The sequence below is a fragment of the Metopolophium dirhodum genome, chromosome 6, assembly GCF_019925205.1.
Source record: "Metopolophium dirhodum isolate CAU chromosome 6, ASM1992520v1, whole genome shotgun sequence".
Classification (NCBI taxonomy): Eukaryota; Metazoa; Arthropoda; class Insecta; order Hemiptera; family Aphididae; genus Metopolophium; species Metopolophium dirhodum.
The window spans coordinates 36,894,192-37,038,370 of NC_083565.1; the positions used below are offsets into that span (position 1 = coordinate 36,894,192).

The window sequence follows — 144,179 nt, forward strand, 5'->3', positions numbered from 1 at the left end:
AACATTTAATATTAAGGCTTAAAATTATTACATGTTATTCTTGATATTATTAAGACAAATGATTTTCGGTCTATTATTTAATAATGTAAATATCAAACCATTATTAGGTTTTACAACTTGGCACACTCTCCCTTACATATTTTTTATTGAAGTTTTAAAAAATTGGTTTAAAATTTTTTTTGTTATAGGTAGATTGAACAAAATAAATATTAATGTTAATATTCAAACCTGTCATTTTTTATTAATTGTTTGCAAAAATAAATGCAAAGATCCTAAATTACAAAATGCAACTAAAATTATTGCTTTGAGAACTTGTTATTGCAGTTAACAGCATGACATATACCCATTGATAAAAAAATAGAATTTAAATTTATGACAGTTGCTGCAGTTATCTATACATATTATAAATATTAAAAATAAAAAGGTTGTGGTTATTGCTCAATATATGGAATATATAATAATGATATTAATAAATCCACGATTTTAATCAATTGGTAATAGTAAAAAAAAAGAAATGACCAAATCACAAAATTATTTCTGTTAATGTCATTAAAAAAAAAAAATTAAGCTATAAAACAACAGCTAGGTGGACAGTGCTCCAAAATAAGATGCAATAGTCAACTACATCCAGGCCCTATAAATAAGTTAATTTATTTTTGTAGGTATTTGAATGTGTTATTCGTTGGGTAAAACATGAATTGGATTCTAGAAAATGTATTTTACCCCAATTAATGAAACATGTACGTTTACCGTTAACATCAATAAATTATATATTTAAAAAAAGTATTTAAGTAAGTAAGTATTTATATTAAATATTATATTATATCGATTGTACCTAAGATCTTTAATTATTATTTATTATTTTAACTGTGTAGCAATACGCGTGATATCGGGGCGTTGAATAAGTAAATTTTAATTATTTGGTAAATTAAAATTAAATCATTATTGGTTTGTTTAATTTAAAAATATCAAAAAGTGTTAATTAGATAATTTAATTAACCGTATTATCAAATTAACCAAGAACACATAATCATTTTAGATAAAATTTGATTATTGTTGTGCTATTATAACTTCTTTATATAACTACTATTTAAATGATTCTGAACTCACTCGAATCCAGAGATGTGAGGCTGAAAAGTTTCAGACATTTTCAAGTGAAACTTTTCATGAAATTTGAAAAGTTTCAAGGCTATTGAAATGAAAAGTATTGAAACTTTTCAATATCAAAAATTTAATTTCATAATCGTACGCATACACCAATAGATAGGTAATAGACAATAGTTTAAATATCTATGATTTTAATTATAGTAGGTATATGGTACCAAATTGATTACAGTTCACAACAAATCGTTGCTATATGACCAATGAACGTTGTGTGTCAATATTGTAAGGCATTTAAGTTTAAAAATGAAAATTAATAATTATAATAAAATAATTTAAAAGTCTATGTACAGGGTAAACTCTAGAACTACTTATCAGATCTTCTTGATTTTTTCTTTAAACGGAAGAGTATATCACGGAGAAAGTTCCTATGAATAACATTTTAGGAAAATCCACTGGAAAGGTAGGAAATCTGGATGTCAAAAATACAACAGTGACGCAACAGGTTAGGTTAGTATTTTGAAATTATTGATTATATTAATCCACCATAGGTAGAATACGACAAACTTGGTATAACTTTGATACTTTAGAGTTAAATCATACACGTCTTGCGTACAAACAGCACTGGGTCAGCGATCTACCGCAGGTAGATTGCCTACCTGATAATATACAGCTGCGAATTCAAATTTTAAATCAAAACTAATAGCTTATAGTATTGTAATATTTATTTATAAAATTGAATTGTCAACAATTTATTCTAAAACATATTATAGATGACGGTCGTATTATTATTGTTTTGGACATAATATTATCATCTAATATAAATTAATTTTTGATTTTTATCATATTATAATAATTAGTGCCCGGAAATATATACAAGCAATATATATTAAAAGCATATTCTTCAACGATTCACCTAGAATAATTTCGGTTATAAATCTCATCGTCCCATGTGTACATTCTATCATTAAGGTGGTCGGAGCCGGTGCGTTTTTTGGTAAAAAATCATGTCTTACAGGAAAATCTCTCACGCCCTATAGAATAGTCTGATTTCGTTAATTTTTTTTTTATTTAAATTAGAAAAGATTTTGTAGGTTGGATCAAAGCCTGATTTTGAAAATTATAATTATTGAAACTGGAATATGCATTTGAATAATGCACAATATTTGTTATTTTTCAAATGCATTTTTCTACCACTATTCAAAGTAAAATAAAAATTCGAGCCTTGAGCCGACCTGCAAAAACTTCTCATCTTTTAGATAAAAAAAAATTACTGATACGTAAATATGAAACTACGTAAATGAAAAAAAACTAAAATAAGTCGACAGTTAAAAATATATTTTATAAATATACCTAGCTCAATTAATATTATGATCCAAAATATTTTTAAAATTCTATTTTGTCTTGAAAAAACAATAACAAGCACTTGGTAAAAAAACTTCGAGTTTTTACAATTAATTATTAATTATTATTCATTTAAAATTTCTTTTTTTTTTTTGATATAGGTAAGTACCTACAAACTAGTAAATACCTATATTATAAAACACACATCGTTTTAAAAACAATACATTCATCTCTCCAATGAGAATATAATAATATATTTTTTTTTTAACGATGGTACTATAATATGTTATTGTGAGATATTACCACCAATCGAAAGTTTTCTAAAAGCATATTCAAAGTAAAATACAAATTCGAGCTTTGAGCCGACTTCCAAAAACTTCTCATCTTTTAGATAAAAAAAAATTACCAAAATCCGACATATCAACGAGGCGTGAGAGTTTTTCTTGTAGAAGCATTTATGTTCATCAAAATAGTGCTTCGATAATAGTCAACGAAGTCCATCGCTGACTTGTCCATGCGTGCACGTAAATATCTTTATCTGCACGTGTAATTATAGCTCACTCACACTAATATCGATTTACATACTTACACACATGCACGTTCCGTGCAAGGCCGATATAATATGTGAATTGAATTGCCTAAATTTTACTCCTTAATAAATGACCGGCACCGACACCCTCAATTTTTTTTATTTACCCACTAAAATTTACATAGAAAAGTTCTCGACGAATGACGAAAAATATTGGATTATCTATTGGTAAATTTGTAGTTACCCAATGCCCACACGCGTCTATACAAATTTTGGATATTCTATATTGAAACAAATCGATAGTATAATCAAAGCGAGGTAACGAAATGTGACGAAGACGAGGAACTGTCAGTTGAAGATTTATCTGGTTTTCAATATGCACTAATATTGTATCTTGTGACGTGGAAAGAAGTTTTTCCAAGCACAAAAGTATAATTCGAGATAAACGTAGAATTTTTCAATTCGAAAACTTGATATCAATTTTTGTTACAGGTTGTTTCTTGTTGCTGGTACTCGTCTTATAATAATAATACCATTGATTATAAATACTAGTTATAACTTATAATCAATGGTAATACTTTTAAATGCAATTTCATGAAAATAATGTTATTCTACATTTTATATATAATACTTTGATTAAATTACTTTATACTTACACAATGTCATTAAAAATGTTATTAAGAATTTTTTTTTATAAACTTTTTATACATATATTTAGATTGTGTCATATTCTTAATCAAAACTGTATTAATATGCAAAAAAATAAATTTGCATATTTTTTTTGAAATTTATGATATAAATCTGTTTATTTTATAGATTTTTAATGCATATAAATCCGGGCCCTAATAATAATTGTCGTTGAGTGTTAACTGTTAACGGATCGCAGACGCATATTATTTTTCATAGAAACGATTATTCATAAATTGTATATCTATTAATTGTAAATTTTATGTTTATTTATATTTGTTACAGTTTTCAGAGATATAGTATATTTATTCAGTTTTTAAGTTCATTTAACAGACATATTGTTAGTTATCAAAATAGTTTATAGTTCTCGTGGTATAAGATAATTTTAGACTACTGATGACTGTTTTTTATTTTGTTAAAAAACGTTCATAAAATGTTTTTGGTAAACATATTTTTTTTCAGAAAAATTTTACTAAGTAAGTTACAGAGGCATGTCCAGGTTAAAAATTCCAGTACAATATAAAATATGTACAATATACATATTTTTTTTTATGGAAACTATTATGATAGGAATCTGCATATTTTATAGATTTTTATTACATATAAATGCGGGCCCTAATAAGAATAATGGTTTTTGAGTGTTAAGGGGTCTTAGAAATGCTTATCGATCAATTGTATTTATTAATTGTATATTTATTATAAACAGACTATTGTACACGACAGTAAATATTATTATGATCGATACGTCACGAGAACATAGAGATATGGGAACATACGCACTTTTTGCAGATGCTACTTAAAAATTGCTTGATTTAAGACTACCAGTGTATGTAACGATAACGGAAGATGGAAACGGACAGAGAGAAATTGCATTAATTGGCCTTTTAGTAAACGAGGAAGAAACAACGTCGTGGTGGTATTTGGAAACTTTAAAAAAAAATAACCCGATTTCAGCTAAGACTTTGGTATATGTAACGGACAAGGACACGAAAGAGAGAAATGTGATCAAACAAGTCTTCCCTAAAACTTCATTAACTATAATATGTTTATACTAAGGACATTCAATCGGGAAATTAGGTATGACAAACGCAACATCACGCCTAACTAATGAAAGGGATAATGTAAAAAAAATAATTCAAGATAATATCGTCAGTCTCCTGCCAAAACTAGGTAACGGCATATTTCACTATTTTGAGATAATGGCGCTATCTAGTGTTAAATATTATTTTCAAACGATTTGAAAGAGGCGTCTTAAGTGAAATTCCTACTCTAACCTGTCACAAACTTACAGTTTCTTATTTTCACTAACGGTGAAGGACAGGTGCTCGGAGGGTTCAACCCTCAGAATGCATATTAGCCCCCCCCAAATTGTTGTTGACTATAATATTATGCCATAGATATTTGAATACATTTATTTCTAAAACCTTATAATTTTCATAATCAAAATACATAGGTACACTTATCAGAATAATAATATAGATAAAAGTGTATTATGTTATAGGTAATTATTTATATTAAGTTCAATGCGAAGGTGTATAAAATTAAGCTGTATGAATGTAGGGGATATGAGGGGCAAAGCCCCCCACTGATCACTTTCGTCGACATACATCTAGCACTCGCATACATTTAACCCAAATTGCGCCTATGTTGGTTTGCACCATAAATAAAAGATTGTACCAGTACGTGTTTGACCACCGACAGTTAAACACGTGTGTAGCTCTCAAAATTGTGCGCATTTATATAGCTTCCGATAGCAGTATAGTGCTCCGTTATCTACGCTGACGGTCGATAAACAGGTAATATGTTTTTAACGATTATTTAATATCGACCAAACTTCGTAATGAATAACAAAGATAAAACAGGCAGTCTGCCTTTAATAAAATCCCCGTACAGAAAGAATATCCCAACAATTCTTAAAAACGCAAACAAAAATACAATTAAAGTTACTCATGCAAACATCGCATCAAACTTAAAACAAAACACAAAGTCAAACTCAAATGTCGTAATTAAAAACAACAACAGCATAACGCCACTACCTACCTCTACCTCTCATCACATCAAATCTCCGTCTACCTCATCTACGGCTTCCCCGATAATCGCCGCCGTTATTAATAATAACACCACTACCGCCGTCAATAATAAACCAAACGAAATCGGCATCGATGCCGATAACCCTCAGCGCAACACACTACAAAACCTCAACCAACCTCCCAGTTTCGCCACCATTACTTCAAACGAAAAAACGCCGTCTAGAGAACAAGCATTAGTTTTTAACTCCATCGACGGCATCCGCCAAGTTGAATACATCCTTGAAATCGCAAAACTGATATCTCCAAAAGACATAATATATGTATCAAGAATCTCAAACAACCGTTTTTGCATTTTTCTTTCCAGCAAAGATATCCTTGAAACACTACTCGGAAAATCCGAAACTATTTCAATAAATGAGCACATTATTCCTATGCGAAGGTTAATTAACCCAGCAAAAAAAATCACTCTATCTAACGTTTGCCCCTCTATTCCAAACCAGACAATTCTTAATGAGTTAAAAAAAATCGACATAATCCCAGTATCTCAAATTAATCACATAAAAGCCGGAATAAATATTGAAGGCTTCGAACACATACGGAGCTTTCGTCGACAAATGTTTATCAAACAAGAAGACCTAAACAAACTACCCGGCTCTTTAGTCATCAATAACAACCAAACATTGTTTCGAATATTTTTCACTGACGACAAGATCATCTGCTTCTTATGTAAAGGAGTGGGACACACTACTGCATCTTGCAAAAAACACACATCTCCAGACAACCCGCAATTCATACAACCACACAAACCGCCCCAAACGATGTCAAATCAAGATATCACATTTGATGAACACCCTACCTCCTTTCTGGAAGAAGTACAACCTCCAAATTCTCCAACTTTTGATGAAACCAACCTCCAAAATTACTCGGACCAGCATGAAAGAAAACAAGATGAAACCATAACCCCCGACTACGAAAATATTTCCAATTGTAATATAATAACCCAAACTCCAATCGAAAACCCAACTTACAACCATATAAAGAGACCTTTATCAGACACAAATTCACCAATGTCCCCCACTTCTCCAACGGCCTCAAGTGGTAATTTCCCTATCACGCAGCCCGATAAAAAAAAACCAAAAGTCGCCTCTAGATCTAACTCACTGATAATAACTCAGACTGAGGCCAGTAAAATAGATATAGCGTTACAACCAGCAGAGGAGTTTTTCACTTCCAAACTAGAAACACCTATAACTTTTATCCAGTTCAAATATATTCTCGAAAATTTTACAAACAAATCGATCAATATAAACTCACTATGTGAAGAAGCCAATATAGATAATATTGTACTTATGGACCTAATTGAAGAAGTCAAAAAAGAAGTAAAGGATCGGACCACTAAAGCTAGACTTACAAAATTATGTAACCTTCTGTTTCAAGCAGCACCCTCACCTCCACCCTCCCAGAATTGAAACCCATAATGAGTATAAACATAATTCAATGGAACATAAACGGCTTCGTAAAGAAGCTAAATGACATTAAAATAATCATCCAAAACCACAATCCAACTATTATATGTCTCCAAGAAACGAACCTTAATGACAACTTTACCCCCAACATTAATAACTTTAACAATTACACCACTAACAGGACAGACTGTCTCCGAGCCAGTGGAGGGGTCGCTATTTTGGCTCGTTCAGAATATCCAAGCTCACGGGTACCAGTTCAATCTACGCTGGAAGTGGTCGCTATATCCATTCAACTAGAGACCAAAATTACCCTCTGCAATATTTACATACCAAACCGAAAAAAATTTGATGCATCCGACATTGAAAACATAATTCATCAACTTCCAACCCCCTTCATACTAACCGGGGATTTCAACAGTCACAGTGCATACTGGGGATCTGATATAACCGATGACAGAGGGAAACAAATTGAAAAAATTGCCGAAATGGACAACATTACCCTGCTCAACAATGGAGAGCCCACCCGACTAAATTCAGCCAATGGTAAATTCTCTACGATCGACTTATCTATGTGTAGCACCTCCTTGGCCCAACGTATAAGTTGGTCAACCTTACCTGAAATTTACGATAGTGACCACATTCCAATAAAAATTGACTTATTCACCAGTAAAGCTCCTTTAAATAAATCGCCCCCCAGATGGAAACTCAAAAACACCAATTGGAATCTCTTTTCACAGATGGTTGAAATATACCTAAATTCAAATCCCCCACCTCCAGACGATCATATCAGCAATGATGCCTCTCACATAACAAACACAATTATAACTGCAGCTAACTTATCAGTAGGCAAAACAAACCCCAACTCAAAAAACTCCAAAGTTCCCTGGTGGAACCAGGAAATCAAACTTGCTATCCAAAACAAGAACAAAGCATTAAAAAAATTCATAAAAACAGGCAATATCGACGACCATATCCTTCTGAAACAACTTCGAGCAAAAACGCGCTATTTAGTAAAAAGAAGCAAAGAAAATTCATGGAAGTTGTTTACATCAACCATAGGACCCAAAAGCGACCCAAGCCTAGTTTGGTCTAAAGTCAGATCCTTGCGTGGTCTCAGCAAGGGAAAAGAACTCCACATTATAAAAGATAACACCCTTCACACCAACCCGACCGAGGTTGCTAACCTCATCGGAAATATTTTCTATGCAAACAGCTCTGACACCAACTATGATGAGTCATTTATAAATATGAACAACATAATTGACTCCCACGAACTTCATTCCAACATTAACCCTACAGACCAGGAACAAAAATATTTAAACTCCCCAATCAGCTTAAACGAATTAAACTGGGTCATAACCAATAGTTCCAGTCTCTCCCCCGGTCCCGACGAAATTCCATATATCTTCATACACAATTTACCTCTGTCAGCAATCCAGTTCATGCTTCGCTTATTCAACAAAATTTGGGACAACGGACAAATCCCTAAGCTTTGGAAACATGCTTATGTTATCCCAATTTTAAAGCCCGAAAAGAATAAATTTGACTCAAATAGCTATAGACCAATATCCTTGTTAAATACAATGTGCAAAATACTCGAGAAGATCATAGACACACGATTGAGATGGTTCCTTGAAAAAATCAACTATCTCTCCCCACACCAAAACGGTTTTCGCAAAAATAAAAGCACATACAACAACTTACATGATCTACAAAATGATATAATAAAAACTTTTGAAACCAAACAATCCCTAGGCCTAGTAGCACTAGATTTAGCAAAAGCATATGACACCACATGGCGTCCACGCATAACACAAAAACTACACAAAATACTGTGCGAAGGTAACATGCTCAACTTTATTAAAAACTTTTTATCAGACAGAACCTTCCAGGTTAAAGTCAATGGCCACCTCTCTCAGGTATTCAAACAAGAAAACGGTGTGCCTCAGGGCTCCACTCTATCCGTCTCATTATTTCTAGTTGCAATCAACGACCTTTGTGAAGAAATCAAATTCCCCGTGAAATCATCACTTTTTGCAGATGACTTAAACATATGGTGCTGCGGTAAAAACACCCAAAATATACAACCCGTATTACAAGACGCACTCTTATCTCTAGAAAAATGGTCATCAAAATCCGGTTACCGTTTCTCCGCCCCAAAATCTCAGAGCATCATTTTCACCCTTCAAAAAAAATACCAGACATTAAACATAAAAATAAACAATACCCCTATACACAACACAAGACTTTTAAAAATATTAGGAATCGTATTCGACACAAGAAATAATTGGTGCGCCCACCTGAAAGAACTTAGAAAAACAACAATAACAAGAATAAACATCCTCAAGATGTTGGCCCACACATCTTGGGGCGCAAATTCGTCCTCACTCAAAATGATATACAAATCCATCATACTTTCAAAACTAGAATATGGGTCCTTCCTCTTCATAAATGCGAGTTCTTCGAACTTAAAAATGATCGAAACAGTGCACAATTCGGGCCTAAGATTAGTCTCTGGAGCATTTCGTTCGAGCCCAATCCCCAGCCTACTTAACATTACTCAAACCCCCCCCATTTGCCTAATAAGGAAAAAGAATGCCATGCTTCTAGCCGCCAGGCGTACACAAAACAACCTCCCCATACATCAAGGTATCGAAAACCTCCTTCAAAACACAAATATTGATATTTCCGGAATTATCAGACATGAAGGTCCCCTCACTCCCCCGTGGATCATGGATTTCAATATAAACACCACATTATCCTCACTCCCCAAAACCGATACTTTGCCCAGCATATACAGAAAAGAATTTCTTTCAATCTCGGAAAATCACCAAGAGCATACTAAGTTTTTCACCGACGGTTCTAAAACAAACTTGGGTGTAGGAGCAGCAGTGGTATATAACGAAACAAAACAAATGTTCAAGCTACCAGATTTCTGCTCAGTCTTTACAGCCGAAGCAACTGCGATTTCCCTAGCTCTCGACATAATATATGAAAATAGAATGAATAAAGCCATAATCTTTAGCGACTCTCTCAGCACCTTAACCAGTATCCTAAATATCCACCAACCCAACAGTATATCCGGAAAAATCCACAACCAGATACACCGCCTCAAATCCAATACACAGACCATCATTTTCTGTTGGGTTCCTAGCCACGTCGGAATCCGAGGTAATGAATTGGCCGATACTTTTGCCAAAGAAGCCATCTCCTCCCACCTCTCCCGACAAATCCACACCTGTACTTTTCAGGACCTCAAAACTACCATCGACAACCACATTCTAGCCCAATGGCAGATCCTATGGTCAACTCTACACACCAAGCTCAATAAAATAAAGCCCACAGTCTCCCCATGGCCATCCTTCTTATTACCTAGACGCCAGGAAGTAATATTAAACAGACTTCGGATAGGCCACACATGGGTGACTCACAAACATCTTATGGACAGATCCGAACCCGAACAATGCCAAACTTGCGGTGAAACCTCCACGGTTGAACACATAATATGTCACTGCCGTAAATTCGCCGACATCAGAATTAACCTCAACATATCAGACAACCTGGAAGAAGCCCTTAGCCCACAGTCTATCAACATAAAGCAAATAATTAACTTTTTAAAATTAACGGGATTATATCACTTAATATAACCTAGATATTTCTCAAACATACTGTTCATTATTATGTACTCATTTTTCTATTTATCTTTGTATCTATCTATTGTTATTTTCATATTCTATTTCTCTGTACATATCACTATTAATGTTTCTTTTTGTTAAAAAATATTAATGTTTTAATGCCAATAACCTTTGCTGTTGCGGCTTATGTAAATAAAAAAAAAAAAAAAAAAAAGATTGTACTTTCCTGATTTGCACTAAAATTTGTTACTTTTGTTAGAGTAATATTATTATTATTTCATATTATTAACTACTAATAATTATTTTCACTGTTGAGTATTGATGTCATTATGTTTAAAGTCGTACATTAAAGTTATTAAGGTCTTGGAAATTATTTTTATAATTATTTTATACATAAGTTGCAATTTCTTTAAAGTTGTAAATCACTTACATAAATGTATTTGTTATTTTCTTTTTATATAATTTTGTATTTTGTATTTTTTTCTAATTGATGAGTTATGTTATTATGACAATAATTTTAAGATAAAACATATCTATTAATAATTTATTTTATTTTTATTTATCATGATAAACACAACAATAATGATGTTAATAGTTAAAAAATTCACACTTAAGCAAATAACTTGATAATTGACATAAATACCATCTAATGATGATAATCTGACTATGTCCAATAAGCAAAATATTTAATATTAAACCGATATAGATTTATTCCAGCCAAAACAAATAGGTAGTAAAAATCAGTAAAACTCATTAACGGTTAAAATATTTACATACAATACTTTACCAATAAAAAAAAACAGTGTTATATTAAATGTTTCGAAAAAAATCCAATATATTTTAATGCAGTAATACAAGCAGTTTTTATTATAAAAAAAAATGTAAATACCTTAAAAATTAACCCGTCGTTGGTATCGCTATGCAGAGTCCCACCATTGGTATTGAGTGAGCGCTGCGCTCACCTCGTTGTTTTTTCATCATTATTTATTATACAATGAACATACAATATTGAAACCAACAACAAATTATTTATATTTTAATCTTTTACAAAAATGTTCTTACAATTTTTCTTAATTATAAATTGTTTACTACTAAAAATTAATTTATAATTTTTTATACATAATATAATTATTATCATTCAACTTGGCCCTAGTGGTCTGGAATATTTTGCTGATTATTATACAGTATGCATATGAATATTGTGTGCTCCTTAAAAATAGGCCTAACTGTCTGAGCTTACGAAATAGTATTAGGTCTATTGAGTGAGTGCAATGCTCAATTTATGAATATTACTAACAACATTGCATGTCGATATCTAATCGAGAATTATCTATAAAATTATTATATTTGCAAAAGTATATTTAAACATATTTCAACTGAAGGTATAGGAGTATCAGATTAATTAAGTAATAAATAAATTTGTGGCTCTCAAAATACTAACGAGGTGAGCGCCACGGTCACATCGCAACCACTGACGGGTTAAAGATTTTTTGGGGTTGAGACCAAAAATGTACTTTTTTAAAAACTTCAAAGTCGTTTACTGAACAATTACTATTTTGCCGTTATCGAGTTTTGGTAGGAAGCCGACGATATAATATTACGTAAGTCAGAATTGGAATATGACAATTTATATCAATACTTTCTGAATGTAGCACCAGAAACTATCATTATTATAATAAAAACTGGTATCGACATCCACTTGCCCACCTTTTCAATACATTATACCCATATTACTATTATGTTTAATAATTATTGACAAAAATTTCATTTTATTTATTTATATATTTTTTTCCATACGCATGCACCGAAAGTTTAGTTTTCAATGACGGTTGAAAGCGTTGGAAAGCGATAAATACACAAAAGGGCCGGATGGTAAAATAGATATCCCCAAAACTGCTGGGCGCGCACATTGTCACGCGTACCCCTTCACAACCAGACACTGAAATCTATACCACGGTCCTTACAAAACATAAACTTTTGGTTAGGTACATCTTATATTCAAATTAAAACCTCCGCGTAAGACGCTTAAAATAAATAAAACCTAATAGGTAGTTTTTTTCATGAAATTGTTTTCGTAGAATAGTCTGGTTGTTGCATTACCATTGCCGTGATCGATGAACGCAGAGGCGTGACAAAAAAATAATACGCGTGGCTCGTGTGAGAAGGCAATTTCGGTCTTGGGCGACTGAAACAGCTTCACAATATAAACTTGTCGGTGACTGAAATAGCTCACATCTCGCCCTTGTCACACAATATACTTTTTTATGCAAACTTGGGTGTAATAAATATTTAATAATTTTCTATAAGTATATAACATAACGACATAAAGATATTAGTTATTATTGAACTTTTGGTTTTGGCCGAAAAGTGAATCGGCCTAAATGGAAAGGATACGTTTTTTGTGGAAAATGGAGATGTCCTTCAGAACACAACACTGTTACGCTCGTTACAGCGTAGCTCTTGTCCGGCACCCCGGCGTAAAACGCGGGGCATCACTACATATATAGGTCGACGTGCTCCGCACATTACAGCTACGATTGTGTACTCAAATATGTTAGTCGTTAACAAAGCTATGTCAATACAGTTGATAAAAAATAATAATAATACAAGAAATTATTTCAAATTAAATGCACAATACCTTGTAATAATATTATGAAACCATTAATGTATAATGCTGAAAACTGTACGAATTGAATATGTGTCAATTTTAATCTTTTTAATGATTTGGTACTACATATTATGTATAATTAAATACGTACCTATTATGATTAGTTTAAATGAATACTAGTATGAACTGTTGAAAATTGTTACATATAAGTAACAAACTATGTATACAAATATAGATTTCAATTGAAACATATTGGACTAAATTATTTTAATAGCTTATAATATATTACATTATAGTTTGTAGTATATTTTTAATAATTATGTTTATAATTATTGTTATAATGTTCTATTGTTATACAGTTTATTAATCCATTGAATGTGGTGCTTTACTTCTGTAAAAACTGCGATTGAATTATTTGTATTTGGATCCTTGACACTCGCTACTCCGGTTAAATAATACAAATTCGAATGTAAAAAGCTTAAGCCTGCACCGCTATCACCACTATTCACTCCTTGTCCTGAAACAAAATATATTTTATTCATAATACTTACTTTAATCATATGACTATTATTGGGCAGTAGGTACAATATAGATTTACCTTATTTAGTAAATGATGTACAAGTACAATATTACAAGGGTAAATATGATATAATCTTCTATAACATGTGCCAGAAGTAGGTCGAAATCATAATATTTATAGGTGTCTTTTACACACACCTACACTGAGCAAACTACATAGGTGGAATTTATGATAAAAGTAATTGTTATAACCGATAACTCAATACATTTCAAACCAAAATGTATTATTATTGGTAGGTAGGTAACATAGTTTTGAGTTAAAATTATATAGTGTGATTATCAAATAATCAATGAATCTCTAAATAAACTACTTCCAAAACAATTTTACATAAAAACTATACATCTGTCAACCGTATACTGTTTAACAATTTAAAAATCGTAATTACAATGCGAGTTTAACGGAAAGAGAATATACGCATACAGAAATTTAACATTAAACAATTTATGAATATAACATAAATCATGTATAATATTATAATAACATGCAATTGAACATAAAATCTAATAATGTTATGATAAAAAATATAAGGTAAAGGGATTAGTAAAATCTTTACATGTCCTATGAATGAATCCTAGCATCGATGTGATTTTTTAGAAATATTTAAATACTGTCTTTTGAAGATAGAACTTTGCATTTAACAATAATTAAAAAAATATAATAGATACCAAGCTTACGGCACAGTATTTTAATAATAGATTTTAATTTATCATTTAAGTCACTAACATAGTATAAAACCTAATATAAAATATTTCCATGATTTACTTAAATGTACAACATAGGATAAATAATTACAATTGACCATACAAGATGTGAGATGATGCAATAATATACTAATACATACATGAATACGTCACACATATTCTTTACACACACACACACACCCAAACGACACAATTGGTCTACAGGCGGTACTTACGTTACACCGTATAAAATGTTAATTCTAAAGTTCTTACCAATACATCTATACAAAGAAAGAGATTACACAAAAATCGTCCTATATATGGATCAGTTAAAATCCACATGCTCTCGACCACCGTATTTAGACGGGGCATTAACCTGTACACGCCATTTCCTAAGTGATTCTCAAAGTGGCATGTTTGAGGGGAGCAGTGGGGGCGAATGCTGCCTTAACGACTTGAAGAATAATTGGTTTTTATATAGTTGTACTAGGTACATACTATGATGTTAAGGAAAAACGATTTTTTTTTATACTGCACATGTTGATGTTTTAATATTAGGTATAATATGAAAACATATTATGTTATAGCTGACTGGAGTGTCTAATTTAAATATTTGTACTTCCTGATGATGGACGTTTACTTCGTGGTAGTCAGAGTAGCAATCTTATCAGTTATCAAATAAACAGTCGCAAACTCGCATCATGATTTACATAAGCACCTAGTCCGGGTATAGGGGTGTAGGGGGGCCACGTCTCCGGGGCTCACGTATGTAAAAGGCCCCTATGGTCTTCTCCGCTTAAAATTACATTGAGTGATAATTTGTACTTTTTATAGTACCTACAAGAATATATATTTGAAATTTTTTTTATTGTTTGAACCAACAGGCGTTGAGGCCCGTCACCCGCCTACAATATTCACCACCACGGGCATGATCATTTTAATGTCGTCCTCCCCCCATCCAGTAAAACTAATCAAATACGCCACTGGATTTTTCACTATACCTCTTACGCTCTCTATGACGTGTATAGTTTGTTTGATAGATTTGCAGAGAAATATTTTGTATTCTTATACCAATTGTAAATTCGTAAAATGTGATTCATTAATATCATAAAAATTATGTAATCTTCAGTTTTGAAATTGTCCACCATCAATATCCAGCTGTTAATAATTTTAAATTAAGTATATTATAATTTTATTACCCAATTCAGAACCGGCACAAAATTTATCTTTAGTCACATATAATTCAAATCCGTTTTTATACATTTCCCGGCAAGTTCTATGGTCAATGTATGGCAAAGATGCTTCCAATAAAATAGGACTGGCAATGCCTTTCTCCGTTTTTCCCCAACCAACAATCTGTAAAAGTATTAAACGGTTGTACAATGTGTGATCTAAGTTATAAAAATAATGTATGTCTGTTTGTCTGTGTGTCCTTAATACGATGCCAACCATTTATATATTATTTTGAGATTTCCGTCTGTGTGTGTGTTTAACGCATTAATTGTATATATATATTATAGCTGCTCCCGTTCACTTCGTTGCTCGTTAAAATATGTAAGTACCAACTCTATATGATTCAAACTTTGTTCAACTCGTTTAATTAATATTCCGAGTATGATGTTCAAAACTTAAAAATTTTCATTATAATGTTGAAAATATAATTAACAGAGAGACACGCTTGTATGTATTGTATGCGTGAGACACGCAGTATGTTTTCAGGTAGGTTCGGTTAGGTTAGTTTAGAATTGTTTTTCGTATACAACAGTATTATATCATTGAATTCAAATTTAACACCATCCATGCAATAAAGCTAAACCCACTTACTCGCTTTTATTAGTTATATTATGTAACATGCCAATATTTATGCAAAATTTAGCAGCAAATCTCACGGTATTTGCTCTTTACATACAGATATTACGTATATTTAATGGACAATTTATTTATTTATAGTCAATAACGGCAGAAATACAGACATTAACTGTAATTAAATAACAATATTATTATATAAATAATACTACAAACAAACCTTTCCTTTATCTCCATTTCTTATAGTATTTATACTCATCCAATCGACACAGACCGGCGAAACACCAATACTAAAAGATATTGTGTTTTCTAACACAACAATAGATATATCATCAGCATGAAACCAGGCATATCCACGATAATTCTCATGAAGATGAACAGATTCCACCTATAAAATAGTTTTGAATCATATTATATAAGTCATACCAATTATTTGTAGACTTTGACTTATTAATAACTTACATTCATTATTTTCGTAAATAATTCATTGTCAATTTTTGTAATATTTATTGAATATTTTCCAACAGCAATTTTGTACTGACCGTCGTTAACTGATATTTTATGAGATAGCATACCTTTTTCCCAAAAACAATGAGCCGCTAAAACGATATTTATTTAATTATCATTATTTTCTATTATACTCATTATACAAATATTTTACCAGAAACGACCAAATTTGGGGAAATAATCGATCCTCCACAAATCAAATCATAATCATTGGATATTGTTTTATTGAATTGATATACACCAACATTCCACGGTGCCGTTCCAGCAGATGCTGATCCACCACCCATAATAATTCCATCGTTTATAGTATAATTCTTACCGCAACCTTAAATAATATTTGAATATAAATATGAATGATAATAGTTAACGAGTAATAATGACTATAGAATACTATACTGTTGACGGTTTAAAAATGTACATAAATCGATTAACCCAAACCTAACGATTAATTATTCATCCTTTATGTAATCATTTGTTATACAAACAAAAGCATTTGATTGCAGTAAAAGTTAAGTAAATTAATAAAATATAAATAAATTAGGGAATTATCTTTATAATAAAATAATACAATTACTTGGATTGCATCTATACAGTCCTTTATTCCACGCTCCATTGGGCATGCAAAGTAATTCTAGTGGTTCCTTTTCGAGTCCATTTGGTGCGGTATATAATGGCTTGCATGATGGTTTTGCTATTGTTTCGGGTTTGGATGGATTTGTACAATTAGCATACTTCCCATTATGAAAACATTCAATATATAAGCTATCTGACTCTAGAGGTGGACACATTTCTATAAACGTAAATAAGTTTTAATCAAACATGACCATACTTTGGGCTTAATAATAATTATGACATTTAGGCAAATTAGTATACAAAACTTACTGAAACACAATTTATCAGAACTCGATAACCATTTTCCTTTTCCTAAACAAAACCTAAAACCATAGCGAAAAGCCTTATGATATCCAACTTCACAATTCTCAATAATATTAACGTGGCGATCAACTAATGTCCCGTGAGATAATATTTCATCAGAACCTTCATAAGAATAAATAACTCCTTCAACAGTTGGTAAAACGCATGAATTCACTGTGACCTGTCAAAAACTCAAGTGTTAAAAATATATATTCTTCCTATAATATTTTACCTTTGAAGCAAAAATTGTTATTAAAAAACCTAGCCATTACAATAAATTAGCAATTTAAATTAATACCTATAAACGAAGATATTTACGTACATGTTTGTTTAAGATTCCACGTATCCATGGAACATAGTGTTTTATGTCTGCAAATTGCATCGTATGGACTTCACTCAAATTGTTTCCGTTTGACCAGTTCCAAACTATCCCGGTTAAAAAATAACTATTACTGTATGAAATACCTAAGCCTGATCCTAAAAATACTCCATTTATATGTTGATCTGAAACATGAGAAATTTTATACATAAGAGATTTTATTATTAAATGGTCTTTTAATAGGGGTAGATGCGTAGAATTTTTGATATAAGTGTATTTATTTATTAATTTACGCTATTTGACGTTTTAGAATCTGAGTGGAGAGATTAATGAATGTATTATACAATTATGTGTCGATTTTTATTTTCAGTCATCACCTTTTGGGATATTTTGCTTGGTTTTTTTTTTAATAGTATATTTTCTTTTTTTTCTTTTTTGCTACTTTTTAAAATACTAAAATATTTTACATTTTACCCCCAAAGTACCATTTGGTTCCAGTCTCATATTAAAAACCTCTAGTAAAATATATTAGGTTGTCATGATCACAATCTAAATTTGTATTTACTTGTATTAAATGTGATAACAAACGTCTTATCAATCTCATCATTCGCCATTCTGTAATGTGTAAAATATTGTACTACTTTAACCTCCTTGTTACCACCATTATGATTCCAACCAATAATCTGTAAAAGTATAAAACAGTTTTATAATATACAATTATAATTTTGGTATAATATTAATATATCGTTAAGTAAACGCCTGTAATGACAACATTAATATTTGTGAAATAAAGACTGACTAAACAAAATATAAATATGGAAATAAAAATGATGTATAGTGGCTTACAAATTTAATTTATACTTGTGTGGTGGGCTATATAAGACTCAGAGCACGCGCGCAGAACGCACTCTGGTTGTTCAACTTAATTGGCTCGGGTAGTGATGACTAAATAATAGCCTAGTCAAATTATATTTTCTGTACTGAAAAAATCCCATAAAAGTGAAATTTGGCAAACACCTTTATAACGTCGTCACAAACAATGTGTAAAAAGTTGACCACGAAATCATGTGCATGTCAAAGGTTATTCGAAGACAAATGTCATCAAAATAGCCTTTTTTTATTATCTCGCTTATAGAGGGGTGATATTATCTACAAAAAAATCATTATATTTTCACGTAAGAGTTATTGTTTTTGAGCTATAAAGCCTACGTAGTACATACTTTAAAATACATTTTTTTCACTAAAAACAAACAACCTTTGCGTTAATATCTCGCTTAAGACTGATGCAGTAAAAAAAAAAATTCAAATAAAAATTTTAGAGTAGAAAGTTATCTACAGGATGGTTTTTTTCAATGTGTTCATGTAATTTTACTTTCAGTATTCACCATTAAGAAAATTACGAGTACATAAAGATAATAAAAATGCATTCGTTTCCAAACCACCATTTAGATTGAAGCTAGGCGCGTTTTTTTTTACATGGTGTCCCCTGTAGGCAGTACCTAGTTGATTCGGAAAAAAAGTGGGTAAGTGGATGTCGCTCTGCTGTAAAGTAAATTACCAGCAGGGCTTGAAACTGATTGAAATAATTACGGTTTCAGTTTCGATTTTATGTACCGGTTTTAATTTTTTTGATTTCGGTTTCAATTTTTCAATACCCGTATTAGGAAATTTCGGTTTTGGTTTCGAATACCGGTTTCTAATTTTTTTGGTTTCAACTTAGCAATACCGCTATTAAGAAATTTCGGTTTCAGTTTCGGTTTTGTATACCGGTTTCCAATTTTCTTTTGCGAATAATGAAATGGTTATCAACATTCTAATCATGATCTCAATTATTGTATTATGAGTATTAATTATGCGTATTAATAGAATTTACGTATTTAAAAATACGTCAATTAAAAAAAAAATGTTCAACTTAAAATTTAACTGGCTCGATTAGTGTTGACTAAATAATAGCCTATTCAAATTATATTTTATGGACCTACGGAAAAAATCCCATAAATGTGAAATTTGACAAACACCTTTATAACGTCGTCATAAACAATGTGTAAAAAGTTGACTACGGAATCACGTGAGCGTCAAAGGTTATTTGAAAATAAAGGTCATGAAAATACCCTTTTTTAATGTTTCGCTTATAGAGGGGATAATAATCTACAAAAAAAGCATAACATTTTACGTAAGAGTTATAGTTTTTGAGCTATAAAGCCTACGAAGTACATACTTTTAAATAAATTTGTTTTTTAAACTAAAATCAACCAGCCTTTGCATTAATATCTAGCTTTAAACTGGATGTACAAAAAAAAGTTTCAATAGTAGAGTAGAAAATTATCTAAATATAGTTTTTTTATGTGTTTATGTAATTTCACTTGCAGTATTCACCATTAAGAAAATTACGAGCGCATTACAATAATAAAAATGCATCCGTTTCCACACCACCATTGAGGTAGAAGCTAGGCGCGTTTTTTTACATGTTTTCCCCAAAAGGCAGTGGTTGATTTGGAAAAAAAAGGGTCGAAGAATTTATTAATATTAAGGATATCAATATGAATGTATATTATGGTTAGGTTTTTGATTTTCTATGTTCCTCATATATTACATATTAGTTCTAACTTAAAATACCTGACTCACAGAACTCCCCAATGTTGTCCAAATCCTATCACTTTGTAGAAATCGAACCAGGAAATCAATATTAAATGAATAATTTATGTATTTAATAAAACTACAGACTAGTTAATTATATAATTAAACAAAATATGTACCCTCATTTGAGTTTTCTTCCGTATATCATATTTATTAAACCAATCGATACATATAGGCGCAAATCCATTACTTAACGGAAGTTTGTTTGCTAACACAATTACTGATATAGTTTTTTCCGCATCATTACCATATCTATAATTAATAGTATCTGCAGTCGAGTAAATCATTGTTACCTGCACAGTTGTTGTAATTTATAAAACACATGTCATACATATAACTTGCAGATTTTGAATTATTAATAACTTACATTGATTAACAGTTTATAATCTTCCAACAAGTTTACCAAAGGAGTCATAGGACCAATTTTGAATAGATTCAATTTTGAGTCGTCCATTGGTTCATACGTCTTACAGATATCCCGAAAATAATAACTAACTAAACACAATATTTAATAAATTTCCATTGCACCGTAATTACATTTAGCAAGGACCTTACAAGAAATTACTATATTTGGAGCAATGATCGATCCGGGATGAATAAAATCAAATTTGGAATCTGCATTCTTTTTATACACAGCAACAGTCCAAGGTGCTAATTCAGTTATTGATTGATGAGCTTCATCGGGTTTTACTTTGTTTTTCATATTATGCACTCTACCACAATCTAAAACAATAGTCTAATATTATTAGTTGGAACATTAAAAGCTCCTTATTTGTATTCATATTCGTTTATATGGAATCTTATAACATAGTTATTATACAAATATATAAATATTATTATATAAGATAAAGCAATATTATTTTATACCCATGGTCATATTTGTTTCAAACTCGAATAGAGCACACAACTCTTTGATCTCATCTGAACCATCTAAACAATCCTCATAACCATCACAAAGCCACGACCATTCGATAGTTTCTCCATTTGAACAGTTATACTTATCATAAGTGTTCCTATAATTGTGTTCAAATAAGCAACAAATTATTATTTAATACTTCTTATACAATTATAATCCAATATAAAAGCATTACGAATAAAACAATAACTATAAAATATATTCAAGATAATAATAAATGTATTCGATTGGAGACCATATAATTTATTAAATGATACGTTTGATATCAGAAACTGATGTTGCATGCGTAGATAAAAGTTTAATTATCGAAAAAATTATGAGAGGATTGAAGATACATTTAGTTTTAACACAATAAAAATGTAAAAAAGTAGGGATTTTGATCTTCCTGATCACATAATGACAATTTGTAGTTAGTACTTAGAATACCTAATATTAATATATATAGATCTATATTGATGTATGGTGCTTATTTAGACATTAGGGCTCTAACTCTCAAGGGCCGTAACTACCACTATTTTCGACACTTATACTAACATAAAATGTGTTTGTACTACAGTCACCAACTTTGATTTAGGTGATACAGCTGGTCGTTTTGCAAATTTTCTGTCACACAGGTCGCTGGTTCCTGAAATAATGTATTGTTATGCATCAAAATATACGTAAACAATGTTTAGTTGATTATAATATTTGTAGTTTTAATCAGCATTTGCGGTTTGAATTCAATAATATTATATCTTATCGTGCATGTATGTGTAACACATACGGTGGGATAATTTCAGATAATAATAGTTGGTGGGGGGATAAAGGTTTCTACCATCAAAATAAAATCTAAAAACAAAAGTATTCATTCCACAAACAAGCTTCTTTATCCACTTACAATGTACTCTCAATTCAATCACTATCTATATTATAAGAGTACTAGCGATTGACCTATTATATTAATTAAAATATATTATTATCATAAGAACAATTTGAATTGTAACGTTTCTGTTCGTCGTTATCGCCAAGTGTTAGGGAGTGGTTGATTTATTTACAACATTTTTAATTTTTCAGTTGATAATATTATATAGTACCTATATACAACCGCGCGCATACATTTTATTTCGGCACCAACACATTAATGTTTGAACCTTATTAATTAACTATAAATAGGTGTTAATTTATATTGAGACGATTTTTTCGCAGTACCTATGGATACAATTTTGTTATATATTTTTCAAAATTATAAAATATTTTATAGTAACTGTTTTACACCAAACAACCAGCGTATCAGGTTACCTTTATAAACATATTATACATAGGAAAACACCCACATTTGCCCCCTCGTGAGACTGAATATGTCACTGAATCTTATGAACCTAAGAAACCAAATTTTATTATAATATAGATAATTGTAGTACTGCAGACAGAAAATATAATAATAAAGTACTGATTACATTTTATGTATCTACAGAACCTGATAGAAGACATCCATGTCTTATTAGGCAATTTTTAAAATTTAAACTATTTTATATGATTATTGAAATTATTATTATATATAATAACACAATTAATATTTATATACGTAAAAAAATCAGTAAGTTTTTTTTTGTAAATTATATTAAACCTACATTTTATATTTAAATGATATATTATATTTTGAATTTATTTTTCGTTTTATTACTGGAATTATTATTGTATTTAGCTATATTATACAACAATTACTTATCGGTACAGGGTGAAACAGAAATAACTGATTGTGCAATAATACTATATATTATTATTATAATCAATATTACATAATATTTTTTTTCTAATTTATTTTTCTATACTAACTATATAGTATCCCTAATTTTTTTTTCATTTTTATAACTTTAAACTGAAAATAAAATTGTTTAAATTTGATTCAAATTAATAAATAACAACAATTCCCATGGTTAAAACTTTTGTATAAGTCAAGTAGTTTTTTTAAAATTGTTTTTTTGTAGTAAATTAACATTAAACGTACATACCTAATAACTTTTTTTAAAATACCATTTTTGGTAACATGAGTGTATTTCTTAAATTATTTATTAACCATAAGATTTTCTTAATTTTTGTTATTTGTTTAACCTTAAAGTTATAATAACTATAGAATCAATTATTTTTAGATTTTTCTGTTACAATACGTATATTAATATATGGTATGTCTACATGTTTATATGTATGTACCTATACAGGGTGATTCTTTTATCATTGAACACTCATTATTTCAAAAAGTGTAATTGTTTTTGAAAATATTATATTACATATTTTCAAGTCAAACGTTTTTATTAAACAATATTTTTATTTGAAAATATTTTTTATCCTTATTGTTTTTTTTTAGTTTTTCACTTTTTTGAACAATAACATAAAGTTTTAATTTCATATTCTAAAGCAGAATATTTGACCAAATATTTCAAAACATAAAATTAAACTTAGAGCCAGTTGTTTATGAGTTATAAGTATTTAAAGTTTAGATGAGAGGAGTAGTGGACAAACATTTCGCGGAGTAACTCCGTACCACATCACTCAGCTCATAAAAACTTTAAATATTAAATATAACTCATAAACTACCCGCCCTAAATTCAATTTTTATGTTCCAAAATACTTGGACGAATAAATAAATTATTAAACAATTTATTACTTAATATTTTTAACTTTTTTAAACTATTTTTAACTATTTGATCTCATTATTGGAATTATTATTATTTTTCATACCTAAGACAATTAATATTTATAAACTTTTGGTTAAATCTTAAATTCATATTAAAACCACTTCGCATCGTCGCAAGACAATTAAAATAAATAAAACCTAATCATTTCTTTCATAAAATTATTTTCATAGAATAGTATGGTTGTTGCATTTTTAATGACCGTTGCCGTGAATCGTGATCGATGAACGTAGAGGAGTGACAAAAAATAATATGCGTGGCTCATGTGGGAAGGCAATTTCAGTCTTGGGTGACTGAAATGACTTCTTAATTATATTATAAACTTGACCGTGACTGAAATAGCTCACTTCCCTCCTTTGCCACACAATATACTTTTTTATACAACTTGGGTGTAATAAATATTTAATAAATTTCTATAAGTATAACATAAAGACCTAATAGTAAGTTATATAATATTAATTATTTTTCAATTTTTTGTCTGCGTCGAAAAGTAAATCGGCCGACGGAAAGGGAACGTTTTTGGTCGAAAACGGCGATGCCCCCCAGAACACAACACTGCTCGTTACAGCGTAGCCCTTATCCGGCACACTGGCTTAAACGCGGGGCAACACTACATATTATATAGATCGAGGTGCTCTACACATATGCGCTTATCTATAAGATTGTGTACTCAAATATGTTAGTTTTGAAGCAAAAGTTGTTGGTAACAAAACCATGACAATACAGTTGATAAAAAGTAATAATAATAAAAGAAATTATTGCAAATTAAATGCAAAATACCAAGTAATAATAAGGTATGAAACCATTAATGTACAATGCAAAATTAGTTTAATGCTTAAAACTAGCATAATCATTCCATTGTTTATGGTATAAACTTTACCGCAAACTTAAATGATATTTGAACATATATATGACTAATCATAGTTAACAGGTAATAATGACTATAGAATAGACAAACTGTTGACGGTTTAAACATTTACATCAATCGATTAACCCGAACGAAATGATTAGTTATTCATCCTTTATGTAATCATTTCGCATAGAAACAAAAGCATTTGATTGCAGTAAAAGTTAAGTAAATTAATAAAATATAAATAAATTAGGGAATTATCTTTATAATAAAATAATACAATTACTTGGATTGCATCTATACAGTTCATTATTCCACGCTCCATTGGGCTGGCAAAGTAATTCAAGTGGTTCCTCTTCGTGTCCATTTTGTGCGGTATATGAAGGCTTACATAATGGTATTGCTATTGTATCGGGTATGGATGGATTTGTACAATTAGCATACTTCCCATTATAAGTACATATAATATCTATACTATCTGACTCTAGAGGTGGACACATTTCTATAAATATAAACAAATTATAATACAAACATTACCATACCTTGGGCTTAATAATTATTATGACATTTGGATAAATTGATAAACAAAACTTACTGAAACACAATTTATCAGAACTCGATAACCATTTTCCTTTTCCTAGACAAAACCTAAAACCATAGCGAAAAGCCTTATGATATCCAACTTCACAATTCTCAATAATATTAACGTGACGATCAATTAATGTCCCGTGAGATAATATTTCATCAGAACCTTCATAAGAATAAATAACTCCTTCAACAGTTGGTAAAACGCATGAATTCACTGTGACCTGTCAAAAAATCAAATCTTAAAAATATATATTCTTTCTATAATATGTTACCTTTGAAGCAAAAGTTGTCATTAAAAAACCAAGCCAATACAATAAATTACCAATTTAAATTGATACCTACGTACATGTTTGTTAAAAATACCACGTATCAATGGAACATAGTGTATTATGTTTGTAAATTGCATTGTATAGACTTCACTTTTATGGTTTCTAGGAGACCAACTCATAACTATCCCGGTTAAAAAATAACTATTAGAGTTTAAAATACCTAAGCCTGATCCTAGAAATACATCAATTATATGTGGATCTGAAACATGAGAAATTGTATACATATGAGATTTTATCATTAAATTGTCTCTTAATAGGGGTAGGGGTGTAGAATTTTAGATATAAGTGTATTTATTTATATATCTACGCTTTTTGACGTTTTAGAAACTAAGTGGAGAGATTAATGCATGTAATATACAATTATGTGTTGATTTTGTTTTTCAGTCATTACCTTTTGGACTGTTAAAATGCTTCGATTTTCTTTAATAGCAATTTTTCCGGTACGAAAGTGAATTTTATTTGTAAATGAGGGGAGTTAAAAATAAAAATTTCCAATTATTTTCAAAAGCGTCAAGAATAAAAGCAAAAAAAGGTGGACAAGTGGACAGTAGGTTTCAAGTGGGTAACTGTGGGTCTTGTATTACATTTTGACTCTTTTTAGCCAAACAAATACAATTTTAAAAAGAAATTAACATAATATACAACTGTCCGTAAACAAGTCAAAATATTTTGAAAATGTTATCAAGTAGTGTCTATGGTTATTTGTTATTGAATTATAATAAAATAAGAAAATCGCTACACAAGAAATCGAGTTAATATCCAATCTTGTAAAAATTTTAACTTCAAACGCTCATAAAAATTTAATTTGACTTTCCGGTAGAGACTTTTTTTTTATAAAATTGGACAAACGTATGGGGAATGTAAACTTGTATTACATTTTTAAATCTCAGATGTCCATAAACAGTTCAAAACAAATCAAAATATTTTTAAAATGTGAACGTATATAGAATAGGCTAATATAAACAACCAGTGGACGATTCATGTACCTACAGTGATTTCGTCAAAAACCAATTTTGCGTAAAAACTCCCATTTTTCTTTTGTTTTTCCCTGCGCTTTTGACCTACTTAATGAAAATTTATAATGGCACTGTCTGTAAAACAAAAAAATTTCAAAATATTTTTACTCCCGATGAGCTATTTGTAGGCATAAGCAAATTACGATCATTTTAAGATTTTTAAGACAATGATGTGTGTTTTTTTTTAATTTTTTTTTATTTATTTTTTTATTAATTTTTTAATTTTTTTTTTAATTTTTGTGTCTGTCATCACGTTTTAGGACAGTAAAAGTGCTTGGATTTTCTTCAATAGTAACTTTTCTGATAGGAAAGTGAATCTAGTTGGTACTTTGGGGAGTCAAAAGTAAAAATTTCCAATTAGTTTTCACAAGCGACGTGAAAAACAAAAGAAAAATTAAGGAAAAACGGGAATTTTTACGCAAAATCTGTTTTCGAGAAAATCGATTTTGGTTTTTGGTGTAACTCTAAAACAAATGACCGTAGAGACATGACATTTTGACTGAATGTTTATATTAGCATTTTCTATACATCATAAAATTTACAAAATATTTTGACTCTTTTTGAGCTGTTTACGGCTATTGTCAGTTTTCAATTTTTTTAGTTTTTTTTTCTATAAATATCAATAAAAAATTATCTGTTGAGTAAAAAAGCTTGACAATTTAATAGAAGGCTCCTAGGTTATTGTTTCAAAGGCAGATGAAAAATATTAAAAATCCTTAGTCACAGTTTTTATTTATAAGCATTTAAATTTCAAATTTTGACAAAATACGGAAAAATCACGAAAAATAGCAAATTATTTTGAGTTAAGAATTCATAAAAATTTTTCTTTTTAAATCTAAGATTTGAAAATGTAATATATGATTACTCATAAGTTTGTCTACCTTTATCAAAAAAAAAATGTCTAGAAGAAACTTAAATTAAATTTTTATGAGCGTCTGAAATTTATATTTTTACAACATTTGATATTTAGTCGATTTCTCATGTAACAATTTTCTTATTTTATTGTAATTAAAAAACGAATGACTGTAGATACTTGAAAATTTCACTGAATGTTTATATTAGCATTTTCTATACACCATAAAATGTTGAAAATATTTTGACTCTTTTTGAGCTGTTTACGGACATTGTCAGTTTTCAATTTTTTTAGTTTTTTTTTCTATAAATATCAATAAATTTTTATTTGTTGGGTAAAAAAGCGTGAAAATTTAATATAAGGCTCCTGATATATCGTTCTAATAGCAGTTGAAAAATATTAAAAATACATAGGCACAGTTTTTTTTTTATAAGGATTTAAAGTTCGAATTGTATCAAAATATATCAAATTTAAAATTTAATAATTATTTTGTAGTAAGGATTGAAAATTTAAAACAAGGCTCCACGTAAATAAGTTATATATAAATTACTTTATTCACAATAATATCATCAAATATACTTGGTAAAATCATAGGCTGACTGACCGTTTTCGCTCAGAATCGTTTTTCTTATACAATGATATTATATCATTGAATTCAAATTTAACACCATCCATTAAAGTGACCCACTTGTAACCTACTGTACAGCAGAGTGACATCCACTTATCCACCTTTTTTTTTTTAATGTTAATTATTATAAATATGTTTTGTGACTATAATATATTTTTGATATTTTGTGATAAATGAGAAACATATATAGTATTACTATTTAAAGAATTTTGAACTATCAAACAAATATCATTCATAATTTATAGAAATAAAACCAATAAGTGAAACCAAAAAGTGAAAAATTAAAAAATGTTTATAAAAAGGTTAAAAGCATTTAAAATGTTTAAAATATTTTATTGTGTACAGAAAATCTAATTATAAACATTTGGAAAAAAATTCCATGTATCTATGGTTATTTGTTTTTAAGTAAGTCTAAAAAAATAAACTATAGATATTGTTAAAAAATGGTTTTGCATATCAATTCCCGTCTTTCTTAATTATTTTTTTGATTTTTGCAACTATTTAGAAAAGTACTAGATTATTTTACTTTTGACCCCCGAGGTACCATTTGGTTCCAGTTTCATATTAAACATATCTGGTTAAAAATTTAATTTCATGATCACAATCTTAATTATTTGTGTTACCATTTTCTGTATTAAATTTGATATAAATCTCCTTTTCATTCTCCGTTGTGTAATTTGTGAAATATTGTACTACTTTAACCTCCTTTTTGTCTTCAATATATTTATAACTAATAGTCTGTAAAAGTATAAAACGGTAAATATAAATATGGAAATAAAAATAATGTATATTGGTTCAAACATTTTTTTTATACTTGTGTGGTGGGCCACATAAGACTCTGCGCTTGCGCGCAGAACGCACTCTGGTTGTTCAACTTAATTGGCTCGGGTAGTGATGACTAAATAATAGCCTAGTCAAATTATATTTTCTGTACTGAAAAAATCCCATTAAGGTGAAATTTGGCAAACACCTTTATAACGTCGTCACAAACAATGTGTAAAAAGTCGACCACGAAATCATGTGCGCGTCAAAGGTTATTCGAAGACAAATGTCATCAAAATAGCCTTTTTTTATTATCTCGCTTATAGAGGGGTAATATTATCTACAAAAAAAGCATTATATTTTCACGTAAGAGTTATTGTTTTTGAGCTATAAAGCCTACGTAGTACATACTTTAAAATACATTTTTTTTCACTAAAAACAAACAACCTTTGCGTTAATATCTCGCTTAAGACTGATGCAGTAAAAAAAAAAATTCAAATAAAAATTTTAGAGTAGAAAATTATCTACAGGATGGTTTTTTTTAATGTGTTTATGTAATTTTACTTGCAGTATTCACCATTAAGAAAATTACGAGTACATAAAGATAATAAAAATGCATTTGTTTCCACACCACCATTTAGATTGAAGCTAGGCGCGTTTTTTTTACATGGTGTCCCCTGTAGGCAGTATTTGATTCGAAAAAAAAGTGGGTAAGTGGATGTCGCTCTGCTGTAAAGTAAGTTACAAGCAGGGCTTGAAACTTATTGAAATAATTACGTTTTCAGTTTCGATTTTATGTACTGGTTTTTAATTTTTCGATTTCGGTTTCAATTTTTCAATACCCGTATTAGGAAATTTCGGTTTTGGTTTCGAATACCGGTTTCTAAATTTTTCGGTTCCAACTTAGCAATACCGCTATTAAGAAATTTCGGTTTCAGTTTCGGTTTTGTATACCGGTTTCCAATTTTCTTTTGCGAATAATGAAATGGTTATCAACATTTTAATCATGATCTCAATTGTATTATTAGTATTAATTATGCGTATTAATAAAATTTACGTACTTAAAAATACGTCAATTAAAAAAAAAAAAAACGATTTCCAATTTTTTCAGATTTCAGTTTTGAATTTATTACCGGTTTTCAATTTTTTACGGTTTTGGTTTTAAATTATAATACCGGTATCCAATTTTTTCCTGTTTCGGTTTTGACTTTAATACCGGTATCGGTTTCATTTTTGATTACAGTCTCGGTTTCGATTTTAAAACGGTTTATACCAGTTTCTGAAATCCGTTTTGAAAACGTTTTCAAACCCTGGTTATAAGTGGGTCACTGTATTGGATGGTGTTAAATTTGAATTCAATGATTTAATATCATTGTATAAGAAAAACGATTCTGAGCGAAAACGGTTAGTCAGCTTGATATTAAATGATAATTTGACTAGGCTTTTATTTAGTCATCACTTCCCGAGCCTTAAATTAAAAGACCTAACTCACAGGACTACCCAATGTTGTCACAAATCTATTACTTTATAGTAATTAAACCAAACAATCAATATGAAATGAATAATGTATGTATTTAATAAAACTACAGACTAGTTAATCATATAATTAAACAAATGTACCCTCATTTGAGTTTCCTTCCGTATGTCATAATTACTAAACCAATCGATACAAATAGGCGTAAATCCAAATCCATTACTTAACGGAAGTTTGTTTGCTAAGACAATAACTTCTATAGTGTTTATCCTATAAGTGTCCAAATGAAATCTATCACGCAAATCATCTTCAACCGAGTAAATCATTGTTACCTGCACAGTTGTTGTAATTTATATAACACATGCCATACATATAACTTACAGACTTTGAATTATTAATAACTTACATTGATTAATAGTTTAAAATCTGCCAACAACTTAGGAACAACCATAGGACCAATTTTAAATAGATCAAATTGCCCATCTAAATGCAGAAAAAACCCTAAACACAATATTTGATTAATTTCCATTCCACCGTAATTACATTGTGCAAGGATCTTACCAGAAATTACTATATTCAGAGAAATCATCGATCCAGGACAAATAAAATCAAATTTGGAATCTTCATTCTTTTTATACACAGCAACTGTCCAAGGTGCTAATTCAGTTATTGATTGATGAGCTTCATCGGGTTTTACTTTGTTTTTCATATTATGCACTCTACCACAATCTAAAACAATAGTCTAATATTATTAGTTGGAACATTAAAAGCTCCTTATTTGTATTCATATTCGTTTATATAGAATCTTATAACATAGATATTATACAAATATATAAATATTATTATATAAGATAAAGCAATATTATTTTATACCCATGGTCATATTTGTTTCAAACTCGAATAGAGCACACAACTCTTTGGTCTCATCTGAACCATCTGAACAATTCTCAAAACCATCACAAATCGAACTCCATAAGATAGGTTCTCCATTGGAACAATTATACATTTCATCATTGATACTATAATTTTATTCAAATGAGCAACAAATTATTATTTAATACTTATTATACAATAATTGTAAGCTAATATAAAAGCATTACGAATATAAAAATTTTTATAAAATATGTTCAAGATAATAATAAATTTATTTTATTGGAGACCATATCGTAATTTATTAAATGTTACATTTTATATCAGAATCTGATGTCCCTTGCGTAGCCAAAAATTTAACTATAGAAAAAAAAAAATAGGATTGTAGATAAATTTAGTTGTAACAAAATAAAAATGTAAAAACGGAGGGGTTTTGATCTTCCTGATCACTTAAGACAATGTGTACTTAGAATACCTAACATTAAATATAGATGGTATTTTAGTTGTTGGTGTTTATTAAGACATTAAGGCTCAGCTAGCCCTCAAGGGCCTTAACAACCACTATTTTCGGCACTTATAAAATATCATAACATAAAATGTATTTATAGTAAAGTCACCAACTCTGGTATAGTGCTTATAGGCGATAAATGAAATCCATGGTATTTTTGAGACAGGATGCGGGTTCCTGAAATAATGTATTGTTATGCATTAAAATATACGTAAAAAATGTTTAGTGGATTATAATATTTGTTCTTTAATCAGCATTTGAGGTTTGAATTCAATAATATTATATAATATTATCGTGCATTCATGTGTAATACATACAGTGGGATAATTTCAAATAATAATAGTTGGTGGGGGAACAAAGGTTTTTACCATAATATAAAATCTAAAAAGAAAAGTATTCATTCAATCCGCAACCTTCTTTCTCCACTTAGAATGTACTCTCAATTCAGTCACTATCTACATTAATTAAAATATATTATTATCATAAGAACAAATTTAGTTGTAACTTTCTGTTCGTCGTTATCGCCAAGTAAGAGTGGTTGATTTATTTTTTCAGTTGATAATATTATATAGTATAACTTTTATTTCGGCACCAACACATTATGTTTGATCCTTATGACTATAAATAGGTGTTAATTTATATTGAGACAATTTTTTCGCTGTACCTATGGATACAATTTTGTTATATATTTTTAAAAATTATGAAATATTTTATAGTAACCGTTTTACACCAAACAACCAGCGTATCAGGTTACCTTTATAAACATATTATACATAGGAAAACACCCACATTTGCCCCCTCGTGAGACTGAATATGTCACTGAATCTTTTGAACCTAAAATCTATAATCTATATTATAATATAGATAATTGTAGTAGAGACAGAAAATATAATAATAAAGTACTGATTACATTTTATGTATCTACAGCACCTGATAGAAGACATCCCTGTCAATCCATATCATATTAAAGTAAGTACCTACATTTCATATTTAAATGAAATATTATATTTTGAATTTATTTTTTCGATTTATTTTTCGTTTTATTACTGGAATTATTATTGTATATAGCTATATTATACAATAAATACTTATCGGTACAGGGTGAACCAGAAATAACTGATTATGCAATAATACTATATATTATTATTATAATCAATATTACATAATATTTTTTTCTATATTAACTATATACTATCCCTATTTTTTTTTTCATTTTTATAACTTGAAACTGAAAATAAAATTGTTTAAATTTGATTCAAATAATAAATAACAACAATTCCCATGGTTAAATTTTTGTATAAGACAAGTAGTTTTTATTATTTTTTTTTTTTTTGTAGTAAATTAACTTAAAACGTACATACTTAATAACTTTGTTTTAAATACCATTTTTTGTTACATGAGTGTATTTATTAAATTATTTATTATCCATAAAATTTTTATAATTTTTGTAATTTGTTCAACTATAAAGTTATAATAACTATAGCATCAATTATATTTAGATTTTTCTATTACACCACGTATAATATATTGTAAATCTACATGTTTATATGTAAGTACCTATACAGGGTGATATTTTTATCATTAAACACTCATTATTTCAAGAAGTGTAATGGTTTTTGAAAATAATATATTACATAATTTCGTGTCGTTTACAACACAATATTTTTATTTAAAAATATCGTTTTTATAGTTTTTTTTAAGTTTTTTACTTTTTGGAATGATAACATACAGTTTTAATTTCATATTCCAAAGCAGAATATTTGACTAAATATTTCAAAACATAAAATTGAACTTAGAGCCAGTAGTTTATGAGTTATAAGTATTTAAAGTTTAGATGAGTGGAGTAATGGACAAATATTTCACAGGGTAAACCCGTACCACGCCACTCAGCTCATTTAAACTTTAAATATTTATAACTCATAAACTACTCACCTTAAATTCAATTTTTATGTTCCAAAATACTTGGACGAATAAATAAATTATTAAACAATTTATTACTTAATATTTTTAACTTTTTTAAACTATTTTTAACTATTTGATCTCATTATTGGAATTATTATTATTTTACATACCTAAGACAATTAATATTTATTTACGTAATTTAATCCTTTTGTAGATTTGTAAGTTTCTATAACTACCTTTTCCAATTTTTTGACGTACATAATATTTCACATTTCTAATGATTTTGTTTTATAACAATTTTATAATAATAATTATTATATATAATATAATACAATAAATATTTATACGTAAATATATAAATATGCGTGTCACGTTGCGTGTTATATGTTTTTTAGTACATATTATAATTTATAAGTGCATGTTTATATTTTATTAACTCGGATAGCTAGTGTGATTATATAAAATAAGTTGGGCAGGTGGGTGTCGCTCTGCTGTACAGTAGGTAATAAGTGGGTAACTGTAATGAATGGTGATAAATTTGAATTCAATGATATAATAATATCATCGTATAAGAAAAACGATTCTGAGTGAAGGCAGTCAGCCTATGATATATTGATATTACTAAGTATATTTGATGATATTATTGTGAATAAAAGTTGAACATTTTATAAATTTTTAACTACAAAATCATTTTTGAATTTTAAATTTGATAAATGTTGTTGAAATGCGAACTTAAAATGCTTATAAAAAAAATTGTGCCTTTGTATATTTAATATTTTTAAACTGCTATTTTTACAATATACCAGGAGTCTTGTATTCAGTTTTTACGCTTTTTTATCAAACAAATAAAATTTTATTGATATTCATAGAAAAAAAAATAAAAATTGAAATTTGAAATTGTCTGCAAACAGCTCAAAAGAAGTCAAAATATTTTGATAATTTTGTTCATCATAGGAATTGATAAAATTTAACTTCAAACGCTCTACAAATATAAATAAATATATAAAACATAAATCATTGTAAAAACAATACATCCATCGCTCCGGTCAGAGTCTAAACATAAAATATGATCTTTGGGATTATATACTGTTACAGTCCAAAAAACCATTTTATATGCCAGGATACACATACACACATATTATACTATATTATATTATTAAAATATTGTAAATGAAGAAAATTAATCTGAGAAAAATTGAAAACAGAATCTGTATAGTAAGTTAAATTTAAATTAATCAGTTTGAAAAATCTTGTTATCAAAATAACAAATTAGTGGTTTGATTAAATGACTGGTTCATAATATACTGTAAAATTGTATTCAAAACTCTTCACTTGAGATGTATACATTTATTTAAATTGTTGTGTATATTCTATACCTAGTTAATTATAAATTATAATGATTATTATACTAACATAGTGTCTCAAAAACATGATTTATCTATTTATTAATATATTGTAGGTACCTATACGTACCGAAAATTAAACTTGAATATATGATCCAGGAATACGTCACCTTCATTGTCAATGTTTAGCTGAGTCTAAAGCAAATATATTTAAAAAAATATAATCAATTATTGTTTACCCATAAGTTATGAAAAATGTAAGCCACTATATATTCAACAATATTTCACTATTTATTTTGTTAAATGTATGTATAGAAAAATATATTATATCACTATAATGTACCTATATCAAAACGCTGAGAATATCTGTAGTGTTAATTTTTTACTCAATCAGATTTCATTATGTAAGAGACGAGACCTACAAAATACAAGTTTACAACACTAGAGTTCTTGACTCGGGACTTATATCGGGACTTCTAAAAATCTAACATTTAATCGCATGATGCTGATATGTAATCGGTTTGTTAATATTTACCTTAAACTATATGCGACCACATGATCGAACAATGGTCAAACTACACAGATAAGAGTTTAAAAAAAAATGATGATTTAGCTATTTAAAATTGATTATAATGTATTATTTTTAATATAGGTGCATATATTATATAATATAATTATAATTAATATATTAAATGTTATATGATATATGTATAATATTCACCATTTATAAGAAGAAATATAGTCGGCTTTTTATAAGTTTTAAATTTTTGAGTAATTTATTTGTTGAATTATTAAATGTGTTTAAAAGTACAGTAAGCACTTTTACACATAATATTTATTTTTTATGAACCCAGCTTGGAATATGTATCGCTGAAAATCGTAATAAAATATACAAATAAATATAAAATACACAATAAATATACAATTGATCTAATAACTATACTAATATCTGCGAACTGTTGACACTAAACAAACATTATAATGATATGATAAAAATTAAAAATTAATTCATATTAGATAATAATAATATTATCATGTCCAAAATAATAATAATAATACGTCCGTCCATTGTTCGACAGTCATCTCTCAGTCATAAATCGTGAGTCCGTGAATGAACGTTTTAGTTTTGTGCGGTTTGTCTATGTCTTAGAATTGTTAACAATTCAATTGTATAAATGCATTTTACAATATTATTATTTTTTATAGTTATTTTTCTTAAAAGAAAAAAAATTGTATATCATACAAATTTTTCTTACAACCGAGCCTGTCCAGAATTTGTATCCTGGACACGCCTCTGGGTACTAGTATATCATTAATCTGTTTTATATTATGGTATATGATGATGTTCCCCGTTATAAATATTTAACCCTACTGCAGCTTAACAAAAAAAAAACATTTGTCATCATCGATAATTATATTTATTATTTAATTAAATGGACGCACCTCGGATTTGATTGATTATGTAACTCTATATTAAGTTTACATCAATAAAAATCAGTTTTGTTAAAAATTAAACTAAAAATAGAGTTAAAATTAAACTTAACTTCTAGCGTAGCTTTAACTTTATAACTCGTTGTCATGGTACAAAAAGAGTATTATCATCGTATAGATACAGGCTCATGACTCCGACCTCACCACGACGAAAAATGTGTTATTTTTTTATGTAGTTATCGATAAGAATTCGCACGACAAATTTCACAATTTGCACGCATAGGTACCTCATAGACCTATAAACTAATGAACAGCGCATTCCACTCCACCCTGCCATCAATGCACGGGAATCATATGAGAGAAAGAAAGAAGAAAGAACGAAGAGAGAAAAGAGAGAAAGAACATAAAGGGGGTAATCATAGGCCATAGACGTATGAAACTAATACTGTATTTCCCCCACGTTATCTTTTCTCTTTTACTCTATATCGTACCCTTGACCTCTCTCTCTAAGCGCTGTCCATTAGTTTATAGGTCTATGGTACCTACTACATTACGTCAATAGGTACGTGCAAGAAATAATGACGCAGAACAATTGTTGGAAATCCAAATATTTTGCTGGTTCATGCGGATTAGAAAAATGGTTTTCACGAGCCGACGGGCATCCTGGTAAGGACGGGATCATAAGAGTTGTAACTATGCGCCTCGGATCAGGGGCAGAATTGAAACGTGTTGGTTGAAACCCAAGACTTTCAACGAAGGGAGAATGTTGCCACCGCAACATAACAATATAATAGAAATATACCTAATGCAAAGTACCTAAATATAAGAATATAGGACATCGGTCGCGGGGTAACAGCTGGTCACACACTCACATACAATTGTTTTGTATTGTTTTATTATTGTTATTATTATCGTTTAATGTGTCTTGTGAGTTATATCATATGTAGATGAAGCCAGAGCGTTATCGTACGCGCGCCGCCTCGTCGGCTGCCGAATAATAATGTTGCCGTGATTTTTTATCTTTCACCGTACGTTGATGCTGCAGTATCGGCGTGTGCCAATATTATATTATTATAAAAGTATTAAGGTGTTTTTTAGTGGCGCGTCGCCGTTTTGTATAATGCAGCCATAGGATTGGCACCTGATATTATTATATTTTGTGTGCGCTAAACGCACAGCATATAGTATTTTTATTTTAGCACAGGACCAGCTAGCTAGTCTGCGCTCCACAAACTATGAGTTTTTTCATTATTTCTATTATTATTTATTTATTATACATATTTAACTGTTGGCCCAAAAGGGCTATAGATATTTTATATTATTATTAACTTGTTGGGCCAGAAGGGTCACATTATTTTTTATTATTATTTAGATTGGGCCAGAAGGGCCATTCAATATTATCATTTATTCCACTTAGCCATAAGGGCTGAGTTTTATTATTATTATATTTTTTTTATACATTTGTGTTGCGGTAAGTTATTATATATTTTGAACTGCTATTATTTAAATTTGTGTATTATACAGCAACTTACCTATCAGAAACCGTGTTACCATTTTTTATTATTTTTGTATACACACCCACACACGTCACACATACACATATTCATACACAAATACACATAATTACACAACACGTAGGTACTACATAAACGACAGTCATTGCTAGGCGATCCCGACCACTACTGTTCGAGCTATTACACCATTACACACCCAGCTTGTCCTCCATATTTCTAGGACTTAGGTGTCAGTGGTGTAAAGACCCTAAGTTGGTGTCCGGGCGTGCGTATTATTATCGTACGCTCCCGGCCCGCACAACATGCCAATAATGACGTGCTAAACATGGGGGTTGGATAAATTTCGAAAAACGGAATTCGTCATTGGGGTGAAAAAATAAACGATTATTCAAATATACAGTTAAAAATTAATAGAATACACGTGCGCTTTAAGACTGTCTCATTTTGTTATGATATTAATTTGTTGGCTTGCAGAACAAATGTATTTTTTATTTTATTTTTTAATACTTTAATGGTTAAAGATTTTCTAGAGTATGCCTACACAAGCTATCAGCGTACCACAGATTGAGAATCGCTAAAGTTTGGCCGGAAAAATATTTGTTCAATTTCTTCTGAATTCCGATTTTTCAAACGGATTTGCTATCGCATAGTGTTATTTTAGGTTTTGAAACCAATAAAGATCACAAACTCTACAGAGTAGTAGACTATGTACTGACCATCCTGCCGTGACCTGTGCTCGACCCGCGTCGTTAATAATTAATAATATCTAATTGAAAGTGTTCGAAAAAACAAAACGTTAAAATAATCTTTTCAGATTATATCCGTGATACTTTGACCTCTGTGATAAATAAGCCTCTGCATCGAAATAAATTAGGCGATGCTAAGGCGATTATCTAATAGGTACATAATATAATAATATTTTTTACCACCACTTCAAATTCAAATGATCGCTACCAGTATAATATTGTTGCGGATTCCAGCCAGTAGGTAGTAATCGAATACAACATTTCGAGACATTCGTATAAAATATGTAAATCTACCTAACGCATTACGCCGTTTTTAAAATTTTTTTTATTTTCCAAAATCTCTAAAAAAATTTTTTTTGTACCTTTTTCAATTAAATAAAACCAATAACATGGTTGGAATAAAAGTGAATACACAATTACTACCACTGAAAATGTGCTACTTCCTCATATTTGCATGCACGTGTCATATCATAATAATATTATATACATTAAATTAAAATAATATAATCGTGATTTGCACGGTACACTGAAATAGTATAATTAATCGAATTCGCTTTAGGCAGGTGAACTATTAGAGAAATAATTTGTATTTAAGATTTTGCTTCGCGGGTTATCATTTGATTTGTAACATAATATGTACTACGCCCTGATTATAAATATCAAAACGGGGGACGGAGTGGCCGAGCGGACTAAGACGTCGGCTGCGACGCAGCCGGCCCGAGTTCGATACCTTGGCCGCGGGTGGCATTTTTCTTCGGGCAAGTCACGGTGTCCGGAGAACAAGTGCCGCCATCCCCCATCCGGGCATGGCAGATACCTACGGGTGCCCAAATTAAAAATTCTGCCAAAACAAAATCACGTGTAAAAATCTACAGTACCCCCCCACCCCTACAGTATCACAGGCTAATGACCTGAGCAGTCGAAACCTTAACCCTAATAAAAAAAAAAAAAAAAATATTAAAACAATTGTATAATGAATTAAATCGTTAATTAAGCTCGTTAAAAAATGTTACAACAACAATAATTATTAATGTTCTTGATATTATGATAACGTTCAATAAAGTAATACTTGAAATTTGTCTGAACTATTAATTTCCTGGATATACTTACGGAGATTATAGGCTTCAACAGGTCCCCCACATGGGGACAACAGCTGGACCTGGAGTAAAGGGGCCCGGCTATTTTAAAGGCCCGTTGAAATGAAATTGAAAATTTTTAAATTTTATAGGAATACTTAATTTATATTAAACAATATTTTATGAGGCCCTCAAAAACATTTGGTACAAGGGCCCAACATTTTATGTGGGGGGCCCGGGCTTCAGCGAGATTAATGTTTTCCAAATATTTAAATATGTGAGACGATATATAGCTCACGTGTCGTAAAAAAAATTGGTTAGGCGCGGTGTTGTATAATATATTAGTCCGTATTATTATCAATTATGTCATGATATCTTATAATATATATTCGTGTATGTAAACGTTTTCTCTTTTCCTTTTGGTTTAGGACCTACGATTGGATTTTTGCCTTCATTAGCGAGACAATTGGGATATTCGTTGACGACTTACGGCGCCGCCATGACGTTCATGTGGTGATATCGATAGTATTAGTGCAGAGGCCGGAGTCATAGTCGACACATTTCGGATAAAAAAAGGTTATATTTAATGTCCATATTCGGCATAAGAGTGGTTTCGATATTGTTCTTGTTCGTGCCGAAAGCACCTTTGGACGTGGCCAAAATCGAATTAAAATGCGACACACAAACGACGACAATAGCCGTTGTAAACGAGAACAATAATAATTATTTACAAATATACATAATTAAATACAAATTATTTGCAAACGACGAGCAACGTCACTTATTATACCGTTGCGAACCACACCAGCGGCGACGAGTTGATAACGTGCATGGTGAGAACAATATGATAATAGGTATGTAACTATAAACATAGAAAATGTCATATTATTTAAGTAGGATTTGGCCGTAAATACCAGGGCTTGAAACCGTTTTCAAAACCGATTTCAGAAACCAGTATAAACCGTTTTAAAACCGAAACCGAAACCATAATCAAAATCGAAACCAAAAAAAATTGTATAGGTATTAAACCGGTATTAAATTCAAAATCGAAACAGTAAAAAATTGGAAACCGATATTAAATTCAAAACCGAAATCTGAAAAAATTGGAAATCGTATTTTTTTTTTTTATTGACGTGTTTTTAAATACGTAAATTCCATTGATACGCATAATTGATACTCATAATACAATTGAGATCATGATTAAAATGTTGATAACCATTTCATTATTCGCAAAAGAAAATTGCAAACTGGTATACAAAACCGATACCAAAACCGAAATTTCTTAATACCAGTATTGCTAAGTTGAAACCGGAACCGTAAAATTTCAAAACTAGTATACAAAATCGAAACCGAAACCGAAATTATTTCAATCGGTTTCAAGCCCTGGTAAATACTCGTGTAGGTATCAGAGTAACATTATTTATCTACGAGTGTTGTGGTTTAATGTATGTAGATTATGCTTTCGTTTGGAAAATATCAAGAGACCTGTCTCGCGTCACTATAATATAATATTAATATTGATGGATTGATACATATTTTTACAACAACCGGATTTATTAATTTTTATAGCCACTCAGCAAAACTGAGTTGACTAGGTCAACTAAGTATATATTATTATCATTATTGTTATTCAGCCCTAAAACTTCTATTTTTAAATTTTTTAAACTGTGAGAGATGGAAAGTTGGTTGGCAGCTCATCAAAAAGGCTTTTCAATAGAAACTTTAAAAAGAATTACCAACTTTTCAACCGTTAAAAAAATAATCAATTTTAGATACACAATTTTTCTTTAGCAACGCAAATTACCGAAACTGAAACACGGATTTTGTCGCTTATGGTCTTTTTAGAAATACTTTGGAGTCTAGGGGAAGTGCAGGGATATGTTACAGGTTTTTATTACTTTTAATAATTCATTCACTATAGACCTTTAAAGTTGTAATTCACAAAATCACACACACACACGTGTAGATAAAAACCAAGTACCAAAGGATTCACTTAAAATTTTAGGACTGTTAAAAAGTATGATGTGTTTTCTATATGAGTGTAAAAAAGTGTTAACATTTTAGAAACGGATCACCAAAATTGTGTGTACTTGAAAATTATTTTGTTTATTATGTTTGGTTTTAAACATACTAACATAAAAATTATTACGCAGTTTAGATGATGCCTTGTGAACTCATTGAGGCAATATTGGCGCGTTGTTTTAAATTTTAAACAAGTATAAAAGTTATTGAAAAACGGAAAAAATCAAGTGAAATTAATAAAATATACTATCTAATTATCTGCAGATTATCAGATCACAGTTTTTTTTTCTGGATATGATATTATAAAGATAAATATTTTTATCTAGATAATGCACAACACAAACTGCAGGTGCCTATGAGGTACCTTTAATATTTTTGAACTGCTATTATATAACTTTGGATTAAATTTGTTTTTTAAATTGTAATTTAAATTTAAATTTAAATTGTTATGTTAAAAATACAGTTCAAGCTGTATAAAGCAAAATATTTAATATAATATATTTTGGCCAGTTTTTAAAATGTCCGCCGAGTGTTTTCAAGTCGGAGATCTGTTAACCTTGAACAATAATTATCCTTTAAAAACGTAATTTTGAAGAAAGAAATTTTACATATTATGTATACCTATATGTTTAGCAAAAATACATCCAAATACATTATAAAAATAGATCAAACGTCTGTTATGTGCAGATATCCAGTATTGGAAATAGTATTTTTGGCGGTTCAGTTATTTACCCTCCATTGGATGCTTAATTCAGGGTTTGAAATCGGTTTTAAAACCGATTTCAGAAACCAGTATAAACTAAATAAAAACCGAAAACCAAATCAAACCTGAAACCGACAAAAAATTGGATACTAATATTATAAATTAAAACCAAAACCGAAAAAAATTGGAAACGCGTATTAACTTCAAAACCTAAATCGGAAAAAACTGAATACCGGTATTATAATTTAAAACCAAAACCGAAAAAAATTGAAAACCGGTATACAAAATCGAAGCCAAAACCGAAAGTTTTAGGCTAATATCCGACTAACATCGGTATTGAAAAATTGAAACAAAATCGAAAAATTAAAAACCAGTATACAAAATCGAAATTGAAACCGAAATTTGTTCAATTGGTTTTAAACCCTGCCGCTTATTACCAACCGCTGATATACATATTATAGATAAGCAGTTAATAATTCTCCAAAAATTAAAAATCAAGGTTTACACATTTAGTTTACACATTTAGACCCCGCCTGGGACAGCGCATTTAATAATATGAATTGTGAACAATAATCAACTATTATAGGTATATACCAATTATATAATACAAATTCAGTTTTATTTAAAATATATACTGTAACAAAGTATATTGTAGGTAAACAATAAAATACTTAAATACAAAATATTTTATTGCTTTTTAATTTTTATTCAAAAATTATTATTCCATGTGATTGGTTTTTTTCAGTTAAAATTGTCAATATGCAGAGTTGTGCAGTGCAGGCAATAAAATAAATAACCTAGAGAACCAATTTGACTTGAGCTATGTGTGGATGAGAACAATAATTAACAAAAGTCAAAATAAATTCGACCATATTGACTTGCCACTTAAACCGAAAGACTTAGAACAGACAGAACCGGTGGTAACAATTAATCATAGTATTTTTTATTTATGCTCACATTACAGTAACTTGAATATTATGCATTTTGTCATAGAATGCAAATTCATTCATGTTTCATTGTTTCAAGTGTTATCTGTCCAAATAAATGATACGCAAATACTTACACTGACCTGTCAATACCAATTGAAAATATTTTGTCTTATAGCAAACTGTTCAAACAATATAAAATAATGGAAGTGGCTACCGTCACAACTTACAGAGGAAACTTTCTTAACTTGTATTAGTTTTGGATTTTTTTTCGGTCGCATTGCGACGCATTGGGCTTGTACTTTTATTTCAGTTTCATTATTAAATCATATATTTGTCTCGACACTTTGGGTAACATTATAATATTATATTCAATAACGGTAATATGATTTATAACTTAAATTGAAAATTAATTATGAATAATATCATGTTTTCAGGAGACAAATCTGCAGATTTCGGAAGACGAAAATGTCGGAGTGGTTTTTGATCGGTTGGGGTGGTTTTTCTATATTCATCGGGTGGCTTATTAATATATTTAGTTTCAATAAAAAGGATAAAGATTGTTCACCCGTTTTTTACTCTGGTGCCTTAATCACGGCATTGAATTAAGGTGTAGTAAATACAATCAAAGTACGTCGTTGCTCCTATTTTCACTAAAAAAATCTAATAACAATAATATTGAGTTGTATACCTAAAGCTAAATATTTCTGTCATTCATAGGTACTCGAAACGAACAAATCCAATGAACGACATTTTAATGTGCACATTTTTTAAATTTTTTTTTCTATAATTTTGAGTCATTCAAAATTGAGTAAAGAAGTTTTAAAATTTAATACCAGGTTCTTAATATATTGTTACAATGGCAGTTGAAAAATATGAAAAAGGTGGGTAAGTGGATGTCACTCTGCTGTACAGTAGGTTACAAGTGGGTTACTGTAATGGATGGTGTTAAATTTGAATTCAATGATATAATATCATTGTATAAGAAAAACGATTCTGATCCAAAACGGTCAGTCAGCCTATGATATTACCAAGTATATTTGATGATATTATTGTGAATAAAGTAATTTATATATAACCTATTTACGTGGAACCTTGTTTTAAATTTTCAATCCTTAGCTATAAAAGTTGAACATTTTATACATTTTCAACAACAAAATAATTATTAAATTATAAATTTGATAAATTTTGCCAACATTTGAACTTCAAATGCTTATAAAAAAAAAATTGTGCCTATGTAATTTAAATATTTTTTAACTGCTTTTAGAACGATATATCAGGAGCCTTATATTACAGTTTCACGCTTTTTTACCTCACAAGTAAAATTTTATTGATATTTGTAGAAAAAAAAACTAAAAAAATTGAAAACTGACAATGTCCGTAAACAGCTTAAAAAAATAGTCAAATTATTTTCAAAATTTTATCGTGTATAGAAAATGTTAATACAAACATTCAGTGAAATTTTCAAGAATCTACAGTCATACGTTTTTTAATTACAACAAAATAAGAAAATCATTACATAAGATATCGAGTAAATATCAAATGTTGTAAAAATATGAATTTCAAATGCTTATAAAAATTTAATTTGACTTTCTTGTAGATATTTTTTTTTTAATAAAAGTAGAAAAACTTATGGATAATCTTGTATTACATTTTCAAATCTTAGATTTAAAAAGAAAAATTTTTATGAATTCTCAACTCAAAATAATTTGCTAATTTTCGTGATTTTTCAGTATTTTGTCAATATTTGAACTTTATAAATGCTTGTAAATAAAAACTGTGACAAAGGATTTTTAATTTTTTTCATCTGCCTTTGAAACAATAACCTTGGAGCCTTCTATTAAATTTTCAAGCTTTTTTACCCAACAGATAAAATTTGATTGATATTTATAGAAAAAAAAAACTAAAATAAATGGAAACTGAAAATTTCCGTAAACAGCTCAAAAGAAGTCAAAATGTTATGGTGTATAGAATATGCTAATATAAACAATCAGTCAACATTTCTTGTACCTACGGTCATTTGTTTTAGAGTTGCACCAAAAACCAAAATCGATTTTCTCGAATACAGATTTTGCGTAAAAATTCCCGTTTTTCCTTAATTTTTCTTTTGTTTTTCACGTCGCGTTTGAAAATTGATTGATGACAGACACAAAAAAATATTTTAAAAAAAACACACATCATTGTAAAATGAATACATTCATCGCTTCGCTCAGAATCTAAAAAAAAATAAAAAAAAAAATACGGTAGTTCAATTATTATTATTTGCTTATTATACCTACCAAATTAGTATATAATTTTAACTTTAAAATCAGAATATTAATTTTTAAATATAATACATAACTTAAGTTGTTGTCCTTCGTTTAAATATCTAAAAACCATTAAATATTACCATGGCAACCACTTATATACAAAAAATTCCATCGGAAATCTCAAAATAATATATAAATGGTTTCCATGGTAATATGGACACACAGACATTCATTATTTTTATAACTTAGATCACACATTGTACAACCGTTTAATACTTTTGCAGATTGTTGGTTGGGGAAAAACGGAAAAAGACATTGCCAGTCCTATTTTACTGGAAGCATCTTTGCCATATATTGACCATAGAACTTGCTGGGAAATGTATAAAAACGGATTTGAATTTTATGTGACTAAAGATAAATTTTGTGCCGGTTCCGAATTGGGTAATAAAATCATAATATACTTAAGTTCAAATTATTTAACGCTGGATATTGATGGTGGACAATTTAAAAAAAAAAAAATTACATAATTGTTATAAATATTTAAATTTTTACAATTAGTCTAAGAATACAAAATATTTTTCTGCAAATCTAACAAACAAACTATACACATATACAGCATAAGGAATCAAGTGGATAATCCAGTTTGATTTAGTTTTATGAGTGGGGGGGGGGGGGGGAGTGACACTAAAATTATGAACTATTATTCACAAGTTTATATTTACCCTATTGAATTTACTACACAATTTACTACTTTTGTGTCTGACTAGTGATGGCCCTTTTCTAGAAGAAATAATGCTTAGTATTTAATTATAAAGGAGATTTCTTGTTAGAGAACTTCAAATAGGTAAATCAAAATAATATTTATATAGTACTATGATACCTTTTATTTGGTGATAAATTAAAGCCCACATTAAGATCTTCAGGGACCAGTGGCCAATACATGGTTGTGGGCCCCAACCAATGAATAAATGGCTAATGAAGTAATGTGTACAGGTTAATGTATCGTGTGAATACGGTGGTCGAGAGCATGTGGATTTTAACTGATCCAAATATAGGACCAACTAGATTCACTTTCCTATCAGAAAAGTTGCTGTTGAAGAAAATCCAAGCACTTTTACTATCTTAAAAGGTGATGACAGACAAAAAAAAAATTTAAAAAAACACACACATCATTGTAAAATCAATATCCCTTCGCTCAGAATCTAAAGACAGCCATATGTTGAACAAGTTGCCAGTTCAATTAATTTTAATTGAATTTGTGATCCGGTGGAGCTAATACATCTATGAACATTCGATTGCGCTTCGTTATAATATATTATAACATATATGATGTTTGCAGTTCAACGAGATAAGTTGAAAGCACGAACGAATATACGATGTGGAAATAAAACATGGAAATGTATGCAAAACAATTAAATAATATTATAAGTTTTTTGATATTCTGTAAACATACTATAATGGGTATACATTGTGCACTTTAGGTTGTAGTTTGTTCAATTTAAAGCTGCCGATGACAAGCACGCCCTATATGATATATTATAATATAATATAATTATGTCTCTATACGTATTTTATTTTTTTCCGCATCTTTTTGCATTTTGATTTGATTTATTGACAATTATAGGATCGACTCGTTTACAGGAACGTGTAAATAATGTGGAGTTAGGATTATGTTTGTAGATCGATCTGGACAAAAATGACAACACTGCTTTTAGTAATAGATAACCTTTTACGTTCACTTAAGTAAAGTGCCTGTAGTATGCTATGGAAAAACTAATATTTAAAAAAAAATTATAGTTTATCAAAATTATGAATTATTTATGTTTTATTATAGTTATAGATTTAACTGTTTCTTATGTTATATACATATCTAATACTTTTATTTATTTTATCATACCTACTCAAGGACGACGGATTCCTCATCAGTAGACGATTCTACTTACAAGTTATAGTTCATAAAATCAGTTGAACATAATGTTCAGAAATTTCAAAATGTATTTGTTTAACTGTAATTATTGATACTGGTGTACTATTCGCTATAGCTATAGGTACAGGAAAAAATGAACTAAATTCCATGTCCAGTATAATAACTTAAGGCATTGTGACATTCAAACTGCAAATGTTAAGGTCATATTTTTGGTATATTATTTTAAGAATATATTATGAATAACTTTACATTAAATATTCAATTCTTATGAATATAAATTTTTCTAAGTTTTTAACTACATAATAATTTACGAATATTCGTGATTTTGACGAATTTAGTCAATATTTCAACTTCAAACGCTAAGAAAAAAACTGTGATTACGTTTTTTTTAATTTTTGGATCACTGTAAGACTAACCTATATGTGGAAGTTTGCACTACATTTTAAAGTATTTTGACTCAGCCAAAATTTTTTATCGACATCTGTAAAAAAAAAAATTGAATATTTCAAATGCCCATTTATACCTTTAAAAAAATCGAAATCTTTACGCGATTTCGTAAAAATTTTAATCTCAAATACTCATAAAAATTAGTGATTTTTATCACGTTTGAAGTGTTGGTATTTAAATTTTAAACTATTTGTAAAAATTAAACTATACAAATCTACTAGAATGGAGTAATATAAATTTTAAATAAATTATAGAGAAGCTAAGTTATTTTTAAAAAAAAATGGTAAAAAGTTTAAAGTCCCTACGATTAACAGTATTTGAATTACAACAATATAACTAAATATCGTAATACCTATACATAATTGAAAAGGTTATTTTAAAATTTTTTTCCGAAAAGAATTAATATTTTTAAAAAAAATCGATATATCAAAATTATGAATAATATATATTTTGTTATAGTTATAAATTTAACTGTTTCTAATGTTATATTAATATACACACCGATTTTTAGGTGCTATTTAAAAATGTATTACCTAGAGTTTTGATCAACATTGTTGAATCGAATTTGAACTGAAGAGGTACAATAAATTTTTCGTTTCAGAGCAGGAGACTAAGTTTTTAAAATTAATTTTAATCGGCTATATGTTTTAAAATTTTAAAATAAATAATATGTAATTTACCTCGGTTTTTTATATCGTCTCAGCGAAAGTGTATCAGTGTTTATTTTTTTAGTCGATCGTTTACGTTTTAGCAAATTTTTTTTCATTTGCCATGATAAACAATATGTAACAACCGTATAATTGTAAAAAAGTTAGAAAAACTGAATTGAATTGATGTGATTACGTCGAATCATCCAGAAGGAATGGTTATTTTTCAGAGTTTACTTTATGTTAATTCGAGTATTACAATAGTTATAGTAATAATTACCTCAACTTAAATATTTATTTTTAATTTTTAAACACATTTCTGGAAATACAGCTATTAGAAGTGTTACGAACCCCTGTTTATAAATTATTAGTAGTTAGTACAATAAGCACCTTTTTTGCAATGCCCTCGACGGGCAATAACGAAATACCGAATGAGCGTCGCCGGCAGTAGTATTTTATATCACACACAGGACTCATGTGAATTCGTATTCAATAAAAGTATTTAGTTAAGTAAATCAAAGACTATTTATTTATTACCTAATAAGATCTTCCGGGAATCAATCTTAAAATAATATAGTTATTTCCTCATCGAAGACGAACTTACAAACCCGCAACGGATATAACAGAAAAGTAAATACAACAGGAGTCTGATATTATTACTTCTGTCGTCCTAATTCGTAATCACTAATAATTATTAATAATGCTTATTTTTTAAACAACAGTAACTATTTTACAACTTAATATTTCAAAAAACTCCGATAAGGTTGCCTCTTAAATATTGTTCTCTATAAATTTCATTATAAGTATTTTTACTCAAAAACCACTTTTTTATGGAGTTTCGTTTGTTTTTCGTAGACGTGTTTTACCACTAAAAATTACCAGTGTAGTCCTCTTAATTGTATTCTATAGTCGATTACACTTCGATTACGCTTAACCCACTGAATTTAGCAGCCGAGTTCCGTGGTTTAAACAGTGATCGATTATTGTAATACGGGCCTTAAGTCCGTGATATTAAGTTTATTATATCATTAGATTTCCATTTTCCACCATAGATAGATATCTATGTATTCAACTGGTTTTACAAAAGATTTATTAGAATTCATTCATATTTAACTATAGTGATTATGAGTTTTTGTTCTTGTTAATTGCATTTGTTTATGTCATTTTTATATTTTTATATATTTATATTTATTAAGAGTTTATTTTAACACTGTTATAGTGCTAAGACCTCCAACACCTGAACTTAATAAATATTCAATCGAAAATGTAACATTTACGAGAAATACCAATATCCACTAGTTGGGAACCAGCAAAATTCGAGTAGACGAAAAAGTCTTATGGGGAAATGTCTCAAGTATTACAATCCTTACGCCAGTAAGTAGGAAGTGATTTAAATTGCCATATAAACATTAGTGACAATTAATGTTTGTTTTTAGACATGAGCTTTTTGTGATATTAAACTGGAAACGGATGATGGTAATATAATATTTGGACATAAAGTGGTTTTCGCATCGGCTAGTCCATATTTCCATGCAATGTTCACACATTTTGCAGAAAATAATAAAGATCTTGTAATTTATTGTTATAAAACAATAAGATTCTACCACTTTAAAACTCTTAATAGACTTTATTTATTCGGGTAAAATCATTATCACCGAAATAAATGTTCAGGTAATATTACTATAATAGAAAAACTTTTAATTTGTTTTAGACAAAAAATATATTTATACTTTTCTTTTGTTCCTTAAGGTTTTGTTACCAGCTGCTAATCTTTTGCAGTTAAACGATGTAAATGAGACATGCCGTGAATTTTTAAAGAAACAACTGCACCCTACAAATTTTCTTGGTATTAAGGCTTCTGCTGATTTACATAGCTGTACAAAATTATTAAAAAGTTCAGATTTGTACACTCAACATAACTTTTCGTATGAAATATTATTTATGATAATGATACTTTAAGGAAATTGTGTAATATAATATTATTGTTATATTTTGATTCTTAGAGAAGAGGTTGAGGCTGACGAACTCCTATCCTTATTATCTGAACAAGTAGTTAAGATTATCTCCAGTTATGAGCATAAGGTTCCATCTGAAGAAAAAGTAAGCACACTAAAATTAACTATTCTTTTATTTTAGTATTAGGGAGTGAAATATTAAACTACTTTCTTATATAATATAATTTTTTTTAAATTTAGACCCGGATGTATTGTTTTTCTAAAAAAATTTAATACTTTAATAGTTAATGTATAGTTTTAATTTTAAATGATTTGATTATTTACTATATCCAAGTATTATAGGGTGCACTCAGTATTGCGTGGGCTGTTACTCTGAACAACCATTATGATATAATGTTGTTCCTAAACAACATTTACAATCAATTTTTATTCCATTTTTTTTTTTTTTTTTGATTGTTTTATTTTGAAGTATTCCTGATATCAAGTTTTTTTTTAACTTAAATTAAACTTTAATAATATTAGCTAACATTTTTAATTGTTTAAAAATATTGATATTTGATAATTGTTTATAAATATTTAAAACAAATCACAACGATTTACATCGTTTTTTTATCATAACAACTGCGGCACTTTTCTATTCGGTTGGAAATCGGGCCATTATTAACAATGCATCGAATAAATTAGAAATTTCGATTTATACATAATATTTTATATTATAATCTTATAAAATACAAAAATACCTACCCACCTAATACTGGTGTATATAAAAAAATATAGTGTATTATACGTGTATACTGTTTACCATATAACGCATACATTACACTGTTATTATAAGTGAATCGGCCGAAACAGGAAGGGTACATTTTTGGTCGAAAACGGCGATTCCCTCCAGAATACAACACTGCTACGCTTGTTGCAGTGTAACCCATGTCCGGCACTCCAGCGTAAAACGCGGGGCAACACCACATATTATATTATATAGGTCGACGTGGTCCACACATTACTGCTACGATTGTGTACTCAAAAATGTTAGTTTCAGCACAGTAGTTGTGCTTATCAACCAGAAGTTGTTGTTATCAAAACCATGTCAATACAGTTGATAAAAAGAAAGAATAGTACAAGAAATTATTCCAAATTAAATGCACAACACATATAAAAATAAGTTATGAAACGATGCAAAATTGGTATAATGCTAAAACTATTCGAATTAAATGCGTGTCAATTTTAATCATTTTAATGCTTTGGTACTACATATTATATATAATGAAAAACTTACCTATTATGATTAATTTAAATGAACTGTTAAAAATTATTACACATATGTAAAAAACTATTTATACAAAAATTGACTTCAATTACAATTCAACTAAATTATTTTAATAGTTTATAATATTTCATATTATAGCTTATAGTATATTTTTATTAGTTATATATTTTTCATACAGTCCACGAATCCATTGAATGTGGTGCTTAACATCTGTAAAAACTGCGATTGAATTATTTGTATTTGGATCCTTCATACTCGCTACTCCGGTTAAATAATACAAATTCGAATGTAAAAAAGTTAAGCCTGCACCACTATCCCCTTCACGCACTCCTTGTCCTGAGAAAAAATATATTTTATTCATAATACTTTATTTAATAATATGACTGTTATTGGGTAGTAGGTAAAATATTGATTTACCTTATTTAGTATAAAATATGATGTACAGGTACAATATTACAAGGGTACGAGAATAAATATGATATATCTCCTATAACATGTGCCAGAAGTAGGTCGAAATCATAATATTTAAAGGTTTCTTGTACACACATCTACACTGAGCAAACTACATCAGTGGAACTTACGATAAAAGTAACTGTTATAACCGATAACTTAATACATTTCAAACCATAATTTATTATTATTGGTATGTAGGTAGGTAACATAGTTTTGAATTAAATTTATATAGTTTGATCATCAAATATTCAATGAATTACTAAATAAACTACTTCCAAAACAATTATATGCTAAAACTATACATCAGTCAATTGGTACTATCGTATACTGTATAACAATTCAAATAATCATATTAACAATGTGAGTTTATGAGAAAGAGAATAAACGCATAAAGAAATTTAAGACTCAACAATTTATGAATATAACTTAAATCACGTATAATATTATAATAACATGCAATTCAACATAAAATCTAATAATGATATGATAAAAGGGTTAAGTAAAATCTTTACATGTCCTACTTATGAATCCTAGAATCGATGTGATTATTTAGAAATAATTAAATAATAATTTTTGATATAGTCAAACTAAACGTAACACCTTGAAAATATCATAACTTTGCATTTAACAACAATTAAAAAAAAAAAAAAAAAATACTTAGCTTACACAGCATTTTATTAATATAGTTACATTTATCATGTAAGTCACTAACATGGTGTGTAGGTATCTAATATAAAATATGCCCATGATTTACTAAAATGTAAAACTTAGGATAAATAATTACAACTGACCATACAAGATGTGAGATGATGCAATAATATATTAACACATACATGAATATGTCATATATATTCTGTATACACACACGCAAACACACACATGCAACACAAAAAAATGCTCTATGTCTCCACACCCTTCTGATGTTCGAACGGACACTCTGAAAAACGACACAATTGGTCTACTGGCAATAATTACGTTACACCGTACAAAATGAAATCATACTTTAATGTTAATTCTAAAGTTCTAACCGATACATCTAAACAAAGAAAGGAATTACACAAAATCGTCCTATATTTGGATCAGTTAAAATTCACATGCTCTCGACCACCGTATTCAGACGGTACATTAACCTGTACACATTACTTCATTGGCCAGTTAAATTAAATAGTAGTAGTAAATTCAATAGGGTAAATATAAACTTGTGAATAACAGCTTGTGTAATATCCAGCGTTAAATAATTTGAACTTAAGTATATTATGATTTTATTACCCAATTCGGAACCGGCACAAAATTTATCTTTAGTCACATAAAATTCAAATCCGTTTTTATACATTTCCCAGCAAGTTCTATGGTCAATATATGGCAAAGATGCTTCCAGTAAAATAGGACTGGCAATGTCTTTTTCCGTTTTTCCCCAACCAACAATCTGCAAAAGTATTAAACGGTTGTACAATGTGTGATCTAAGTTATAAAAATAATGTATGTCTGTTTGTCTGTGTGTCCTTAATACGATGCCAACCATTTATATATTATTTTGAGATTTCCGTCTGTGTGTGTGCCCATATTACCATGGCAACCATTTATATATTATTTTGAGATTTCCGATGGAATTTTTTGTATATAAGTGGTTGCCATGGTAATATTTAATGGTTTTTAGATATTTAAACGAAAAAGAACAACTTAAGTTATGTATTATATTTAAAAATTAATATTCTGGTTTTAAACTTATAATTATATACTAATTTGGTAGGAATAATAAGCAAAGGATAATTCAACTACCGTATTTTTTTTTTTGTTTTTGTTTAGATTCTGAGCGAAGCGATGAATGTATTGATTTTACAATGATGTGTGTTTTTTTTTAAAAATTTTTTTTGTGTCTGTCATTACCTTTTAGGACAGTAAAAGTGCTTGGATTTTCTTCAACAGTAACTTTTCTGATAGGAAAGTGAATCTAGTTGGTACATTGGGGGGGGGGGGGGGGGGGGGTCAAAAGTATAAATTACCAAGTAGTTTTCAAATGCGACATGAAAACAAAAGAAAAATTTAGGAAAAACGGGAATTTTTACGCAAAATCTGTTTTCGAGAAAAAACTCTAAAACAAATGACCGTAGGGACATGCAATTTTGACTGAATGTTTATCATTGAATTTCCTATACACCATAACATTTTCCAAATATTTAGACTTATTTTGAGCTGTTTACGGATATTGTCAATTTCCATTTTTTTTTAGTTTTTTTTTTTCTATAAATATCAATAAAATTTTATTTGTTGGGTAAAAAAGCGTGAAAATTTAATGCAAGGCACCTGATATATTGTTACAATAGCAGTTGAAAAATATTAAAAATACATATGCACAATATTTTTTTATAAGTATTTAAAGTTCAAACTTTGACAAAATGTATCAAATTTAAAATTTAATAATTATTTTGTAGTTAAAAATTTATAAAATGTTCAACTTTTATAGCTAAGGATTGAAAATTTAAAACAAGACTCCATGTAAATGGGTATAATATATAAATTACTTTATTCACAATAATATCATCAATATACTTGGTAATATCATAGGCTGACTGACCGTTTTCGCTCAGAATCGTTTTTCTTATACAATGATATATCATTGAATTCAAATTTAACACCATCCATTACAGTGACCCACTTGTCACCTGCTGTACAGCAGAGCGAAATCCACTTTTTTTGTGTGCCTGTCATCACCTTTGAGGACAGTAAAAGTGCTTGGATTTTCTTCAACAGTAACTTTTCTGATATGAAAGTGAATCTAGTTGGTACTTTGGGTAGTAAAAATTTTTTTAGTTTTTATTTTCCCATAGACGTCCATAAAATTTCAATTTTTTGGTCAAAAATGAAAATTTCAATTTGAACATTTAATACAAGGCTCATAATTTAATATTGTTACAATGGCAGTAAAAAAAAAATTTTTGTTATATAATTTAACATGCCAATATTTATACAAAATATTTTATAAAATCTCACGGTATTTGCTCTTTAAATTTGATGGACAATTTATTTATTGGTGGTCAATAATGATAGTTAGTATAGGTACAAGTATACAGAAATTTACTGTAAATAAATAACAATTTAATTATTTAAATAATACTACAAACAAACCATTCCTTTTTCTCCATTTGGTATAGTATTTATACCAAACCAATCGACACAACTTGGTAAAACAAGAATATTAAAAGAAATTGTGTTTTGTAACACAACAATAGATATGTCATCAGCATGAAACCAGGAATATCCACGATAATTCTCATGAAGATGAACAGATTCCACCTATAAAATAGTTTTGAATCATATTATATAAGTCATACCAATTATTTGTAGACTTTGAATTATTTTATAAGTTATTTACATTCATTATTTTAGTAAATTCGTTGTCAATTTTTGTAATATTTCTAGAATATTTTCCAACAGCAATTTTGTACTGACCGTCGTTAACTGATATTTTATGAGATAACATACCTTTTTCCCAAAAACAATGAGCCGCTAAAACGATATGTATTTGATTATCATTCTTTTCTATTATACTCATTATACAAATATTTTACCAGAAACGACCAAATTCGGAGAAATAATCGATCCTCCACAAATCAAATCATAATCATTGGAAATTGTTTTATTAAATTGATACACACCAACATTCCACGGTGCCGTTCCATTAGAAGCTGTTCCACCACCCATAATCATTCCATTGTTGATGGTATTAATTTTACCGCATTCTTAAATAATATTTGAATATAAATATGAATGATAATAGTTAACGAGTAATAATGACTATACAATACCTATACTGTTGACGGTTTAAAAATTTACATAAATCGATTAACCCAAACCCAACGATTAATTATTCATATTTTATGTGATCATTAGTTATACAAACAAAACTATAAAAGCATTTGATTACAGTAAAATTCAGGTAAATTAATAAAATATAAACAAATTAGGAAATTATCTTTATACTAAAATAATACAATTACTTGGATTGCATCTATATAGTTCTTTATTCCACGTTCCATTGGGCATGCAAAGTAATTCTAGTGGTTCCTTTTCGAGTCCATTTGGTGGGGTATATAATGGCTTGCATGATGGTTTTGCTATTGTTTCGGGTTTGGATGGATTTGTACAATTAGCATACATCCCATTAAGAGTACATTCAATATCTAAGCTATCTGACTCTAGAGGTGGACACATTTCTATAAACGTAAATAAATTATATTCAAACAAGACCATTTTCGGGCTTAATAATAATTATGACATTTGGATAAATTAGTATACAAAACTTACTGACACACAATTTATCAGAACTCGATAACCATTTTCCTTTTCCTAAACAAAACCTAAAACTATGGTGAGAAGCCTTATGATATCCAACTTCACAATTCTCAATAACATTAACATGACGATCAATTAAAGACCCGTGAGATAGTATTTTATTAGAATCTTCATAAGAATATATTACTCCTTCAATGGTTGGTAAAACGCATGAACTCAATGTAACCTGTCAAATACTCAAATGTTAAAAATATATATTCTTCCTAAAATATGTTACCTTTGAAGTAAAAGTTGTCATAAAAAAATCAAGCCAATACAATAAATTAACAATTTAAATTGATACCTATAAAAGAAGATATTTACGTACATGTTTGTTTAAAATTCCACGTATCCATGGAACATAGGGTTTTATGTCTATAAATCGTATTGTATCGACTTCGGTCGAATTATTTCTATTTCTTCTGGTCCAGTCTTTCGTTATAGCGGTTAAATAATATCTATTTGAGAATAAAATGCTTAAGCCTGATCCTTGAAATCCATATGATAAATGTGTGTCTGAAACATGCGACATTTAATCATTAAATGGTCTTGTTATAGGGTTGAAGTGTGTGGAACTTTTGATATAAGTGTATTTATTTATTAATTTACGCGTTATTTTGACGTTTTAGAACCTGAGTGGAGAGATTCATGTACAGTAGGTAGGAAAGTGAATGGCGCTTTGCTGTACAGTAGGTTTCAAGTGGATCACTGTATAATGGATGGAATTTAATTTGAATTCAATGACATATTATCATTGTAGGTATACGAAAACGATTCTGAGTGGTGACGGTTTGTCAGTGTGGATATAGTACAGACTTTTTTTATAAAATTAGATTAACTTATGAAGAATCTAATCTTGTATTACATTTTCAAATATTAGATTTAAAAAGAAAATTTTTTATTAATTTCAAACACTAAATAATTTGCAATTTTTCATTTATTTAACCTATTTTTTCAATATATGAACTTTAAATGCTTATTTATATATTATGTATTTTTAATATTTTTCAACTACTATTGTAACAATGTATTAATAGACCCGTATTAAAACCTCAAGAATTTTCACCCAACAAATACAATTTTATTGACATTCATAGAAAAATAAACTATAAATATTGGAAACCAAAAATGTCCATAAATAGTTCAAAACAAATCAAAATATTTTTAAAATGTTAACGTGTATAGAACAATCTAATATAAACACACAGCGAAAATTGCATATATCTACCGTGATTTGTTTTGGGAGTAACACCCAAAAAACGAAACGATTTTGTTTTTCCCTGCACTTTTGAAAACTACTGCGAATTTTACATTTTTATCTCGCCAATGTCTCATCGAACAAGATACTTAAGTTGAATATTGAAGCATTATTTTGATTACATATCGTATATACAGACACAAAAAATTTTTTTTATAAATCTAAGATTCTCAGAATCTAAAATTAAGGAAAACCTGAGATTTTAAGGAAAAAACAGTTTTTGAAAATATCAATTTTGGTTTTTGGTGTTACTCTAAAAAAATTACCATAGATACAAGTAGTTTTTACTGAATATTTATATTAATGCTGTCTATATAACAAAACATATTCAAAATATTTTTATTCATTTTGAAGTATTTATAGGCATAAGAAAATTTCAGTCATTTTAAGATTTTTGTCTTTAAAAATACTTGAACATTTAATTCATGGTTCTTCATAAGTTGTTGTTACTGAAAATTAAAAAATGCTAAGCATTATTCCATATTATTTTTTTCTGAGCGACTGTATAGTTAGGATTTTGAGAAAATTCATCAACATTTTGAATTTTTTTAAGAACACTTCTCTTTGATGAATACAGTAAAATTTTCCTTTTGGTATTCGAGCTTAGAAAACTGAATACAAGATTTCTCTTAAGTATTTTACTAAAAACAAAAAATAATTAAAATAAAATCAATACATTCATCGCTCCACTAAGAATCTACATTATTTTGTATAGTTGTATTACTTCATTGAAAACCGGAAAAAAACTTTTTTCAATACTAACGAGGAACCTTGTATTAAGATTGGATATTTATTATTTATAAGCCTTAGCTATACAAATTGAATATAATATTTTTAAATACAAAATTATTAGAATTTGATTGGTATTTTGAAAACTATTGTCAAAATACTAATTGTTGATGTTATAAATATGTCTTGTGACCATAATATATTATTGATATTTTGTGATAAATTATATAGTATTACGTTTTAAAGAATTTTGAACCATCACACAAATATCATTCAACATTCATAGAAATAAAACCAAAAATTAGAAGTGAAAAATTAAAAAATGTTTATAAAAAGGTAAAAAACATTTAAAATATTTTAAAGATATTGTTATTTACAGAAAATCCAAGTATAAACATTTAGAACAAATCTCATGTATCTATGGTTATTTGTTTTTAAGTGGGTCTAAAAAAAAACTATAGAAATTGTCAAAAACTGGTTTTGCATCTTCCTTAATTTTATATTTAATTTTTGCTACTATTTAGAAAAATACTAGAATATTTTACTTTTGACACCTAAAATACCATCTGAATCCAATATCTAGTTAAAAATTTAATTTCATGATCACAATCTAAATTCGCGTATTACCTGTATTTAATTTGATACTAAACGTCTCATCAGTCGCCGGTCTATAATGTGTGAAATATTGTATTACTTTAATAACATCATTGTCACCTCTACTATTTTCTGTACGACCAATAATCTGTAAAAGTATAAAATTATAATATTAATATCTCGTAAACGTCAGAAATGACAACATTTATATTTGTGGAATGAAGGCTGACTAAACAAAATATAAATATGTATATAATAATAATTTATACTGGTTCACAAATTTTTTTTATACTTGTGTGGTGGGACACATTAGACTCTGTGCACACGCGCAGAACGCGCTTTGGTTGTTCAATTCAACTGGCTTGGGTAGTGATGACTTAATAATAGCCTAGTCAAATTAGATTATCTGTACGGAAAAAAATCCCGACAAAGTTAAATTTGGCAAGCACCTTCATAACGTCGTCATAAATAATGTATAAAAAGTTTACCACGAAATCACGTGCACGTCAAAGGTTATTCGAAGACAAAGGTCATAAAAATAGCATTTTTTTTATATCTCGTTTTGTAGAGGGGGTAGTTTTCAAAAAAAAAAGCATAGTATTTTCGGGTAAGGTTATTGTTTTTGAATTATAAATCCTACAAAGTACATACTTTTAAATAAATTTGTTTTTTTTTTCACTAAAAAACAAACAGCCTTTTTGCTAGTATCTCGTTTTAAACTTGATGTACTAAAAAAATTTTTAAAATAAAAATTGTAGAGTAGAAAATTATCTACAAGATAGTTTCTTTATGTGTATATATAATTTCACTTGCAGTATTCACCATTAAGAAAATTAAGAGTATATAACGATAGTAAAAATGAATTCGTTTCCACATCACTTTTTAGGTAGAAGCTAGTCTAACCTAACCTCTCGCTAAAGCTAGCGTTTTTTTACATAGTTTTCTCTGTAGGCAGTGGTTGATTTGGAAAAAAAAGAAAGGGAGCTCTGCAGATATTGGATAAACGAGTGTTCCACATAAAATTAACCGTAACAACTGCGGAGGGCTAATGCTGTTAATTATAAAATGTTTTCACGTAATACCGTCGAATGACATTATGGTTATTACGAATCACGCATGTATTATCTATGGCATAAACACTGATTTATGTTGTTAAATAATATTTAAATATGTCAATATAACAATATGTGTGCATAATACAATTTATTATGAGTGATAAGTAATAAGTGATCTGTGATATTAATTATCACTGTATTTTATGATAAGTAATTTTCGTACAAGGTCGTTACAAATATACAAATATTGTGACTACCTATTAGGTAAATTTGGCATCAAAAAATGATTCACAAATTCACTAGTTTAAGTTGCATTCCCAGCGTTATAAATAAAAGGGACAATCTTAAAAAAAATTTTGAAAAGACCGAATCCGTCCCCTGCGTACCTCCCTCCCCACCACCAAAAAAAAACAATCACTGTCTGTAGGCGTAGTCCATTTACATCGTCAAAAATATAATATTATATCTTTATTATATATTATTATATATTTATTATATTATCAATATAATATTTTAATGCATTTTTATTATCGTTGTGTACTCATAATTTTCTTAATGGTGAATATTGTAAGTAAAATTGCATACATACATTAAAAAAACACAATTGTAGATAATTTTCTCCTCTATAACTTTTATTTCAAAAATTATTCTAGTACATCCAGTTTAAAACAAGATATCAACGCAAAAGCTGTTTGTCTTTAGTGAAAAAAACAAATTTATTTAAATGCATGTACTTTGTAGGCTTTATAGCTCAAAAACAATAACCCTACGCGAAAATGTTATGCTTTTTTTTTTTGAAAATTACCCCCTCTATAAAACGAGATATAAAAAAGGATATTTTCATGACCTTTCTCTTCGAATAACCTTTGACGCGCACGTGATTTCGTGGTAAATTTTTTACACATTGTTAAGAGGACGTTATGAAGGTGTTTGCCAAATTTCACCTTAATGGGATTTTTTAAGTACAGAAAATATAATTTGACTAGGCTATTATTTAGTCATCACTTCCCGAGCCTTAAATTAAAAGACCTAACTCACAGGACTACCCAATGTTGTCACAAATCTATTACTTTATAGAAATTAAACCAAACAATCAATATTAAATGAATAATTATTGTATTTAATAAAACTACTGACTAGTTAATTATATAATTAAACAAATGTACCCTCATTTGAGTTTCCTTCCGTATATCATATTTACTAAACCAATCGATACAAATAGGCGTAAATCCATTACTTAACGGAAGTTTGATTGCTAACACAATTACTGCTATAGACCTGTACGCATCAAAAGAATTGGCCGTCTTAGCATCTGTACTCAAGTAAATCATTGTTGCCTGCACAATTGTTGTAATTTATATAACACATGTCATACATATAACTTTCAGACTTTGAATTAATAATAACTTACATTGATTAACAGTTTATAATCTTCACTCAACTTTAGCATAGGACCAACTTTGAATTCATCATATTGAGTAGTCATATGGCTAAATAAATTACCCCCTAAAAACAATATTTAATTAATTTCCATTCCACCGTAATTACAATGTGCAAGGACCTTACAAGTAATTACTATATTTGGAGCAATTATCGATCCACTATGAAGAAAAGAAATTTTGGATTTTCCAATATTTTGATACACGTTCATCTTTTGATAGACAGCAACTGTCCAAGGTGCTAATTCAATTATTGATTGATCAGCTTCTTCGAGCGTTACTTGGTTTTTCATATTATGTACACTACCACAATCTAAAACAATATTAGACATATTATTAGTTGTAACAATAAAAGCTCCATATTTGTTATCATATATGTGTTTATATGGAATCTAAAAACATGGTTGTTACATAAATATATAAATATTTTGATGTGTCATAAAGCAATTATTATACCCATAATCATATTTGTTTCAAACTCGTATAGTGCACACAAATCTTTGGTCTCATCTGAACCATCTGAACAATCCTTATAACCATCACAAAGCAACGACCATTCGATGCTTTCTCCATTTGAACAATTAAACTTATCATCAATGTTTCTATAATTTTATTTAAATGAGAACAAATTATTATTTAATACTTAATATTATACAATTATAATCCAATATAAAAGCATTACGAATATAAACAATTAGTATAAAATATATTCAAGATAATAATACATTTATTCGATTGGAGACCATAATAGAATTAATTAATTGTTACGTTTCATGTCAGAATCTGATGTCGCATGCATAGTGACTATAGAAAAAATATGAGAGAATTGTAGATACATTTAGTTTTAACATAATAAAAAGCAGGTAAATGGATGTCGCTCTGCTGTACAGTAGATTACAAGTGGGTCATTGTATAATAGATTGTATTAAACTTGTATTCAATGACATAATATCATTGTATAAGAAAAACGGTTCTGAGCGGGAACGGTTTGTCAGTCAGGGATATTTTATATTGTTATTATTTATAATATCATATAAGTTGAATAAATATTATGATATTATAATTTTTTATTCGTTTCTATGGTGATAAACAAAGCGTTAGATATTAAAATCCCATTTTTAGCAGTTTTTCGTAATTTTTCGGTGGTTTTTCCCGTGGTACTAAATAACTATTGACAAAATCGAAAAATGAGCTCTTTAAAGTACCATCTTGATCTAGTTTGCCAAAAGTTATTGTACTATATGGTGAAATCAGCTTTCCTTCTGGTAGAAATTTTGTTTATAGGATATAAAAAAAACACTATTGGAAAAACATGAAAAAAGAAGGGGTCCTGATCACATAACGGCTATTTGTAGTTAGTACTTAGAATACCTAATATTAATTTATATAGATCTATATTGATTGATGGTGCTTATTAAGGCATTAGGGCTCTCACCCTCAAGGGCCTTTACTACCGGCACTTATAATAACATAAAATGCATTTATACTAAAGTCACCAACTCTGGTCTAGATGATACAGCTTGTCGTCTTTGAAGTTTCCTGTCACATAGGATACCGGTTCCTGAAATAATGTATTGTTTATGCATTAAAATATACGTAAGCAATATTTAGTGGATATGATATTTGTTGTTTTGATCAGCATTTGCGGTTTGAACTCAATAATATTATATATTATCGTGCATTCATGTGTAGTACATACGGTGGCATACTTTCAGATAATAATAGTTGGTGGGGAATAAAGGTTTTTACCATCAAATAAAATCTAAAAAGAAAAGTATTTATTCCACCCGCGAGCTTCTTTCTCCACTTACAATTTACTCTCAATTCAATCACTATCTATATTATAAGAGTACTAGCGATTGATCTATTATATTAATTAAAACATATTATTATCATAAGAACAATTTGAATTGAAACGTTTCTGTTCGTCATTATCGCCAAGTGTTAAGGAATGGTTGATTTATTTACAGAATTTTTATTTTTTCAGTTCATAATATTATATAATATATGCAACCGTCTACATTTTATTAACCATAATGTGTTGAAACTAATGACTATAAATAGGTGTTCATTTTTATTAAGACGATTTTTTCGCAGTACCTATGAATACAATTATTTTGTTATATATTTTTCAAAATTATAAAAAATTTTATAGTAACCGTTCATCACCAAACAACCAGCCTATTGGGTTACCTTTGTAAACATATTATTCATAGGAAAAGACCCACCTTTCCCCCTCGTGGGATTGAATAGTCACTGAATCTTATGAACCAATGAATGCAATTTTCTTATAATATAAATAATTGTAGAAGTGACAGAAAACATAATTATAAAGTACTGATTACATTTTATGTGTCTACAGCACCTGATAGAAGACATCCCTGTCAATCTATTTCATTATAGGCAATTATTAAAATTTTAACTATTTTATATGATTATTGATATATATGTACTATAATACAATTAATATCTATTTACGTAAAAAAATTAATTTGTTTTTTGTTTGTAAATTATTTTAAAGTACCTACATTTCATATTTAAATGATATATTATTTTTTCGATTAATTTTTCGTAATTTTTCAAACATCTTGATTTTTCGTCTTATTAGTGGAATTATTATTATATATAGCTACAGGGTAAAACAGAAATAACTAATTATCCAATAATACTATTGTTGTAATTAATATTTCATAAAATTGTTTTCTTATTCCTTTTTCTATATTTACTATAGTATCCCTACATTTTTATCCTTTTTTATAACTCGAAACTGAAAATAAAAATGTTTAAATTTGATCAAATTAATAAATAATAACAATTTCTATGGTAAAAACTTTTGTATAAGTCAAGTAGTTTTTATCAATTTTTTTTTTTTGGTAAATATTAATTTAAAACGTACAAACTTAATAACTTTTTTCAAAATACCATTTTTGGGAATTTCCTAACATGAGTTTAGTTCTTAAATTATTTACTATCCATATAATTTTCATAATTTATTTAATTTTTTTAATTATAGTTATTTAATTATTGCTTATAAAAAAAAATTGTAGCCTATGTATATTTAATATTTTTATACTGATATTGTAACAATCTATCAGGAGCCTTTTATTCAATGTCCACGCTTTTTTACCCAACTAATACAATACAGTGTGTCCCGTTTTAAATGTACCACTAAATATCTCAGCCTGATAATCTTAGATTGAAATACGGTTTGCTGCAATAGCTAAGGGGTACTAAAATACACATTTAAGGACAAATTTCAAATTTTTAACTCTTGTAGTATGCGCATGCGCAATACAAATTTTTTTTTTTTAATTGCAACACCTATTTTTGTTACCGGATATGGATAGATTATTTTATTCTAAGTAATTTTGATCCATTGACCATAGTTCTAAACCTAAAATTGAATGAGTTACAGCTTTTGGAAATTTTAAAATAATTAAATTTTTTCGATTTTACCTAAAACATTACACGCTTGAATTTCATACAAAAGTAAATCATTTTTGAACTAAAATGAAATGCATTAAAATAATTTAATACAAAATTACCTAAAAAAAAATGTATAGCTAATTTAAATTTAATTAATTTAAAAATAATTTTACCAACTAAATTGACAATGACGTTGTAATTTGCGTTATTATTGTGCGATAAAAGTTATTGAATTATTTCCAGTTTTATTATTAGTACTTTGATAATAGTACATTATTTCTAATTTTATTCTTAGTACTTCGATAATTATTGTAGATATTGTTTTTATTCTTAGTACTTCGATAATTATTGTAGATATTGTTTGATTATCAAAAATGAACTAATGCACGTTCATCGATGACACTTATAACTTTTAACATAATACTTTGAATGATTTTTCTTTATTTCTTCTTTAAAATGTTAAACAATATTGAAAAAGTTGATATGATTTTAATTTATGGTGAGTGTCAACTTTTTCACTATTGTTTAACATTTTAAAGACATTTAATGTCGACCCGAGTTTGATTCCTCGGCCATGGGCGGCATTTTTCTTCGGACAAGTCACGGTTTCCGAAGAACAAGTGCCGCTATCCCCCCACCCGGGCATGGCAGATACCTACGAGTGCCCACTTGAAAATCTGCCAAAAACTACACTACACACACGTGTTTACCAACCAACAGTATCCTCCCCTACAGATAAAACAAACAAACAGCTAATGGCCATAGTTGCCGGGCTTAATGATCAATTAAAAAAAAAAAAAAAAATGTAATACAATGTGTGGAATGCGAAACAATAACGCACAGTAATTTCAGATTACATTTTGTAGTAGATAGTTTTGTCTTCACCTATTGATTATTATTATTTAAGTAGGTTTGGCAGTTTGGCCTTCCCTGTACTATAGAATTTAGCGTATATTATAATACATTTTATTACTTACCATAATTTTCTATTATTTAATAATAATATTATTATAATATATGTAATATATTTTTTCTATAAATATCAATAAAATTTTATCTGTTGAGTAAAAAAGCTTGAAAATTTAATAGAAGGCTCCTAGGTTATTGTTTCAAAGGCAGATGAAAAAAATTAAAAATCCTTATTCAGTTTTTATTTATAAGCATTTAAAGTTCAAATTTTGACAAAATACGGAAAAATCACGAAAAATAGCAAATTATTTTGAGTTGAAAATTCATAAAAATTTTTCTTTTTAAATCTAAGATTTGAAAATGTAATATAAGATTACTCATACGTTTGTCTACCTTTATCAAAAAAAAAAATGTCTACAAGAAACTTAAATTAAATTTTTATGAGCGTCTGAAATTTATATTTTTACAACATTTGATATTCACTCGATTTCTCATGTAACGATTTTCTTATTTTATTGTAATTAAAAAACGAATGACTGTAGATACTTGAAAATTTCACTGAATGTTTATATTAGCATTTTCTATACACCATAAAATGTTGAAAATATTTTGACTCTTTTTGAGCTGTTTACGGACATTGTCAGTTTTCAATTTTTTTAGTTTTTTTTTCTATAAATATCTATAAATTTTTATTTGTTAGGTAAAAAAGCGTGAAAATTTAATATAAGGCTCCTGATATATCGTTCTAATAGCAGTTGAAAAATATTAAAAATACATAGGCACAATTTTTTTTTATAAGCATTTTAAGTTCAAATTTTGACAACATTTATCAAATTTATAATTTATAAATTATTTTGTGGTTAAAAATGTATAAATGTTTAACTTTTATGGCCAAGGATTGAAAATTTAAAACAAGGCTCCACGTAAATAGGTTATATATAAATTACTTTATTCACAATAATATCATCAAATATACTTGGTAAAATCATAGGCTGACTGACCGTTTTCGCTCAGAATCGTTTTTCTTATACAATGGTATTATATCATTGAATTCAAATTTAACACCATCCATTACAGTGACCCACTTGTAACTTCTGTACAGCAGAGCAACATCCACTTATCCACCTTTTTTTTAATATTTTTCAACTGCTATTGTAAAAATGTATTAGGAGCCCCATATTAAATTTTCAACTTTTTTTACCCTAGAAATAAAATGTTATGGACATGCATAGAGGAAAAAAACTAAAAATACTGGAAACTGAAAATATCCATAAACAATTCAAAACAAATAAAAATATTTTTATAATTTTAACATGTATAGAAATGGCTAATATAAAGAACAATTTGGAGATGCATGTACCTACAGTGATTTGTTGTAGAGTTACACCGAAAACCAAAATCGATTTTTTCTATAACCTACTAGAAATTTTTGACAACACAGACACAAAAAAAAAATAGTCAAATAACATACATCATCGTAAAAACAATACATTCATCGCTCCGTACAGAATCTAAAAATAAAATATGAAATCGGGATTGTGTACTGTTACAGTCCAAAAAACCATTTCATATAGAATATTCATATATTGTAAAATTGTGTTCAAAACTCTTAAATTTAGATTTATACATTTATTTAAATGTTTGGGTATATTTTACACCTATTTAACTACCTACAATGATTATTATACAAATATAATGTCTTAAAAACATAATTCAACTATTTATTAATATATTGCACCTAAACGTACCGAAAATTAAACATGAATAAATGATCCAGGAAGACGTCACCTTCATTGCCAATGTTGAGCTGAGACTAAAGCAATATATTTTAAAAATACAACCAATTAATGTTTATCCATAAATTATGAAAAATTTGAGCCACTATGTATACTAAATAATATTTTACTGTACCTACATATTCTTAAAATATGTAAGTATAGGAAAATATATTATAATAATATAATATACCAGATACCTATGTCAAAACACTGAGAATATCTGTAGATAATTTGTTAATTTATTACTTAGTCGGATAGGTAACACTAAGTGAGATACGAGACCTACAAAATACGACTTTACAACACTAGAGTTTTAGACACATAATGTCGGGACTTCTAAAAATCTAACATTTAATCGCATGATGCTGATATGTAATCGGTTCGTTAATATGGACCTTAAACTATATGCGATCAATGGTCAAACAACGTAGATAGGTGGCAAAGAAAAAAATGATTATTTAGCAATTTAAAATTGATTATAATATATATATTTTTTAATATAGGTACATATATTATACGCTACAAATATAATTAATATATTATAATTAAATGTTAAAACGAAGTTCCCGATGACCTGCCCTATTAGGAATTGTTATTATTGAGTACCTATTTTTTTTATTTTTTTTTTTTTATTTATCAATAAAATTTTACAATTTACAATAACAAATTGATAATTACAAAACTTGATTATCTATCTCTTTTAAGCATAGCTTGAGTTAGAGATAGAGAGTGTAACAATGCTATTCTAAAAAATATCAAAAAAGAAAAAAGAAATAATAATATACAATTATATAAGTAAATAAAATGTGAACAGTTTAGTTAGTTATTTAAATAAAACAATTTTAAAATATAAATATAGAAAAATCAAAAATTACAATAGAAAATAATAGACATTTTTTTAACATATTAAAATTTAGAATTAAGATTCATAATAAGGTAATATCAAAAATAACAGAAAATTATTTGACATTTTCAAGTTAATTTACTTGAATATAACTATCTATCAATATATTCATACAACAAATAATAATTAAACTAACTCCAAGAATAAATACTTATAAACACGTTGTTTAACACTACTTTGATGCTGATGGATGTTTTTTTTATACTCATATAGCATTAAGTTGAAGTACGTAGGCCCCAAATAGTCCACAAACGATTGACCGAAAGATTTTTTGGGATATTTAACGGGAATATTATAAACCAAATTATGCTTCGCCTGAACGTTTTTTTATTTATCTGATAGACTTATCAGGTCGAGTTTTCATTTTCCTTAAAATATTGTTAGAAAGATGCGTTTGAAAAATAACAAATATCGCACATAATTCAAATGCTTATTTTAACATCTATAAATATAATTTTTAAAATCAGACTTTGATTCGACCTGCAAAAGGTTGTATTTTTTTAAATAAATAAAAAATTAACGTAACCTAACCAAATATTCTACAGTATGTGAGAGTTTTTACAAAAATACGTGTTTTTTGTATTAGAAATGCACCGGCTCTGACACCCTTAAGGGTATAAATTATGAACTGTTATAAAAGTTTCAAGCTTAGTATCATCTACTTGTAATTGCATATAACAAATTGATAATTTAACTTTTTTAAACATTTTTTAAGAAAATACACAATATAGAAAAGCGTATATCCCAATCGGAAATTTATGCCTTACGCCGATACTCTCAAAGGGCGCTGTAACGCACCTTTACTGGCTACCAACAGTCGGCTTCCCCGTTGGTTTAAGGGTGGTTTTGGATGAGCCACTTGGTGTTAGGACCTATGCCAACATTATGGTTTGAACCCACTACAGGGGCAGCTCCAAGGGGGGGGGGGGGGGCACTAGTGGCAGAGGCCCCCTCCCAAGCGGTATTTCTAAAAAATTGTATACTTTTAAAAACAAAATTACAAAAAAAAAAAAATTACAATACCTATAATTACAGACGCCAATTATTTGGTTTGACCCCAAAAAGGATTTTTGGTTGGGTAGTCGAACATTTTGGATTTGAAATATCTCAGTACCTTAGTTACTCTAGTTTTTTCTAAACCCCTTCCCCCACTTTTGCTTAAATTTTAAAGACATTTGATTGAGCTTTTCTCCCCCCCCCCCCCCCACACACACACACAGCGCAGCGCCAAATAATAGCAGCTTAAATGCTAAAATATGAGCAACAATTAACAATTAATTAGGTGTCCCAATCTGTTAGGTGTTAGGTAGGAATCATTGTTAAGAGAGGTAGCGAGATCGAATCCGAATCGGTGGAAAATCCAACAGGAATTTTTGCATATTTTGTCATTTTGAATTTTTTTCACGTAGTTTAATATTGTATTCCCAGTACTGAGTAAGTACTAAATGTAGTACCAGCCCAGCACTGAAAGTCAGTACTGAACACTGTCATCATCCCAGACATATACCAGTACGGTGCCACTACTGACTGCCAGTAGCGTGCCTGCATTAACCAGTACTGGCGCAGTAACACGCCTGTTGTGGATTTCCGATAGATCTATGCATTTGAAATATTTAGGCGGTAGAGTCACACTAAAATGTTGATACTGATGTATAGACTGGTTTTTCGTGGCCCTCTCACATAATACAATATAAACTAAAAGTTTAGATAAATAAATAATTTTAAAAGATATTTTAGATTTTTTTTTTTTGGGGGGGGGGGGGGGGTAACATATGATTAGACCTCCACCAAAACCCACATAGTTACACCTGTTACATATAGACATAGAATTGTGGCCTGGGTTATACATTCTCCCGGCCTGAATTATTCTCCCTGGCCGTCCCTGACTATAAATATGATTTAAGGTTGTTTTATTATACAAGCCGTAATATTTTTTTATGCATAAGTATACATAATATTTCAATTGTTGAGATATAATAGCTGTGAGTACACTGATATGTCCATAATTTTCGAGATATTAAAATAACCATGTTAAAATCTCATTACAAAAAAAAAACATATTGCATATTAATTGCCTCTTACCTGTTGTTATTGTAATTATAAATTACCTACTCTATCGCGTATTTCTGTAACAGGGTCACAAGATCACTTAAACTTACATTAAAGTTACCTACGCTCTATAATCACTGTATTATAATATTTCCTACGTGTTACGTATACATACATAATATATCGTAAGCATAGATCTTGCATTGTTAGGAGACAATTTACTTTCCATGCTTAGGTACCTATGTATTTTAGTTGTAGTGAAATATTGCTTATTGTTATTGTAACAAATTGTGTTATTTATTTCTACACCTAAACACATACATATAATTTTAATAATTTTATATTTAATGTACACTTTTAATTTTAAATCATTTGATTATTTAATACATCCAAGTATTTTAGGATGTACTGCATACGCTAAACAACACCGGAAATATGCCATGCCTAAAAAAAATTTAGTATTTATTTATATTCCATTTTTTTTTTTAATTGTTTTATCATAAAGTGTTCTAGACAAGGTCATCTAACTTATTGATAATATTAATTAACATTTTTAACTGTTCAATAATATTGATAATGGATACTACATAAATACAAATATTTTTAACTTGGCTGACTTTTATGGATATAAACTTAATAAATAATGAGTTACTTTTAATCAAATCCAGGTTACGATAATTTATAAATACTTAAATAATAAATGTATTACAATTATTATTGATGATACTTGTTGCAATAACATATTTTACTTTTTAATATTTTAAACCATATATCTGGGTATTTATAAATAAAAAAAAAATTACATAAATAACTTAACTTAATAATAATAAGTTAATTGTAAGTATTCGCATTACTTTTAACTTAACTGAGTTAAAAACAAATTAGTAAAAATTGTAAAAATTGTACAAAAGTATAATTATACATCAATTGTAAATTGTAATGATAAAAAAACTTAAATATTTGTATATAAGACACTATCCAATATAAATATTTTTAAACTGTTTAAGTCAAGTTAAAATTGGCTTAATGACAATTAAATTTAAAAAGTTAAGTAAAAATGTTAAAATTAACTTAACTTTTTACTTAGCTTTAACTTTTTAAATCTTTATGCCAAGGCTTGCTTATTGTAACAAATTGTGTTATTTATTTCTAGACCTATACCTAAACACATAATGACAATTTTAATACTTTTATAGTTAATGTATAGTTTTAATTTTAAATTATTTGATTATTTATTATATCCATGTATTATAGAATGTACTGTGTACGCGTACAACCATGGCGACGTGTCGAGCCTAAACAACATTTAGAATCAATTTTATTCCATATTTTTTAGATTCTGAGTGAAACGATGAATGTATTGATTTTACAATGATGTGTGTTTTTTTTTTTATTTTTTTTTTTTTTATTTTTTTATTTTTGTGTCTGTGTACACGATAAGTAGTCGAAATAATGCTTCGATTTTCGACTTCAGTATCTTGTTCGATGGGAAAGTGAATATCGTTGGTGCATTGGGGAGGTCAAAATTTTAATTTCCCAGTAGTTTTCAAAAGCGATGTGAAAAACAAAAGAAAAATTAAGGAAAAACGGGAATTTTTACGCAAAATATAAATCGATTTTGGTTATTGGTGTAACTCTAAAACAAATGACCGTAGATGCATGAAATTTTCACTGGTTGTTTATATTAGCATTTTCTATACACCATAAAATTTTCCAAATATTTTGACTCTTTTTGAGCTGTTTACAGCCATTGTCAGTTTTCAATTTTTTTAGTTTTTTTTTCTATAAATATCAATAAAATTTTATCTATTGAGTAAAAAAGCTTGAAAATTTAATAGAAGGCTCCTAGTTTATTGTTTCAAAGGCAGATGAAAAAAATTAAAAATCCTTAGTCACAGTTTTTAATTATAAGCATTTAAAGTTCAAATTTTGACAAAATACGGAAAAATCACGAAAAATAGCATATTATTTTGATGAGAATTCATAAAAATTTTTCTTTTTAAATCTAAGATTTGAAAATGTAATATAAGATTACTCATAAGTTTGTCTACCTTTATCAAAAAAAAAATGTCTAGAAGAAACTTAAATTAAATTTTTATGAGCGTCTGAAATTTATATTTTTACAACATTTGATATTCACTCGATTTCTCATGTAACGATTTTCTTATTTTATTGTAATTAAAAAACGAATGACTGTAGATACTTGAAAATTTCACTGAATGTTTATATTAGCATTTTCTATACACCATACAATTTTGAAAATATTTTGACTCTATTTGAGCTGTTTACGGACATTGTCAGTTTTCAATTTTTTTAGTTTTTTTTTCTATAAATATCAATAAATTTTTATTTGTTGGGTAAAAAAAGCGTGAAAATTTAATATTAGACTCCTGATATATCGTTTTAATAGCAGTTGAAAAATATTAAAAATACATTTGCACAATTTTTTTTTATAAGCATTTAAAGTTCAAATTTTGACAACATTTATCAAATTTATAATTTATTAATTATTTTGTGGTTAAAAATTTATAAAATGTTTAACTTTTATGGCTAAGGATTGAAAATTTAAAACAAGGCTCCACGTTAATAGGTTATATATAAATTACTTTATTCACAATAATATCATCAAATATACTTGGTAATATCATAGGGTGACTGACCGTTTTCGCTCAGAATCGTTTTTCTTATACAATGATATTATATCATTGAATTCAAATTTAACACCATCCATTACAGTGACCCACTTGTAACCTACCGTACAGCAGAGCGACATCCACTTATCCACCTTTTTTTAAATTGTTTTATTATAAAGTATTACTAACACGGTGATTTAATTTAATGATAATATTAATTAACATTTTCAAGAGTTTAAAAATATTGATAGTGGATTATTTATAATTATTTAAAACAAATCACAACGATTTACATTGTTTTTATCATAACAATTGCGGCGCTTTTCTATTCGGTTGGTAATTGGGCCATTATTAACAATGCATCGAATAAACTAGGCATAATATATGCAAGGCTGGCCATGAAATAGTTAATAATTTAAAAGTTCAGTTATTTTAAAATAATTTACTTAAATTTAACTTAACTAACTCATTTTTGTATACGGCAACTTAAAATCAACTTATATTATTTTTAATATTCACAATTAAGTTAATTTTGAATTTTTATGTTATACAAATATTGTTTATATAAGTTATAAGTTATAAGTTCGTAGAACATATAAAATATTATTAGAAAAGAAAAATATATATTTACGAAGAATTTCGTACATATTTTTATGAATAAAAACTAATATGTCGTAATTATTTGGTACCTACTAATTAATAATAATATAGGTGTAACAATGTAACATCATATTTATTTAGTCGCCCGTATAAAGAGATCAATAGACACGAGCCCACGAATCCTCGATACATTATACAATCTTATTAGTTAGGGTAAGTTATTAGTACTTATTACTTATTTATTATAAATATTTAATGACGAGGTACAATTATTATTGTACGATAATCGTGAATAATTGTCACACATTTCGATTTATACATAATATTTTATATTATAATCTTATAAAATACAAAAATACCTACCTACCTAATACTGGTGTATATAAAAAAATATAGTGTATTATACGTGTATATTGTATACCATATATAATGCATACAGTTTACGCTGTTATTATATGTTAGAGGCGTGAAAAAAAATAGTATGCGCGGATTATGTGGGAAGGCAATTTCAGTCTTGGGCGTCTGTAATGGCTTCATAATATTAACTTGACCGTGACTGTAAGTAGCTCACACCCACCCTTGCCACACAATATACTTTTTTCATACAACTTGGGTGTAATAAATATTTAATCATTTTCTATAATTATTACATAAATACCTAAAGTAATTTATATAATATTAATTATTATTGAACTTTTTGTTTTAACTGAAAAGTGAATCGGCTGAAAATGGACACGGCCGAAACAGGATACCGAAACGTTCCCTGTTTTTGGCCAAAAATGGCGATTTCTTCAAGAACACAGCACTGTTACGCTCGTTGCAGTGTAACCCATGTCCGGCACTCCAGCGTAAAACACGGGGCAACACCACATATTATATGTAGGTTGACGTGCTCCACACATTACTGCTACGATTGTGTACTTCAAAATGTTAGTTTTAGCACAGTTGTGCTCATCAACCAGAAGTTGTCGTTAACTAAACCATGTCAATACAGTTGATAAAAAGAAATAATAATACAAGAAATTATTCCAAATTAAATGCACAACACCAAGTAAAAGTAAGGTTTCATGCTGAAAAGTATTCGAATTAAATACGTGTGATTTCTAATAATTTTAATGCTTTGGAACTACATATCATGTATAATGAAATACGTACCTATTATGATTAATTTATTTAAATGAACAATAGTATGAACTGTTAAAAATTGTTACATATAACTATATAAGTAAAAAAACTATTTATACAAAAATTGATTTCAATTACAATTCGACTAAATTATTTTAATAGCTTATGATATTTTATATTATAGTTTAAAGTATATTTTTAATTAATTATATTTTTCATACAGTCTACGAATCCATTGAATGTGGTACTTAACATCTGTAAAAACTGCGATTGAATTAATTGTATCTGGATCCGTGGAGCTCGCTACTCCGGTTAAATAATACAAATTTAAGTGTAAAAAGCTTAAGCCTGCACCGCTATACCCTTGTTGCACTCCTTGTCCTGAGAAAAAATATATTTTATTCATAATACTTTATGACTGTTATTGGGCAGTAGGTACCTACAATATATTATATTTACCTTGTTGAGTATAATGATGTACAAGTACAAAATTACAAGGGTAAATATGATATATTACCTATAACATGTGCCAGAAGTAGGTCGAAAATATAATATTTTATTATTATTATTATTATTATTATTTATAGGTGTCTTATACACACATTTAAAGATAAAAGTAACTGTTATAGCCGATAACTCAAAAAATTTCAAACCATAATTTATTATTATTGGTAAATAGGTAGGTAATATAGTTTTGAATTAAAATTATATAGTGAGATTATCAAATATTCAATGAATTACTAAATAAACTACTTCCAAAACAATTATGTGCTAAAACTATAAATCAGTCAATTAGTACTATCGTATACTGTATAACGATTCAAATGATCATATTAACAATGTGAAATAAGAATTAACAATAAGAAAGAGAATATACGCATAAAGAAATTTAAAATTCAACAATTTATGAATATAACTTAAATCACGTATAATATTATAATAACATGCAATTCAACATAAAATCTAATAATGTTAAGATAAAAGGGATTAGTAAAATCTTTACATGTCCCACTTATGAATCCTAGATTCGATGTGATTATTTAGAAATATATAAATAATGTCTTCTATAAGATATAGTCAAACTAAACGTAAGACCTTGAAAATATCATAACTTTGCATTTAACAACTATTAAAAAAAAAATACTTAGCTTACACATAATTTTATTAATATAGTTACATTTATCATGTAAGTCACTAACATAGTGTGTAGGTAACTAATATAAAATATTTCCATGATTTACTAAAATGTACTTCATAGGATAAATAATTACAACTGACCATACAATATGTGAGATGATGCAATAATATACTAACGCATACATGAATACGTAACACATATTCTTTATAGACAGCCGCACACACACACACACATGCAACACAAAAAAATGCTCTATGTCTCCACACCCTTCCGATGTTCGACCACCGTATTCAGACGGGACATTAACCTGTACACACCATATCCTAAGTGATTCTCAAAGTGGCATGTTTGAGGGGGGCAATGGGGGCGAATTCCAACCCAACGACTTGAAGAATAGTTGGTTTTTATATAGTTGTACTAGGTACTATGATGTTAATGCAAAAAGATTTTTTTTTATACTGTACATGTTTTAATATTAGGTATACTATTAAAACATAGTATGTTATAGCTGACTGGAGTGTCTAATTCATATATTTGTACTTCCTAATGATGGACCTTTACTTCGTAGTACTCAGAGTAGTAATCTTAGATAAACAGTCGCATACTCGCATCATGATTTACATAAGCACCTAGCTCGTAAATCGGGGTGTAGGGTAGCCACGTCCCCGGGGCTCACGTATGTAAAGGGCCCATATAAACTTCTCGGCTTAAAATTACATTGAGTGACAATTTGTACTTTTTATTCTACCCACAAGAAAATATATTTTTAATTTTTTTATTGTTTGAACCAAATAGCGTTGAGGCCCGTCACCCGTCTACAATATTCATCATCACGGGCAAGATAAATGGGGCGCATGGCCATTTTTACATTGGTTAGGGCCCACATCCATGTAATAGCCTCTGGTCCCTGAAGGTCTTAATGTGGGCTTTAATTTATTACCAAATAAATGATATTATAGTACTATAATATAAATATTATTTTAATTTACCTATTTGAAGTTATGTAACCAGAAATCTCCTTCCTTTGAAATTAAATACTAAGCATTATTTCTTCTAGAAAACGGTCATCACTCATCAGACACAAAAGTAGTAAACTTTGTAGTAAATTCAATAGAGTAAATATAAATTTGGGCATTATAATTTATAATTTTAGTGGTGCCCCCCCCCCTCAAAAAACGAAATCAAATACGCCACTGAATTATCCACTATATTCCTTACGCTGTCTAGGTGTATAGTTTGTTTGATAGATTTGCAGAGTAATATTTTGTATTCTTATACTAATTGTAAATATGTAAAATGTGATTCATTTATTTCATAAAAATTATGTAATCTTCATTTTTAAAATTGTTCACCATCAATATCCAGCGGTTAATAATTTTAACTTTAGTATATTATTATTGTATTACCAAATTCAGAACCAGCACAAAATTTATCTATATTCACATATAATTCAAATCCGTTTTTATACATTTCCCGGCAAGTTCTCTGGTCAATGTATGGCAAAGATGCTTCCAGTAAAATAGGACTGGCAATGCCGTTCTCCGTTTCTCCCCAACCAACAATCTGTAAAAGTATTAAATGATTGTACAATGTGTGATCTAAGTTATAAAAATAATGTATGTCTGTTTGTCTGTGTGTCCATATTACGATGCCAACCATTTATATATTATTTTGAGATTTCCAACTCAAGAGACAGTACTATCTCTTGTATCAACTTTCTAATTTTGTTAAAATACAAAAACAAAGAAATGTAGACACATATATATCATAATTTACACCATATGTTTATTTTATCATTATCAATTTTTTTGAGTCAAAGTGTATAATAAATTCAACTTTTATTGCTAAGGATTAAAAAAATAAAACAAGGTTCCATGTAAGTAGTTGTAGTTATTTTATGTTAAAATTTGGATGAAATTAGATGTTTAAACGAAGAAAAACAATTTTAGTTTTGTACTATGTTTAAAAATTATTATTCTGTTTTTAAAACTTCTAAAGTTATAATTATATACAGATTTGGTAATGAGCAAATAACAATAATTCAACTACCGTATTCGAAAAGGTATCTGGTCGAACACATTTTCGATCGAAAAATATGATTTCGGAAATGCAAATGATCGAAATGTTATGTATTCGAAATATGTTATGGTCGAAAAATATATATTTCCGCGTTTAATTGATCCGTGAATAACATACATTTGTTCAAAAATTTACGGGCAAGCCTTGAATGTTCCATCTGTTAACCAGTAGATAGATTCGCTTAAATATTTACAGTTTTCATTCGTCGTAAACAATAGCAAATTTTCATTTTTTTTAATTAAAAATAATTCACCTTTTAGTGTTTGACACATTGTTGGGGCTAGACATATTTCATCACTAGATTTTGGTTTTTATAGTTTTCTACATTGCGTCTTTGACGTTTTAATAATTGTTGAACTGAATTCTTACTCACGTGTGAAGCAACAATTGTCGAACAATCTTTTATAGATTTCTGATAAATGGTTTATCTTCGATTGAACTTTTCGCATTCATTTTAATTTTTTCTTTTATTTTTCTTACTTCCAAGCCCATAGGTTCGGGAGAATGACAGTGTTGATTCGGAAAATACGTTGAATTTTTATCTAGTTTATGTTTTTTTTCATTTGTTTCCACAGTTCGAACTTTTGCACCACATTTATTAACACAAATCCAATAAAATACGTGTTTGCCGTCAGTTTTTCGTAATAAATCTTTGTTTTTTTTATATATGAAATTATTTATATTTAATAAAATTCCTCTATGGATGCTAGGTACAATATCAATATTCATATTAAAATATAAAAAAATGAACTGTTGCAAAATATGTATAAAATACTAACGTAGGTATATTGAACACTGAACAGATGATAAACACTATTGGTACGCGCGTATACTGAACAGTCGTTACAGAATAAGTACCTACTACGATATATCTACATACGGGCTAGGTACATCTATACAAATATTAGATAAAGTAGTCGAAAAGCTAATCATTATCTTTACTTCGATCAAAAAACCCAATCGACCACAACATTTTTCGACTATATTAATAAAATATTCGACCATCTGTTTTTCAACCGCATGACAATTCGATCACATGACATTTCGATCACTTCTTTTCGATAACTAAACCTTCGACCAAACGACTCGCACCGCGTATTAATAATTACAATAAAAAATTTATATAATATAAATTATCCTAGGCTGACCAGTATTCTACGTCTCAGCTCAAAATGGTTTTTCGTATTCAACGATATTATATCATTAAATTCAAATTTATCACCATCCATACAGCAGAGCTAAACCCACTTAATCGCTTTTTTTAAGTATAGTAAGTAACGTGCAAATATTACGTTAAATTAGTGTGTAACTAAAAGTGTATGAAATGAACAGTTTTTAAATTTAAAGATTGAACATTTAAAACAAAAGTATATCATATATTATGTAGTTGTGCAAAATCGGTTTCGACAAAATCGAGTTTGGTTTATGGTGTGAACAATTGACGTTAGATACCGGCAATTTTCCATTCATGTAAAAATTATCATTTTTTTTACACTCTAATACTCTCAAACATCTTGACTTTTTTGAGCAAGTAACAGGCATTTTCAATTTCCAATTTTTTTAGTTTTTTTTCTATATATGTCAATAAAATTTTATTTTTTAGGTCAAAAATGAAAATTTCAAATTAAACATTTAATACAAGGTTTATAATATAATATTGTTACAATTGCAGTTGAAAAAAATTTTTTTAATCTCACGGTATTTTGCTCTTTACTATTGATGGACAATTTATTTATTGATGGTAAATAGTGGTAGGTAGTAAGTACAGGTATACAGAAATTAACTGTAAATATAAAACAATTTCATTATTTAAATAATACTACAAGCAAACCTTTCCTTCAACTCCATCTTGTATATTATTTATACCTGTCCAATCGATACAACTAGGTAAAACACGAATATTAAAAGAAATTCTGTTTTGTATCACAACAATAGCTATATCAGCTACATACAACCCGGGATATCCACGATAATCCGCATTTAGATGAACAATTGCCACCTATACAATAGTTTTGATTCATATTATGTAAGTCATACAAATTATTTGTAGACTTTGAATTATTAATAACTTACATTCAATATTTTAGTAAATTCATTGTCAATTATTGTAATGTTTCTAGAATATTTTCCAACAGCAATTTTGTACTGACCGTCATAAACTGATATTTTATTAGATAACATACCTTTTTTCCAAAAACAATGAGCCGCTAAAACGATATTTATTTAATTATCATTCTTTTCTATTATACTCATTATACAAATATTTTACCAGAAACGACCAAATTCGGAGAAATAATCGATCCTCCACAAATCAAATCATAATCATTGGAAATTGTTTTATTAAATTGATACACACCAACATTCCACGGTGACGTTCCAACAGGTGCTGCTCCACGATCCATAATCATTCCATTGTTGATGGTATACATTTTACCGCAACCTTAAATAATATTTGAATATACATATGAATGATAATAGTTAACAAGTAATCTGTAATAATGACAATAGAATAGACACACTGTTGACGGTTTAAAAATTGATATCAATCGATTAACACGTACCTAACGATTAGTTATTCATCCTTTATGTAATCATTAGTTTAACAAACAAAACTACAAAAGCATTTGATTGCAGTAAAAGTTAAGTAAATTAATAAAAGATTAATAAATTAGGGAATCATCTTTATAATAAAATAATACAATTACTTGGATTGCATCTATACAGTTCTTTATTCCACTTTCCATTGGGCTGGCAAACTAATTCTAGTGGTTCATTTTCGTGTCTTCGTGGAGGGGTATATAATGGCTTACATAATGGTTTTGCTATTGTATCGGGTACGGATGGATTTGTACAATTAGCATACTTCCCATCATAAATACATATAATATCTAAACTATCTGACTCTAGAGGTGGACACATTTCTATAAACGGAATTAAGTAATAATTAAACATGACCATACTTTGCGTTAGTAATTATTATGACATTAATTGGATAAATTAATATACGAAACTTACTGAAACACAATTTATCAGAACTCGATGACCATTTTCCTTTTCCTAGACAAAACCTAAAATCATAGCGAAAAGCCTTATGATATCCAACTTCACAATTCTCAGTAACATTAACGTGACGATCAATTAATGTCCCGTGAGGTAATATTTTATTAGAATCTTCAAAGAAATATATAACCCCTTCAACAGTTGGTAAAACATTAGAGGATTGTAGATAAATTTAGTCTAACATAATAAAAATGTTAAAAAAGAAGGGGTTTTGATCTTCCTGATCACATAATGAAAATGTGTAATTAATACTTAAGAGTACCCAAATATTGATTGATGGTGCTTATTAAAACATTAGAGCTCTAAGCCTCAAGGGCCTTTACTATCACTATTTACGACACTTATAATAAAATAAAAATATGTAATTATACTAAAGTCACCAACTCTAATCTAGATGATAATGCTTGTCGTCTTTCAATTTTTCCGTCACACGGGATGCCGATTCCTGAAACAATGTATGTTATGCATTAAAATATACGTAAACAATGTTTAGATATTTGTTGTTTTGATCAGCATTTGCGGTTTGAATTCAATAATATTATATATTATCGTGTATTCATGTGTAATACATAACAGTGGCATGATTTCAGATAGTAATAGTTGGTGGGGTACTTAAGTTTTTACTATCAGATAAAATCTAAAAAGAAAAGTATTCATTACACCTGCAAGCTTCTTTCAGAACATATAATATATTCAATATTGTATTTGTACATCTACATGCTTATATGTAGTTACCTATTATATAGGGCGATTATTTGATCATTGAACACTCATTATTTCAAGAAGTGTAATTATTTTTGAAAATATTATATAACATAGTTTCAAGTCTTTTACAAAACAACCTTTTTATTAAAAAATAATATTTTTAAATATTTTTTATCCTTATAATTTTTTAAGTTTTTCACTTTTTGGAATGATCACATACTGTTTTAATTTCATATTCCAAAGTAGAATAATTGACTAAGTATTTCGAAACATACAAATTTAACTTAGGGCGAGTATAGTTTATGAATTAATTGTATTTAAAGTATAGATGAGCGGAGTAGTGGACTAACTATTCTTGGGGTAACACTGTGCCACTCCAGTCTGTTCATCAAAACTTTAAATACTTATAACTCATATACTACTCGCCCTAAATTTTAGATTCTGAGTGGAGCGATGAATGTATTGATTTTAAGTTGATGTGTGTTTTTTTTGTGTGTGTGTACACGATAAGTAGTCGAAATAATGCATAAATTAATTAATTTAAACTTCAGTTAGGGGGGGGGGGGGGGTCAAAATTTAATATTCTCAATAGTTTTCAAAAGCGCCGGGAAAAACAACATAAAAATTAAGGAAAAACGGGAATTTTTACGCAAAATCGGTTTTCCACAAAATCGATTTTAGTTTTTGGTATAACTCTAAAACAAATGAACGTATATACATGGAATTTTCACTGGTCGTTTATATTTACAATTCCTATATACGATAAAATTTTCAAAATATTTTGATTTGTTTTGAAATTTTTAAGAACATTTTATGTTTTCAATTTTATTAGTCTTTTTTTCTACGACTGTCAATAAAACTTTATTTGAAGGGTGAAAAAGCTTGAAAATTTAATACAAGGCTCCCACTATAATATTCCAATGACATTTGAAAAATATTAAAAATCCTTAGTAACAGATTTTATTTATAAGCATTCCAAGTTCAAATCATGATAAAATACATTATTTTGTGTTGAGAGTTCATGAAATTTTTCTTTTTAAATCTAAGATTTGAAAATGTAATACAAGATTCCTCATAAGTTTGTCTACCTTCATCAAAAAAAAAAATGTCTACAAGCAAGTAAAATAACATTTTTATAAGCGTTTTAAATTCATATTTTTACAATATTGGATATTCACTCGATTTCTCATGTAGTGATTTTGTTATTTTATTGTTATTTAAAAACAAATAACTGTTGATTGTTAAAAAATATTAAAAATACATAAGCACAATTTTTTATTAAAAGCATTTAAAATTTGAATTTTGACAACATTTATCAAATTTTAATTTTAATAATTATTTTGTAGTTAAAAATGTATAAAATGTTCAACTTTTATAGCTAAGGATTGAAAATTTAAAACAAGGCTCCACGTAAATAGGTTATATATAAATTTCTTTATTCACAATAATATCATCAAATATACTTGGTAATATCATAGGCACTGACCGTTTTTCAATTTCAAATTTTGACCTTCTCAATGCACCAACTAGATTCAGTTTTCCATCGAACAAGATACTGTAGTTGAAAATCGATTACTTATTTTGACTTCTTATAGTGTATACAGACACAAAAAATATGAATAAATAAATAAAACATAAATCATTGTAATAACAATACATTCATCGCTACACCCAGAATCTAAAAATAAAATATTATCTTCGGGATTATAAACTGTTACTGTCCAAAAAACAATTTTATTTAGGGCATAAACGAGTTAAAAAGTTAAAGTTAAGTTAATTTTAACTTTTTGAAATTTAATTTTCATTAACCTAATTTTGAACCTAACTTATTTTAATTAATATAAACTTAAAAAATAACGAGTAACTTTTAATCAAACTCAAGTTAAGTTAATTTATAAATAATTAAATAATAAATATAAAAATATTATTGATGTTGCATATTACATTAGAATTACATTTATTAGAAATGGAAATTAGAAATATAATTTTATTTATTTATTGTTTCACTAACCAGAATTCTTCAAGAAAAATAACTTAATTAAATAGTAAATACATATTAATGCAATAGCCATTTAGGTATATATTATATTATAATATATATAGGTGTATCGTATATATAAAGATTACAATTTAAAGATATACCATACCATACTGCGACATACGGGCATATTGTAATAATAATAATTAATAGTTAATACTAATAATTAATAAGTTATATGATAATATTTTCTTATTATATTTATATAGATACAAATCACAAATGTACAATTCTCAAAAACATATTATAAAATATTTTCGCCATAAACAAGTTATTTATTTATTTATAAATCAAAAGATTGTATTTATTTCGTAATTTTCAATTTCGTATGTTTTTGGTACCTACTACATAATTATATTAATTCAGTACCTAATAATTTAATTCTATGTATAGAAAAGCTATTGTCTATTTCATGTGTTCAATAATATTTATGATTTTTATTATTTTAATCTATATTACTGGGAATTTATATGGATATTAAAAAAAAATAATAATAATAACTCAACTTAACTTAAATACAGTTAATAAGTTAATTGAGAATGTTCATATAATTCATAACTTACCTGAGTTAAAAAAAAATTGGGTTACTGTTAACTTTAATCTTTTTAAAATGTTTTCCATCACCATAACTTGACTCAATTAAAAATCATCATTAACTTGCCTAGACTTGACAATACCTACGTCAGGATCCACATGGGCACATATTATATATTATATTATTATAATATTGTAAATTAAAAAATTAAATCTGAGAAAAATTGAAAACAGAATTTGTATTGTAAGTTAAAATTTAAATTAATCAGTTTGAAAAATCATGTTATCAAAATTACAAATTATTGTTTTGATTAAATGACTGGTTCATATAGGTATATATATATATATATCGCCCTCGCGACATATGGCTATAAAGGTGTAAAAACCCCCGAGGGAATGGTCTTATAACTCCCCGTCACACAGTGGTTAGTAATGGTTCATATAGGTATTGTAAAATTGTATTCAAAACTCTTAACTTTAGATGTATACATTTATTTAAATTTTTGTGTATATTTTATACCTATTTAATTACCTATAATGATTGTTATAGTAACATAAAACCTTAAAAACATGATTTATCTATTTATTAATATATTATTGTTCCTATACGTACCGAAAATTAAACATGAATATATGATCCAGGAATACGTCACCTTCATTGCCAATGTTGAGCTGAGACTAAAGCAAATATATTTTAAAAATACAACCAATTAATGTTCATCCATAAATTATGAAAAATTTGAGCCACTATGTATACTAAACAATATTTTACTGTACCTACATAGTACATATTCTTAAAATATGTAAGTATAGGAAAATATATTATAATAATTTAATGTACCTACATCAAAACATTGAGAATATCTGTAGAGAATTTGTAAATTTTTTACTTAGTCGGATAACACTAAGTGAGAGACGAGACCTACAAAATACAACTTTACAACATTAGAGATTTAGACACATAATTTAGGGACTTCTAAGAATCTAACATTTAATCGCATGATGCTGATATGTAATCGGTTTGTTGATATGAACCTTAAACTATATGCGATCAAATAATCGACCAATGGTCAAACAACGTAAATAGGTGGCAAAAAAAAATGAAGATTTAGCAATTTAAAATTGATTATAATATATACATACATATTTTAATATAAGTAGGTACATATTATATTGTACGCTACAAATATAATTAATATATTATAATATAATCTATTACTATTATCAGTTCTGTTCACCTTCACTGGCTTCACTACTGTTAAGACCGTAACGCATATCTCGCCACCGGCCGGAACACGCATACACTCACACACACACACACACATTTCTGTTACCTGTTCGTCCCTATATTATGTTGATATTATTGTTTTTATTTTAGTATAATTGTCCGTGTCAGCTGTGAGTTATATAATATGTAGATTAGAAAGGCCGGACGAGCCGGTACGTGTAGCACGGCCGCCCAAGATGTCACCAGTCCGTTACGTACCTAGTGTTAACGTAGAACTATGATTTTTACGTGAGGAAAGCGCCGTTCTATTTATATTATTACAATATACTATATTGAAAATTTTGGGCGCGAATCGCCATCTTTGTATTTTTATTAATTCATTTAAGTGAGCGCTAATCGCTACTAAAGTATTATTATAATAATATATTGTGCAGGCGCAAATCGCCAACTACTATATTATATTATACCGTTGTTGTGGACGCGAATCGTCGCCGAATTTGTATTATTGTCGTTAGCGCAAATCGCCACGAAGACTTATTTTATTTATTGTCATATATTATACATAATTTGCAATTATTGTAACTTGATCATATTTCTCATAATTTATTGTGTTAACATTGTATAGTGATTAGCTACAGGACCAGCTGGCCAGTCTGCGCTCCACGATCTGTGAGTTATTTATTGTTATTATATATTTTATATTACAGCTCAATTAGCTGCCTTCAATTATTATATTGTTGGGCCACATATTTATATTATTCTTTAGTAGTTCAAATTGCTTGCCATATTATTAGTTTATTGTATTGTTGAGCCAGTAGCTTATATTACACCTTTACGAGCTTACAGCTAAAACGGCCAATATTATTATCTATCTAGATTGTTTTTATATTTTATACTTGATGTTGCTGTGATTTATATATTACTGTTTTTGATTATTGTGTACAATACAGCAACTCATTTTTACCAGCAACCGTGTTACTCATTTATTTATTTATTAGACTTACCTTTTTTGTCACTAGTTTTTAAGCATACACACCCACACATATACACACCTTACACATCACCACACCACATAGCTCACTAGTATTTGCCCGGCGAACCCAACCAATTCTAGCTGAGCTATAACAGATATACACACAAATACATAGGTCGGTCGGTGTGTGAGCGTTGCGCGAAATCCTAGTGCAGTGTTTCCCAACCGGTGGTCCGCGGTTAGGTTAGGTTCCTAACCTTTCTTCGTTTTCTATTAAAAATTTTTTTTTTTTTTTTTAACAGCGAAAAATATTTTATTTCACCGTAATATACGGTTATCTTATCGTTGTTTCTGCCGACGACCGATAATTATTTTCCACTTTAATAAGTGTGTAGGTATCAGAGTAATAAATTATTCTATTATCGCGAACGATAATGATCATGTCAATTGCAAACATCGTTGCTTATATATTTATACTTTATGAGTACCGACAAATAACTGTTATGGATATTGATTCAGTATGCGCTCGTTATTCGTTTGATTACCACGCAGTACGTTTTGAAAGAAATTAAAAGTTTATAGTTTGGTTTTTTTAAGTGTTATTTTTTTGAAACCTAGTCGGACTTAGTCAAGAATATGTCACGAAAGAGGAAATATGATGATAGTTATACTAAATAGTATAATATAAAATATTCTTCAGGCTGTTAAATCGTTTTTTGTATACAATGATATTATATCATTGTAGGTATTACAATTTAGGTCGGCAGAGTCCTACCCCTACCTCCACGCGGTGCCGACTGGAAACGGAATTCCGGTTCCGGCCAACGGGGGAGGCACAGAAGGCAAACTGTATAAAACCGAACACCGGCGGGTCAACACCAGCGACCAGAGGGCCAACATCGCCCTCCAACCACCGACAACAGACCGAAGGCTCGATGCGAAGACGACCGGGAAGGTTAGACGGGGACCCAGGGGCTAGTAAACCAGCGGCCCAGTATCATCATCTGAAACTGCCCCACAGCGGCAGGCGTGCCCCGGGGCATTAGTAGGACGCCCACAGCACGGCTTGGTCACCGTCCGGGTGATCGCGATTGATGAGAAAGGCCGCTAGTCCGAACGCCTCAAGAAACCGCCGACCGGTCACTCGACGCACCGAGCAGCACGCAGCAAGAGACACGGAGGAAACAGAAGGAAAACTGTATAAAACCAAAACCGGCGGGTCAACACCAGCGACCATAGGGGGCCAAAATCGCCCTCCAACCACCGACAACAGACCGAAGGCTCGATGTGAAGATGACCGGGAAGGTTAGACGGGGACCCAGGGGCTAGTAAACCAGCACCCCAGTATCATCATCCGAAACTGCCCCACAGCGGCAGGCGTGCCCCGGGGCATTAGTAGGACGCCCACAGCACGATTTGTCACCGTCCGGGTGATCGCGATTGATGAGAAAGGGTGCTAGTCCGAACGCCTCAAGAAATCGCCGACCGGTCACTCGACGCACCGAGCAGTACAAACGAACAAACGAACGGAGGAAACAGAAGGAAAACTGGCAAACCATCACCGGGGAGACGCGAACTCCAGCACATGGAAGGAGAATTGCGAGGCACGAGACTCGAGGCCGACTGGCTAACAAGCCGGGCCGGGAAGACCACGAACGTGACTTCAAGACTGGCGGGCAGCAAAGCCGGGTCGAGAAGTCAACAAACGCTACCAGCGGGCCTTAAGCCAACAACGTTATTATTATAAACTGTAAAAAAATTAGTTTCAATGTGCGCCCATTAAGGGACTAAAGGTGTGAATATCAAATTTTATAAAATAACATTTATCTAATTCAATAAACGATGGCGGCGTCGCGGAAGTAATGCGAAAGCAGTCCCCGCGACGTCGTCGGTTCAAACAGGAAAAAAAAAAAAAAAAAGGTATTACAATTTAACAACATCCATGACAGTGACCCATTGGCCATTTGTAACCTACTGTACAGCAGAGCGACACACATACTTACCCGCTTTTTTAGCTTTTTTTGTGTAAAATATATATGGATTACATTTTTTTCGTTGGTCAAAATGATTAAATATTTATTACAAGGTTTCTCATAAGTTATTTTAGTGGCAGTTGAAAAATATTAAAGATACATGTTAAGAATTGTTTTCATAAGCATTTAAAATTCAAATTTTTACAAAATCATTAATTTCTTGTGTGAAAATGTATATAATGTTTGATTACTATACTTAAGAATTCAACATTCAAAACAAAGTTCTCAAAAGTAGTTCATACTGTAAGTAACTAAAACATCTAAAAAATATATTTTTTTAACATTTCTTTTTGTTTGTTATTTTAAGTTTAAATTTGGCGGTATTACAAACATTAAAGCAATATGATGATAATATAATGTAGGCCATCATTGTGATATCATTATAATACGTTGGTTTTATGTAACTACCTATAACAAAAATGTTAGGATAATATATGATATTAGTTGAAACCACTTGTTTTTTATTTGATAAAAGTATAAAACGTTTTAAATAATAATAAAAACAATTTTAAGTTCATTTTTATTTATAAGATTAAAATAAGTATTTATAAATAATCGCTTATTTCATATTTTACAGTTTGACACGTACCTATCTAATTTTTGTTTTTACCATTTAAATGCAAATAATGTCACTTATTGTGTGTGTAGTAAGTGTCCGAGGTTAAGTGTCCTAGTGTGTGTACACGATAAGTAGTCGAAATAATGCATAAATTAATTAATTTCAACTTCAGTATCTTGTTCGATGGGAAAGTGAATATCGTTGGTGCATTGGGGAGGTCAAAATGTTCAATAGTTTTCAAAAGCGCCGGGAAAAACAACATAACAATTAAGGAAAAAAGGGAATTTTTACTCAAAATCGGTTTTCCACAAAATCGATTTTGGTTTGTGGTATAACTCTAAAACAAATGAACGTATACACATGAAATTTTCACTGATCATTTATATTAGCATTTTCTATACACGATAAAATTTTCAAAATATTTAGATTTGTTTTGAACTAATTAGGAACATTTTCAGTTTCCAATTTTATTAGTCTTTTTTTCTAAGGAATAAGGATGTCAATAAAACTTTATTTGTTGGGTAAAAAAGTTTGAAAATCTAATACAAGACTCCTACTATATTGCTACAATGACATTTGAAAAATATTAAAAATCCTTAGTCACAGTTTTTTTTTTATATGCATTTAAAGTTCAAAAATTGACAAAATATGAAAAAATCACGAAAATTACCAAATTATTTTGAGTTAAGAATTCATAAAAAATTTTCTTTTTAAATCTAAGATTTTAAAATGTAATACAAGATTTCTTATTAGATTATCTACCTTTATCAAAAAAAAAAAATGTCTATAAGAAAGTCAAATTAAATTTTTACGAGCGTTTGAAGTTCATAATTTCACAATATTTGATATTCACTCGATTTCTCATGTTGCCGTTTTGTTATTTTATTGTTATTCAAAAACAAATAACTGTAAATACATGAAAATTGCCTGATCAAATTATCCTATAAATATAAATTTTTTAATTTTTATAATTTCTCCTATATTAGGTTTATTAATTTGTGTTTTTTTTTTATTTATTTATCCTTATATTGGTATGAATTATATTATGGGTTTTGGTTTAATTTATATATTTTGTTGTTCAAGTTTAATAGTTTATATTTATTTAATAATTAGATGATCATCTAAATCTAATTATTCAGTTTTGGGGATAATTTGTTTTATTTCTCAAATAATTTCTTATGAAGTGAGAATAATAATTATTATTATAAATTTAATATTTTTAGTTAATAGATTTAATTTAAATGATTTTTATATTTATCAAATAAATTCTAAATTTTTTTTTCTTTTTTTAATATTTATTTCATTATTAATTAGATTTTTAGCGGAAATGAATTGTTCTCCTTTTGATTTTTTTGAAGGAGAGTCAGAGTTAGTTTCTGGATTTATTATTTAATTTAGAAGTTTATCTTTTATTATTATTTTTATATCTGAATATATAAGAATTATATTTATAGGTATATTATTATGTGAAATATTTTTTGGTTTAATAATGAACAAATTGTATTTAAATATTTTTATTTTTATATTATATTTTTAATTATTTGATTACATGGGTTTTTACTTTAATTTAATTTATCATACCTACTCATCAGTAGATGATTCTACTTACAAGGTATAATTCATAAATTCAGTTGAACATAATGTTTAGAAATTTCAAAATGTATTTGTTAAACTGTAATTATAGATACTGGTGTACTATTCGCTATAGCTATAGGTACAGGAAAAAATGAACTAAATTCCATGTCCAGTATAATAACTTCAGGCATTCAAACTGCAAATGTTACGGTCATATTTTTGGTATATTATTGTAAGAATAACTTATGAAAAACATTAAATATTCAATTCTTATGAATATAAATTTTTCTAAGTTTTTAACTACAAAATAATTTACGAATATTCGTGATTTTGACGAATTTAGTCAATATTTCAACTTCAAAAGCTGAGAAAAAAAACTGTGATTACGTATTTTGATAATTTTTGGATCACTGTAAGACTAACCAATACGTGGAAGTTTGAACTACATTTTAAAGTATTTTGACTCAGCCAAAATTTTTCATCGACATCTATAAAAAAAAATTGAATATTTCAAATGCCCATTTATACCTTTAAAAAAATTGAAATCTTTACGTGATTTCATAAAAATTTTAATCTCAAATACTCATAAAATTAGTGGTTTTTATCACGTTTGAAGTGTTGGTATTTGAATTTTAAACTATTTGTAAAAAATTAAACTACAAATCTACTAGAATGGAATAATATACATTTTAAATAAATTATAGAGAAACTAAGTTATTTAAAAAAAAAAAAAATGGTAAAAAGTTTAAAGTCCCTACGATTAACAGTTTTTGAATTACAACAATATAACTAAATATCGTAATACCTAAACATAATTGAATAGGTTGTTTTAAAATTTTTTTCCGAAAAGAATTAATATTTTTAAAAAAAATCGATATATCAAAATTATGAATAATATATATTTTGTTATAGTTATAAATTTAACTGTTTCTAATGTTATATTAACACACACACCGATTTATAGGTGCTATTTAAAAATGTATTACCTAGAGTTTTGATCAACATTGTTGAATCGAATTTGAACTGAAGAAGTACAATACATTTTTCGTTTTAGACCAGGAGACTAAGTTTTTAAAACTAATTTTAATCGGCTATATGTTTTTAATTTTAAAATAAATAATATGTAATTTACCTCGGTTTTTTATATCGTCTCAGCGAAAGTGTATCAGTGATTATTTTTTTAGTTGATCGTTTACGTTTTAGCAAATTTTTTTCATTTGCCATGATAAATAATGTAACAACCATATAATTGTAAAAAAGTTAGAAAAACTGAATTGAATTGACGTGATTACGTCGAATCATCCAGAAGGAATGGTTATTTTTCAGAGTTTACTTTATGTTAATTCGAGTATTACAATAGTTATAGTAATAATTACCTCAACTTGAATATTTATTTTTAATTTTTAAACACATTTCTGGAAATACAGCTATTAGAAGTGTTACGAACCCCTGTTTATAAATTATTAGTAATTAGTACAATAAGCACCTTTTTTGCAATGCCCTCGACGGGCAATAACGAAATACCGAATGAGCGTCGCCGGCAGTAGTATTTTATATCACACACAGGACTCATGTGAATTCGTATTCAATAAAAGTATTTAGTTAATTAAATCAAAGACTATTTATTTATTACCTAATAAGATCTTCCGGGAATCAATCTTAAAATAATATAGTTATTTCGTCATCGAGGACGAACTTACAAATCCGCAACGGATATAACCGAAAAGTGAATACAACAGGAGTCTGATATTATTACTTCCGTCGTCCTAATTCGTAATCACTAATAATTATTAATAATATTTATTTTTTAAACAATAGTAACTATTTTACAACTTAATATTTCAAAAAACTCCGATAAGGTTGCCTCTTAAATATTGTTCTCTATAAATTTCATTTTAAGTATTTTTACTTTTTGATAGTTTCGTTTGTTTTTCGTAGACGTGTTTTACCACTGAAAATGACCAGTGTAGCGTCCTCTTAATTGTATTCTATAGTCGTATTCTATAGTCGATTACACTTCGATTACGTTTAACCCACTGAATTTAGTAGCTGAGTTACGTGGTTCAACTGGAGATCGACTATTGTAATACGGGCCTTAATAAGTGATAGTAAGTTTATTTTATTTTAAAATATATTTAAACTTTTCTTTTGTTCCTTAAGGTTTTGTTACCAGCTGCTAATCTTTTGCAGTTAAACGATGTAAATGAGACATGCTGTGAATTTTTAAAGAAACAACTGCACCCTACAAATTGTCTTGGTATTAAGGCTTCTGCTGATTTACATAGCTGTACAAAATTATTAACAAGTTCAGATTTGTACACTCAACATAACTTTTCGTATGAAATATTATTTATGATAATGATACTTTAAGGAAATTGTGTAATATAATATTATTGTTATATTTTGATTCTTAGAGAAGTGGTTGAGGCTGACGAATTCCTATCCTTATTATCTGAACAAGTAGTTAAGTTTATCTCCAGTTATGAGCATAAGGTTCCATCTGAAGAAAAAGTAAGCACACTAAAATTAACTATTGTTTTATTTTAGTATTAGGGAGTGAAATATTGAACTACTTTCTTATATAATATAATTTTTTTTAAATTTAGACCCGGATGTATTGTTTTTCTAAAAAATATATATATGACACAAACAAAGTCCTAAAAAATTATATTTTCATGATCTCAATTAAATATCTTAAAGAACACTTCTAAAATTTGTATTCAAGTTTACATTTTAAAACTGGTTAGTTTAGGTAGGTTAGGTATTTAAAAAGTTTGTTATAGCCAGGTAAAATTAAATTAATGTTAATGTACTAATCTGTAATTGTTTAAGAGTTATTTTCAAAAAGTAAACATGTAGATTCTGAAGCAGTTAAAACAAATGCAACTAAAACTGTTGCCGTGAGAACTTGGTATTGCAATTAACGGCATGACATATTATACATACCTATCGATAAATTTAGAAATAGGAATTGACTTAGCTAGGTAGACGATGCTCCAAAAAAACATTCAATAGTCACCTACATCAAGGTTATATTTATAAGTTTATTTATTCTTTTAGGTATTTGAATATGTTATTCGTTGGGTAAAACATGATTTGGATTCTAGAAAATGTAATTCACCCCAATTAATGGAACATGTACGTTTACCATTAACATCGAAAAATTACATAGATTCAAAAGTAGATACGGAACCTCTTCTCAATAATTGCCTTAAATGTAAGTTTTCCTGTAAATATGTTTCTATTGTGAATGAATTTATATTTTTTGTTTTTATAGTTTTAAAGGTAAAGAGTATAAAAATGTATTCATCGGTTTTAAGTACGGTTAGGTTGGGATAGAATTTTGTATAAATTGATTATATTAATCCATCGTATGTGGAATTAAGTAAAAACGACAAACTTGGTATAACGTTGACACTTTAGAGTTAAATCATACACTTACGTACAAACAGCACGGCGGAGTCCACGATCTACCGCAGGTAGATCACCTACCTGATAATGTACTGCTGCGAATCAGAATTTTTATTCTGGGCAACGGAGAAGTTAAGATAAATTTTGAACATAACGGGCAACGAAATGCACGGGTTCAGCTAGTATTATATAAAAATATGTTTTTTTAGTCGTTTATTTTTTTAATTTTTCTGGTTTTACGTCTTTATTTTAAGAACTAGAGGCTGATAGAATGTCTCACTTAAAAACATTTTTTCTGCAGGTTATAACGGTACCTACCTACATTCCTTGTTGTTTATTGTAAAACTCATTAGTCAAATTTTTTAGATTTTCTCATAAACTGTTTGTACTATTACTATATCGAAAAGAAATTGAATATAAATATTGCTTTTAAGACCTTTACAAAATCGATTTTGGTTTTTGGCTCTGAAAAAAATAGCCGTATAAATGTGATCACATATTCACATTTTCACCAAATTTTTATAATAGCGATTTCCATATACCGTAGAAATTTAATAATATTTTGACTCTTTTTGAACTATTTATAAACAGGAAAATTTTGATTTTTATTAGTTTTTTTAAAAATTATAGTTGTTGATAAATAATGTATTGCTTGGGCAAAAACCTTGAAAAAATAAGACAATTCATATAAAAAATGTTTACTTTGATCTAAATTTTGATAATTTAATATAAGATTCCTCCGAAGTCTTACATATACATTCATTGGTAGAAACAATAAATTAGGTTTCCTATAACTTATAGATGTATTTACATTATAGTAATAAGATTCGAAAACATGCTTATGTGGCAATGAGTACCTATCCCAGTATCCGTTACTATAATATACAAAACTGGGCAGTAACTAGTTAAAAACAAATAGAATGTAGAAAATAACTTCGTTAATAACTGAGTTATTTCTTTTTATAAATAATTATAACTTAACTCAGTTATTTTGTTAAAATCAAAGTTATTTCCAAAAATTTTCTTATTATGATTTATGAACTGTATATTATTTGCATTGATATTTCTGAGAACCGCCAGGATTAATTAAATAAATTTGTCATTTTGAACACTTATATTAGTTCTAATAGTTTGATTGCTACTTTTAATATACTAATGAGATTAGGACTGTAAAAATATTTTTGAAGTAACATTTTAATATTTTATATTTTAATGTGAACTGTAAATATTTTCTTTTTTATATCAATGTTTTAAACATTTTCCTTCAAATTCAAAAAAGAAACATTTAGATTAGACCACATTCAAAACTGAAAATAATTATTAATTTCACAAGTTTGCTTTATAGCAGAACTAGCAGCAGTAGATTAATTTATATTATTGAGTAGAATATGATTAATTAGGTAATATATTATACTATATTCTATTCTATATTTCTGTTGTATTTTAATGGAAACAAATGGAAAATAAATCATATTTCAAGATTCAACTACTATTAATTGTTTTTAATAAATAAATACTAATATTTAAATTATACTGCAAATATATAATTTTGATCTGTATGTAAGGTACAGCTATAACAATAATCTTTTTATATGTTTCATCACCACCTTTGCTTAACAAACAACAAAAACATGACGTTTATGTTGTTTAAACGCAAGAGGTATTACACATAAGGCGCATTTTTTTTTATTTTGGTGTCCTCTGTAGAAATACTCTACCATGTAAGCGAGATTTACTAAAAAAATAATGTTTGTCTGTGAAATATTAAGCACCTAATGGGAAATATCTAGACTATGATGGGAAATTTCGTGGAATCGCTGGAAAATGTATGAAATATCATGCGAACAGCACATCGCATTCTTGTATATTATATAATAAATCCCTGTAATTATTTATAGCAAAATTTAATACCACATTTTTCTGAATGACAATGCTGTGTAAGTTTCCTCACCACCTTTGCTTGGTAAACGACAAAAATATGACATCTATGTTTTTTAACGCAAGAGTTATTACACTTATGTCACGTTTTTTTAATTGTTGTGTCCCCTGTAGGCATAATTCATATTATCAGCGAGATTTACTAAGAAATTGATTCTTGTTTGTGAAATATTAAGCACTTTATGGGAAATACCTGGCCTATATTATTGGAAATTTCATGGAATCTCTGGAAAATGTATGTATTATCATGCGAACCACAAGTCGTAATCTTTTATATGTAATAAAACTCTGTAATTCTTTATAACAACAATCAATACCACATCTTTCTGAACGACAATGCTGTGTAAGTTTCCTTTAGTTAAAATTAGGTTAATTGACAATTAAATTTTAAAAGTTAAGTAAAGTTGTTAAAATTCAATTACTTTTAACTTAACTTTTACGTTTTAAATCGTTTATGCCAAGGCTTGCTTATTGTAACAAATTGTGTTATTTATTCCTTGACCTATACCTAAACACATACTGACAATTTTAATACTTTAATAGTTAATGTATAGTTTTAATTTTAAATGATTTGATTATTTACTATATCCAAGTATTATAGGCTGCACTCAGTATTGTGTAGGCTGTTACTCTGAACAACCGTGATGATATGTCGTTCCTAAACAACATTTACAATCAATTTTTATTCCATTTTTTTTTTTTTTTTTTGATTGTTTTATTTTAAAGCATTCCTGATATCAAGTTTTTCTTTAACTTAACAATAATATTAACTAACATTTTTAATGGTTTAAAAATATTGATATTTGATAATTGTTTATAATTATTTAAAACAAATCACAACGATTTACATCGTTTTTTTATCATAACAACTGCGGCACTTTTCTATTCGGTTGGAAATCGGGCCATTATTAACAATGCATCGAATAAATTAGAAATTTCGATTTATACATAATATTTTATATTATAATCTTATAAAATACAAAAATACCTACCCACCTAATACTGGTGTATATAAAAAAATATAGTGTATTATACGTGTATACTGTTTACCATATAACGCATACATTACACTGTTATTATAAGTGAATCGGCCGAAACAGGAAGGGTACATTTTTGGTCGAAAACGGCGATTCCCTCCAGAATACAACACTGCTACGCTTGTTGCAGTGTAACCCATGTCCGGCACTCCAGCGTAAAACGCGGGGCAACACCACATATTATATATAGGTCGACGTGGTCCACACATTACTGCTACGATTGTGTACTCAAAAATGTTAGTTTCAGCACAGTAGTTGTGCTTATCAACCAGAAGTTGCTGTTAACAAAACCATGTCAATACAGTTGATAAAAAGAAAGAATAGTACAAGAAATTATTCCAAATTAAATGCACAACACATATAAAAATAAGTTATGAAACGATGCAAAATTGGTATAATGCTAAAACTATTCGAATTAAATGCGTGTCAATTTTAATCATTTTAATGCTTTGGTACTACATATTATATATAATGAAAAACTTACCTATTATGATTAATTTAAATGAACTGTTAAAAATTATTACACATATGTAAAAAACTATTTATACAAAAATTGACTTCAATTACAATTCAACTAAATTATTTTAATAGTTTATAATATTTCATATTATAGTTTATAGTATATTTTTATTAGTTATATATTTGTCATACAGTCTACGAATCCATTGAATGTGGTGCTTAACATCTGTAAAAACTGCGATTGAACTATTTGTATTTGGATCCTTCATACTCGCTACTCCGGTTAAATAATACAAATTCGAATGTATAAAGCTTAAGCCTGCACCACTATCCCCTTCACGCACTCCTTGTCCTGAGAAAAAATATATTTTATTCATAATACATTATTTAATAATATGACTGTTATTGGGTAGTAGGTAAAATATTAATTTACCTTATTTAGTATAAAATATGATGTACAGGTACAATATTACAAGGATACGATGGTAAATATGATATAATATCTCCTATAACATGTGCCAGAAGTAGGTCGAAATCATGATATTTATAGGTGTCTTGTACACACATCTACACTGAGCAAACTACATCAGTGGAACTTACGATAAAAGTAACTGTTATAACCGATAACTCAATAAATTTCAAACCATAATTTATTATTATTGGTAGGTAGGTAGGTAACATAGTTTGGAATTAAATTTATATAGTGTGATTATCAAATATTCAATGAATTACTAAATAAACTACTTCCAAAACAATTATGTGCTAAAACTATACATCAGTCAATTAGTACTATCGTATACTGTATAACGATTCAAATGATCATATTAACAATGTGAGTTTATGAGAAAGAGAATAAACGCATAAAGAAATTTAAAATTCAACAATTTATGAATATAACTTAAATCACGTATAATATTATAATAACATGCAATTCAACATAAAATCTAATAATGATATGATAAAAGGGTTAAGTAAAATCTTTACATGTCCTACTTATGAATCCTAGAATCGATGTGATTATTTAGAAATAATTAAATAATAATTTTTGATATAGTCAAACTAAACGTAACACCTTGAAAATATCATAACTTTGCATTTAACAACAATTAAAAAAAAAAAAAAAAATACTTGGCTTACACAGCATTTTATTAATATAGTTACATTTATCATTGAAGTCACTAACATGGTGTGTAGTAGGTATCTTATATAAAATATTTCCATGATTTACTACAATGTACAACTTAGGATAAATAATTACAACTGACCATACAAGATGTGAGATGATGCAATAATATCTTAACACAATATACATGAATACGTCATATATATTCTGTATACACACATGCAACAAAAAAAAATGCTCTATGTCTCCACACCCATTTTTGTCCAGATTGATCTACAAACATAATCCTAACTCCCCATTATTTACACGTTCCTGTAAACGAGTCGATCCTATAATTGTCAATAAATCAAATCAAAATGCAAAAAGATGCGGAAAAAAATAAAATACGTATAGAGACATAATTATATTATATTATAATATATCATATAGGGCGTGCTTGTCTTCGGCAGCTATAAATTGAACAAACTACAACCTAAAGTGCACAATGTATACCCATTATAGTATGTTTACAGAATATCAAAAAGCCTATAATATCATTTAATTGTTATGCATACATTTCCATGTTTTATTTCCACATCGTATATTCGTTCGTGCTTTCAACTTATCTCGTTGAACTGCAAACATCAAATATGTTATAATATATTATAACGAAGCGCAATCGAATGTTCATAGATGTATTAGCTCCACCGGATCACAAATGCAATTAAAATTAATTGAACTGGCAACTTGTTCAACATATGGCTGTCTTTAGATTCTGAGCGAAGCGATATTGATTTTAAAATGATGTGTGTTTTTTTTAAAAAAAATTTTTGTGTCTGTCATCATCTTTTAAGACAGTAAAAGTGCTTGGATTTTCTTCAACAGCAAATTTTATGATAGGAAAGTGAATCTAGTTGGTCCTATATTTGGATCAGTTAAAATCCACATGCTCTCGACCACCGTATTCAGACGGTACATAACCCTGTACACATTACTTCATTGGCCAATTTTTCATTGGTTAGGGCCCACAACCATGTATTGGCCTCTGGTCCCTAAAGATCTTAATGTGGGATTTAATTTATCACCAAATAAAAGGTATTATAGTACTATATAAATATTATTTTAATTTACCTATTTGAAGTTCTCTAACAAGAAATCTCCTTTAAAATAAAATACTAAGCATTATTTTTTCTAGAAAAGGGTCATCACTAGTCAGACACAAAAGTAGTAAATTGTGTAGTAAATTCAATAGGGTAAATATAAACTTGTGAATAATAGTTTATAATTTTAGTGTCACTCCCCCCCCCCCCCCCCCCAACTCATAAAACTAAATCAAACTGGATTATCCACTATATTCCTTATGCTGTCTATGTGTATAGTTTTTTTGTTAGATTTGCAGAAAAATATTTTGTATTCTTAGACTAATTGTAAAAATTTAAATATTCATAAAAATTATGTAATCTTTATTTTTAAAATTGTCCACCATCAATATCCAGCGTTCAATAATTTTAACTTAAGTATATTATGATTTTATTACCCAATTCAGAACCGGCACAAAATTTATCTTTAGTCACATATAATTCAAATCCGTTTTTATACATTTCCCAGCAAGTTCTATGGTCAATATATGGCAAAGATGCTTCCAGTAAAATAGGACTGGCAATGCCTTTTTCCGTTTTTCCCCAACCAACAATCTGCAAAAGTATTAAACGGTTGTACAATGTGTGATCTAAGTTATAAAAATAATGTATGTCTGTGTGTCCATATTACGATGCCAACCATTTATATATTATTTTGAGATTTCCAGCTGTGTGTGTGTCCATATTACCATGGCAACCATTTATATATTATTTTGAGATTTCCGATGGAATTTTTTGTATATAAGTGGTTGCCATGGTAATATTTAATGGTCTTTAGATATTTAAACGAAGAAGAACAACTTAAGTTATGTATTATATTTAAAAATTAATATTCTAGTTTTACAGTTATAATTATGTACTAATTTGGTAGGTGTTGCATATTCAGCATTTATAATTCATATTGTATACTAAACGTTTATAGTAATAATAATAATCATAAGTATCATATTACGATCGGTGGGGATTGTCAATCGGTCATTAGCAAGTAGACAATTTTAATGTACGTCATTACGATTTATATGTTTGACAATAAAAGACTATAATTTACGTTTGTGTTATTATTCTTATTAATGATACACAACAGTAGGTATAATAAGCAAATAATAATTCAACTACCGTATTTTTTTTTTTTTTATTTAGATTCTGAGCGAAAAATTCTGAGGCCTTTGAAAAATTCTTATAAATGTCTAGCACTATATAATTTGCACATTTTCGTGATTTTTACTTATTTATCAAGATATGAACTTTAAATGCTTGTAAATATATGTATTAGATTCTGAGCGAAGCGATGAATGTAATCATTTTACAATGATGTGTGTTTTTTTTTTAAATTTTTTTTTGTGTCTGTTATTACTCTTTAGGACATTAAAAGTGCTTGGATTTTCTTCAACAGTAACTTTTCTGATAGGAAAGTGAATCTAGTTGGTACTTTGGGGGGTATCAAAAGTATCAATTACCCAGTAGTTTTCAAAAGCGACATGAAAACAAAAGAAAAATGAAGGAAAAACGGGAATTTTTACGCAAAATCTGTTTTCGAGAAAAAACTCTAAAACAAATGACCGTAGAGACATGAAATGTTGACTGAATGTTTATCATTGCATTTCCTATACACCATTACATTTTCCAAATATTTTGACTTATTTTGAGCTGTTTACGGATATCGTCAATTTCCATTTTTTTTAGTTTTTTTTTTCTATAAATATCAATAAAATATTATTTGTTGGGTAAAAAAGCGTGAAAATTTAATGCAAGGCTCCTGATATATTGTTACAATAGCAGTTGAAAAATATTAAAAATACATATGCACAATATTTTTTTATAAGTATTTAAAGTTCAAACTTTGACAAAATGTATCAAATTTAAAATTTAATAATTATTTTGTAGTTAAAAATTTATAAAATGTTCAACTTTTATAGCTAAGGATTGAAAATTTAAAACAAGACTCCATGTAAATAGGTTTAATATATAAATTACTTTATTCACAATAATATCATCAATATACTTGGTAATATCATAGGCTGACTGACCGTTTTCGCTCAGAATCGTTTTTCTTATACAAAGATATATCATTGAATTCAAATTTAACACCATCCATTACAGTGACCCACTTGTCACCTGCTGTACAGCAGAGCGACATCCACTTTTTTTTTTGTGTCTGTCATCACCTTTGAGGACAGTAAAAGTGCTTGGATTTTCTTCAACAGTAACTTTTCTGATAGGAAAGTGAATCTAGTTGGTACTTTGGGTAGTAAAAATTTTTTTAGTTTTTATTTTCCCATAGACGTCCATAAAATTTCATTTTTTTGGTCAAAAATGAAAATTTCAATTTGAACATTTAATACAAGGCTCATAATTTAATATTGTTACAATGGCAGTAAAAAAAAAATTTTTGTTATATAATTTAACATGCCAATATTTATACAAAATTTTTTATAAAATCTCACGGTATTTGCTCTTTAAATTTGATGGACAATTTATTTATTGGAGGTCAATAATGATAGTTAGTATAGGTACAAGTATACAGAAATTTACTGTAAATAAATAACAATTTAATTATTTAAATAATACTACAAACAAACCATTCCTTTTTCTCCATTTGGTATAGTATTTATACCAAACCAATCGACACAACATGGTAAAACAAGAATATTAAAAGAAATTGTGTTTTGTAACACAACAATAGATATGTCATCAGCATGAAACCAGGAATATCCACGATAATTCTCATTAAGATGAACAGATTCCACCTATAAAATAGTTTTGAATCATGTTATATAAGTCATACCAATTATTTGTAGACTTTGAATTATTAATAACTTACATTCATTATTTTAGTAAATTCATTGTCGATTTTTGTAATATTTCTAGAATATTTTCCAACAGCAATTTTGTACTGACCATCGTTAACTGATATTTTATGAGATAACATACCTTTTTCCCAAAAACAATGAGCCGCTAAAACGATATTTATTTAATTATCATTCTTTTCTATTATACTCATTCTACAAATATTTTACCAGAAACGACCAAATTCGGAGAAATAATCGATCCTCCACAAATCAAATCATAATCATTGGAAATTGTTTTATTAAATTGATACACACCAACATTCCACGGTGCCGTTCCATTAGATGCTGTTCCACCACCCATAATCATTCCATTGTTGATGGTATTAATTTTACCGCATTCTTAAATAATATTTGAATATACATATGAATGATAATAGTTAACAAGTATTAACGTTTATAGAATAGACATACTGTTGACGGTTTAAAAATGTACATCAATTGATTAACCCAAACCCAACGATTAATTATTCATATTTTATGTAATCATTAGTTATACAAAAAAAACTATAAAAGCATTTAATTACAGTAAAATTCAGGTAAATTAATAAAATATAAATAAATTAGGAAACTATCTTTATACTAAAATTATACAATTACTTGGATTGCATCTATATAGTTCTTTATTCCACGTTCCATTGGGCATGCAAAGTAATTCTAGTGGTTCCTTTTCGAGTCCATTTGGTGCGGTATATAATGGCTTGCATGATGGTTTTGCTATTGTTTCGGGTTTGGATGGATTTGTACAATTAGCATACATCCCATTATGAGTACATTCAATATCTAAGCTATCTGACTCTAGAGGTGGACACATTTCTATAAACGTAAATAAATTATAGTCAAACAGGACCATATTTCGGGCTTAATAATAATTATGACATTTGGATAAATTAGTATACAAAACTTACTGATACACAATTTATCAGAACTCGATAACCATTTTCCTTTTCCTAAACAAAACCTAAAACTATGGTGAGAAGCCTTATGATATCCAACTTCACAATTCTCAATAACATTAACATGACGATCAATTAATGACCCATGAGATAGTATTTTATTAGAATCTTCATAAGAATATATTACTCCTTCAATGGTTGGTAAAACGCATGAACTCAATGTGACCTGTCAAATACTCAAATATTAAAAATATATATTCTTCCTTAAATATGTTACCTTTGAAGTAAAAGTTGTCATTAAAAAATTAAGCCAATACAATAAATTAACAATTTAAATTGATACTTATAAAAGAAGATATTTACGTACATGTTTGTTTAAAATTCCACGTATCCATGGAACATAGGGTTTTATGTCTATAAATCGTATTATATCGACTTCGGTCGAATTATTTCTATTTCTTCTGTTCCAGTCTTTCGTTATAGCGGTTAAATAATATCTGTTTGAGTATAAAACGCTTAAGCCTGATCCTTGAAATCCATATGATAAATGTGTGTCTGAAACATGCGACATTTAATCATTAAATGGTCTTGTTATAGGGTTGAGGTGTATGGAACTTTGATATAAGTGTATTTCTTTATTAATTTACGTGTTATTTTGACGTTTTAGAACCTGAGTGGAGAGATTCATGTACAGTAGGTAGGAAAGTGAATGGCACTCTGCTGTACAGTAAGTTTCAAGTGGATCACTGTATAATGGATGGAATTAAATTTGAATTCAATGACATAATATCATTGTAGGTACACGAAAACGATTCTGAGTGGTGAAGGTTTGTCAGTGTGGATAATATAGTACAGACTTTTTTTTATAAAATTAGATAAACTTATAAAGAATCTAATCTTGTATTACATTTTCAAATCTTAGATTTAAAAAGAAAATATTTTATGAATTTCCAACACTAAATAATTTGCAATTTTTCATGATTTTAACGTATTTTTTCATTATATGAACTTTAAATGCTTATAAATGTATGTATTTTTAATATTTTGCAACTATTATTTTAACAATTTATTAGGAGACCCGTATTAAAACTTCAAGAATTTTTACCGAACAAATACAATTTTATTGACATTCATAGAAAAATAAACTATAAATATTGGAAACCAAAAATGTCCATAAATAGTTCAAAACGATTCAAAATATTTTTGAAATGTTAACGTGTATAGAAAAAGCTAATATAACCACACAGCGAAAATTGCATATATATACAGTGATTCGTTTTGGAGTAACACCCAAAAGCGAAATCGATTTTGTTTTTCCCTGCACTTTTAAAACTACTGCGAATTTTACATTTTTATCTCGCCAATGTCCCATCGAACAAGATACTTAAGTTTAAAATTGAAGCATTATTTCAATTGCATATCGTATATACAGACACAAAAAATTTTTTTTAAAAATCTATGATTCTCGGAATCTAAAATTAAGGAAAACCTGAGATTTTAAGGAAAAACCAGTTTTTGAAAATATCAATTTTTGTTTTTGGTGTTACTCTAAAAAATTTACCATAGATACAAGTAGTTTTTACTGAATATTTATATTAGCGCTGTCATAACTAAACATATTCAAAATATTTTTATTGATTTTGAGCTATTTATAGGTATAAGAAAATTTCAATCATTTTAAGATTTTTGTCTTTAAAAATACTTGAACATTTAATTCAAGGTTCTTCATAAGTTGTTGTTACTGAAAATTAAAAAATGTTAAGCGTTATTTCATATTATTTTTTTCTGAGCGACTGTATAGTTAGGATTTTGAAAAAATTCATCAACATTTTGAATTTTCTTAAGAACACTTCTCTTTGAAGAATACAGTAAAATTTTCTTTTTGGTATTCGAGCTTAGAAAATTGAATACAAGATTTCTCTTAAGTATTTCACTAAAAACAAAAAAGAATTACAATAAAATCAATACACTCATCGCTCCACTAAGAATCTACATTATTTTGTATATTTGTATTACTTAATTGAAAACCAGAAAAAAACTTAATTCACTACTTACGAGGAACCTTGTATTATGATTGGATATTTATAAGCCTTAGATATACAAATGGAATATAATATTTTTAAATACAAAATTATTAGAATTTGATTGGTATTTTGAAAACTATTGTCAAAATACTAATTGTTGATGTTATAAATATGTTTTGTGACCATAATATATTATTGATATTTTGTGATAACTGAGAAACTTATATAGTATTACGTTTCAAAGAATTTCGAACCATCAAACAAATATCATTCAACATTCATAAAAATAAAACGAAAAAGTAAAAGTGAAAAATTAAAAAATGTTTATAAAAAGGTAAAAAATATTTAAAATATTTTAAAGATATTGTTATTCACAGAAAATCCTAGTATAAACATTTAGAAAAAATCTCATGTATCTATGGTTATTCGTTTTTAAGTGGGTCTAAAAAAAAACTATAGAATTTGTCAAAAACTGGTTTTGCATCTTCCTAAATTATTTATTTTTATTTAGAAAAATACTAGAATATTTTACTTTTGACACCCAAAGTACCATCTGAATCCAATAACTAGTTGAAAATTTAATTTCATGATCACAATCTAAATTCACGTATTACCTGTATTTAATTTGATACTTAACGTCTCATCAGTCGCCGGTCTATAATGTGTGAAATATTGTATTACTTTAATAACATCATTGTCACCTCTACTATTTATTGTACGACCAATAATCTGTAAAAGTTTAAAATTATAATATTAATATCTCGTAAACGTCTGGAATGACAACATTTATAATTGTGGAATGAAGACTGACTAAACAAAATATAAATATGGGAATAAAAATAATTTATACTGGTTTACAAATTTTTTTTATACTTGTGTGGTGGGACACATAAGACTCTGTGCACACGCGCAGAACGCGCTTTGGTTGTTCAACTGGCTCGGGTAGTGATGACTAAACAATAGCCTAGTCAAATTAGATTATCTGTACGGAAAAAATCCCAACAAGGTGAAATTTGGCAAACACCTTCATAACGTCGTCATAAACAATGTATAAAAAGTTTACCACGAAATCACGTGCGCGTCAAAGGTTATTCGAAGGCAAAGGTCATAAAAATAGCATTTTTTTATATCTCGTTTTGTAGAGGGGGTAGTTTTCAAAAAAAAAAGCGTAGTATTTTCGGGTAGGGTTATTGTTTTTGAATTATAAATCCTACAAAGTACATACTTTTAAATAAATTTGTTTTTTTTCACTAAAAACAAACAGCCTTTTCGTTTGTATCTCGTTTTAAACTTGATGTACTAAAAAAATTTTTAAAATAAAAATTGTAGAGTAGAAAATTATCTACAAGATAGTTTCTTTATGTGTATATGTTATTTCACTGGAAGTATTCACTATTAAGAAAATTACGAGTATATAACGATAATAAAAATGCATTCGTTTCCACATCACTATTTAGGTCGAAGCTAGTCGCGTTTGTTTTACATAGTTTTCTCTGTAGGCAGTGGTTGATTTGGAAAAAAAAGAAAGGGAGCTCTGCAGATATTGGATAAACGAGTGTTCCACATAAAATTAACCATAACAACTGCGGAGGGCTAATGCTGTTAATTATAAAATGTTTTCACGTAATACCGTCGAATGACATTATGGTTATTACGAATCACGCATGTATTATCTATGGCATAAACACTGATTTATGTTGTTAAATAATATTTAAATAGGTATGTCAATATGACAATATGTGTGCATAATACAATTTATGTATTTTATGATAAGTTATTTTCGTACAAGATCGATACAAATATTGTGACTACCTATTAGGTAAATTTGGCATCAAAAAATGATTCACAAATTCACTAGTTTAGGTTGCATTCCCAGCGTTATAAATAAAAGGGGCAATCTTCAAAAAAATTTTGAAAAGAAGGGGGAATCCGTCCCCCCCACCCCAAAAAAAAACCAATCACTGTCTGTAGGCGTAGTCCATTTACATCGTCAAAAAGTAAATAAATATAATATTTAAATGCATTTTTATTATCGTTATGTACTCGTAATTTTCTTAATGGTGAATATTGTAAGTAAAATTGCATACATACATTAAAAAAACACAATTGTAGATAATTTTCTCCTCTATAACTTTTATTTAAACAATTATTCGAGTACATCCAGTTTAAAGTGAGATATCAACGCAAAAGCTGTTTGTTTTAAGTGAAAAAAAACAAATTTATTTAAATGCATGTACTTTGTAGGCTTTATAGCTCAAAAACATTAACTCTACGCGAAAATGTTATGCTTTTTTTTTGTTGAAAATTACCCCCTCTATAAAACGAGATATAAAAAAGCCTATTTTCATGACCTTTCTCTTCGAATAACCTTTGACGCGCACGTGATTTTGTGGTAAATTTTTTACACATTGTTTATGAGGACGTTATGAAGGTGTTTGCCAAATTTCACCTTAATGGGATTTTTTCAGTACAGAAAATATAATTTGACTAGGCTATTATTTAGTCATCACTTCCCGAGCCTTAAATTAAAAGACCTAACTCAAATGACTACTCAATGTTGTCCAAATCTATTACTTTATAGAAATTAAACCAAACAATCAATATAAATGAATAATTCTTGTATTTAATAAAACTACTGACTAGTTAATTATATAATTAAACAAATGTACCCTCATTTGAGTTTCCTTCCGTATATCATATTTACTAGACCAATCGATACAAATAGGCGTAAATCCATTACTTAACGAAAGTTTGATTGCTAACACAATTACTGCTATAGACCTGTACGCATTAAAAGAATTGGCCGTCATAGCATCTGTACTCAAGTAAATCATTGTTGCCTGCACAATTGTTGTAATTTATATAACACATGTCATACATATAACTTTCAGACTTTGAATTAATAATAACTTACATTGATTAACAGTTTATAATCTTCAATCAACTTTAGCATAGGACCAATTTTGAAATTATCATATTGAGTAGTCATATTTCTAAATAAATAACCCCCTAAAAACAATATTCAATTAATTTTCATTCCACCGTAATTACAATGTGCAAGGACCTTACAAGTAATTACTATATTTGGAGCAATTATTGATCCACTATGAAGAAAAATAATGTAGGATTTTCCAAACTTTTGATAGACAGCAACTGTCCAAGGTGCTAATTCAATTATTGATTGATCAGCTTCTTCGGGCGTTACTTGGTTTTTCATATTATGTACACTACCACAATCTAAAACAATATTAGACATATTATTAGTTGTAACAATAAAAGCTCCATATTTGTTATCATATATGTGTTTATATGGAATCTAAAAACATGGTTGTTACATAAATATATAAATATTTTGATGTGTAATAAAGCAATTATTATACCCATAATCATATTTGTTTCAAACTCGTATAGTGCACACAAATCTTTGGTCTCATCTGAACCATCTGAACAATCCTTATAACCATCACAAAGCAACGACCATTCGATGCTTTCTCCATTTGAACAATTAAACTTATCATCAATGTTTCTATAATTTTATTTAAATGAGAACAAATTATTATTTAATACTTAATATTATACAATTATAATCCAATATAAAAGCATTACGAATATAAACAATTAGTATAAAATATATTCAAGATAATAATACATTTATTCGATTGGAGACCATAATAGAATTAATTAATTGTTACGTTTCATGTCAGAATCTGATGTCGCATGCATAGTGACTATAGAAAAAATATGAGAGAATTGTAGATACATTTAGTTTTAACATAATAAAAAGCAGGTAAATGGATGTCGCTCTGCTGTACAGTAGATTACAAGTGGGTCATTGTATAATAGATTGTATTAAACTTGTATTCAATGACATAATATCATTGTATAAGAAAAACGGTTCTGAGCGGGAACGGTTTGTCAGTCAGGGATATTTTATATTGTTATTATTTATAATATCATATAAGTTGAATTAATATTATGATATTATAATTTTTTATTCGTTTCTATGGTGATAAACAAAGCGTTAGATATTAAAATCCCATTTTTAGCAGTTTTTCGTAATTTTTCGGTGGTTTTTCCCGTGGTACTAAATAACTATTGACAAAATTGAAAAATGAGCTCTTTAAAGTACCATCTTGATCTAGTTTGCCAAAAGTTATTGTACTATATGGTGAAATCAAAGCTTTCCTTCTGGTAGAAATTTTGTTTATAGGATATAAAAAAAACACTATTGGAAAAACATTAACATTAACCTAACAAAATGTAAAAAAAGAAGGGGTTTTAATCTTCCTGATCACAAAATGACCATGTGTAGTTAGTAGTTAGAATACCTAATATTAATTTATATAGATCTATATTGATTGATGGTTCTTATTAAGACATTAGGGCTCTAACTCTCAAGGACCTTAACTACCACTATTTTCGGCACTTATAATAGCATAAAATGCATTTATACTACAGTCACTAACTTTGGTCTAGATGATACAGCTTGTCGTCTTTGAAGTTTCCTGTCACATAGGATGCCGGTTCCTGAAATAATGTATTGTTATGCATTAAAATATACGTAAGCAATATTTAGTGGATTATGGTATTTGTTGTTTTGATCAGCATTTGCGGTTTGAATTCAATAATATTAAATTATATTATCGTGCATTCATGTGTAATACATACGGTGGCATAATTTCAGATAATAATAGTTGGTGGGAAACAAAGGTTTTTACCATCAAATAAAATCTAAAAAGAAAAGTATTCATTCCACCCGCGAGCTTCTTTCTCCTCTTACAATGAACTCTCAGTTCAATCACTATCTATATTATAAGAGTACTAGCGATTGATCTATTATATTAATTAAAATATATTATTATCATAAGAACAATTTGAATTGTAACGTTTCTGTTCGTCATTATCGCCAAGTGTTAAGGAATGGTTGATTTATTTACAGAATTTTTATTTTTTCAGTTTATAATATTATATAACATATACAACCGTATACATTTTATTAACCATAATGTGTTGAACCTAATGACTATAAATAGGTGTTAATTTTTATTGAGACGACTTTTTCGCAGTACATATGAATACAATTATTTTGTTATATATATTTCAAAATTATAAAAAAATTTATAGTAACCGTTCATCACCAAACAACCAGCGTATTGGGTTACCTTTGTAAACATATTGTTCATAGGAAAAGACCCACCTTTTCCCCCTCGTGGGATTGAATAGTCACTGAATCTTATGAACCAATGAATGCAATTTTCTTATAATATAAATAATTGTAGAAGTGACAGAAAACATAATTATAAAGTACCGATTACATTTTATGTGTCTACAGCACCTGATAGAAGACATCCCTGTCAATCTATTTCATTATAGGCAATTATTAAAATTTTAACTATTTTATATGATTATTGATATATATGTACTATAATACAATTAATATCTATTAACGTAAAAAAATTAATTTGTTTTTTGTTTGTAAATTATTTTAAAGTACCTACATTTCATATTTAAATGATATATTATTTTTTCGATTAATTTTTCGTAATTTTTCAAACATCTTGATTTTTCGTTTTATTAGTGGAATTATTATTATATATAGCTACAGGGTGAAACAGAAATAACTAATTATCCAATAATACTATTGTTGTAATTAATATTTCATAAAATTGTTTTCTTATTCCTTTTTCTATATTTACTATAGTATCCCTACATTTTTTTCCTTTTTTATAACTCGGAACTGAAAATAAAAATGTTTAAATTTAATCAAATTATTAAGAATAACAATTTCTATGGTAAAAAGTTTTGTATAAGTCAAGTAGTTTTTATCAATTTTATTTTTTTGGTAAATATTAATTTAAAACGTACAAACCTAATAACTTTTTTCAAAATACCATTTTTGGGAATTTCCTAACATGAGTTTAGTTCTTAAATTATTTACTATCCATATAATTTTCATAATTTAGGTTAGGTTAGGTTAGGTTAGGTTATACTGATTATAGTTTTTATACTGATATTGTAACAATCTATCAGGAGCCTTTTATTCAATTTCCACGCTTTTTTACCCAACTAATACAATATATTGATATTCATAGAAAAAAAAACTTAAAAAATGTAAATTTTAAATTGTTCGTAAACAGCTCAAAACAAATCAAAATATTTTAAACATTTTATCAAGCATAGGAATTGATAAAATAAACATATGGTATAAATCTCAAGTGTCTACAGTTATTCGTTTTTTAATTACAACAAAATAAGAAAATCACTATCTACATGAAAAATCGAGTGATACCTAATCTTGTAAACATAACTTCAAACGCTCATAAAAATTTAATTTCAATTTCCAGAAGAGATTTTTTTTTATAAAATTAGATAAACTTATGAGGAATCTAATCTTGTATTACATTTTCAAATCTTAGATTTAAAAAGAAAAATTCTTATAAATTTCTAGCACTATATAATTTGCACATTTTCGTGATTTTTACTTATTTATCAAGATATGAACTTTAAATGCTTGTAAATATATGTATTAGATTCTGAGCGAAGCGATGAATGTATTGATTTTACAATGATGTGTGTTTTTTTTTTTTATTTTTTTTTTTTTGTGTCTGTCATCACCTTTTAGGACAGTAAAAGTGCTTGGATTTTCTTCAATAGTAACTTTTCAGATAGGAAAGTGAATCTCGTTGGTACTTTGGGGGGTCAAAAATACAAATTTCCCAGTAGTTTTCACAAGCAACGTGAAAAACAAAAGAAAAATGAAGGAAAAACGGGAATTTTTACGCAAAATCTGTTTTCGAGAAAATAGATTTTGGTTTTTGGTGTAACTCTAAAACAAATGACCGTAGGGACATGACATTTTGACTGAATGTTTATATTAGCATTTTCTATACACCATAAAATTTACAAAATATTTTGACTCTTTTTGAGCTGTTTACGGACGTTGTCAGTTTTCAAATTTTTTAGTTTTTTTTTCTATAAATATCAATAAAATTTTATTTGCTGGGTAAAAAAGCGTGAAAATTGAATATAAGGCTCCTGATATATCATTCTAATAGTAGTTAAAAAATATTAAAAATACATAGGCACAATTTTTTTTTATAAGCATTTAAAGTTCAAATTTTGACAACATTTATCAAATTTATAATTTATTAATTATTTTGTAGTTAAAAATGTATAAAATGTTTAACTTTTATGGCTAAGGATTGAAAATTTAAAACAAGGCTCCACGTAAATAGGTTATATATAAATTACTTTATACACAATAATATAATGAATTATACTTGGTAATATCATAGGCTGACTGACCGTTTTCGCTCAGAATCGTTTTTCTTATACAATGATATTATATCATTGAATTCAAATTAAAGGTTAGGTTAGGTTAGTGACCCACTTGTTACCTACTGTACAGCAGAGCGACATCCACTTCTCCGCCTTTTTTTAAATATTTTTCAACTACTATTGTCAAAATGTATTAGGAGCCCCATATTAAATTTTCAACTTTTTTTACCCTAGAAATAAAATGTTATGGACATGCATAGAAGAAAAAAACTAAAATACTGGAAACTGAAAATATCCATAAACAATTCAAAAGAAATAAAAATTTTTATAATATTAACATGTATAGAAATGGCTAATATAAAGGACCAGTTGGAGATGCATGTACCTACAGTGATTTGTTGTAGAGTTACACCAAAAACCAAAATCGATTTTTTCTAAAACCTACTAGAAATTTTTGACAACATATCGGGTACACAGACACAAAAAAAAATAGTCAAATAACATACATCATCGTAAAAACAATATTCATCGCTCCGTACAGATTCTAAAAATAAAATATTAAATCGGGAATGTGTACTGTTACAGTCCAAAAAACCATTTCATATAGAATATTCATATATTGTAAAATTGTGTTCGAAACTCTTAAATTTAGATTTATACATTTATTTAAATGTTTGGGTATATTTTATTCCTATTTAACTACCTACAATGATTATTATACTAATATAATGTCTTAAAAACATGATTCAACTATTTATTAATATATTGCACCTAAACGTACCGAAAATTAAACATGAATAAATGATCCAGGAAGACGTCACCTTCATTGCCAATGTTGAGCTGAGACTAAAGCAATATATTTTAAAAATACAACCAATTAATGTTTATCCATAAATTATGAAAAATTTGAGCCACTATGTATACTAAATAATATTTTACTGTACCTACATATTCTTAAAATATGTAAGTATAGGAAAATATATTATAATAATATAATATACCAGATACCTATGTCAAAACACTGAGAATATCTGTAGATAATTTCTTAATTTATTACTTAGTCGGATAGGTAACACTAAGTGAGATACGAGACCTACAAAATACGACTTTACAACATTAGAGTTTTAGACACATTATGTCGGGACTTCTAAGAATCTAACATTTAATCGCATGATGCTGATATGTAATCGGTTTGTTGATATGAACCTTAAGCTATATGCGATCAAATAATCGACCAATGGTCAAACAACGTAGATAGGTGGCAAAAAAAATGAAGATTTAGCAATTTAAAATTGATTATAATAATATATACATATATATTTTAATATAAGTACTTACATATTATATTATATGCTACAAATATAATTAATATATTACAATATAATCTATTACTATTATCAGTTCTGTTCACCTTCACTACTTTATCTAGCAGTTCGTTATCTCTTATACAGGGACGGCCTGACGGATGCATAATGAAATTATTTTTTTAAATACCTAACTAGTGTTAATACTAAAAATAATATACTTACTATTATTCATAAGCAATACTGCAAGAGGAAAATCTTTTTATAATTATTATTGCGTACCTGTACTTCGTATCATCGTTTTTTTTTTATCTGAAGTCTTTTCAGGTTTAATTTTCATTCAAATGCATATTTTAACTTCTATAAATACAATTTTAAAAATCAGACTTTTATTCTACCAGCAAAATGTTATCTTCTTTTAAATAAATAAAAAATTGATGTAAACCAAAATTGGTCAGCCAGTGAATCTACAGGGTGTGAGAGTTTTTACAGTAAGACGTGTTTTTTGTATAAGAAACGCACCGGCTCTGACGTCCTTAAGGGTATGAATTATGAATTGTTATAAAAGTTTCAAGCATAGTATCATCTACTTGTAATTGTATATAATAAATTGATAATTGAACTTTTTTAAACATTTATTAAGAAAATACACAATATAGATAAGCGTATCTATGCATTTGAAATATTTAGGCGGTAGGGTCACACTAAAATTTTGATACTGATTTATGGACTGGTTTTTCGTGGCCCTCTAACATTATATAATATTAACTAAAAGGTTGGATGAATAAATAATTATAAAAAATATTTTAGATTTTTGGTTGAAGGGGTGGGTTAACATATTATCAGCCCTCCACCAAATCCCACATAGTTACGCATGTTACATATACATAAAATTGTGGCCTGGGTAATGCATTTTCCTAGCCTGAATTTTTCTCCCTGGCCGTCCCTGAATATAAATATGATATTTTAAGATTGTTTTACTATACAAGCCGCAATATTTTTTTGTGCATAGGTATACATATTTTAATTGTTGAGATATAATAGCTGTAGGTACACTGATATGTCCATAATTGTCGAGATATTATAATAACTATAATGTTAAAATCTCATTACTAAAAAAAATCCTATTGCATAATTTTAATTACCTCTTACCTGTTGTTAATGTAGTTATAAATCACTCTATTGCATATTTCTGTAACAGAGTCACAAGATCACTTGAACTTACATTAAAGTTACATACATAATATACGCAAGGACGTCCACAGGGGAGAGAAAGAAGGGGCAGATGCCCCTCCCTTGGCTTTGGAAACTGAAAATGTTCGTAAAGAGCTCAAAAGAATTAAAATATTTTGAAAATGTTATGGTGTACAAAAAATGCTTATATAAACAACCAGTAAAAATGTTATGTACCTACGGTTGTTTGTTTTAGAGTTAAAAACTGTCCTAAAACGTGATAACAGACGCAAAAAAAAATAAAAACACACATCATTGTAAAATCAATACATTCATCGCTCCCCTCAGAATCTAAAAATGTTTTATTGACCGAACTGACAATTAAACTAGTTAATGGCTAATTCCCACGGTTGAATTATAGGTACCCGCTGTATAATGCGTACGTAATAATAAGCAGGAAAAATTGTATGTAGATACTACAAATAACAACAATTGGTTTTAACTTAAACATAAGAAAACAATTAATACATTGCTAAATTATAATCAAGAGCGAAGATCAATATTTTTGTAATACAGTTTTACAAGTACGCGTTTGTTACGAAAAATAATGATTATCTCAAAAGATATCTAATGTTATATTCAACAATGTAATTGCTATAATATATATATAAAATATTAACTACAAAATTGCGTGCCCGACGCCCGTATCTTTTTTTCAGGGCTTGAAACCGTTTTCAAAACCGATTTCAGAAACCGGTTCAAACCGAAGCCGAAACCTTAATCAAAAACGAAACCGAAAAAAATTGGATACCGGTATTAAAGTCAAAACCGATACCGGAAAAAATTGAATACCGGTATTATAATTTAAAACGAAAACTGAAAAAAATTGGATACCGGTATTAAATTCAAAATCAAAACCGTAAAAAATTGGAAACCGGTATTAAATTCAAAACCAAAATCTAAAAAATTGGAAATCCTTATTTTTTTTTTTTAATTGACGTGTTTTTAAATACGTAAATTCCATTAATACGCATAATTAATACTCATAATAAAATTGAGATCATGATTAAAATGTTGATAACCATTTCTTAATGATAACTTGATAACCATTAACTTAACCGTGACTGAAATAGCTCGCTACCGCCCTAACAACACAATATACTTTTTTATACAACTTGAGTGAAATAAATATTTAATAATTTTCTATAAATATTACATAAAGACCTAAAGTAGGTTATATAATATTATTATTATTATTGAACTTTTTGTTTTAGCCGAAAAGTGAATCGGCCGAAATGGGAAGGGTACGTTTTTGGCCGAAATCGGCGATTCCCTCAAGAACACAGCACTGTTACGCTTGTTGCAGTGTAACCCATGTCCAGCACTCCAGCGTAAAACGCGGGGCAACACCACATATTATATATAGGTCGACGTGGTTCACACATTACTGCTACGATTGTGTACTTCAAAATGTTAGTTTTAGGACGGATGTGCTCATAAACCAGAAGTTGTCGTTAACTAAACCATGTCAATACAGTTGATATAAAGAAATAATAATACAAGAAATTATTCTACATTAAATGCATAACACCATGTAAAAGCAGAGTTTCGTGCTAAAAACTTTTCGAATTTAATGCGTGTCAATTTTAATCATTTTAATGCTTTGCTACTACATATTATGTATAATGAAATACGTACCTATTATGATTAATTTAAATGAACAATAGTATGAACTGTTAAAAATTGTTACAAGTAAGTAAAAAACTATTTATACAAAAATTGATTTCAATTACAATTCGACTAAATTATTTTAATAGCTTATAATATTTTATATTATAGTTTAAAGAATATTTTTAATTAATTATATATTCGTCATACAGTCTACGAATCCATTGAATGTGGTGCTTAACATCTGTAAAAACTGCGATTGAATTACCTGTATCTGGATCGTTGGGGCTCACCTTTTGGGACAGTAAAATGCTTCAATTTTCTTTAATAGGATATTTTCAGGTACAAAAATGAATTTAGTTGGTAAATGAGGGGAGTTAAAAATAAAACATTCCCAATAGTTTTCAAAATCGTCAAAAATAAAAAAGTTTGCAAGTGATTATTGCTCTCCTGTACAGTAAGAGTTCAAGTGGGTCACTGTATAATGAATGGTATTAAATTTGAATTCAACGATTTTGAGCGGTGACGGTTTGTCAGTGTGGGTAGGTGTATTATACTATATTTATATTGTTATTACTTATTATTAATATGGTAGCTGGTAAGTTGAGTTAATATTATAAAATATTACAACAAAATAAATAAAATTGTTATTACTTGGTTATTTAATATGTAATTTCCTCCAAATTTCTATAAAAAAAAAAACGGTGATTTATATTTTTGATATTTTTTGGTTACGGAATAACCTACTCACATGGGACCTTGTTGTAAGTTTTCAATCTTTAGCTATAAAAGTTGAACATTTAATACATTTTTAACTAAAAAATCTTTTTAAATTTTAAAATTGATAAATGTTGTCAAAAATCGAACTTTAATGCTTTAAAAAAAAAAATAAGTTCATGTTTTTTTAATATTTTTCAACTGCTGTTTAATCCATATACCAGGAGTCTTGTATTACATTTTGACAATTTTTGGCATAACAAATAAAATTTTATTGATATTTGTTGAAAAAAAAAACTAAAAAAATTAAAATTTTAAATTGTCCGTAAACAAATCAAAACAAATCAAAATATTTTGAAAGTAATATCAAGTATAGAAATTGATAAAATAAACATATGATATAAATCTCAAGTGTCAACGGTTATTATTGTGTTTGAATTACAATAAAATAAGAAAATCACTACATGAGAATTCGAGTGAATATCCAATCTTGTAAAAATGTTAACTTCAAATGCTCATAATAATTTAATTTGACTTTCCGGTAAAGATTTTTTTTTTTTTAATTAGACAAACCTATGAGGAATCTAATCTTGTATTACATATTCAAATCTTTGATTTAAAAATCCCCAATGTCCCATCGAACAAGATACTAAAAATTGAAGCATTATTTTGACTCTTATATATAAAGACACAAAAATAAATTTAAAAACAAAACACTCATTATTATAAAACCGCTTTTTGAAAAAATCAATTTTGGTTTTTGGTGTTAGGTACTCTAAAAAAATTTACCTTAGATACACGTAATTTTTACTGAATATTAATATTAGCACTGTCTATTTAACAAACAATTTTTTAAATAGTTTTACTCATTTCGAGCTATTTGTAGGCATAAAACAATTTTGATCATTTTAAGATTTTTCATCTTTAAAAATAATTGGCAATGTAAAAATACTTGAACATTTAATTCAAGGCTGTTCATAAGTTGTTGTTACTGAAAATTAAAAAAATTTTAAGCGTCATTCCATTGCATTTTTTTTTGAGCGTCTTTATAGTTAAGATTTTGAAAAAAATCATCAAAATTGGTAAATTATTTTGATTTTTCATAAAAACACTTCTCTTGTAATAATATTCTCATAAAAATATTCTTTTTTATATCCGAGCTTAGAAAATTGAATACAAGATTCCTCTTAAGTTTTTATCTAAAAACAAAGAAGAATTACAGTAAAATCAATACATTCATCTCTCCACTCAGAATCTACAAATGTAGTTTAATTGTATTACTTAGGTAATTTAAAACCAGCAAAAACCTTATTTCACTAGTTACGAGGAACCTTGTATAAAGATTGGATATTTATAAGCCTTAGCTATACACATTTTTAAATACAAAATTATTAGAATATTTTTGGTAATTAACTTAATTTTTTTTTTTGATTTTTGCCACTATTTAGAAAAGTAGTAGACTACTTTACTTTTGACCCCCAAAGTACCATCTGGTTCCAGTCTAATATTAAATACCACTAATTAAAAATTTGATTTCATGATCACAATCTAAATTTGTATTACTATTTACCTGTATTAATTTGAATACTAAACGTCTTATCAATGTTCGTTGTGTAATGTGTGAAATATTGTGTTACTTCAACCTCTATGTTATCTACTTTTTTTTAAAAAACAATAACCTGTAAATGTATAAAACAGTTTAATACTGTACAATTATAATATCGGTATAATATTAATATCTCGTAAACGTCTGTAATGACAACATTTATATTTATGATATAAAGACCGACTAAACAAAATATAAATATGGAATTATGAAATGGAAACGCACTCTAGTTGTTCGACTTAACTGGCTCGGGTGGTAATGACTAAATAATAGCCTAGTCAAATTATATTTTCTGTATGGAAAAAATTCCATTAAGGTGAAATTTGGCATACACTTTTATAACGTCATCATAAACAATGTGTCTAAAGTTGACCACGAAATGTGCGCGTCAAAGATTATTTGAAGACAAAGTTCATGAAAATAGCGGTTTTCTTTAATGTCTTGCTTATAGAGTGGGTAATTATCTACAAAAAAGCATAACATTTTCACGTAAGAGTTATTGTTTTTGAGCTATAGATCCTACAAATTACATACTTTTAAATAAATTTAGTGAAAAAAACAGCTTTTTCGTTAGTATCTTGTTTTAAACTTGATGTACTAAAAAAATTTTTAAAACAAAAATTGTAGAGTAGAAAATTATCTACAAGATGGTTTCTTTACGTGTATATGTAATTTCATTTCATTTGCAGTGTTCACCATTAAGAAAATTACGAGTACATAATGATAATAAAACTCCATTCGTTTCCACACCACCATTTAGGTGAACGTTCTTCATATCTAAGTTCTAACTTAAAATACCTAACTCACAGAAATCCCTAATGTTGTCCCAATCCTATCACTTTGTAAAAATTAAACGAGGCAATCAATATTAAATGAATAAATTATATATTTAATTAAGCTACAGACTAGTTAAATTAGATATTATAAAATATTATAATTATAAATAATTAAACAAATGTACCCTCATTCGATTCCCTTCCGTATATCATATTTACTAAATCAATCGATACAAATAGGCGTAAATCCATTACTTAATGGAAGTTTGTTTGCTAACACAATAACTGCTATAGTTTGGAACGCATCATCGATACCAATATGACCAATATATCCTTCACAGTCAAGTAAATCATTGTTACCTGAACAATTTTTGTAATTTATATAACACATCTCATATATATAACTTGCAGACATTTAATTATTAATAACTTACATTGGTTACTAAATTATTATTTACCATAAAGTCTATTATAGAACCAACTTTGAATCGACCATCGTTTATTGGAAATTGCTTAGATTTTATACCGTATCTATGCACGAAATCAAAACCCCCTAAACACAATATTTAATTAATTTCCATTCCACCGTAATTGCATTTTGCAAGGACCTTACAAGTAATAACTATATTTGGAGCAATTATCGATCCAGGTTGAAGAAAAAGAAATTTGGATTTTTCCATCGTTCCATACACACCAACTGTCCAAGGTGCTAATTCAGTAATTGATTGATGAGCTACATCAGGTGTTACTTGATTTTTCATATTATTACGTACTCTACCACAATCTAAAACAATATTAGACATATTATTAATTGTAACATGAAAAGCTCCATATTTGTATTCATATGCATTTATACTGAATCTTATAACATAGTTATTATACAAATATATAAATATTATTATATGTGATAAAGCAATTATTTTATACCCATGTTCATATTTGTTTCAAACTCGTATAGAGCACACAACTCTTTGGTCTCATCTGAACCATCTGAACAATCCTCAAAACCATCACAATGTGAAGTCCATAAGATAGGTTCTCCATTTGAGCAATTATACATTTCATAATTGATACTATAATTTTATTCAAATGAGCAACAAATTATTATTTAATACTTATTATACAATTATAAGCCAATATAAAATCATTACGAATATAAACAATTAGTATTTTAACAATTTAAAATATTAAAGATAATAATACATTTAGTCGATTGGAGATCATAATATAATTTATTAAATGTTAAGTTTCATGTCAGGATCTGATGTCCCATGCGTAGTCAAAAAGCTTAACTATAGAAAAAAAAATGAGAGGACTGTAGATAAATTTAGTTTTAATATAATAAAAATGTTAAAAAAGAAGGGGTTTTGATCTTCCTGATCACATAGTGACAATGTGTAGTTAGTACTTAGAGTACCCAAATATTGATTGATGGTGCTTATTAAGACATTAGGGCTCTCACCCTCAAGGGCTTTTACTACCACTATTTTCGGCACTTATAATAACATAAAATCCATTTATACTAAAGTCACCAACTCTGGTCTAGATGATACAGCTTGTCGTCTTCCAAGTTTTCTGTCACACAGAATGCCGGTTTCTAAAATAATGTATTGTTATGCATTAAAATATACGAAAACAATATTTAGTGGATTATGATATTTGTTGTTTTAATCAGCATTTGCGGTTTGAATTCAATAATATTATATATTATCGTGCATTCATGTGTAATATAAATGGTGACATAATTTCAGATAATAATAGTTGGTGGGGGGATCAAAGGTTTTTACCATCAAATAAAATATAAAAAGAAAAACATTTATTTCACCCGCAAGCTTTTTTCTCTACTTACAATGTACTCTCAATTCAATCACTATCTATATTAATTAAAATATATTATTATCATAAGAATAAATTGAATTGTAACGTTTCTGTTCGTCGCTATCGCCTAGTGTTAAGGAGTAGTTGATTTATTTACAGACTTTTTATTTTTTCAGTTCATAATATTATATAATATATACAACCGTATACATTTTATTTCGGAAATATAATGTGTTGAACCTAATGACTATAAATAGGTGTTAATTTTTATTGAGACAATTTTTTCGCAGTACCTAAAGATACAATTATTTTGTTTTATATAACATCCGACGGTCCGATGATGGATCTCGAATCTCCGACCGGCTTTTTCCGCCGACCGTTTGTCTTACCGGCTCGGTGGGAGAGTCAACCCGGTCGCGCTGCTTGAGTCCCGTATAGTGGTGGTTGAACTTTCTTAAGCTATATAAAAAAAACAATCGTAAAGTATCTACACGTTAGATAAGTACTGCATGATATTTTAAGGAATTAGAAAAAAAATCGACTAACGGCCGTTCTTACAATGTCCGGTAAAGTGTTGGTTAACTTTTACCAGAGTACCAGACATTGTAAGAACGGCCCTAAAATGATTAAATATTATTTGACGCTTTATCACAAAATGTATTGATACCTTTTAACAATCCTCGCTCATTTACATTTGAAAATATTTGAAACATTTTACTCACAGTCACAAATAATAATCAGAATATGCATTTATAATTAACATTTTCTGAAATGAAAAAAGTGTAGTTGGTTTCTAGAAAAATAATAGTTATAATAGATATATATTAGTATTCAATCCTTTAAGTAGAAAATCCTGATTTATACATAATTGTATCAGTCAATAATGTATTATTTAATATCTATTGACATTACATCATTCTTACACTCCCGAAATCTATAAAAATGTTCGGTTTGAATGCAACGGTTGTATAGTTTTAATAATGTATTAATAATTATATCCAATAATATTATCATAATATAGTTTTACTTAATATAATATTAAATTGATTTAATTTAGATAATGATGTTATAGCATTACTAATATAAGTTTATAATAACCTTAATCAGGCACGTTCACAAGCAAAAAATTACGTGCCTATCCTTAATTATGTGGCCAAAAAAAGTTTGTGAAGAACGTTTCTGTAATGTTTTGAAATTATTTGGCAATATTTCGGTAAAGTTTACTATAATATTACTATTCATTTTACAATGGTTTTACAATGATTTGATAATATTTTTACTATATATTATGTCTAGCTAAGTAAAGTACAGTCACTCATTTTCGAGTTAACAATAAAATAATCTTGTTATATTATTATCGGCCCAGTTCGACCTACGGGTTCATGTGATATAGTGCTTGCACGCATGCGTGCTTGAAGATCGTGTGCCGGCGGCACGCGGCGTACGGGCATTGCGGACACCCGAATGATTTTCTCCGGTGTGTGTCCGCCGCTGGTGTCTGATTGGGTCGTCGGACCGTGAACGCGATTTTCCACACTCTTTATCTCTCTGCGCGCGAACGACCAGTTGTACGCCTCACACGGGTATATACGCCTTGGCCGAGCCGACGGGCATGTCCTCGACCACGAGCGGTACTTCCAGGTTGTACCGGACGGCTTTCCGACCTCCACAAGCGGATAGGTCGAGTGACGAGTCTCGGGGTGGTTGTTCGAACGTGTACAATATGGAACCGCCCATCAGCAATGCCAGTGACATGGGCTTGACGGGTGGCTGTTGCAGGCGCCACTGGTGTGGTTAGGTCCCTCACCGCCCCGGCAACCACTGCGTCGATGCTAACTCACCCACCGTATAGCAGGAGCAGGAGCAGCACCCGAAACAGCCGACCATCACTCCCATGTCAATGGTATTGCTGTTGGCCGGTTCCATATCTTACACGTTCGAACAACCGCCCCAAGACTCGCCACTCGACCTGTCCACGAAGACATGTTTACCGGGTCCATGGTATACACGTACCGACGCCCACCACACAAATTTCCTTGGCTTGACCATGAAGACGTCAGCCAAGGCGTACCAGTGCGAGGTATGCAACTGCATGGTCATTCGGGTGCAAAGAATTAATGCTCACTAGGTACACGGGCGTCAATCGGAAAATTGTTCTCGCGGTTAGACGAACTGATCAGGCCCAAATGTACACACACCTGAGAAGACCGTTCAAGACGTGTCCGCAATACCCGTATGCCGTCCGCCAGCACGGGGAAACGATCTCCAAGCACAAGTGCTAACACACGTGAACCCGACGTCGTCGCCACATCGCCCAACCGGCGATATAGTATAACAAGTTTTTTTTTTAATTTGAAAATGAGTAACTTTTAGAGACTTAAAATGTTCATTGAACGTTAATTATATTAGTATTTACTAGAAATCAAATAATATTTAAAATATATTTATTCTTTCTATGTGTGACACAATTTTTTTTTTTGTTTTGCTTTGCCGCTGCAGTGTCAGTGTTTGACTTTGGCCGCTTCGAACCACATAGAAACATCGGAGTCGGAATGACTCCACCGCTTCCGGAGAATGACGGGCAGGTATAGTTGAGACCACCTGTAGCAAACGAACGTGTACATGGAAACCGGCCAACAGCAAAACCAGCGACATGGTTCGACATGAATCGGCGGCTGCAGTTGCCGCCGGGGCGGTAAGATACCTTCGCCGCCGCAGAACATGCAGTCACTCTTCGGGTACTCGAGATAGTGGTGCAGCTGGTCGGTGGCGGTGGGTCTACTGCTGTTGCGGCGGTTGCCGGTAGTCGGTTAGTACGGCACTGTCGGGTCTTCAGCTGGTCTCGTCTGGCTCGGGCTGAACGGAGAGTCGGTGTGCGATATTTGCGGTGACCTGTTGCATGACCACCACACGACTAAAATTGTTATTCTTTATTTAAATGTTTAATTTTGTGAATAATTTGCCTATAAAAAAATATTTATACACTAAGATGTCACAATGTGATTTCCATGAGCGATTGGAATTTGTAACAACAAATTAAATAAATATTTGACTACCATGGAAGTTATTCTATATAAAGTCGTATCGATTTATCACAGACACGTAGTTCAACTTGTATATAACATTATTGGGAGAAAAAAATATATAATAATACCTATTCAGTATTAGTATTTGATTCAGGGTTGTTATTTTTTTTGTTTATTATTAATAATAAATAAAAATAAATATCCTTCACAAAAAAAGTTAAAGTACCTACTAAATAATTATATCTAATACCTACCATCCTTCATTTAAATTCTTAGATTCTGAGCGGAGCGATGAATGTATTGATTTTACAATGATGTGTTTTTTTTTTTTTTTTATTACACGATAAGTAGTCAAAATAATGCTTAGATTTTCAACTTCAGTATATTGTTCGATGGGAAAGTGAATATAGTTGGTACTTTTGAAAGGTCAAAATTTAAAATTTTGAATAGTTTTTAAAAGCACCCGGAAAAACAAAATTAAAATTAAGGAAACTTTTGGGTATTTAGTGTAAAACAAATAATCGTAAATACATGAAATTTTCACTGAATGTTTATATAAGCCTTTTCTATACAATGAAAAAATTTTAAAAATATTTTGACTTGTTTTAAGCTGTTTACGGTTATACTCAGATTCCAACTTTTTCCATTTTTTTCTATTTTAGGTTTTTTGTCAATAAAACTTTATTTGTTGGGTAAAAAGTTCGAAAATTTAATACAAAGCTCCTACTATATTGTTACAATGACAATTAAACAATATTTAAAATCCTTGTTCACAATTGTTTTTTATAAGTATTTATAGTTCAAATCTTGACAAAATACGGAAAAAATAAGAAAATAAGCAAATTATTTTTGAGTTAAGAATTCATAAAAATTTTGCTTTTTAAATCTAAGATTTGAAAATGTAATACAAGATTATTCATAAGTTTTTGTCTACCTTTATCAAAAAAAAAAATGTATACAAGGAAGTCACATTAATTTTTTATGAGCGTTTGAAGTTCATTTTTTACAACATTGGATATTCCCTCGATTTCTCATGTAGCGATTTAGTTATTATGTTGTAATTCAAAAACGAATTACTGTAAATACATGAACATTTGACTGAATGTTTAAATTCTCATTTTCTATACTTACACCATAAAACGTTGAAAATATATTGACTTGTTTTGAGCTATTTACGGACGATTTCAAATTTCAATTTTTTTAGTTTTTTTTCTATGAATATCAATACACTGTTTGTTGGGCCAAAAAGCGTAAAAATTTTAATACAAGACTCCTGATATAATTTTTCAATAGCAGTTTAAAAATATTAAAAATACATATAGACAATTATTTTTATAAGCATTTAAAGTTCTAATTTTGACAAAATGTATCAAATTTAAAATTTAATAATTATTTTTTAACTAAAAATTTATAAAATATTCAACTTTTATATCTAAGGATTGAAAATTTAAAACAAGGTTCCACGTAAATATAGTTAAATAAATAGCTTAGTAATATTATAGGCTGACTGACCGTCTTTGCTCAGAATAGTTTTTCTTATACAATGATAGTATTCATTGAATTCAAATTTAACACCATCTATAATGGTGACCCACTTGTAACCTACCGGGTACAGCAGAGCAACACCCACTTGCCCACCTTTTCTTAGATTTGATTGTATAATAACCAAATTTAAAATGTTTTTACTTGATAGTTAATATATACATATAGACAGCAAATGTTTGACTAAAAATATTATTATAATATTATAATAACATTATTCGTAATTATAACATTATTAAAATGTTAATATAATATTATCATTATATTATATACAATATAATGTTTACATAAAACATCCATTGAGAAAATATTTAAAATACTTTTAAGATTTAAAACAAGTAAAAAATAAACAGTGAAACATAATAAAGTTTTGATAAAGTAACGAGTGTTATTATTTATTACTCTTAAAATGATGATGACTTATCTTGTAATATTAATATTATGGCATAAATAATTATCGCATATTATCAAGAAATATTATCAATCTTAGCTGAGCTTTGATTTTTAATTTCATAGACATATGAATATATTATAATATGATACATGGTTCAAAAAACTAAAAGCAAATAAAATGTAGGCTGTGATGGTCAAAAACTTATTTAGTCATTTTTAATACCCAGGGTTCGGAATTTGATTATTTTCAATTATTAAAATATATAAAATTATAATGTTTTTTTAAATAAATGTTTATGTTTCAACTTTTCAAGTATAGAAAAATTTTATTTTTATTTTATTTGAATATTATGTCGAAGAGCTTTTATTAATCAATTATGTCCTTTCGTTATTTTTAAGGTTTTATGGAAAGAAAATATAACAATTTGTTTGCAAAAAATAATAGTGATAAGTCCATATATTTTTTTTTTAAATGTCATCAAAATAAACAAATATTCCATGAATTCAACTTAAAAATTAAAAGGAAACCATACCTATGTATTTTTAAGTTAATTTCAATTAAGAAAAAAACGAATTGATTAAATATTACTCAAGTTAAGCTGGTGTCAAAAAAGTTAAATAGCTCTCCTGAACAATTTCAATTTTGTGACTTATAACAAGTGTACACTAAGCCATCGGACTGAGTCATGTAAGTCGCTTTAAATGTGTTAGCTTTAAATTTACGTACCCATATAAATATAATAAACATTTAACATTTAACTTTTACTCAAAACCGTATTGACATTGCCTACACCAAATGTTATGGTGTATAGCAAATGAAAATATAATCATTCATTAAAATTTTCATATTCGTTTTTGAATAACAATAAAATAACAAAACCGCAACATGAGAAATCGAGTGAATATCTAATATTGTGAAATTATGAACTTCAAACGCTCGTAAAAATTTAATTTGACTTTCTTATAGACATTTTTTTTTTGATAAAGGTAGATAATCTAATAAGAACTCTTGTATTACATTTTAAAATCTTAGATTTAAAAAGAACATTTTTTATGAATTCTTAACTCAAAATAATTTGGTAATTTTCGTGATTTTTCCATATTTTGTCAATTTTTGAACTTTAAATGTATATAAAAAAAACTGTGACCAAGGATTTTTAATATTTTTCAAATGTCATTGTAGAAATATAGTAGGCGCCTTGGATTAAATTTTCATACTTTTTTACCCAACAAATAAAGTTTTATTGACATCCTTAGAAAAAAAGACTAATAAAATTGGAAACTGAAAATGTTCCTAATTAGTTCAAAACAAATCTAAATATTTTGAAAATTTTATCGTGTATAGAAAATGCTAATATAAATGATCAGTGAAAATTTCATGTGTATACGTTCATTTGTTTTAGAGTTACACCACAAACCAAAATCGATTTTGTGGAAAACCGATTTTGAGTACAAATTCCCGTTTTTCCTTAAGTGTTATGTTGTTTTTCCCGGCGCTTTTGAAAACTATTGGAAATTTTAAATTTTGACCTCCTCAATGCACCAACGATATTCACTTTCCCATCGAACAAGATACTGAAGTTGAAAATCCAATCATTATTTCGACTACTTATTGTGTACACAGACACAAAAAAAAAAATTAAAAAGTAAAAAAATAAAAAAAAAACACACAACATTTTAAAATCAATACATTCATCGTTCCACTCAGAATCTATAATATCGACCCTTTCACATTTATAATATAAATAGATCAAAAAGATTGAAAATATTTTGGAAATTAATAATTTATACCATCTAAATAAATTATAATATAAAACATTTAAAATGCTATTTAACATTTTGTGGGAAAAATTCAAGTATGCATACAAACGGTATGAAAACGCATATAAACTTGTTGTATTAAAATGTATCAAAATTCACTATTGATCTCACACATAATACATATTATGGTAATTAAATAAAAATTCAATATTTTTCAGTCATGTACCGTATTAACATTGCCTACATAAAACCCCTTTTAACCTAACCTACCCAATAAAAACCGTATATAAGGACATAAGGTATATTTAAAAATATATATATTGACCAAAATGTATGTATACCCTAGGCGCGGTGATGATGACCACGTTGTAAGTATAGGCTCGCCAATCACCGACGACGACGGTTATTGCTGATTTTGTTCCGATTTCACCAGCTCGCCGTTTGTGACAACGACGTTGTCGAAAGTGCACTATACTGCTACTGTCATCACTGACTGAAAAATATTGAATTTTTATTTAATTACCATGTATGATGACTTGTGTGAGATTAATACTGAATTTTAATAAATTTTAATATAACAAGTTTAAATGCGTTTTCATACCGTGCATACTTGAATTTTTCCCACAAAATGTTTAATAGCATTTTAAATATTTTATATTATAATTTATTTAGATAGTATAAATTAATTTCTAAAATATTTTCAATCCTTTTGATAGTGTCGATATTTTTCTAGGTATATAAGTAGTCTTAATTGTCAGTAAAAATTATTCGCTCTGTCAAAAAATGTAAAAGTTTAACAACATACGTAGCTATAAAGATGTTAAAATATTAAAGGTACTTCTGAGTTCCTCATAAGTAGTTTAACTTGAAACCAAAAAATTTAAAAATATTTAAACATAATTTTTTTTATAAACATTTATTTAAATTTATTAACTCAATTTGGACGAAATTTAAATAAAGAATAAACTATTTCAGTTACTTTTTTGTAATTCAAGAATATTCATAGGGACCTTCAAATGCAACATTTTCTGGGAAAATTAATTTAACCTGCCTTATTTATAATAGTAAAATAAATTACTTTAATAGTAATATAAATTGTAGGATAATATCATAAAATAATATACTTACCTAATAATAATATATAGGCTGACGGACATTTAAATATAATTTTACACATAGGTACATATCAGCGGCATTTATTCACCCATCTGTTTAAATGTTTAATAAATTATTACTATGTAAATTTAATTATTATTTAATTTATTATTTATCGTACCTATAATAATGCGATTGTAATGAGCGTTATCTGGACGATAAAAGTTCAATTTTTTAGTCATTTGACGACATATTTCCTTGTACTTTACTTGATATTTAGTTAACTGCTCTTATCTAAGTACAATATTTCTCTATTTCTATTGAAGTACATACATAACGGGTAAAGTGACTTACCCAACATTGCAGTTCATGCCCAAATAGTCTCGGATACCGCGGTGATTGCCGAAGCCTATTTTTCCTCTGTGGTCGCACTGCAATTTTCAGGCTATTGTAAATCAAAATTCGGACGACCATATGGAAGCCTGTAGCCGTTATTATGTAGATACAATAATAGCATCTACGGTTCATTTTACGGAACTAAGGCACTAAGTGTCATAATAATTTCATGAAAAATCGTGGTCTTTGACATATTACATGAGTATAATTTTTATAAACGTACCTATTATTTTGTCTTCTCGCTCCGTGCTGGTTAAAAATTTAACGAACTGCTGGGTACCGGTTGATTGTGAATTTTTAATTATTTTTGTTATAACTACAGTAGGCTGTAGGGTCGATGGTCGTCCGAATTCTGATTCACAATAGCCTGAAAATTGCAGTGACGATCACAGAGGAAGAATGCTCGTCCAACAAAAACTATTTGGTATGAAGACCGTATTTATATTATGAGACTCGATCCTACTCGCCTCCCAGAACCCCACCACCATTATCTAATATGTTATAAATAATAATTTGAATCAAAATATCTTAGACCTCGTATCATTTTTCATATCTTCGTAATGAAATAACATTTTTAAATTCCATACATTTGTTTTATAAGATATGACATAATATTATGTAATTAATAATTATCATTTCCGCATTTTACTCGTAAATTTATAAATAGGTAACACGTCATAGCGATACCATAATATACAAAATTAAGCGTATATAGTTTATACACTCGAACTAAGGAACAATATATTTTTAATACGATTACCTATCTAAATTATTACTTAACAAATTTATTATTTTACTGTTATCATTCCGTGGTTCCAAATCAAAATGTTAATGCTTTTCGTTTGTATAAAATACTATAGCTGCACTATAATATGTTCAAAATATTTAAACGAGAAATATATTTCATAGCCCATATATAGTTTCTATGAAGGTACGGTTTTGTTTTAAATTTACATTGTGTAACGTATATCAATTAATTTCATTATGACATACATGTAGCAGAAGTCCTATCATGTTACATTCATTATATACAATTCGAAATAATTTCCCTAAGTGTCTATCATTTAAATATCATGTCGAAAGAATCCTGCACTCAGGGTATACAGGTGTCGAAATATTAATTAATTAGTTATTAATTAAAATTAATATAATAATAGGATCATGCGATAATTCTTTATTCTATCTGATAAACATTAGGTACAAAAAATGACCAGTATAGAAATGACGAATTTTCATTACAATTATAACAGTTTAAAACTATTATTATAGTAGGTACCTTACCTATATATGTATATTGTACGTTAAAATTATTGTATTTATTCATATATGGGGGTAGCTGAATATTATAGGTATTCTTACACTTTACTCATGATTTGTCATAATCCATTATCATAATATTATGTTACATAAACCTTAAAATTACTTATATTATATTATAAAATATTGATTTTTACAATTTTTTTATGTGTTTTAAAATTTAATATATATTAATTTATATATTTGAATTTAGTAACTTATTTTTTGTTCTATTTCTTAAACATTTTTACAACACAATATGTTTATATAACGGGGCTAAACGTGATTTGCTGAACGTACAATTTTCTATGTTACGCTCTTGTAAGACGGAGACAACAAATGTCGGTATAACGTTCTCTTAAATATAATTATAATAAAAAATCAAAATTATGTGTTAATTACAAATTTATCATTGTGGCAATATTTAATAATTTCTTAGTAGTTATACTATAACACAACATAATCTTATTTTCCTATATATAAATATAGGCAAGTTTTTACACTAATATAAAATAATAACCATTAATGGTTAATCAAAAACCACCGGACACAGGCCCATCAGGCTGATTTTAAAATTAGACATGGGCAATTGCCCACCTCGCCTCCCCCAAATGCCTACTTATATTATACTATGTTTTAATTTTAAATTATTTATTATAAATATATGTATCTATTAAATATTATTACACTGTGTTACACTACTGTCTGTTTAAAACTGTAATTGTAATTTGCTTCCATTAATAGATTTTACTCCTATCTAAAATCTGATAAACCTCAACAAAAAGTACACAGTAGCCAGTAGGTATGTTCAACAATATATACAATTTCTAGTGTTAAGAGGACCCGCATGTGTTGTCTCCGTCCTACAAACGCGTAACATACCAAATTTATGCTCAGAAATTGACGTTAACTTAAAAATAAGAGTGATGGTAAAAACATTATCTGTGTTGGAAGTTTTTTTTTACGATAATTCAATTTTTAAGCGATTTATGAGTATTTTTAATTTACATTTATTGTACACGGATAACTTCCTTAAAAACTGAATAATCATAAGAAAAACATCCAACAAAACACAGATAATGTTCTTTCCATCAATTTTCATTATAGGTCGATTCACTCTAATTTTTAAGCTAACGACATAAAACGTGAATTTCTGAGCGTAAATTTGCCATTTGGTATGTTACGCGTTTGTAAGACGGAGACAACACATGCGGCCTGCGGGTGTGGCGTCATCTTAGTTTATATAGTCGTTAATTATTGTTCACCTATGGGCTAAGGGCCATGAACCATGTTGCCACGGGTCTTAAATAAAAGAAAAGGTAGGGAAGTGGGTGTCACTCTACTGTACAGTAGGTCACTATAATAGTGTAATTTATAATATTTATATAATATCAATATATCATTGAATACGAAAAACAATATTCTGAGCGAAGACGGTCAGTCGGCCTATAATACATTACTAAGTATATTTGATGAATGATATTATTGTCAATAAAGTAATTAATTTACCTATTTACGTGTAACTTTGTTTTAAATATTCAATCGTTAGCTATAAAAGTTAAACACTGTATACATTTTTATCAACACAATCATTTTTAAATTTTAAATTTTATTAATTTTGTTAACATTTGAACTTTAAATGATTATAAAAAAAAGTTGTGCCAATGTATTATTAATATTTTTTAACTGACATTGTAACAATATATTAGGAGCCTTGTATTACATTTTCAAGCTTTTTAACCCAGCGAATAAAATTTTATTGATATCTATAGAAAAAATAACTAAAAACAAAATTGAATATTGAATATGTCCGTAAACAACTCAAAACAAATAAAATGTTCAAGATATTTTTATCAAGTATAGAAAATGATAAAATAAACATTCAGTGAACATTTCATGTATTTACGGTCATTTGTTTTAGATTTACACCAAAAACCTAAATCGATTTCGTCAAATACTAGCTTTGCGTAAAAATTCCGGTTTTTCTTTAATTTGTTTTTTCATTTTTCCCGGCACTTTTGAATACTGGACATTTTTTACTATTGACCCCCCAAAGTACCAACTAGGTAGTTTTACTTTCCTATCAGAAAAGATACTGTTGAAGAAAATCTAAGCATTTTTACTCTCCTAAAATTGATGTTAAACACAAAAAAAAAATTAACTAAAAAACACACATCATTTTAAAATTAATACATTCATCACTCCACTCAGAATCTAAAAGAATAATTGATAAACAATATTTTACACAATAAGTGACATTATTTGCATTTAAATGGTAAAAACAAAAATTAGATAGGTACGTGTCAAACTGTCAAATATGAAATAAGCGATTATTTATACATACCTATTTTAATCTTATAAATAAAAATGAACTTAAAATTGTTTTTATTATTATTTAAATTGTTTTATACTTTTATTAAATAAAAAACAAGTGGTTTCAACTAATATCATATATCCTAACATTTTTGTTATAGGTAGTTACATAAAACCAACGTATTATAATGATATCACAATGATGGCCTACATTATATTATCATCATATTGCTTTAATGTTTGTAATACCGCCAAATTTTAACTTAAAATAACAAACAAAAAGAAATGTTAAAAAATATATTTTTTAGATTTTTTAGTTACCTACAGTATGAACTACTTTTGAGAACTTTGTTTTGAATGTTCAATTCTTAAGTATAGTAATCAAACATTATATACATTTTCACACAGGAAATTAATGATTTTTGTAAAAATTTGAATTTTAAATGCTTATGAAAACAATTTTTAACATGTATCTTTACTATTTTTCAACTGCCACTAAAATAACTTATGAGAAACCTTGTAATAAATGTTTAATCATTTTAACCAACGAAAAAAATGTAATTCATATATTTACACAAAAAAAGCGGGTAAGTATGTGTGTCGCTCTGCTGTACAGTAGGTTACAAATGGCCAATGGGTCACTGTTATGGATGGTGTTAAATTTTAATACCTACAATGATATAAAATCATTGTATACAAAAAAACGATTTAACAGCCTGAAGAATATTTTATATTATATTTTTATTGTTATTATTAATACGGTAGCCGGTAAGTTGAATTTATATTATTTGCATATTAACATATTTAAAATGTGTATATAAAAATATACTTGAGATGTTTCAAGTACCCAACAAATAATATTAAAATATTAACAAAATAACTAAAATCGTTATTCTTGGTTATTTAATATTTTTATTTGTAATTTTTGTCCAAATTTGAAATAGATTTTTTGGTTAAGTACAGTTTTAATTTTTACTTGGAACCTTGTTTAAAAATTTTAAACCTAAGCTATAAAAGTTGAATACTTTATACATTTTTAATTGCAAAATGATAATTGTTCGTATATTTTACTAATTATTAAAACATTTCATATCAATATGATACTTTTTGGCAAAATTTACTCTAAATGCTTATAAAAAAATCTTGCCGATGTATTTTTATATTTTTAAACTGATATTGTAAAAATAAGTAAGCAGCCTTGTATTACATTTTCAAGCTTCTTGACCCAACAAATACAATTTTGTTAATATATTTTATAAAAAAAATAGCTAAAAAAAAGTTGAAAATGAAAATATCTGTAAACAGCTTAAAACAAATATAAATGTTTTGAAAATTTTATCATGTATAGATAATGATAAAATAAACATAGTGTAAATGTAAAGTATCTACGGTGAATCGCTCCGTGAAAAATGTATCATGTATTATAAAATATGTTGTAAAAACTTGAGCGTTCATGAAAATGTAATTTGTCTTTCCAGTAGACATTTTTTTTTTGATAAATGTCTGAGGAATCTTGTATTACATTTTCAAATCTTAAATATAAAAAAAACATTTTTTATGAATTTCTGACTCAATATAATTTGAAAATTTTGGTAATTTTTGTTTTTGAAAAATCCAGACACCGTACACCATATACCAAAAGTTATATCCGTATTTTCTATTCACATTGTCATGATGTTATTGTGATTAAAGTAATTTATTTTACTATTAGGCATTAGTACTAACTACTAGTGTACTACAGTAGGTTAAATTCATCTTTGTCGAAAAATTGCATTTGAAAATATTATTATGTGTTTAAAATATATTAATATACTTACCTACTCTAATAGTGTCAAGTAGGCGCCACACAAATAATATTTTTAAATTAAATCTTATTAATCATTGTGTATATAAAATATAATAATAAGCATATTAAGTTAAGAATAATATATTTTTGAATTACAACAAAAAAACTAAAATTGTTCTTCTTAGTTTAAATATATAATTTTGTTATCAACATTTGTCACAGATCGTACTTAAGTATTTTCTATTCTTTAATTTTTTTTTATTTATGGAATTATATTTATTAATATAGTACATACATGCAATATGAATTTACTTTTTAAATCAAAAAATACATGTTATTTGTAAAATATAACAGAATTATGTATTAATAACACATAAGTATTATACAATATAAAAACAATAACTCAGAAAAGTATTTCTGGATAATAGTGGACAGATATTATAAAATGTTTATAATTAAATCAAATTGTATTATCTTGTTGACTGGGATCTTGAAAACAAAGAGAAAAAGTATATACAAGAGTATATATTATTGTGTTTTGGATAGCTGTAAATCTGCTAACGCTTTTATACTAAGACAATTTTTAGGGTGCAGTTTGTCTGTAAAAAATCATAGCACGCCTCCTTTATTTCTTGTAATTGCAAGAGATTTGACGCTGGTAACAAATTCTTGAGAAATAAATAATAAATTGTTTAAATAATTTTGTTGTCAAAAACAAAATAAAACTTTATCTACCTATTATTACCTGTACATTATTTTCGGTGACCATAATTTTTCCGGAATAAATAAAGTCTACTAAGAGATGTAAGGTGGTAGAATCTAATTGTCTTATAAGAATCATATTTATATTCATATCTGCAAAATTTGTGCTAACCCCACTTTATGTCCAAATATCTTAGTCCCGTCATCTGTTTCTAGTTTAATATAACAAAAAACCTAATTTCTAAAAACAAACATTTGTTAATAATATTTATCAGGCAGTTTACATCACTTATTAGTTATTACTCACTTTTGTAATGATTGTAATGCTTCAAACATTTTCGAATAAGACGGTTTTTTATACTCGTATTTGGCTACAGGTTGTCGCGGTCGTTATTGCAATGTCCTCAGCGTCTCTATCGATGTCTGCGAGAGCCCGACCGACAACCGGTCCAGCCGCTGCCGGCGGCGATCAGCTTTAGCCTGACTGTCGTCGTCGTAGCCACGCTGCAATTGTCATTGTCATATTCATTGTTTTATGATCGATACTAATAAAAGTTTATCAACGTTAATGCGTGTCTTATTGTGAGTACATTTTACTAGACCGTTCCAACACCTACAAGGTTCACAACTTCTGGATATTGGTATTTCTTGTAGATTTTGCATTGTAAATTGTATATTTTGTTGTACGTAGACAGTCTAAAAGAACTGAAAGTCGAAATGAAGTTGAAGTCAAATTTAACAGTGAAATGAAATAGTGGTTTATTTTTAATAATATAATTTGTACAGTAATCGTAATAGTGTGTAAGTGATTGAGTGTGAAGTTAATAAAACGCCTGTAATACTTCTTAAATCGCGAGTAGCGGAGCAGCGTTCACGAAGTTTCGGACTTCGATAAAGTTATTAAAGACCGCCACCGACCGGCAAGAAGTACCTCCGATTGATAATCATTCTGACTTATCACTATGTACCACGGACTATGATAGTAATAATAAATAATAATTGTCATCAAATAAATAACAACATAATACATATTATTATTATTTTTTCGTTTGAATCACTCGCGAATTGCAATTATTCGAAATTTGAACAAAAATACAGACAACAGTCGTACAGAGTTCTCATAGTTCTATTCATTCATTTTATTACAAAATCACCATGCATAGGTAGCAGTTGAAAAATATTAAAAACACATTTATGCACAATTATTTTTAAATAATTTGAGTTTTAATTTTGACAAAATGTATTAAACTTAAAATTTAAAAAGCGGGTAAGTGGATGTCACTCTGCTGTCCAGTGTCCAGTTACTAGTGGGTCAATGTATAATGGATTGTATTAAACTTGAATTCAATGATATAATATCTTTGTATAAGAAAAATGATTCTGAGCGGAGACGGTTTGTCATATAGTCTGGATATTTTATATAGTTATTATTTATTAATTTACAGTCACCAACTTGTACTGTACAGCAGAGCGACATCCACTTATCCGTTTTTTTTTTGTTTGATTAAAAAAAAAAATGTTGTCCCCCCCCATTTTAAATTCCTGGGCACGACACAGGGTACAGTAATTTTATTTATTTTAGAGTACTACAATTTACACGAAAACCCGAAACTGATTTTACGTAATAATTCCGGAAAGAATGAATAGCGAAGCATTATTTCGACTACTTATCGTGCACAAAGACACGAAAAATAAAAATGTATTACTCAGAGCGTAAATTTGCTTTATGAGTCCGTGACGATGAAACGCTCGTGTTACCTCTTAAATCGCTGGTCGTGGAGCGGGCCGCATTCACGAAGTTTCGGGCTTCGGCAAAGTTTAATGCCCGCCATCGACCGGCGAGAAGTACCTCCAATTGATAATCATTCTGACTTATCACTATGTACCACGGACTGTGATAGTAATAATAAATAACAACATAATATTATAATTATTTTTTGTTTGAATCACTCGCGAATTGCAATTATTTGAAATTTGAACAAAAATACACATTACAGTCGTACAGAGTTCTGATAATCTATTCATACATTTTATTACAAAATCACCATGCATAAGTGTATTCTTTTTAGTAAAACATCTAAAGTATCGCCTAGCCACATTATGTTAATTTTAATTTGTAAGTAGGTATTATTTTCTAGTTGTACTGAATACTGATGATATTTCTTAATAATATGAGGTCGGTCTAATAAGCTAATTTGTTCACAAATATAGATCTCCAAAAAATGAAAATAGAAGGAAATAATAATGGCTAAACATCTTCGAACTAAATGATTATTCCAATTTCTATCTGGCATAGTATTGGCGCTAATCATTTCATAATTAGTGATTGTAAACAATGCTCTCAAAACATAATCCAAACCATTTGTCTGGGATAGAGAAGTAAAATAAATTTTAGTGATTTACAGCAAAATTGGTACTACTCCGAGCACGACTAGTAAATCGCATCTAATAGGTAAAATCATTTAACATAATTCATGAATTAGGTATTTATATATTTTTTACAACTTGACATTTTCAGAAAATTGTGTTTGTCCAACGATGAGTTAGAAGAAAATGAACAGGCGCATAAAGGATTTCGAGGCTTTACATGCTGATGATTTTAATTCACCCAGAAAAGTCTTAGAAACTTAATAATGTCCACACACACTTATGTGAGTATATCACTCAAGTACTTATCCAATTTTAATTGTTTGTCGAAACCAAAAGTCACTTAATAGTTTATCGTTTTTAGTTCATACAGTGGATTATACTTATTATGGTTTTCAAAACTGAAATAATGATGTACCACATTCAAGGAACCAGGAAGTCGAGCCAATGTATTGGCAATATTTTTCAGACGTTGACTTTCTTGAAGATAATTCTACAGACTCTGATGAAGCCATACAATATTGGAGCGAATTATGAAACTTAAAGGTGAGAATATTGTTGATAGGTTTTCATATTTAAAGCTATTTTACTGTGCTATTAACTAACATACCCACCTGTTCACGGGGCACATTGTATAATATCTAATTGTGTGCGTGGACATAAATTTGTATATGGAAAGGGCTCAGCCCGTTTAATCAAAGTAAATAAATAAATAAAGAATTATATGTTACAATCTTAAAATATCCATAACTTGTTTTAAAAATAAAATACAAATAAGTTCTTCCCTATAAGGTTCCTTAAAAAATATTTTTGCCTTTGAGTTTGATTATAATATTATGTCATATCACTCTAATATTTAGACTAACAGTATAAAATTGGATCTACTGTACTCACATTTGCATGTTGCTCGTTGTTCAAAGAGAGAAGACAAATGGTGCACTGACTGACATATTTTTAATTTTTAGGTAATACAATTTTGCTGAGCAAGAATCCAATTTTATTAACATAAATAATTAAATTGCAAAGAAACACACAACTAGTTTGGACTTTGGTATCTTTTCTGAAGAGGAATTGAATATAGTTGGACGCATTTAACAGGTAAAAATTGAAAGTTCCCAGTTGTTTTCAAATACGTGGGGAAAAACAAAAAGATAATTGAGGAAAAATGGTTATTTTAACGCAACACCAATTTTTGACAATTATTGATTTTGTTTTATTGGAGTAACTAAAAAAAATAACTATAGATACGTGATTTGTTCACCGAATGTTCCTATAAACATTTTCTATACACCATACAATTTTTAAAACCATTTTACTCTTTTTGAGCTAATTATGGGGATAAGACATTAAAATTTTTTCGATTAGTTTTGTTTTTAAAATTACCGTCCATAAAAAGTTCTTTGCTATGTCAAAGAGTTTGAAAATGTAATACAGGGATCCTTATAGTTTCTATGATATATTCTGTTCTAAGATATAAAAGATACAAAGCCACCATTTTTCATAAGCGCGTTTAAAGTTCACTTTTCGACAAAATTCATCAACAATTTGCAAATTATATTTTAGTTATAAATGTATAAAATGTTCAATTGTATATTTAGCTTGTGCTTATACTATGCAATATGATTTTATTATATCTGTTTTTTTTTGTCAATCAATGGTTATTGCAAAGTTAATTATAAAATTAAATCTTAATTAAAAAATACTCTGCTCAAAAATTTAAATATTTACTTTCCTACTCTACTTACTAAAATCATTGTATCACATATTTGATTATTATAATGTTTTTAGAGTTTACACACATATTTTGCCTGTGTCTTATTCTAAACAATTGGATCAAAAGCCACCTCCAGCTGTTATCACACATATCATTTGTGAAGTCGTAACTAATGTACAAGATTTTTTGACAAACGCGTCACCTGTCAGAATGGTCGGCATGAGCATGAGCTGTGAAAAGATATGTATTGAAGATATTGCTGATAGGCTGTTAAAAGTATCGGGGTGTCCTACAACTGTACGTACATTTATTGATCATAGTAAAATTAATCATCAAATTTAATTAAATATGTAAATTATAGGTTTACTGGTCGTCAAACCCGCTCCCACACAAGGAACTTACTTCTCAACGAGGAACAACAAACTTCTTTGAAAGTAAACCAAGCGAACACCAATTACATTCAGTTGCACTCTGAATCGTATTTGTGAATAAAATTATTTGTCAATGACTTATTCGTCATTATAAGAATACTTTATTTTTTAATTTTATTTTAAAAATGTAATGTCTTTCAATTCTAAATAAATTATACTATCATACTTTTCATATTTGTCGTATTTATAGTTTAATTATTGTGATGCGTATAATGTAGAAATATATGACTAATGTGTTGTAATTTGTTGTTTTACTTGTAGCAGTTATTTGTACATACTAAATAAGAAATTCTTAGTGAGTGAGGAGAAATAAATTATAATATAAGATAAGATATAACTGTAGGCATATTAAACAATGAATACATTTTGTTTTTTATGTCTATGGATGTAACAGGAGCTTAAACTAAATCTTATGATTAATATGTTGCTTTAAACTTTTTAACTTAAGTTTTACCGTATTTTATTTACATTTTATTATGATTAGAGCGCAGATTTGTATGCGTTTGCATATTCATGGTATGATCACAGAATTTGTTTCATGGCCATAACGATTTAAACTATGAAACTTTTGGGCAGCATATTTCGACAATTAACTCGTTATTTTTCATTTTCATGACTTATTTTACGATTTTAATATTGCATATTTCTGTTTTTTTTTCTTTTTTTTTAGACATTTTGGAATTAATCATTATTGCGATATTGACAAAAGAAACTTGCTTGGGTACACGCATTGCTTTCTTATACCACATGATTCTTTTTTTCCATATGAGATAAAGAAATCTAATTTATATACATACATTTGTTTCATGTCATTCTGATTCTAAATAAATCAATTTTTTTATTGGTTTTTTGCAATTATTTCCGTTGTGACATTTTAATTTTGTATATTATATTTATTGTGAAATGGTAATAAAAAAAAATTATTTTAACTAATAATAAATTAAAAACACGATCCCTGGTAATGCATGCCAGTAGTTACAGCTCTTAAATATTTTATTTGGGTCATGGGTAGAAAAACAGGAAATTAGAATATATAGTATATATTCAATTTTCGAATAAAAAATAACTCTGGTTCCAACTTTTTTAGGTTTTTTTTCTATGAATGTCAATACAATTTTATAAAAGGCTCGAAAATTGATTTTAATGTATTGTTGCTATGATATTTGAAATATATTAAGAATCCATAGTCACAGTTTTTCTTTTATAAGCATTTAAAGTTCGATTTTGACAACATTTATCATATTTATCAAATTAATAATAAAATTGAAGCAAAAGCTTGAATTAAGAAATATTTTATTGTAGCTTCAATTGAATAAATTGATGACTTAAAGTTTAAAATTGGAATAATTGTAAATAGATTTAATTCTAATCCTATTCATATTGATAATCAATTTGATACTGAAATTGAAATAAGAGTTCTAAATATTAATAATGTAAAAAATATAATTTTTGTTAAATTTAAATTTATTAGAAAAAAAATTTATTCTATATTTGAAGTATGAATCCAAAAGCTTTATTTTAGCTTATTTTTCTTTATGATATATACTTAGGTGTTTATGCATATAAATTTTTGAAATTTATGGATTAGATAGTTTCTTAAAGTATAATAAAAATATATATAATACATGATTTACTCTATCAAAGTAACCCTTTTTCAGGCATTTTATTTTAAAAAATATTGTTAAGTAAAAAAATGTTTTTTGGTTTAGATAGAGATTGAGAAAAATCTCAATAAAATTTTTAAAAAAATATGTTTTAGTGAGGCATGACGTTTAAAAAAAAAAAGAGTATATAGAGGATTTATTAATATATATAGTAGTATACATATATAGACTTCATATATATATAATACATAAATACATCTATATATCTTATATATTTATTGTATATATATATATATATAGGGGTTTTTAGTTTGAAAATTTAATTATTTAAAAAATTAATGTAGGAATAGTTGCATAAATTGACTTAAAAAAGTATACTTTTTTTGCTATAAAATTTATTTTAATTTGTTAGAAATGTCCATTATTTAAAAAAGTTGAGTTAAATTATTAAAATTTGTATAGTTTGATATTTTAAAATTTGCAAAAAAAAAATTCTTTATTCCATTTTTTATCATTATTCGTTAAATAAAATATTTTTGTGAGAAATTTTTGGTTATAATTACATAATTGTGTATGATTTTCGTCTTCAAATTTGGAAAATTTATTTTTATTTATTCGAATTTTATTGTCTAACTTAAAATTTTAGTTGATTATAAATTTAATAAGATTAAAATTTAATTAATTATTTATAAAATTAATTGTTAATTAAATTAAAAATTGTTTATTTTAATAATATTAAACCATATTATTATTATTTTATATATAAATATAATTTACTTTATTATAAAATTTTATTTAATTAAGAAAATACATGAAATTTTTTGATTGTTAATAAGTTCTTAAAGGATTTTAATAATTCTCAGTATTAAATATTAAATATTAAAGAGATT

General features: G+C 28.2%; 4 protein-coding genes, 1 long non-coding RNA gene and 2 pseudogenes across 12 annotated transcripts; 2 read left to right on the forward strand and 5 right to left on the reverse strand.

Moving 5' to 3' along the window:
- Positions 1-11,621: 11,621 nt before the first annotated feature.
- Positions 11,622-36,021, reverse strand: LOC132946240 (uncharacterized). Its single transcript, XM_061016122.1, has 25 exons — positions 35,899-36,021; positions 35,686-35,750; positions 32,424-32,487; positions 31,806-31,951; positions 31,494-31,661; positions 31,339-31,433; positions 31,079-31,264; positions 29,320-29,434; positions 26,217-26,398; positions 25,878-26,091; positions 25,569-25,784; positions 22,295-22,385; positions 21,712-21,857; positions 21,400-21,567; positions 21,212-21,339; positions 20,964-21,137; positions 18,773-18,890; positions 18,211-18,392; positions 17,856-18,069; positions 17,548-17,763; positions 17,128-17,298; positions 16,929-17,065; positions 16,687-16,854; positions 15,860-16,016; positions 11,622-13,917 (listed from the first exon to the last, which is right to left on the reverse strand). Exons 2-25 carry the CDS (start codon positions 35,729-35,731, stop codon positions 13,736-13,738), a joined length of 3,684 nt encoding a protein of 1,227 aa, XP_060872105.1. The 5' UTR covers positions 35,732-35,750; positions 35,899-36,021; the 3' UTR covers positions 11,622-13,735.
- Positions 36,022-39,635: 3,614 nt separating this feature from the next.
- On the forward strand, positions 39,636-46,722 carry LOC132946243 (uncharacterized; annotated as a pseudogene).
- A 5,683-nt stretch (positions 46,723-52,405) lies between these two features.
- On the reverse strand, positions 52,406-68,788 carry LOC132946241 (uncharacterized). Of its 2 annotated transcripts, XM_061016123.1 has the most exons (16): positions 68,636-68,788; positions 68,409-68,473; positions 63,826-63,886; positions 62,782-62,927; positions 62,453-62,638; positions 62,298-62,392; positions 62,053-62,223; positions 59,865-59,979; positions 57,579-57,766; positions 57,224-57,437; positions 56,917-57,132; positions 56,488-56,658; positions 56,292-56,425; positions 56,045-56,212; positions 54,188-54,344; positions 52,406-52,801 (listed from the first exon to the last, which is right to left on the reverse strand). In XM_061016123.1, exons 2-16 carry the CDS (start codon positions 68,452-68,454, stop codon positions 52,605-52,607), a joined length of 2,265 nt encoding a protein of 754 aa, XP_060872106.1. In that variant the 5' UTR covers positions 68,455-68,473; positions 68,636-68,788; the 3' UTR covers positions 52,406-52,604. The 2 variants fall into 2 exon arrangements, with proteins under 2 accessions (XP_060872106.1, XP_060872107.1); XM_061016124.1 differs by lacking the exon at positions 63,826-63,886.
- A 7,026-nt stretch (positions 68,789-75,814) lies between these two features.
- Positions 75,815-86,305, reverse strand: LOC132947779 (clotting factor C-like; annotated as a pseudogene).
- An 11,714-nt stretch (positions 86,306-98,019) lies between these two features.
- LOC132946242 (uncharacterized) lies at positions 98,020-114,942 on the reverse strand. Of its 2 annotated transcripts, XM_061016125.1 has the most exons (16): positions 114,810-114,942; positions 114,583-114,647; positions 110,990-111,050; positions 109,904-110,049; positions 109,593-109,760; positions 109,438-109,532; positions 109,193-109,363; positions 107,138-107,252; positions 104,867-105,054; positions 104,512-104,725; positions 104,204-104,419; positions 103,775-103,945; positions 103,579-103,712; positions 103,337-103,504; positions 101,156-101,312; positions 98,022-98,868 (listed from the first exon to the last, which is right to left on the reverse strand). In XM_061016125.1, the coding sequence occupies exons 2-16, from the start codon at positions 114,626-114,628 to the stop codon at positions 98,672-98,674; spliced, it is 2,247 nt and encodes a 748-aa protein (XP_060872108.1). In that variant the 5' UTR covers positions 114,629-114,647; positions 114,810-114,942; the 3' UTR covers positions 98,022-98,671. The 2 variants fall into 2 exon arrangements, with proteins under 2 accessions (XP_060872109.1, XP_060872108.1); XM_061016126.1 differs by lacking the exon at positions 114,810-114,942 and having other exon boundaries at positions 98,020-98,868; positions 114,583-114,646.
- Positions 114,943-121,236: 6,294 nt separating this feature from the next.
- LOC132946244 (uncharacterized) lies at positions 121,237-131,740 on the reverse strand. 5 transcript variants are annotated; one of them, XM_061016129.1, is made up of 9 exons: positions 131,035-131,740; positions 130,862-130,974; positions 130,714-130,793; positions 123,157-125,777; positions 122,582-122,642; positions 121,973-122,118; positions 121,659-121,829; positions 121,504-121,598; positions 121,237-121,405 (listed from the first exon to the last, which is right to left on the reverse strand). In XM_061016129.1, exons 6-9 carry the CDS (start codon positions 122,103-122,105, stop codon positions 121,334-121,336), a joined length of 471 nt encoding a protein of 156 aa, XP_060872112.1. In that variant the 5' UTR covers positions 122,106-122,118; positions 122,582-122,642; positions 123,157-125,777; positions 130,714-130,793; positions 130,862-130,974; positions 131,035-131,740; the 3' UTR covers positions 121,237-121,333. The 5 variants fall into 5 exon arrangements, 3 of the variants coding, with proteins under 3 accessions (XP_060872112.1, XP_060872110.1, XP_060872111.1); XR_009664685.1 differs by lacking the exons at positions 121,237-121,405; positions 121,504-121,598; positions 121,659-121,829; positions 121,973-122,118 and adding an exon at positions 129,927-130,078 and having other exon boundaries at positions 122,164-122,642; positions 123,157-125,755; positions 131,035-131,564; XM_061016127.1 differs by lacking the exons at positions 121,237-121,405; positions 121,504-121,598; positions 121,659-121,829; positions 121,973-122,118; positions 122,582-122,642 and adding an exon at positions 129,927-130,078 and having other exon boundaries at positions 125,247-125,777; positions 131,035-131,225; positions 131,300-131,503.
- Positions 131,741-139,061: 7,321 nt separating this feature from the next.
- On the forward strand, positions 139,062-141,857 carry LOC132946245 (uncharacterized). Of its 2 annotated transcripts, none has more exons than XR_009664687.1 (7): positions 139,062-139,293; positions 139,385-139,625; positions 139,692-139,824; positions 139,905-140,086; positions 140,506-140,638; positions 141,329-141,551; positions 141,616-141,857. It is a non-coding gene; the product is annotated as an uncharacterized LOC132946245 (long non-coding RNA). The 2 variants fall into 2 exon arrangements; XR_009664688.1 differs by having other exon boundaries at positions 139,062-139,289.
- Positions 141,858-144,179: the final 2,322 nt, after the last annotated feature.

What these genes read in the sequence shown, in the direction of transcription:
- LOC132946240 (XM_061016122.1), bottom strand. Translation starts at nt 35,731, where the DNA reads ATGAAGGTGACGTATTCCTGGATCATATATTCAAGTTTAATTTTCG. An exon ending in CCTATAAGCACTATACCAGA is followed by an intron (nt 31,952 to 32,423) that starts GTTGGTGACTTT and finishes ATAAAATTATAG; the next exon opens with TATCAATGATGAAATGTATA. An exon ending in CCCAAATTTGGTCGTTTCTG is followed by an intron (nt 17,066 to 17,127) that starts GTAAAATATTTG and finishes ATATCGTTTTAG; the next exon opens with CGGCTCATTGTTTTTGGGAA.
- LOC132946241 (XM_061016123.1), bottom strand. Translation starts at nt 68,454, where the DNA reads ATGAAGGTGACGTCTTCCTGGATCATTTATTCATGTTTAATTTTCG. An exon ending in GGAAGGAAACTCAAATGAGG is followed by an intron (nt 59,980 to 62,052) that starts GTACATTTGTTT and finishes ATACTTTTACAG; the next exon opens with ATTATTGGTCGTACAGAAAA. An exon ending in TTGTGCCGGTTCCGAATTGG is followed by an intron (nt 52,802 to 54,187) that starts GTAATAAAATCA and finishes ATTTTTTCTCAG; the next exon opens with GACAAGGAGTGCGTGAAGGG.
- LOC132946242 (XM_061016126.1), bottom strand. Translation starts at nt 114,628, where the DNA reads ATGAAGGTGACGTCTTCCTGGATCATTTATTCATGTTTAATTTTCG. An exon ending in AATTTACTAAAATAATGAAT is followed by an intron (nt 103,505 to 103,578) that starts GTAAGTTATTAA and finishes ACTATTTTATAG; the next exon opens with GTGGAATCTGTTCATCTTAA. An exon ending in TTGTGCCGGTTCTGAATTGG is followed by an intron (nt 98,869 to 101,155) that starts GTAATAAAATCA and finishes ATTTTTTCTCAG; the next exon opens with GACAAGGAGTGCGTGAAGGG.
- LOC132946244 (XM_061016128.1), bottom strand. Translation starts at nt 130,762, where the DNA reads ATGTGTAAAATTATATTTAAATGTCCGTCAGCCTATATATTATTATTA. An exon ending in AGCCTATATATTATTATTAG is followed by an intron (nt 130,079 to 130,713) that starts GTAAGTATATTA and finishes AATATTTTTCAG; the next exon opens with TCAGTGATGACAGTAGCAGT. An exon ending in TCATCATCACCGCGCCTAGG is followed by an intron (nt 125,778 to 129,926) that starts GTATACATACAT and finishes TAACAATTTTAG; the next exon opens with TCGTGTGGTGGTCATGCAAC.